Genomic DNA, 121,896 nt, shown 5'->3' on the forward strand with positions numbered 1-121,896 from the left:
AAGATTTCAGATCAGCTGCCACTCCCCTGACTGTCAGTGAACTCACTGCAGCTTCAGCATGGATTGCAATCTCCATTCCAGGCCAGGCCACCACATACAGTTTGCAGGTTGTGCATTGAACAATTTTAAGAAACACTTGTCAATTGAAAAAAATGACAAGTTAACTCTCAATCATTTTAGGAGGTTTATTTGCCAAAGATATAAGCGTGTGCACCCGGGAGACAGGACTATGCCTTTCTCTGAAGTTGATTTTGAGGGCTCCAAATTTAAAGGGGAAAGAGCGGAATATTGAGAAGTACACAATTTCCATGTAAGAGAAAGGTAAGGAAAAATAGTCATTCATGCCTTTGTCTGGCTCAGTGAATCTACATTGTTTTACATAAGATGACATAGACAAATGAGACAGAGGAAAACTGCAGGGAATCTGCATTTTACATAAGATAATATAGACAAAATGGGGCAGGGGAACATCAGATATGCATATGTGTCTGGTGGGCTGGGGGTGACTCCACCTATAAAGATAAGCTATCATTTTACATTGCCATGGTGAAATTTTAACAGAAACACATTAAAAGATCTTGCAGCTCACTAGAAATTTCCTTGTGGGCAAAAATATGGGGGAGGCAAGTAGCTTTACCTTTTGTAGCCATCTTATTTAGGAACCAAAAGCGGGAGGCAGGTTTGTGTGACCCAGCTCCCAGTTTGACTTTTCCCTTTGGCTTAATGAGTTGGGAGTCTCAAGATTTAATTTCCTTTCACACACCATTCATATTGTGTTTATCATAGAAAAACGATAAATACATATCATAGAAATGGTATGATAAATACGTATCATAGATAAATGATAAATATCATATTCTGGACAAAAAGCATTCAAGTGTCTTCATGGGAATTTTCTACTTCACACAGAGACACCAGGTGGGCTAGAAGCAGTTGCTCACACAGCTCTGTATTCCCATGTGCTCATTTCTAGACATACTGGTGCTTGGTCCCTAGGAAGCATCAGCATGTTAAGCATTTGGGTCTAGGAAGCTGAAGGAAACAAAATACTCCTTTATTATCACAGGCAAGTCTGTGATATAAATTAGAATATAGAGCTGTGTTGGAGAATTCAGCAAAAAACAGGAGGGCTTTGTGAGACCTTCTCTCTTCTTATTCTTTGTCAGTTCTTCAGAGCAGACCTTTCAGTTTTAGGCAGAGAAATTAGATTCGAGCATGTATGCATGGAAACACATCTTTTAATAGGGCACCCTCTTCCACTGGCAAAGCATGCACCAATGAATCTTCCAAGCTATCAACAATGAGATTAAATACTAGTGTAGGTCCAGTGTAATGAGGGGGTATAGAAGTGTGTCTTCCCCCAGGAATAAAGTGGAAATGTAAAGAGAGGGAACTGTATACTCCCATTCCCTCATTTCTCAGTTATTGTTTTGATTACATTGCTTTGAGACTTAATAATACAATAAAGAAACAAAATATTATAAGAAGTTATTACTTGAAAGAAATAAAACAGTATTGTTATTTGTAGGTAATGAAATTCAGGAAAATCCCAGAAGGGTGTATATATATAAAATAATCATACATTTATTTAAAGAAGAAATACATAAATAGCATTTAAAAGACATAAACAGATTCAAATAGATGTTAGAAAACAGTGGAGTTTGGTTGAAATTTCCCTTCCATCCCCCCTTCTTTCTTCCTCCCTCTCTCCCTTTACTTCCTTTCTTTGTTTTCTTTCTTTCTTTCCTTTTAAAACTATACTTCAAAAATTCATTATCTGAGATTAAAATTTTGTGACAAGAAGGCATTATTTGTAGTCACAAAAACTGAGAAATCAGCTTAAAACTAATAGTAACAATAATGACTCTAATAAAGATACATATTATGAATTAGGTTGGGGTCTGCATGACTACATAAGTTATGAAATTATATTGGTATACAGAAAAGAATATTTCAGAAATTTCTTCTATACTGGTAAAGAAGTGAAATAGTTTCTCTAATGGATGGATCGCATTAATCAACATCAATAAAAATTCCCACCTAATTATATTGTAGAACTCCATAAAATAATTCTGAAATTAATTTTGAATAAATTGGTAGGCAATAATAATAAATAATCTTTAAAAAAGAAGAAGAACAGAGTAAGGAAAAGGAGCTATTCCTTTCCCATGTTAGAATGCATTTTAAATGTGGTGCTGACATAAAAACAGAAATTTCAAATATTATGATGGAGTGGAAATCTATAAGTATATGAAATTAAACATAAAAATGTTATAATGAGATAAGAATCGTGAGATGTATATGTGTGTGTTTGTATATTATGTACATTTGCGTATGTATGCGTGTGTATATATGTGCATATATATGTGTATATGTGTGTGTATTCCGTATATATATATACACATATTGTATATACTTTGTAACCTCATCAATAAGCAGTACGTGAGCAGTTCAGTCACACAAAATGAAAATCAATAGCCATTTTAAAATCTAATATTGTTAGTCATAATAACAAATCCAAACCTTAGCAAGATCTCATTTATATCTACTAAACCCAAAAGAAAGAAAACAAGCATAATATTTAATTCAGGTATGTCTTCGAGATAACTGGCAAGTTCTTAACATTTTTTGGCATTGCTCATTAATTTATTTTGGATCCCTCTTTGACAATATGCGTTAAAATCCATAGAGATATTTATATCCTTTGTTCTAGTAAAGCATATCTTAAGGATTTATCTTAAAATAATTCAAAAAAGAGAACTATATTCATGATAATGTTTACTGCAGCATTAATTATAAAAATGGAAAATTGGAATAAACTGAAAATGTTCAACAACAGAGGCAATGGGTAGGGAAAGTCCCATTTTAAGACTGGGTTAAACATTCTGTGCTTCTTTCTTTTGTTTTTTGGAGTGCAGTAACATAATCATGGCTTACTGCAGCATCAAACTCCTCGGCCTCCCAAGTAGCTGGGACTACAGGCATGGACCACCACACCAGGCTAATTTTTTAAACATTTTGTGAGAAACAGGGTCTCACTATGTTGCCCAGGTTGATCTCAAACGCCTGGGCTCAAGTGACCCTCCCACCTTGTTTGTTACTATTTATCATGTAATTGCTGTGAAGCAGGTATTTTATATATGATCTCTAATTCTCACACTCATTCTGCAAGTTACGTATTTTTCATTCTCAATTTAAAGTTTTGAGATCTGGTGCTCTAGCAAGACTAAATAGCTTACTCAAGGCTAGTAAGTGGTGGAGCTGGACCTTGAACGCCTGCATGACAAGGCCTGCTTCCCTTGGCCTGGTCAAAGGGCAAAAGCCCTGCTTACAGTTCCTACTGAAGGAACAGCCTTTGGCAGGCACATTCTGTCCATGTGGTTTCTGTGACCTTATCGAAATTGCCCTTCCTGCCAGATACCACCAGGCCTGGAGTCTGACCCAAGGGCAGCTAATCCACGGTCAGGCTAGTAGCTCATGATAGCGCTGTCATGGAAAGTTCTGTTAGATAGAGAAGAAAGGAATTATCTAAACTATCTAATTCCCTCTCTTACTAATTTAGCTTTGGAAATACAGAGCAAATCAAGCAGTTGTCAGGAGCTGAAGGTAGGAGAATGGGAGACAAGTATAGAAAGCATTTAAGAATGCATATGTTAACTAGATGAGACAGAACTAAATTGCTGTTGAGAAATTGATGCACTTTCGCTGGAAAAAAAAAAAAAGAACTAAACTGCTAGATCACCAGTGGCAGAAAAACCAGGCAAGAAAAGGGATGGGTGGGAGGATGAAAACAGGTTCAAATCAGGCAGCAACAAATAGTAAAAATATGAAGTAAAGGGAAGTAATTGTAGACCATACTCAATTCTGCAAACACTGCCTATCCTATAGTATCAATATCCTTCATGATTGATATGGTTTTGACGTTTGTTCCCTCCAAATCTCATGTTGAAATATGACCTCCAATGTTGGAGTTGGGGTTTAAAGGGAGGTATTGGATCACGGGGGCAGATCCTTCATGAATGGTTTAGCATCCTCCCCTTGGTAATGAGTGAGTGCTTGCTCTGAGTTCCCACACATGCGATCTGGTTGTTTGAAAGTGTGTGGCACCTCTCCGTGTTCTCTCTGTCTTGCTCTCAGCTCTTGCCATGTGATGCAGCTGTTCCTGCTTCACCTTTCACCATGACTGGAAGCTTCCTGATGCCCTCACCAGGAGCAGACCATGGTACCTTGCTTCTTGTACGGCCGGCAGAGCCATAAGCCAATTAAACCCCCTTTCTTTATAAATTACCCAGCCTCAGGTATTTATTTAGAGTGATGCAAAAACAGCCTAACATGGTAATCTAGTTAAGTTACTTCTAGAAATTCATCTCCTGTATGTCCCTGCTTGACCTCTTAAGTCCGGCTACCCAAACAGCTTGCATGGACAGTACAAGTGCACTGCGCCAGGTATCAATTTATTGTCTCTCAGCTCCAGATTCACCCTTTTGCCTGAACTAGTAAGTACATCATGCTGCCCCTCCCTAGAGGGCATTTTCATTTGCCTAGCCAATTCCCTTGTGCCCTCCAAGACTTGGTGCAAGAGAAGCTTTCTCTAAGAAGCTTTCTCTAAGAAGCTTCCTGTGGTCTCCACCAGACTATATCCACCTGAGCACAACTCCATTGAGACTCTCTTGACTATTACAGCTTTATATCAAGGGAGTTTCGTCTGAGAGTTCTAACTAATGAGCAGATATGAACTAAGCAGAAAACAGAAGAGAGGCTCAAACGGCAACTGTAGCAAGAACTGACTCAGGAGCCAACACAGCACCAACCCCTCAACATGCCAGAGAAAAGTGCCCCCTCAGGAGAGGAAGGTAGATGCTTGGGTTACAATCATTCGCAAATCCCTATTTACTTCCTGAGTTTAAGTAGATATATTTTAAAATACAGCTTAAGATATGTACAGATGTATTATTAAAAGTGTGAAATAAATAGACTTTTTATCCATTTGTAACTCAGGCAAAACTAATCTGGTTCTAAGTTAATGAGAATGGCACACTGTAATAGCAATTTGTGTTATAAATGGTTCTTGAGGCAACCATCTGTACTACACAAATAAATTTGCCCCTGAAACTGCGAGGCGACACTCTCCCTGAGTCCTTCAGAGAATCCAGATGCAAACTTCCCTGGCTGACTGCCTTTGCTTTATCCATTTGGCTCACCAGTTTGTGAGCAAATATATATATAAAATTGCAAAAGCTGGCCTGGGACTCTAGAGTGAGGAAAAAAAAACAGTAATTTGTATTTATGTAGGTAGAATACTTGTACTAAATGATCAGTTAATTTCAAAATATTATCTCATTCATTTCCACCATAATATCAAAAACCTGGGAAGTATAAACAAATATTTTAAAAGCATGATTTTGTAAGAAGTATTCCCAGCAGTCTATATTAGTGTGAATCAGATATGGGTGCTGTGATTTGTATGTTCCCAAGGAAATGTTCTTTTTACTCAGAAACTTGTTTTTTTTTTTTTTAACCAACTGATTATTTCAGATCACGTCAATTTTTATTTCTTCATCTGCTACGTCTAAGAGCTACTAAACAATGAACCTGAAACTAGAAATAAATAAAATCATAAGCCACAAACTTTATAACACAAGGAACATACAGCTTAGTTATTCTTCACGGTAACTTTGCACCACTTCTAAAAATAAGACACATTTTTTCATGCTTTTAAAAATGTCATTACAGATTTAATAAGGCTAATTGTAAAAAGATTGAAAATGTAGAAAAGTAAAACAAGAAAAATGAAGTTATCTGCAATCTTAATACTCAAGAATAACTACTGTTAATACTTTGGTATATCTTTCAGCTTTTTTTAAATGCTCCTACTAATATATAAACTTTATGTAATTCATACAGATCTTGTTTTTCAAATGCTGCATAATTTGAATTTTCTGCAATGACTATTCTTTATAAACTTCATTTTAATGACTGCATACTTATATATTACATGAAACCATATACTTTGCCTTACTTCACCTCTTGCCTGTTTTCTCCTTCACAGTCCAGATTCCAGTTATACTCCATTAATTTCCATGTATCATGTTCTCCCTCACCCACCGATCCTGCACTTGCTGGCCATTCTAAGGCATTTTACATCTTTCCCCTCTCCATCCCTTCTGTGTCCCCACTTCTCCTCCTACTCCTTTTTTTCTAATTAATTCCTGATGGTCTTTGATGAAAGGATAGTGTGTAAGATTTTAAAAAGGAAAGGAAGCTTAGAATTAAGTCTTGGGTACCTCAATTATTAGAAGAATATAGAAAAAAAAGACACTGAGAAATGGCTGAAGAAGAAAATCAGGAGAGTATAGTATCTTGGAAAGCAAGCAGGGGGAAAAAAGGTGTCAAAATTTAAAGACCAGTGGAACAGAATACAGTCCAGAAATAGACCCAAGCATTTATCATCAGTTGATTTTTTAACATGGGAGACGAGATAATTAAATAAGGAAAGGATAGTCCTTTCAACAAGGGGTGCTGGAATAACTAGATATTCATACTGAGAACTCCAGCCATTACATCATACACAAAAATCAACTAAAATTAAATCATAGACCAAAATATAAGTGTGTAAACTACAAAACTTCTAGAAAAAAAAACATAGAATTAAAACCATTGAAATTTTGGAGTAGGTAAGAACTTTTGGATAAGACACACAAGTATGAACTGTAAGGGAAAAATTTCATAAAGTGAACTTCATCAAAATTAAGACCTTCTTGAACAACATCATTAAAAAATGAAAAGGAAAGTCATAAAGCAGGACTAAAAAAACTTACAACACATGTATCTGACAAAGGATTTATCTAGAATGTACAGAAAGCTCTTGCATCTCAATAATAAGAAGACAAAAACCCATTAAAAAAACCAAAAGATTTGAACAAACACTTCACAAAAGAATATACACCAGCAGCCAGTGAGCACAAGAAAAGATGTTCAACATAATTAGTTGATATAGTTTAGATGTTATCTCCTCTAAATCTCATGTTGAAATATAATCCCCAGTGTTGGAGGTGTGGCCTGGTGGGAGGCATTTGAGTCATGGGAGAAGATCTCTCATGGCTTGGTGCTGTTTTCATGATAGTGGTCATCATGGATAGAGTTCTCATGAGATCTGGTCATTTAAAAGTGAGAGGCACCCTCCTCCCCACTCTCAGTCTTTCTCCTGCACTGACCATGTAAGATGCCTATGCCTGCTTCACCTTCTTCCATGAGTAAAAGCTCCCTGAGGTCTCCCTAGAAGCCGAGCAGATGCTTGTGCCATGCTTGTACAACCTGCAGAACTGTGAACCAATTAAATATCTTTTCTTTATAAATCACTCAGTCTCGGATATTTCTTTATAGCAACACGAGAATGGCTTAACAGAAAATTGGTGCCAGGAATATGATATTGCTGTAAAGATACCTGAAAATGTGGAAGCAGCTTTGGACCTGGGTGTTGGGCAGAGGTTGGAAGAGTAGGGAGGGCTCAGAAGAAGACAGGAAGATGAGAGAAAGTTTGGAACGTTTTAGAGACTGGTTAAGGTGTGACCAAAATGCTTATAGTAATATGGACAGTGAAGCCAGGCTGATGAGGTCTCAGATGGAAATAAGAAACTTATTGGGAACTGGAGTAAAGGTTACTCATGATGTGCCCTAGCAAAGAACTTGGCTGCATTGTTTTCATGTCCTAGGGAACTGTGGAAGTTTGCACTTAAGAGTAACAACTTACAGTATCCAGCAGAAGAAATTTCTAAGCAGCAAAGTGTTCAAAATGTGGCCTGGCTGCTTCTAAAAACCTTCTCTCAGACACAGGAGCAAAGAAATGAGTTAAAGTTGGAAGTCCTATGAAAAGGAGAAGCAGAGCATACGAGTTTGGAAATTTTGCAGCCAGGTCATATGGTAGAAAAGAAAAACCCATTTTTAAGAGAAGAATCCAAGTGGTTGAGTAGCAACAAGTTGCTAGAGAAATTTGCATAACTATAAGGGAGCCAGATGCTAATACCAAGACAATGGGAAGAAGACCTTAAAGGCATTTCACAGATCTTCAAGGCAGCCCCTTCCCATCATGGGCCCAGAAGCCTAAGAGTACTTAATGGTTTTGTGGGCCAGTACCAGGGCACCACTGCCCTGCACCACCCCAGGAGACTGCTCCTTGTATCTTGTCTGCTTTCCTCCAGCCTCAGCTCAAAGAGCCCCAAATACATCTCAGGTCACTACTTCAGAGGGTGTGAGCCATAAGCCTTGGCAGCTTCTACATGTTGTTAGGCCTGTAGGCATGCAGAGTGCAATAGTAAAGTAGACTTGACAGCCTCCATCTACATTTCAGATGACATATGGAAAAGCTCGGGTGCCCAGGCAGAAGCCTGCTGCAGGAGTGGAAACCTCATAGACAACTTGTAACTGGGGCAGAGTAGAGAAGAAAATGTGGAGTTAGAACTCCCACAGAGTCCCCACTGGGGCACTGTCTAATTGAGCTTTGGGAAAGGAATGTCAAAGACATTCAAAACAGAGTGACTCATATTTTGAATAACAGCTGGTAAAATGAAGCTGGGACTTGCTGGGCTGCCTTCCCAGAATGTTAGGCCTTCTAAGTCTAACCTTAGACTTAGGGTGAGATAGGAGGTCAGCACAAGCTACAGGTCACTAAGACCTTGCTGATATAACAGCATGTGGTAAAGAAGCCAGCCAAAACCCACCAAAACCAAGATGGCAATGAAAGTGAACTCTAGTTGTCCTCACTGCTCATTATATGCTAATTATAATGCATTAGCATGTTATAAGACACTCCCACCAGCACCATGACAGTTTACAAATGCCATGGCAAAATCAGGAAGTTATCCTATATGGTCTAAAAAGGGGAGGAAACTTCAGTTCTGGGAATTGCCCACCCCTCCTGGAAAGCTCATGAATAATCCAGCCCTTGTTTAGCATATAATCAATAAATAACTATCATTGGTGGAGCAGCCCATGCCACTGGTCTGCCTTTGGAGTAGCCATTCGTTATTCCTTTACTTTCTTTATAAATTTGCTTTCATGTTACTATATGGACTTGCCCTGAATTCTTTCTTGTTTGAGATTCAAGAATTCTCCCTTGCGGTCTGGATTGGGACCCCTTTCTGGTAACAGGGCCACCATCCTCAAGACCGCAGAATGGGAGATCAAACAGCAGCTTGCACCCTGCACCGGGAAAAGCCACAGGCACTCAGCTCCAACCTGTGAAAGCAGCTCGGGGGCTGAACCCTGCAAAGCCACAGGGCAGAGCTGTCCAAGACCTTGGGAGCCCACCCTTGTACCAGTGTGCCCTGAATGTAGGACACAGAAGTCAAAGTAGATTATTTTGGAGCCTTAAGATTTAATGGCTGCCCTTCTGGGTTTCAGACTTGCATGGGGCCTATTGCCCCTTTCTTTTGGCCAAGTTTTCCCTTTTGGGATGCAAATGTTTGCCTGATGTCAATACTTCCATTGTATCTTAGAAGTAAATAACTTGTTTTGATTTTACAGGGTCATAGGTGGAAGGAATTCATCTCCAGATTAGACTTTGGACATGGGACTTGAAACTTTTGATTGAGTTGATGCTGGAATTAGTTAAGACTTTAGGGGGCTATTGAGAGGGGATGACTGTATTTTGAAATATGAGAAGAAGGTGAGATTTGAGGAGGCAAGGGAGGGATAATATAGTTTGAAGGTTGTCCCCTCTAAATCCCATGTTGAAATGTGATTCCCAATATTGGAGGTGGCATCTGGCATGAGGCATTTGAGTCATGGCAGCAGACCCCTCATGGCTTGGTGCTGTCCTCCTGATAGTGAGTTCTCACAAGATCTGACTGTTTAAAAGTATATGGCACCTCCTCTGTTCCCACTCTCTTTCTTGTTTCTGCTCTAGCTATGTGAGATGCCCATTCTGGCTTCACGTTCTGCCATGAGTAAAAGCTCCCCAAGTCCTCCCCAGAAGCCAAGCAGATGCTGGTGCCATGCTTGCACAGCCTGCGGAATTGTGAACCAATTAAACCTCTTTTCTTTATAAATTACCCAGTCTCAGATATTTCTTTATAGTAGCACAAGAGTGACCTAATAAATTAGTCAAAGGGAAATGCAACTCATAACCACAATGAGATACTGCATCATACCCACTAGAATGGCTAAAAAGGCTGACAATACCAAGTGTTGGTGAGATTGTGGAGCAACGAGAATTCTCATCACTGCTAGTGAGAGTGTAAAATTGTACAACCACTTTGGAAGCAGCTTGGTATTTTTATAAATTTAAACATACACTTACTTACTTTGTAACCCAACAACTCAAATCCTAGGAATTTATCCGAGTGAAATGAAACTTATATGTCCACCCAAAACTGGTACATGAATGTTCAAAGTAGCTTTATTCACAGAAGCCCCAAACTGGAAACGTCCCAAACACCTATCAACAGGTAAATGAATAAACAAATTGTGGTCTACCCCTACAATATTAATACTACTCACTAAAAATGAATGAATTGCTGATATACTCAATAACAGGAATCAATCTCAAAAATATTATGCCGAGTAAAAAAGGGCTGGGCGCAGTGGCTCACGCTTGTAATCCCAGCACTTTGGGAGGCCGAGGCGGGCGGATCACGAGGTCAGGAGATCGAGACCACGGTGAAACCCCGTCTCTACTAAAAATACAAAAAAAAAAAAATTAGCCGGGCGTGGTGGCGCGCGCCTGTAGTCCCAGCTACTCTGAGAGGCTGAGGCAGGAGAATGGCGTGAACCTGGGAGGCGGAGCTTGCAGTGAGCCGAGATTGCACCACTGCCCTCCAGCCTGGGTGACAGAGAGAGACTCTGTCTCAAAAAAAGAAAAAAAAACAAAAAAAAATTTTGCTGAGTAAAAAAGCAAGAAAAAGAGTACATAGTATATGATTTCCTTAATATGAAATTCCAGAAAATATCTAAAATCTAGTAATAAAATGATATCAGTGGTTGTCTAAGCTCAGGATGATTTGGGAGATTGAAAGGGGTACAAAAGTAATTTTTGAGGTGATGGAAATATTCTATACCTTGATTGTGGTGATGGTTGTTACGGAGATGTATGCACTTGTCGAATTCACCAAACCGTATGTGCATTTTATTGTTTGTAAATTATGCATCAATAAACAATGTTAAAGAATTGTGTCAAATACTATTGAGATGTTAGGTAAGTCAAGGACAGAGAAGGGACTATTGGGAATGGCAATATTAGAAGTCATAATGGCTTTATTAGGAGTGTTTTCAATGGAGGGATAAAGACCAAAACCTAACCAGTGGGTCAAAAAAGAAGGAATTGACGAAGTGGAAATACACAGTTCTGTTTTTTGTTTGTTTCTTTCTTTTTGATACAGGAACTCACTCTGTCACCCAGCCTGCAGTGCAGTGGCACAATCACAGCTCTCTGCAGCCTCAACCTCCCAGGCTCAAGTGATCCTCCTGCTTCAGCCTTCCAAGTAGCTGGGACAACAGGTGTGTGCCACCACACCCAGCTAATTTTTGTATTTTTTTGTAGAGATGGAGTTTCATCATGCTGCCCAGGCTGGGAAATACACAGTTCTTTTAAGGATTTTTGAGCTGAACTGAGGCAGAGAAATGGGGTGGTACTTGAGGGGCATGTGGCAGCCAAGGGACTTTTTTTGAAGATTGGTATTGTAAAGGCATATTTGTATGCTGAGGGAAATGATCCAGTAAAGAGAGTGAGATGGATGATGCAAGGAGAAAAAGAAGGTATTGCATGAGAAACCTGTAGAGACGTCAAGAGGGTAGGGGATACAAAGCACAAGAGGATGCGGTGGCTCAAGCCTGTAATCCCAGCACTTTGGGAGGCTGAGGCGGGTGGATCACGAGGTCAGGAGATCAAGACCATCCTGGCTAACACGGTGAAACCCCGTCTCTACTAAAAATACAAAAAATTAGCCGGGCGTGTTGGCGGGCGCCTGTAGTCCCAGCTACTCGGGAGGCTGAGGCAGGAGAATGGCGTGAACCCGGGAGGCGAAGCTTGCAGTGAGCCAAGATCGCGCCACTGCACTCCAGCCTGGGGGACAGAGCAAGACTCCGTCTCAAAAAAAAAACAAAGCACAAGAGGAGGTGTTTACCTCTGATAGGAGCTGGAATGCATTGTCCACCTGAGCAGGAGAGAAGGCAGGAAAGATGGGTACAGACACAATCAGAGGTTGGTAGATTTTGTTGGGAGAGAATGAAGGGTGACTCATCTGATTGCTGCTTTTTTTGTCAGTGATTTAACAATGTGTTGGGGAAAAGGTGTTACAGGCTTAAAGCAAGAGATTGAGTTGGGAAACAGTTGCTCTGGGGAGGGTGGGGGAATTCACTAGAAAATGTGTTAGGATTGTCTGGTTGAGATGACTGCCCATTTGAATTCTTTTGTCATTCATGTGAAAAGAAACCAATAGGCAGGGGTGTGTGGTTTTCTCTAACAACGTTCAGCTTCTGGGCTGCAGACGTATACACAGAACTTTGCCTTTAACTAAGGCTGGCACTTTCCAGGTGCCTATGCAGGAAGAGCTGGACAAAAGATTTTAGCATGGTTGCAAGGGAGTGGATATATGACACCTAAGTGCCCATGTTAGCCTATATGAGGAACCTATGTTAGCCTAAGTGCCTGGAACATATTAAGATTCAATATAAGGCACATAGGCTAACATCTGTGCCTAATATAGAACCTAAGTTAGGTAATGAGGGAAGTGAGGACAAGGGGGTGTCATGGATAGAGGAACAGTGATGAGGTTAACAGATTAGAGGCTCTGCCGGGGTCTGCAAATGAATGGGATGGCAGTAAATGAGTTGGAAGGCTAAGAGATGGTAGTCCAGGAGTGTGGTGCTTAACATTAAGATTTCAGATTTGGTTCAGTTCTTCAGATGATCAGGATTAGGAAATGATCATGTGAGTGATGGTTAAGGTGGGGTGGATCAGAGACCTGACAGTCCAAGGCTTTGGATAGATGATCTGCATATGTTCAAAATCACCAAGAACGGTGACAGAAGTAGAGACAGAAAGGAGAGCTGCAAGCCAGGACTAGAGGCATGAGTAAATGAGCGTGAGTGACCAGGTGGAAATCACGAGGTGGCCACCGCACGGAATGTGACAGTTGTCAGGTCTGATGGTTTGCTTGTCTGTATTCCCAACCACTGGCTCCTTGCTACTAAGTCTTGATTCTCCCTTAAAATGGTTTTGAAGGTGGAGATAAGGAAGGACAACAAAATTGATTCTATCTATGTTTTTAATGTGTCAGTTTTTCCTCTCTCTGAATTTCATGGATTTTCTACCTTGATTCACCTACTCATGCCTTGCTGGATGAGTAATGTTTTAAGAAAATTCACTGCTGATGGGATGAGCGGTGTTTGGAAGGGATTTCTCAATGATTACCTGATGCAAGCAGACACTTAAACACTACTGAAATTGCTACTGAAAGGCTTAAAATAACTTTGCTGAACGTTGTTAACTGTGTTATACGTGGCCCAAAGATTCAGCTGTTTTTACTTAATGTTATGCCAAGACCACATTTACTTGCATGGGGCAGACTTCCATCCCCGGCTCCCTTATTTCCATTAGTGGTATCATTCAAATTTTTAAAATTATTATTAATAAATATAATAACCATTTGTTGAATATCCACCATGTGCCAGACACTGAACTAGCTGTGATACCAAGACATAGCAGTTATTGAATTTTAGTATGTTCCAGGCACGTATGCTTTGACTGTGTAATCTAATTTACACTTCACAGCAGCCTGATGAAAGGTTAAGGCTAAGATAAAGAGATTATGGCTCAAAACTTCTTGGCTAAGATCTCATAGTTATTAAAAACTGGATACAGATAGGGTTCAAAACTCTGGTTGACTCTGAAATATATGCATTAACACTACATTATACTTGCCTTTACTGTGTGCCTCACCGCATACAATGATGAATGGTCCCTGTGAAGGTTATCATCCAGCAGAGGGAAGCAGACCTGCAAACAAACAGGTGAAAACCCACATGAAGAGTGCTAAGATGAGGGCTCCGATGAGGGCAGTAGATAGTAAATGATGAACTCGAGACACTTTGAAGGAAGTACATCAAATATTTTGCAGATTGACTCACTGCCTGGCTACAATAACAGCCTCTTAGTTGGTGAGCTCCTGTCACCAGGCCTTTCTTCCATACGACTCTGAATAGACTGCTAGAGTTCATCTTCCTAAAATACTTGTGCCTAAAAGGTGCACTTGCTCCATTTTGCCTATGTCATGGTGCTTTTCATTCTTATTCTTCTTCATGAAATTATTTCTTTCTTGCTCTGTCACCCAGGCTGGAGTGCAGTGACACAATCTCAGCTCGTTGCAACCTCCACCTCACAGGCAAAAATGATCCTCCCACCTCAGCCTCCCAGTGAAATTATTTCTAACTCTTGCTACAGTAAGCATGCATGGGACTATCTGTCCTAAACTCCCTCCAACTTCTAGTAACTGCCCTCCTTCCTGTGTCCACAGCCTCTTCTCCCACACTGGCTTCCTCCACTTGGCAGGGGACAAGCCACCAGCTGCTCCTGCATTTGACATCGATGTCTTTCTCCCGCAAAAAGAAGCTAGACTCTTCTTTGGTTCCAATGCTAAAAACTCTGGGTTGGGGCACTAATGGGCTTGATTTGGATCAGGTGTATACCCCTGCAAAAATGAATCATAGCCAGCAACAGGCAGCAGGAAGGGGGAAAGTTGGAGCATGCTCCTCTTTATAACCATAGTACAAGGAGCATGATGTCCAAACACTGAAAGAGAGAAAAGGAGAGAATGACAAAGCAAGGGTGGTTTGTTTCTTAAGTCTGTTAACATTTGGGGAACCTGAGTGAAAATTACAAGATTTACCTTGTAAGGCATTTGTATGAGTCTGAAATTATTCCAAAATAAAATGTTTGACAGATGTGTTTTTTTTACCGTGATAAAAAAGGATAAAATATAATGTTTAAAAAATGGCCTTGGGGGTGGAGCCTGTGTGCTCCAGTTCCCACAGAGCATGCCACTCCCATTACCTTACACTTGACCTTGCATAGGTACCTTGACAAGCCAGCCTTCTGAAGGCGATTCAAGGGATATGCAGCTATTATAGAAAGGCCAGACTGGGGAGGACATTGAACACTGGGTTTAGGGAGGTTCATGTTACTTTATATCAATAAGTAGGTCTTTGGAGGTTTTGAACAGTGGAGCAATATTATTTAGAAAAGGAATTCCATGTGGAGGACAATTTGGAAGGGTAAAGACTCCAGGAAGACTTAAATAAGAACATTGCAATGAAAAGGGAAAGGAGAAATATGAGTTAGATGTGTAAAGAAGAATCAATAGAATTTGGCTACTGCAAATGATACCATTATTGGAAATAGCGGATGCTGGAGGTTGGCAAAAAAGAGATGGGGCCAGAGAGGAGGTAGAATAGTTTCTAGGCAAGGAGGATCTGTTTCCTTGCCTTTTGCAGCAACTAGAGGCTGCCTGCATTCTTTGGCTCACGGGCCTCTTCCTCCATCTTCAAAGCCAGCTGCATGGTATCTTCACATCTCCTTCTGCCCAGGTGTCCTTTGTTTCTGTTATCACATTGCCTCTGGCTCAACCCTCCTGCTTCCCTCTTATAAGATTCCTTGAGATTATATTGGGACTACCAAGGTAATTCATGATAATTCCCCAAGTCCAGTGAGAGTTGTCCTTGTAAGAGAAAGGTAGAGGGAGATTTGAGACTCAGACACACAAGGACATGTGAAGATGGAGGCAGAGATTGAAGTCATGTGGCTCCAAGCCAAGGAAAGCCTGGAGTCACCAGTGCTTGGAAGAGGCAAGGTAGGATCCTCCTCAAAAGCCTTAGGAGGGTGCACATTTCTGATAACACTGTGATTCCAGACTTCTGAGTTCCACCACTGTGATTTGTTTTGTATTTGTCTGAACATGATTTCAGTAGGTGATTTAAGGCTTTTGTCTAATAAGTCCATCTAATATCTGGGCTTCATCAGGGACAGTATATTAGTTCTCATGCTGCTAATAAAGACATACTCGAGACTGGATAATTTACAAAGAAAAAGAGGTTTAATGGACTCAGTTCCACTTGGCTGGGGAGGCCTCACAATCGTGGCAGAAGGCAAAGGAGGAGAAAGGCATACCTTACTTGGTGGCAGGCAAGAGAGCTTGTGCAGGGGAACTGCCATTTATAAAACCATCAGATCTCATGAGACTTATTCACTACCACAAGAACAGTATAGGGGAAACCACGCTCATGATTCAATTATCTCCACCTGGCCCCCACCTTTGACAGGTGGGGGTTATTACAATTCAAGGTAAGGTTTGGGTGGGGACACAGCCAAACCATATCAGTTAGTTTCTATCAACCGCTTTTTCCCCCTGCGTATAAGCCATACTTTGTTTCTTTTATATCACATATATAAAAGATTTAATGACTGGTGTGTATTGAGGATATCTCAGCTGGGTGTAAAAGTGATGGTTCTCTTTATGCTTGGCCACAGAGCCTAGCTGACCTCCAGATATCTACCACACGGTATCTACTGACAGCTCTGTGGAAAGAAAGTGCTTTTACGGAGTAAAGTTGAAACATCAGTGTAATATCAGTATGTTTTCAATCTTTTAATGCCATGAAAATCTCTTGCACCTGCCAGAGACTGTGATACGCACTCCTCTTGAGAAGCACTGTCTCCTTTCAAATTCTCATTAGCCAAGATGTCCATCTTTCGTATCTCAGAGGCTGACATGTCCTCCTTGAAGGATGCTGTCCCACTATTACCATCTGTGGATGAGAATTACTGCCCCAGATGAGTGGACTCCAAATCCCCTGTGGGGCGATGAGAAAACATCCAACTTTTATTTATTTTTTTTAAGCTATCGAATGAATTAAACTTTACTAACAATTAATACATTAGTTAACACTGATAGATTCATTTGATTAGTAAGTCAGATGGTGACCTGTGATACACCAATCCTGCATATTCTGAGGAAGGAGTGGGCATGTCACAATGGGAAAGGCTGCACAGTGGCACTTTCATTCATTCATCACCTTTCATCACATTGTGACATAATCACTTTGTTTACACTAATTTAGGTGAAATTTATGGCTTCTAAATGACATGGCTAAAAAAGATTCCTACAAAGAAATCACAGATCAAATACAATAGCAACAGTGTGGGCAGCACAACCCCATGAGTAAATTAATATTAAGCATCCATCACGTGAATACAAATCTGTCCAATATTTAATGAGTTTGAGTTATGCAATATTACAAATTGCTTACAACATTTTGCTAAATTTAATATTAAATTGTGTAGTAGAAATTGGAGAGTATTTTAAATGAATAACAATAAACACTGTATATCAAAAATATTGGGATTGGGCTTAAGTAGTTCTTAGAAAGAAATGTATAGCCTTAAATACTTATGTTAGAAAAAAGAAATAATTACTTTAATGAGCTAAGCCTACATTTTGAGAGGTTAGAAAAAAAAGCACAATTGGCTAAAAATAAAAATAAAAACAATAACAGAAATTAGTAAAATAGAAAGCATAAATACAATTAGGAAAGATTAACAAAATTAAAGACTGATTTTTTGAAAGGCTAATAAAATTGACAAACCTCTGCCAAGACTGAATAAGGTAAAAATAGAGAAGGCCAAAATAATTAATAACAGGAATGAAAAAAGGACTTCATGAAAGAGGTTGCAGACACTAAAAATATAGTAAATAGATATAGAAAACTTTATGCAAATAATATTTAAAATTAAAAAATTCTAATGGAAAAATTCCTAGAATAATGAAACATCAAAACTGATTCAAGAAAAAATTGACATCAGTGGTTAAAAATTGTTCCACCAAGAAAACTCTAGAGACACATCCAACAGAACAGAACACATCTACAGAACATCAAAAGAAAAAGTGATATGCAAGATTCCAATCTTCAAAGACAATTGCAGAGAGGTCTTAAAATTAGGAAATATTCTGGAACTTATTTTATGAGGGCAGCATACTTTTGGTGTGAAATTCCAATAAGGATCATATGAGAGAGAAAAAGTACAGGCCAATATAAACAAATTATTAGCAATCCAACAATGTTCACAAGGTTAATATTTCATAAGCAAGTTGTATTTATTCCAAGAATGCAAGTGGAGCATAATATTAGGAAATCAATTAAGCAATACACCACATTAACAAGTTAAAGGAGAAAAATCATAAGATCAACTCAATAGATACTGAAAAAGCATTTGAGAAAAATCAGCATCCAGTCATAATGAAAACTATAAGCAAAGCAGGTATAAGGTAACTTTCATAAGCTAATAAAGGACATGCAAAAATTTGAAAGCAAAGGTCAGACTTCATGGAGAAACACTGAAACTTTTCATTAGTAATCAGGAACCAGACAAAAAGTACCTGTCATTACTCCTATTGAACAGTGCCCAAGACATCCTTCTGCAACAGGATAAGACAAAAATTATAAGTAAAAGGTATAAGAATTGGGATAAAAAACCAAAATTTTTATTATTTTTAGATTATATTATTGTGTATGTAGAAAGCCCAACGATTCTACAGATAAATTATTAGAATTAGCTTATCAAGGTTACTAGAGAGAAATTTAATATACAAAACTATTGCATTTTAACATCAGCAACAGTTAGAAAATATATTAAGAAACAAACACCATTTACATTAACAACAAAAATAAAATGCCCAGGAATTGTTTTTAAAAGAGTTATGAAACATGAGGAAGAAAAAACTGCAAATCATTTGTAAAGATATTACAAATCGAAATAAATAGAGAATACTATGTTTATAGGTAAGAAATGTTAATGTTATAAAGATGTCAGTTCTCAAATCGACCTTTGGATTCAATGCAATTCCAATAAAAATTCCAACAGGCTGTTTGTGGTTGTTTTGATTTGGGGAACTTGAGGAGCTGCCTGATTCTAAAATTTATATGTAAGAGCAAATGCTTGGTAATAGCCAAGACATTCTTGACAAAAAGAACAAAAGAGAAAGACATGTCCTTGTAGTTATTAAGATTTATTATAAAGCTCTAATAGACTGTGGTTTTCGGGCAGGGATAAATAAACAGGCCAATAAATAAAATAGAGTGCTTAGAAAAAAATCCATTTATACAAAGCAGGCATTGAAAAATAATGGAGAAAGAATAGACTATTACACAAATAGTGCTTAGGTTATTTGTTACCAAATGGAAAGAAAAATTAAATTGTATCCCAATCTCACACAAAAATCAATCCTAGTAAAGACTTCAATATAAAATTTGAAATTTTAAAACTTTTAGGAGAATAGCTTCATGAACTTGGAGTAAGAAAGGATTTCTTAAAACACACAAACAGAGAGAGAGAGAGAGACTGCTAACCATTGGTTGATAAATCAACTGTATTAAAATTAAGAACTTGTATTTCTTAAAAGAAAGTAAATACAGCATTAAAACAAGTCACATGTTAGGGTTATATGCTTCTAGTACATGTAAATGTAAAGATTAGAGTCTGGAATGCAAAATAATTCTATGAATTAAGAAAATGACAAACAACTTAATAGAAAAAAATGAACAAAAGACAAACAGATGGCACAGAATAGGAAACAAAATGGCTCATAAATTCATGTGATGATAATTAGCATCAATAGTAATCAAGAAAATTAAATTAAAAACATGAGACTGTTTCAGACCCAACAGATTGGCAGAACAAAGGGGAACAAAGCTTTATTACACCGGGTACGGGCAAACAGGCAGAGCAACTCTCATACACTGTTGTTAAGACAACAAATTGATACAATCATTTTGGAAAATTCTTGGTATTACTTAGTAAAATTAAACATTCGCTTTGACCCCGCAAACTCATTCCTAGATAGATGCCCGAGAAACTCTGAGATCTGTGCACAAGAAGACAAGGAACAAAACCTCCACGGCAGTTCTACTTGTAAGAAAAAAAAAAGAGATGTAACTCAGATGTCCATCTCTAATAGAGAGGTAAACAAGTTGTGGGTTATTCCTATAATGGACTACCATACAGAAATAAAAATGAAGGAACTAGAGCTATACCTATTAGACGGATGAGTTTCAAAATGATGGTGTTGAATGAAAAAAGCAAGTCAGTAAGTATGTGTAGTATGATCCCCTTTATATGGAGTTTGAACAGAGGAAAAAGAAATAATACATTGTTTGGGATACATACGTAGGCATTAAAATTACACGGAAAAACAGATGAATGATTAATATGATGATGGTTACCATGAGGAGGGGTACGTGCATAGATTTACTTGGAGAGGACCATACAAATGAGGTTTGGAAGTCCTAGTAATATCCTATTTTGTAACCTATGTGGTTGGTACATGAGTGTTCGATTTATTGTAATTATTTAAACTGGGTATCTTAATATACTCTTTTGCACTTATGAAATATTTCACAACAAACATTTAACTAAACATTTACAATTCTACAAAGTAAATACTTAGACATTTTCTTTGATTAGTTACAAACATACTTCTCAAAACTTTCTAACAAGTTAAAAATTACACTCGTAAGCAAGAATAACAACATGAGAAAACCTTATTAATTTTGCTAGTATTTACCTAATGATTACAGAATTACCAGGTAAGCATCTGAAATTTTCACAAACAATGAAGTTTATTCTATCATTTTGCTCCTAAGATATTATTACATAATAATTATTTAAAACCTGATCCTTTGAAAATGTATGGATGCTTTATAATATACATACTGTATTATTAAATTAGTACAAATATCTAATTTGTCCATAAACACAAATATTAAGTTGGAGAGGCATGCTCTAAAAATTCCTTACTGGGAAATCAAAATATCTGGGGACCATTGCTCATGATACCTTAAGACAGTAGTTCACAAACTGAGAGTGCCTAATATGAGCACACGTTAGAAATGCTATCTCCTGGACATAAGCCTCAGGGTTCTGATTCAGTTAGCCTGCAGAGGGTCCTGGAATATGCATTTTAAATACACAGTCCAGGTGATTCTGTTGCAGGTAGTTTATCAGCCACAATTTTGCTCCAAGTTTAGACCCACCATTAAAGCCACATCTTTAGAGAGCCAGGTCCCTTGACTGCAGAACTGCTTTTACTGAACATTGACATGATGCCATTGACCTGCACTGAGGGGCTCTGTAAGAGAGAAATGCTCCCTTTTAAACTTATGGCAGAAACTAGAATGAAAATGGAGTTGATGAAATAATGTATGTGGAAGAGCAGATCGTAGAGCCTGGTACACAGAGAATACTCAATAAATGGTGCCTTCTTATTGTTATAATACGCTGTCTTCTTTATGAGAGCACTCAGGAGCTAGTTCTTTCTGTTTTTAGTATAGGGAATAATTATGCTATTCTTTGTAATACAGCAATTTGACAGTATGGTTCTTAGTTCAATTTATTTTGATGCTTGGTTTAAGTGGCTGTCACAGCTAACAAAAGATACCTCCCACGGACATGTAGATCCCAACAGAAGAAGTGAAACATTGGTTGGGCTTAATGAATAATTATACCTATTTTTTTCCCCACCTCGTTTACCAGTTATCCTAAGCAGTTTGTTTTTCTCCTATAGACACTCAATTGAGTGACTTTTGGATTGTTTGCCAGAGTGCTTTCAATCAAATTAGTGGCCCATCCTTAACACTTCATAGAATTTCATGGCATGCAAAAACATGTCTAATTTTTTGTACTATTTTATATTCTTCACCTTTTTCTTTCTCAGCTAGTTCTAAATAATACCTTTTTGTTGTTATTTCTACATTCTTGTTATTGCCTTAAAGAGTTGTTGGAATACAGTGAGAGGAAGGGAAGGAACAGTGTGTGGGTAAGCACGTTGCTAAGATGGAAAACGAATAGGGAGAAGGGATGCAAGTGTCTCGGTCAGCTCAAGGTCACAGACACCCTGGTACAGTAATCAGAGTTAGGGTCCAGGTATCCAATTCACATCACAGTCTTTCATGGACATTTCTCTTTGTCTTTCATGATATTTATCCACTAATTCTATATTCACTGGGTAAATACTGACAAATTAGTAAGATCTTTCACGGAGAATTGTGTTATTTTTGTTTACAAAATGGTCTCCACTGCCTCATAAAAGGTTGTGGCACATCTTTTTAGTTAACTGGGAGAAAATTTCCAATGTTCACTCTAAAGAATGATAGGGGAGCAGTGCATCTTTGATTTCTCTTAGTTGTTTGTGTGTGTGTGAACTTAGAAAATTTATTTTAATTTTTAAATTTTCATTGGTTGAATTTTCATGGACCAAAGTAACTGTTATCAGTGCACCTAGTCTTTTTTTAAATTTTATTTATTTATTTATTTTTTTATAGAGTCTCACTCTGTCACCCAGGCTGGAGTGCAGTGGTGCAACCTCGGCTCATTGCAACCTCTGCCTCCCAAGTTCAAGTGATTCTCCCTCCTCAGCCTCTCACGTAGCTGAGATTACAGGTGCATGCCTGTATAAAATAAAAAATAAAAATTTTTTATTTTTAGTACAGATGGGGTTTCACCATGTTGGCCAGGCTACTCTCGAACTCCTGACCTCAGGTGATCCGCCCACCTCGGCCTCCCAAAGTGCTGGGATTACAGGCGTGAGCCACCACACCCAGCCAATCCACCTAGTCTTAATAGAACTTTATGAAGATCATTATTTTGAAAAGAGGTTCCTGTTTTTTCATGTAGTTGAGGACAAATTTTTGTCTTATATTTCTACCTACTGGAAACAGCAAAAAGATCCAAGTGCAATAATAATTTGTTTGAAATGAGTTTACATAATTTTTAATAAATGAAAGCTGCTCATTTCCATTTCATTAATGCTTCACTGTTTTAGCCGCTTTTAATTTCTCTTGCCTTTTTGGAAAGCCTTGCACACTTGATGATTTTCCTTTTTAAACAGCACTTCGGCATTCAGAAACATCAGCAAGCTTTTTGGAGACTATTCCCACAGGAAATTTCTGTAGGGAAGCTTTTTCAGTAAATGGCTTAGTGTTTTTAAGATGTTAATAACTTTGCTGATTTGGTCTTTCCTCAGGTTGCAGTTAAAATTAATTGAGAAACACAACAACAAAACTCTCATACACTTTACCTGAAAGCCAAATAGTCTTAAGGAATGGTGGACAAGTAAAGTAGGCTTTGAAGTAATTAATGGTATATCCTTTCACGGACACTGAAAAGTCACGGTTTACTACAAGAAAAGATTCATTCTCATACCTTTTAAGTGATTTTCAGCAAGGAAAGACAAATAATCAAAGCTAGATTAGTTGACATTCTTATAGACACCATTCTTTACTAGCTAATCATCTGCACATCTACAATACAGTGATAATTAATGACATGGATATAATGAAGGATTCTTTTTTTAAAAAAAAACCTCCTCCCTACACTTACTATACACAGGGCTCCATGTTAAGTGACTTAGATTTGTCATTTCACTTAATACTCTAAACAACCATAAGGGATAAGTAGTATTTATATTTTAATTTATTTTATAGATTTTATAGGTTCTCAGAAAGGTTAAACAACTTACCTGAGATTATCTTGTGCTCAAGATGATTAGCTTTAAATACTCACTTCTATGAGCTTGGAGTATAACAGAATATTCTGCTTAAAATACTCACTTTCCTTGGTCAGGCTTCCTCCTGAGTTTTCTTCAGCTTTTTCTGGCTATTCCTCAGTCTCCTTTGGTAATTTCTCCCTCTCTTCCCAGCCTCTAAATTTTGTTCCCATAGATTCTCAGACCTCTTGAGATTGAGGCCTCTTCTAGTCTCATGCTCTAAATTCTGCCCCAAGTTTAAAATACCATCTAAATGCATGTGATCTCTATATATGGTTATCATCATCCCAGACAAGTCTGACGAGCCCCTGTCATGGATCTTACTGCCTACATGACACCTATCCTTGGATCCCTTGCAGACATCTCATGCTCAACATGTACAAAAATCAACACATTATTTTCTCCCTGAAACTATTTCTCACCAAATTTTTATCATCTCTGTAAATGACATCATCATCCATCCAGTTGTACAAATCAGAAACATCTTTGATTCCTATCTTTTCTCTCTCTCCGTTTCCAAGACATGACTTAGCCTCACAACTTCTACTTCCAAAATGCAGCTCAATGCCATCCATTTCTTCCCATATCCCAGGTCCCTGGGCTTTTGCCAGTACTCCAGCCCTGGCCTAACACAATAGTCATTTGTTTTTCCTGCATCCTGTCTTTCTCCCTCCAAATTTATTCTCCATATAGTATTGGGAATTATTTTTAAATGTAAATTGAATGATGCTATTCTCCGGCTTACAATCTTCTAGCAGCTTACTATCGTCCCAGAAATAAAATTCAGCCTCCTTCTCATGGCTGACAAGGTCCCTGCCTTCCTCTGCAGGCCTAACTCCTGCCAGTCTAGAACATTCCACGCACACTGGCTGCTTTTCATCCATGCAAACGTGCCACTCCCGAGACTTGAGGCCTTGTCCCTGCTCTGGCTTCTGTCTGAAATGCCTCCCCTGGTGCCCACTCCCGACTTCATCCTTGCTGGGTTTCTTCTTCTCCCTCAAATCTTGGCTGAGTGGTACCTTCTCAGAAGGCCTGCTTGAAATTGACATCAGTTCTCCATCCCCATTTTTGAACCTAACATCCGATTTGTATTTTTCATAGGACTTTTCTCCTTTGGAAATTACATCTTTATTTGGTATATTTACTTGTTTATTAATGCTCTGCCCCACTAAACCACAAATTCTGTGAGGGCAGGGACTACATCTGGTTCATTTACCACTGTAGACCTAATACCTCGTACTAGGTAGGCAATCAATAAATATTTGATGAATGAATGAATCAAGTACATCCAACCCTTAAGTGGTGAAACCAGGATCCAAACCCAGATCTGTCAGACTCCAGAATGTGTGTTGTGCACTGTTATGCTATGAGTAAAAGTAACTCATGTTTGGTCAAATTTTAGTATGTAATAAATTTTTAAAAAATCGAAAATTCCTTTTTAAAAAGTGTTTTTTGTTTTTTTTTGTTGGTTGTTTGTTGTTTTTTGAGACAGAGTGTCTGTCACCTAGGCTGGAATACAGTGGCGTGATCACAGCTCTCTGCAGTCTCAACTCCCTCAGGCTCAAGTGATCCTCCCACCTCAGCACCGCAAATAGCTGTGACTACAGAAATGGACCACCATGCTCAGCTAATTTTTATTTTTAATTTTTTCTTTAATTTGAGATGGAGTCTCGCCCTGTCGTCAGGCTGGAGTGCAGTGGTGCGATCTCAGCTCACTGCAACCTCCACCTCCTGGGTTCAGGCGATTCCCCTGCCTCAGTCTCCCAAGTAGCTGGGACTACAGGAGCGCACCACCACACCCAGCTATTTATTTATTTATTTATTTATTTATTTGTATTCTAGTAGAGTCAGGGTTTCACCATGTTGGCCAGGATGTTCTCCATCTCCTGACCTCATGATCCGCCCGCCTCGGCCTCCCAAAGTGCTGGGACTATAGGCGTGAGCCACCGCGCCCGGCCTTAATTTTGGTTATTTAGAGACAGAAGTCTCCCTGTGTTGCCCAGACTGGTCTTGAACTCCTGGCCTCAAGCGATCCTCCCACCTTGGCCTCCCAAAGTGTTAGGATTACAGGTGTGAGCCACCACGCCTGGCCTCTTTTGAAATTTGATAATCCCTATGATAAGCTTCTGTGGTCCTCCAAACTGACAGTGACGCTGCATAACATAAATTCCACTATATTTCACATTTTGTTTACTAACATGTCCAGACAAGGTCCCTTGCAGTGATTCTTTCAACTCCATCAAAAATTCTATGGAATCAAATAAAATGGCCTTGTGCAAGTTACTTAACTTCTTTGAATCACTGTTTCTTCATTTACAAAATCAGGAAATAACCATTTTTTAAGGTCACTGAAGGGGACTCAAGGAAATAATAGATGCTAAGCCCTCATCACCGGGCTTAGTGTATGGTAAATAAACAACAATGGGTTCTTTTAAAATGAAAGTCTTAATTCTTTAGTTGACTGAAAGACTCTAATCTTTAGGGTCAACTAATCAGGTTTGGTGTTTTTTGTTTTTTTTTTGACTGTTTCTAAATCCTGACATAGTCCAGAGGAGCTGGATTGACACATGAAGTCATCAAATGCTGATTAAACAGAGGGGGAGTAGGCAGGAGAGCTGCCTCAGAAAGGGCCCCTAGGAATGCACACGCAGGCTCTAAATCTAGATGTATCAGGCTCAGAATTTCCACTGAGTTTACACTTTACGACTATGGCAAAAAACAGCTAGAATCCCAGGTTGAAGTTGATGCCATTCTTGGAATTTGTGTTTGGCTCATGAATTTACACTTCCCACCACGGTAAACTTCTTTTTATAAGAGGAATATAGCAGCACACTCATTCTTTTCTAAATTGCTTTTAAAGAGAAATTTGATTCAGTTTATTGATTCTGCCCAAACAACAATATAAAGGTAAAAACACTGATTTTTAGTCATGAGAATTTCTTTCCTTCTTTCTTTTACCCCAGAGGACTTTGTTATCCAGCATTTGCCAAGTGCTCTATTTCATGTGGTTTAATGAAAGTCTTGGGTTCCATTTTTCTTTGAGATCAGTTTGAGAGGTCCATATTTCTTTCATTTAAAAAGTCAGAATTTCTTTTCTGAATCTCAGGTTTTGAGTATTATCATGACAAAGGTAGACAAGCTGGCAGAGGAAGCTGAAGAAGGTCTCTGAGAATCTGAAAGCCTAATAAATGGAGATGAATGGATTTTGAATAACAAAACCCTAGTACCATCTAACTTTGGGAAAATAAAATAGAACTTTTGCTAAATATTTATGTGTTTTGGAGAATAAAATTTTAGAGCTAAATACTAAAAATTTTAAGATTCATCAACTTTTACCCTGAAGCTTTAATTTACACACACATACGCATACACACAAAAATGCAGAAATAAAATGGAACCTTAATGTCCTTAACAACTGGGACTTTACCTAAAGGAATGGCCAAGGAAATTGTTTCCCAGCATTCTAGGGGAAAATTACTGGTGTTTCTTAGTATCCTATTGATATAGTTTGGGTCTGTGTCCCCGCCCAAATCTTATGTGGAATTGTAATCCCCAACGTTTGAGGAGGGACCAGGTGGGAGGGGATTGGATCATGGGGGCAGATTTCCCCCTTGCTGTTCTCATGATAGTAAGTTCTCATGAGACCTAGTTGTTTAAAAGTGAGTAGCACCTCCCGCTCTCTCTCTTCCTCTTGCTCTGGCCATGTGAAGAAATGCCTGCTTTGCCTTCTGCCACAACTGTAAGTTTCCTGAGGCCTCCCAACCATGCTTCCTGTACAGCCTGCTGAACTGTGAGACAATTAGACCCCTTCTCTTTATAAATTACCCAGTCTCAGATAGTTCTTTATAGCAGTGCAAGAACAAACTAATACATCTATGGATTTGCTCTAATATTTATTTACTCATTTTTCAAGGTAATCAGTTTAGTTTTTTTTTCCATTTATGAAATCATGTGTTTACTTAAAGGCAATGGCATCAAAGCCCTTGGTTGCTTGCTTTACATTGGTTTAGTGTCTATAAGGAATTATTTTGTTAAATTCAAACTTTTTTCCTCAGGGCAATCCTGTGTTTGTATTTTATTTCTTGGTTCTTGATTCCAGTAGATTTTTACTCACTGAATTAAATCTGAGAGATTCATTGTTTTCTTTCTGATAGTATTTTCCAAGTATCTCAGAATTAAGATCATTTTCTCTATCTTGGATAAAATCTGCTTAAGGGTTTTAGTAAAACGAATTTCCTTTTTTTTTTTTTTTTTTTTTTTTACATTTTTGGAATGAGACTATACCTTCAAGGGCATCTGGCCCACCTGGCTAACTCAGGGTTCCATAAGAAGTTGAGGCCAATGCAGGGGCCACCCACAGCCCTGGCCCTCTGCGCTCCTTCCACCATCCTCAGCTGCACTTTGCAACATATAGGAACAAAATATCCTTGTGCTACCTTCACAAAACTAAAATGTTCTACCACTCTCATTTTTCCAACCCATGTACATTTACATTCTTCTGGTGAGAGGGAAAAACTCGGCCGGGTGCAGTGGCTCACGCCTGTAATCCTAGCACTTTGGGAGGCCGAGGCGGGCAGATCACGAGGTCAGGAGATCGAAACCATCCTGGTTAACACAGTGAAGCCCTGTCTCTACTAAAAATACAAAAAAATTAGCCGGGCGTGGTGGCGGGCACCTGTAGTCCCAGCTGAGGCTGAGGCAGGAGAATGGCATGAACCTGGGAGGCGGAGCTTGCAGTGAGCCAAGATCACGCCACTGTACTCCAGCCTGGGCGACAGAGCAAAACTCTGTCTTAAAAAAAAAACAAACAAAAAAAACAACAACTCAGAATAGGGTTGGGATAAGTAATGTGGGAATTGTTTTACAAATAAAACAATAAGAGCAGACTTTGCCAGTGATCAGTGACTCATGTTCATGTTTTAGGGGTGGCATTGAAAGAACCCACTTCTGACAGCAGACCCAAAGATGAGGAATTTTGTTGTTGTTTTTGTTGCTGTTTCTATAACATGAGAGCACCTCAGAATGATACTTTCTCCTAGAAGACTTAGAAATACAACCATACATTTTACAAATTTTATTGTAAAATTTTTCAAATCACCACACATTAAAGTTCTACAGCTGCATCTTCCTAACAAAGTATGCAAAACCCTAAGGCAGAGGACAGAGAAATAGTTATTGCCGTGAGGTCTCTTGGTTTGCAAGAGTTAGGGGTGCCTCTTTGGGGATCTACCAGGAAAGCTGACTTTTGCTGAATTTGTGTTTCTGGAGTATAATGCCTGGAAATACAACAAAGTCCTTGTGGGTTGTGACTGTCTGAAACTATTCTTCAAAATAAGAAGTATTTAACTTTGTATGATGGAGACATGTTTCCTTGTGATTTAGGCAGCCTGTGTTTTCAGGGAAATTTGTCTAAACAAGATACAAATGTCAACTTAGTTTTGGGGTTCTACTTAAAATTAACTAATGAAAGTAATTTTGTATCAACATGACCAGGTTGAGAATATAAATAGAACAGGCTAGCAACAGGAGACATGAATAAAATCCATAGTGGCCAAGTATCTCTAGACTCACTACATTCCTGCTAATCTTAAATTAATATTCAGAATACTTCCACTCTTCTTCTCTCTTGGAGGTTCAAAGTAAGCATTTCAAATATGGGGCTTTTTTAAGGGTAAAAATTGGGTTATGTGCTATCCACAGCCCTTTTTCTCATTTTATGCTTTGAATATTCTGATATGACACCTAGATGCTTCCGCATTATATGTTAAGTCATTTTCCCCTTGTCGAATTAGTTTGCCAAATTGCTTTCTGATAGTGACTTTTCAGGAGAGCATACTCTGTCCCCTGCACGGCTGCAGATATTCCTTAACAGCATTTTGCAGTCATCAACGTAGAGACTCATGGAAAGTGTGAATAAATACACACTTGTAACTTCTTGATTTGAATGACCCATGTAGTTATATAAACCACATTTAAGGACCAGGATGGCCTGTTAAATTAAGAATGTTTGTGGCAGATAAGAGGGAAATACTAGGAACCTTGTTTTTTCTGCCTTTGGTTAACATATAATTAACTCAGTAGCAAATTTCTATGTGACTACAGTCTTTAAATTTAAATAATTCCACTAATACTAGGTTGATCCAACGCAAAGGTTTTCAAGCCTTAAAGTAATTAAATGTTATCTTTTTCAGTAAAATAATATATTTTTGCTCAACTAAAATAGGGCAATATTGGTGGATTTTTGTACCCTAAAGTATTCCACAAAGGAATTCAAAAGTTAGGGGGAGAAAATAAAGAATTCTAAGTTTGTTTGTTCTTAAAAGGCTCAAAAGGTCACTATCATTCTAATATGTCTCATTAGAAGTTAAAAATTACTAAACAACTAAAGAGCTTCTGCACAGCAAAAGAAACTAGCATCAGAGTGAACACGCAACCTACAGAATGGGAGAAAATTTTTGCAACCTACTCATCTGACAAAGGGCTAATATCCAGAAACTACAATGAACTCAAACAAATTTACAAGAAAAAAACAACCCCATCAAAAAGTGGGCGAAGGACATGAACAGCCACTTCTCAAAAGAAGACATTTATGCAGCCAAAAAACACATGAAAAAATGCTCATCATCACTGGCCATCAGAGAAATGCAAATCAAAACCACAATGAGATACCATCTCACGCCAGTTAGAATGGCCATCATTAAAAAGTCAGGAAACAACAGGTGCTGGAGAGGATGTGGAGAAACAGGAACACTTTTACACTGTTGGTGGGACTGTAAACTAGTTCAACCATTGTGGAAGTCAGTGTGGCCATTCCTCAGGGATCTAGAACTAGAAATACCATTTGACCCAGCCATCCCATTACTGGGTATATACCCAAAGGACTATAAATCATGCTGCTATAAAGACACATGCACACGTATGTTTATTGTGGCACTATTCACAATAGCAAAGACTTGGAACCAACCCAAATGTCCAACAACGATAGACTGGATTAAGAAAATGTGGCACATATACACCATGAAATACTATGCAGCCATAAAAAATGATGAGTTCGTGTCCTTTGTAGGGACATGGTTGAAACTGGAAAACATCATTCTCAGTAAACTATCGCAAGGACAAAAAACCAAACACCGCATGTTCTCACTCATAGGTGGGAATTGAACAATGAGAACTCATGGACACAGGAAGGGGAACATCACATTCCGGGGACTGTTGTGGGGTGGGGGGAGGGGGGAGGGACAGCATTAGGAGATATACCTAATGCTAAATGACGAGTTAATGGGTGCAGCAAACGAACAGGGCACATGGATACATATGTAACAAACCTGCACATTGTGCACATGTACCCTAAAACCTAAAGTATAATAAAAAAACAAAAACAAACAAACAAATAAACAAAATTACTAAATAAACCTACACATACAAACATACATATATGAGTGGGTTTATGTTCTTCTTTAGTTAGCACTTTTGGGTATATATAACTTCCACTTAGTACTTTTCCTCTAATTTCTCTGTCAGAATGCAGCATCATCTAGGATTGAACAATATTAAATACAGTGGCAAAGCATTAGTTATGAAAGATGCTACATTTGCATATGGGATTGTTATTTCATCCAATGGGAGACTATCTTAATTTCAAAACTATTTCACCATCAGTATCTTATGCTACTGAACAAAACAACAGCTAACCTAGAGGCTAGATGCAAACAGAAACACACAACGAAATGTACAGTGAACATTTTTCCTCCATTTGTTTCCTTAGCAAATAGAATTTGATTGCTGAGTTCTTCATGGAATAATGAGTCTGTTGTATTTTTTTTCTATCTATAGACACAGAGATCTGTCCCTCTGCCATGGAGATGTTGTCTTATATGAGAGTCGTATTTCAGCAAACATAATTAAACCATCACAAACAGAGCCTTCCCTTAGTCAGAACAGAGTTATTGCTGTTGTGCTGTAGATGCATATGAAAGTATTTCACATTCTGCTGGGGGGAAAAGGACCACTAAATATTGCATGGGTTTTTCTTGATCAGATTGTTTATTTCTCAACATTTTAAAGAGATACTTAATTTTTCTTCACAGCTATTTTTGTCAACACATTAGAGAAACAGATATTAAGAGCAAAATTTGCATGGGATGCCAAATGCTGGTATTTCCTGGAGTAATGCGTGCTGTATGCATAAAAATAAATCCCATACTGTTCTCCAGAAAACGTCCTTGGCATTTGATGTGTTTTCTAAAGCTATATTCTCGTAATGTTCTGCATCTAAGGTTTCAGGGTGGTAGTGGGGCAGGGGACAGGAATCATAATTCGATTGGTGTGGTTCAATACACATTTGAGCTTCATGCAAAAATAAAAAGCAGACACTAGAGGGTGCTGTTTGATTTCCTTTTTCACTGGACTGCGCTGCAGATGTCAGCGTGTGGGGCACTGCAAAGTATCATTATGGTCTTCTAAACAGGCCCAAATTGCAATGAAGTACAAGCTGTAGAGATCCCCTGAGTTTTAGGAGAAAGGCTGGGAAGTTCAAAACAGGGTGGATGGTAAATTAATTCAGAATTAGTAAAGAAGTAATTTTTTATCACCCTAGCCCTGCATGGTTGTCTTTTGACAATTACTTAATTCCTTTGGTTGAAAGAAATTTTATTAGATTTCAAGCTCCCACTAAATGTCAAATGGTTCTAAAAATAGCTAGAATATTAGACAATGTTAAACAATTAGTGCTCTCAAGTTTTGTCATTAGAATTTTGAGTAGAACACATACCTACTACTGGTTAAGAAACTAATTACAGAATTCCCAGTGGTCACAAATGCCAGACCCCAAGATGTTGTTTCTTTTGATATCAAACAAATACCAAGTCAATAAGATTCCCAATTAACTTCGTTTTTAACCTTTGCTAAGCATGCACTTTCTCACCCCTTCACCCCGCAAGCAAATCTTTTAGAGCAGCAGGAAAAGGCAATGCTCTGAAATTATCTTAACATATACTATCATATGGCTTCTCTTTGTAAAAAGAGAAGGAATTGGGTTCGAGGGGGTAGGAGAGTGGGTCGGGTTCCCCAGGTCAAGTGTCTAGCGCCACTTTGTGACATAAGAACATTTGAAAAGAAGCTTCATGTTCTTATGTTACATAGAGGAAAATTAAGGTATTGAGGCATGTAATAATTTGTGTTTCAAGTAGAGAATTAGTAGAAGAGTCAGGATCATCTCTCAGTTCTTCTGCCTTCCAGGAAGTCAACTAAAGGGCCCGCTTGTTTTCAGTTCTGTAGAAGTATTTCTCTTTAATCCAGATAGAAGTGACGGACTCAAAGGCAATGTGAGCACCATCATCACTGATTTCCAGTTCTTCTGCCTTCCAGGCACATGAGATGTTTGTGCTTCCTCATCTCTAAAAGTCAGTTACAGCTATCTGGCTGGCATTGACCAATGAAGTGGGAACAGAAGCAATATGTGTCACTTCAGGCAGCAGCATGGAGGAGCTAGGGTGGGATTCTCCAGGCTGTCTTCCCTTGCAAAGGCGAATCTTGAAGCCACATGTTGAGCTGACAACATTGAAGGATAATAAAGCCTCCAGCAACTTCCATTCCAGGATGACCACGAAAGCAGGGGCGACTTGTGTAAGAAAGAAACCTTTGTTAAGTCACTGAGATTGTGGGGGTGTTCTCTTTTTTTGAGACAAAATCTCATTCTGTTGTCCAGGCTGGATTGCAGTGCCATGATCATGGCTCACTGCAGCCTCAACCGCCCAGGCTCGAGTGATCCTCCCAGCTGAGCCTCCCAAGTAGCTGAGACTACAGGCATGTGCCACCACCCCTGGCTAATTTTTGTATTTTTTTTTGTAGAGATGAGCTCTCACTATGTTGCTCAGGCTGGTCTCAATATCCTGGGCTCAGGTGATCTGTCTGCCTGGGTCTCCCAAAGTGCCGGAATTATAGGTATAAGCCACCACACCTGGCCTGGGGCTTTCTGTTGTGGCATTACAACCAGGTTTATCCTGATGGTAGATATGTGAAGGATGCCAACCAAACGAGAAAACCAAAAGCCAAGAATGAAAGTGTGGCAAAAAGGATTTCAAGTAAAAAGCTTTAAGAAAAAAATACTAGAATTTTTAATCGAGGAATTTCCAATTACTTTAATATGGGAATCAATAAAGAGGTGTTGTCAAGTAAGTAATACACCATTTCCTCCTCATATGTTTTCAGTTAAAATTCATCTAAAAAGGCAGGTGTGGTGGCTCACGCCCATAATCCCAGCACTTTAGGAAGCCAAGGTGGGTGGGTTGCTTGAGCCCGGGAGTTCGAGACCAGCCTGGGCAACACAGTAAAACCTCATCTATACTAAAAATATAAAAAATTAGCCTGGTATGGTGGTGCATGCCTGTAGTCACAGCTACTAAGAAGGTTGAAGTGGTAGGATCACGAGCACAGGAAGTCGAGGCTGCAGTGAGCCAAGATCATGCCAATAGACTCCAGCCTTGGCAACAGGAGTGAGACCCTGTCTCAGGGAAAAAAAAAAAAATTCATCTAAGGATCTCAGGTAAAACCATAAATGAGATATTATTGTATTCAACTCATAATCTGTTTGATTTCAAAAGCCTAAACCTTTAATGGTGTGAATGGAAATGGTGCATAAGCTCATCTGAATCCTCCTATCTTGAAGTATGGGATAGTATGGAATCCAGGTTTTCATGCAAACAAAGAACACACACGTAGGCAGGGTGCAGTGGCTCACACCTGTAATCCCAGCACTTTGGAAGGCTGAGGCAGGCAGATCACGAAGTCAGGAGACTGAAACCATCCTGGCTAACATGGTGAAAACCCGTCTCTACTAAAAAAATACAAAAAACTAGCCGGGCGTGGTGGTGGGTGCCTGTAGTCCCAGCTACTCTGGGAGGCTGAGGCAGGAGAATGGCGTGAACCCAGGAGGCAGAGCTTGCAGTGAGCCGAGATCGCACCACTGCACTCCAGCCTGGGCGACAGAGCGAGACTTCATCTCAAAAAAAAAAAAAAAAAAAAAAAAAGAACACACACCTAACATTCATTTCTAACTTGCTGGGGAAGAAGTACTGTGTCTCAGCTAGAATAGACAATGGCTTGACTCCTTAATCCATCTCAGTGCTCAGCATTTTCCCCAAAGATCTTAAGATGTCCAAGCAGAAGCACATATTTTTCTCCATCAATAACAGTTGTCCGCTTAGCTGCATAGCATGTGTGACTGCTGAGATAAGCTAGAATGTGTTGACTCTCCCAGGGGGCTGGGAGAACAAAACAGCTCAGTGCACACTCAGGCTACACCGCACTTCTTCAGCTCAGTGATAGTGTGATGCCAGTGCTTTGACATACGAGACAATGGCCATTTCACCCACACTCATGTTCAAGAACACTAAGCATTTTTGCTCAGCTTTTCAGAGTTCCCAGAAAAATACAAAAACGCTATCCGTTTAAATCCAAGACAACTTCAAAATAAACCTGACGTGGGTTTGACTTTGTTTTTGCCCTTAAAAAGCAAAGCACTCCGGGGATATACTTAGCAGGCCCTCCATTTTGTAGTTAATTATAGCAGATACGTGTTTGCGTACCACTTACAAAAGAGGATGCTACCTGCTTCCCTTCTACACCGTACCTTAATGCTCTGCTAATGCTCTGTAAGTACACACGAACAATAGAATGGCGCATTAACGTTCTGGCCAACAGTGCCTTCCTGGTCCAATTGCTGCTACTTCTTAAAAAAAAAAAATTCATGGCATGCTATTTAGTGTACAAAGCTTAACATCAGTAAGAATGATTCCAGCCACCAAGTAATGAGAATACTTGAACACAAAGTTTATTTAAGGATAAAACACATTAAAAAGTATTTGGTTGATTTGTAAAAAGAGAAGGGATTGGGTTCGAGGGGGTAGGAGAGTGGGTGGGGTTCCCCAGGTCCACAGTATCCCCAGTGGCCAAAGCTGCCATGGCAAGGTTGAAGGACACAGTAGGTGGAGAAGCGCCTCATAGACAGGACACGTGCACAACATAGATCGGACACTTCCAAACGCCAGCAAGACTCCTTAGAGGGAGTCAAACCTTCCAGTCATCACTTCAAAATCGTTCCAACAGGCCCTCTCTCTGTAAAAAACTGTGATCCAGAAATAGCACTGGCTTGACGGATTTCTCTGGTCAGATTTCCAGTCACATTTCTCTAACCAGAATATTTTTCCTTTACTGTTTTTTCACGTGAACCAAAGTTTCTAGTGACAACTGTTTGGGAATTTTACACAAGAGAAATACTTTCCGTAACTGGCTTGTAGAAGCCCCGTTTTGTACTCTGAAAGAGGAGCTTGGATGGTCGCTGGTTTCTGGACCTTGGGCCATTGGAGGCAGGTGGCATCATTTTGAGATGCTGGACGCTTTCAAATAGGTTTTGACTTAAGGGCACACACTTTTTATCCTACAGGGAGTTGAAGTAAGTAAATTACAGTACTTTATATAGCAACCTTGAGTTAATTATGAGGTTGTGCCTGATTTATAGACAAAATGCCATAATAAAATCTGGATCATGATGAGAAGAAGTGTCCAGACTTGAAGTTTGATTGAAGAATTAGAGGCTGTAAACAGAGAGGAACACAGTAAGCCCTACAGGGTGAAAAAATACCTGTTTGATAGGGATCAGACATCTCTGCAGCACTCAGCTAAAGAAAGGAAACTTCATCGCCAAGAACCCATTTTACCCAAATGGCCCTAAGGCAGCAAAGTAGCAGAATTAATCCAATCTTTAAGAGAGTCCTACTTTGGGAGGCCAATGCAGGCGGATCACGAGGTCAGGAGTTTGAGACCAGCCTGACCAATATGGAGAAACCCCGTCTCTATTAAAAATACAAAAATTAGCCGGGCGTGGTGGCGTGTGCCTGTAGTCCCAGTTACTCCGGAGGCTGAGGCAGGATAATCACTTGAACCTGGGAGGCAGAGGTTGCAGTGAGCCGAGATCATGCCACTGCACTCCAGCCTAGGCGACAGAGCAAAACTCCATCTCGAAAAGGAAGAGAGTCCTGCCAACCTCGTAAGAGGTCAGGGAAGCCATATGCTGAGGCTTGTTTGCTGGAGGAAGCATCCCAATCCCAACCTTAGCCCAAGTAGACTTGGCAGCCAGATGTAGGCCAATATATGGTCCTTAAAATTGGCTGGATAAGTTGTTTTTTTAAATTACCTTTATATTTTAGATGAAAGAGCAAGGTTTTTTTTTTGTTGTTGTTTGTTTGTTTGTTTAATGGCCCTAGAATTCCTTGGGCATGTTCCCCATCTTTCCTTCTTAATTTCTGGAGTTGTCAAGGGAGAGTTGCTGACCGAGTGGCCTTCAAATCTGAATTTCTCCTTCTGGTGGTAAAGAGCCTCCCGTATCCCCCAGCTGCCTGCCCCAAGGTAGAAGAGTGTCTACCTCTGCAGCTCTTGCCGTCCTCCTGCAGGGTTCCTGTTACACAGCTGCAGAGAGGCCCGTCCACTCGGCTCGTGCAAATCTGCTCACACCCTCCATTGTCCTCACACCAGTCCAGCCCTACAAAAGAGCAGGTAGGAAGATTAACCACAGACAGTTCAACCCTTCCACTGGTATCGAAGGGAAAGGCTTTAAAAAGAGAGGAGGACAGGCTGGGCATGGCGGCTCACGCCTGTAATCCCAGCACTGTGGGAGGCTGACGGGTGGATCACACAGTCAGGAGATTGAGACCATCCTGGCTAACACGGTGAAACCCTGTCTCTACTAAAAATACAAAAAAATTAGCCTCGGGAGGCTGAGGCAGGAGAATGGCATGAACCCGGGAGGCGGAGCTTGCAGTGAGCTGAGATGGTGTCACCGCACTCCAGCCTGGGCGACAGAGACTCTGTCTCAAAAAAAAAAAAAAAAAAAAAAAGGACAAAGAAAACCTCAATGCCATTGTTGAATGTTTACAAGTAAATGAAAAGATGTCTTTAAGGAAGCAGGTGATGTTCTCAAACTGGTGTCCCCAACACCAGCCTCCTCGTCCACTGGACCCACATCAGAGGTGAAACACGTCTGAGCCTTCAAATCCCGTTGTTTTAATAATTTAGGGTGTGTTTTAGAGAACATACATACTTTTTCTCCTAATAGGTCCCACTGAAATGATCTGTTCTTTGGGTTCTTTTGTGTAATCGGTGGCAATCCTGGAATTTTGTGGGCAGGTCTGCAAGACAGAATACCAGGGGGAAAATTCCAAACAATTAAGCTGATAACTTATTCTTCACCATGTTTTCACCTCTAAAAGAGGCAGTGGCTCTGGCCTCAAGCATTATGGCTGCTCAGATTAATTAGAACCAATGCATTCTTGATCATTGAATCCACTGGGACTCTAGGCTGTATGTTGAACAGAATTAAACACACTCTCCACACTGGAATTAGTACTTTTCCTTTTTAAAAATCTCTCCTTCATTTCTGATTGATCCACACTGGAATTAGATTCAAAGAAGCTCCCTGCCCAGGCATAAGATTGCTGTGTCTCATCAGACACTAATGTATGCAGTATCATCTGTAAGTTGCTCTGACCATAATTCACATCTTGATTCTGCAAACATGGTGTAAGCATAAAGTTGCAATGTTAAAGGCTAGGGGCCAGGTATCGGTGCAATCAAATCTTAAGGACCCAGCCTGTAAGTGGTGGAGGTGGAAGCCTGGCACAGAAGAGATAATTGGTTTGCTACCTCAGCCCTCACCCCCTCCAGAGTCCTGATGTAGAACAGGTGAGCTGCAGGACACCTGGATACATTGTATCCTGAGCTCAAGAGCTTGGTTCTGTAGTGGAGTGGAACTTGGTCCAACAGTCATTAGAGTCAGGCCGCCTGGTTCCTTGAGACACTAGTGCAGTGGTTCTCAATCAGGCCAATGGCAACATCTGGAGACATTTTGGGTGTTGAAACTGGGGGAAGATGTGATTGGTATCCATGGGTAGAGGTGAGGGATATTGCTAACATCCTACAGCGCACAGAACAGTCCTCCACAACAAAGAATTATTCAGTCCAAAATGTCAACAGTGCCGAGCTTTGAGAAACCCTAGTCTAGCGTTAAGCCAATGACTGGTTGACAATTCAGAGATAGAAGAGTAAATAGATATATTTCCCCGTGTTCTCTCTCACTGTTCCATCAAAGATGACTGTCCACCCCAAGCACCTATGGATGATTCCAGTGCGGTCACCTGGCATTCACGATCCTTATGTTGGGAAACCGAGACAGTGAGAAATAAGGCTAAGCACTTCGTTTTCACACTCTCACTTACGATTTTACAGGAGTACTTTTCTGAGTCGCAGAGTGACACTGCACAGTGAAGGTGAACTTCGTCATAATCCCCTATGAATTTAAAGACGGTGACGTGAAAGCGACAGGTCAGGGAGACTGCATTCTCCTCGATGCCAATGGTGTTATCTTTGAGGTTCTGACACCTATTCAGAAAAAATAATGGAATCTTTGCTTCACATGTTTTCCTCTTACACTTTAATCCTCATCTTCATTTCAAAATTTCACTTTTCACATAAAACCACCATAAATGGCAGAAATGCCTTTACATTTGAAAGTGACCTCTGGACTGCACGGGCTTGTCATTTGTTATCACTCCCTCATGTTTTTATAGTTTGTTTTGAAACATCAAACACCACCTTGAATTAGTATCCTAACTGCAACTAAAAACAAAACAACTGCAGGGACCACATTCAATTTCCCCACGCTTCAGTTTCTCATTCCGCCCCCTCATAATGTTGTGTTCTACCGATACCAATTTAATAAACACAAGATTCATTCTTACTTCTTCTGTACTTTCTTCAGTTAATTATCAATGTTGGCAAGGGCCCCTGACTCAAACCCTGTTGGGAATACTTCCCACGCGTCAAAATAGGTAGGAGCTGGAGGGGAAAGAAGACCAGTCGGGGTGAGCTGCAGAGTCGTTTTGATTCAACTGACTGCCATTTTTCTCAGCCCCCTTCCTTCTTGTGGTATTGAGCCAAGAGACAACCCCAGCCAAGACATCTCTCAGGCACAGATACCTTGCTTCAACTATGTATAGTTCCCCAAATGCATCAGAGTCTCCTATAGTCCTGTGTCTTTTCATGCAATGTTTCCCCCACCTGGAAGATCTTCCTGCTCTTTGTCCAATGCATCACTCCTGCCCTTTCTCCAACACCAGTTCTATGGTACCCTCTCTTTTATAAATGTCCCCTAGTCATGCCCAGACCAGGCACAAACAAATGGCCTTTCCTGGGTTTGCCAACAGCCCTCTGTTGAGCTCCTCGAGTGCAGGAACCAAGTCATGTTCCTTACTGTGTCTCCAATGCACTACATGGCATGTGGCATGTATTTGAAAACTTTTGTCAGATGAATGAATGAGTGAACAAATGGTGTTGCCACAGCCAAGGCTGGCCCATAGGAGCCAAAAAGCTCTTTAAAATGATAAAGATAAAAAGGGTGACTCTTTTCCTTATATTTCCTTTCCCTAGTCCACAGGATTAAATAGCTTAGCAATATGGAAAATTAAAAATTGAAGTTATCCTTCAGCATTCCCACACTTAATATGTTTTGTAATTAGCCTTCTAGGCAAAATGCAAGTTGCTTTCCAAGTAAATAGCTTCTGAAGTGCTTTGAAACAAAAACTTACATGCCATACTTTTCCTTAACACTGTTATTCATTTGGATAATCTGAACAGGCTCAAGGATTCTAAAGTGGTAACAGCTCTTCAGTCTTCACACTGACCTTCCCTCTTAACCAGACCACCAACTCTCTCCCAAGGAGAAGACTCGACGTTTACGTATCAGAAAAACTGAAGGAAAGGGCATAGAGAGGCAGGAATGGCTATCTGGCTGTCTTTCTTAGAGTGAGGACATATGCCAAGCACTAGAATCTTCTATTAACAACGAAACATCTGCCCTTTCCTCTGTCTAGCACATGAAGAGAAAACAGAAGTGGCCTGCGTGTCCCCAGACTTACAAGCCACTTGTAGAAGTTGCTGCTGTCTCTGCCCTCCGCACGGCTGGAGAGAAACAACTGACCCCAAAACACTTTAGTGGACCCATTTTGCAGCTCATCCATTAAGCATTGAACATGTGGTTTCCCTAAGTGTACTGGAAAAAAAACAATAACCACATCCCTCCAAGAAAGGTTAGGAGGACTAATGGATTCACCTACATAAAGAAGTCACTTCCCACCCAACCACAGTTTAATTTGAAGTCGTTTATTCAGACAGACACTGGGGTAAGCTGAGATTCATGAACATGCTCTCTGGCTCGCTCTCCCTCTCTGGGTCAAGTCTATTAAATACCATTTTTAAAATGCTAAATGCTACCACGTCCTTCAAAGGAGACATAAGCCCTCTAATCTGGGTTTGCATTTGTAGAGTGTCTCATATCTTAACCCTTTTATGTTGCGAAAGGAATACAAAAAGAGGAGGAAGAAACATGGACAAAAGGATAATTGTGATGCTCACCCACTCATCTAGGCCTGCAGGACACCAAGTAGTCACCATGTCCCTCCCTTTGCCTCTAAGGAGGATAAACATCAATTCAGAAATACAAATGCCTTAGTGAGGTCTTTGCTGAAAATTCCACAATACACCTCAGCAACCCATGCCATTCACCACACCTGGTCACTTAGGGAGTCGGTGTGTCTTGAAACCTAAAGGATTTCTTCTCTGCTCCTTGACAGTTGTGTGACCTTGAGTGAGCGCTGTGCCTAGCCTCTCTGAGCCTGTTTCATCTGCAAACTAGTGAATGTCTATTGTTTGTCTTCCCAGAACCACACCCTTCTTCTCTTGGGAAACCATGCCTCTTCCCCTCAACCACAAAGCTACTTACAGTATCCACAGCACTCTCTGACCACCACAGGGATGGGTGCTGACCAGGCCAGGCAAATGCAACAGTGCATAACCCTACCCGCCAAATGAAGGATAAGCAAGTGGTCCAGGATAGGCCTGGGATTCCCTGCACTGGAGTTAGAAGTGCTCTGTCCTCATTGGTTACCCTATAAGAATGTGAGTCTAGGCTTCAAATTATACTACAAGGCTACAGTAACCAAAACAGCATGGTACTGGTACCACAACAGAGACATAGATCAATGGAACAGAACAGAGCCCTCAGAAATGATGCCGCATATCTACAACTATCTGATCTTTTACAAACCTGACAAAAACAAGCAATGGAGAAAGGATTCCCTATTTAATAAATGGTGCTGGGAAAACTGGCTAGCCATATGTAGAAAGCTGAAACTGGATCCCTTCCTTACACCTTATACAAAAATTAATTCAAAATGGATTAAAGACTTACATGTTAGACCTAAAACCATAAAAACCCTAGAAGAAAACCTAGGCAATACCATTCAGGACATAGGCGTGGGCAAGGACTTCATGTCTAAAACACCAAAAGCAATGGCAACAAAAGCCAAAATTGACAAATGGGATCTAATTAAACTAAAGAGCTTCTGCACAGCAAAAGAAACTACCATCAGAGTGAACAGGCAACCTACAGAATGGGAGAAAATTTTTGCAACCTACTCATCTGACAAAGGGCTAATATCCAGAAACTACAATGAACTCAAACAAATTTACAAGAAAAAAACAAACAACCCCATCAAGAAAGGCGAAGGACATGAACAGACACTTCTTAAAAGAAGACATTTATGCAGCCAAAAAACACATGAAAAAATGCGCATCATCACTGGCCATCAGAGAAATGCAAATCAAAACTACAATGAGATACCATCTCACGCCAGTTAGAATGGCCATCATTAAAAAGTCAGGAAACAACAGGTGCTGGAGAGGATGTGGAGAAACAGGAACACTTTTACACTGTTGGTGGGACTGTAAACTAGTTCAACCATTGTGGAAGTCAGTGTGGCCATTCCTCAGGGATCTAGAACTAGAAATACCATTTGACCCAGCCATCCCATTACTGGGTATATACCCAAAGGACTATAAATCATGCTGCTATAAAGACACATGCACACGTATGTTTATTGCGGCACTATTCACAATAGCAAAGACTTGGAACCAACCCAAATGTCCAACAACGATAGACTGGATTAAGAAAATGTGGCACATATACACCATGGAATACTATGCAGCCATAAAAAATGATGAGTTCATGTCCTTTGTAGGGACACGGATGAAACTGGAAAACATCATTCTCAGTAAACTATCCCAAGGACAAAAAACCAAACACCGCATGTTCTCACTCATAGGTGGGAATTGAACAATGAGAACTCATGGACACAGGAAGGGGAACATCACCCGCCGGGGACTGTTGTGGGGTGGGGGGAGGGGGGAGGGACAGCATTAGGAGATATACCTAATGCTGAATGAGGAGTTAATGGATGCAGCACACCAACATGGCACATGGATACATATGTAACAAACCTGCACATTGTGCACATGTACCCTAAAACCTAAAGTATAATAATAAAATAAAATAAAAAGAATGTGAGTCTAGGATTGCCAGTGTCTAACAAGGTCAATAGAGAGAGAGAGAGGAGGAGACAAGGGATAAAACAAGAGGAGAGTGTTGATAGCATCTGGCTCCCTGGATCTAATAATCTCTGAAGTGACATCCACTCCTGTGATTTGGTGTTGTAACCATTAAATGCCTTGGTTTTTGCATAAACTAGTTTGAATTGGTCTCTACCACTTAGAACTGTGATTAATACATTCACCTGCTTTAAGAATTATTGTAGGCTGGCTGGCATGGTAGGTCACACCTGTAATCCTAGCACTTTGGGAGGCGAAGATGGGAGGATCACTTGAGCCCAAGAGTTCAAGACCAGCCTGAACAACACAGGGAGACCAAGTCTCTACGAAAAATAGAGAAAATTAGCTGGGCATGATGGTGTGTGCCTGTAGTCCCAGCTACTCAGGAGGCTGAGGTGGGAGGATCACTTGAGCCCAGGATGTTGAGACTGCATTGAGCCATAATCATACCACCACACTCTAGCCTGGGGTGAGACCATGTCTCAAAAAAAAAAAAAAATTATTACAGGCTTCAAGATGGCTGGCTAGAGGCACCCAGAACTTGCCTCCCTAACAAAGATGGACCAAAACAATGAGTAGACTATCACAAGTTGAATAGAGCATCAAAGAAAGAACACTGGAATTCAGCAAAAGAGGGACAGAGGATCTCTGAGGCATGAAAATAAAGGGAAACAAAGCAGTTGGCCCTGCTAGGGTCAGCTTGGAGCCAGGAGAAACTTCCCAATATGGGAAAAGGTAATTGAGAGATCCCCAGTGGTCCATATTCCACTGCAGACTTTGGTAATGCTAGCCATGGGAGAGCCATTTGGGCCCTTAGACTAGTATAGGAAGCTACCTGGACTCCACCTAACAGTATTGTTCCAGAGAAGGAGTTCACACTGAATCGCACACCCTCCAGCCCCCCAGACCCAAGCAGCTGCAGCATGGTGCCATGTTGAGAGCCCAGCCCCCATCAGACTATATCTTGCCCTGGGGCCCAACATCCCCTGCTTCTTCACATCCCTGGAGCCCTGCTAACACCCACCCCCATGTCTACTTAAAAGGATGCAGGTTCACAACACTGGCTGGACTCAGTGGTGCAGGTGGGTCTAAGCACTCTAACCCACACAGTGTCCTACACCCTGGGGAACAGGTGACGCAGTGCACCAGGGAGGCTGTCCCCAGGGCAAAGGGGCTGACGCACAAGCTCCCCAGAACCCAAAAGCCACCTGCCTGCAGCTGCTGCCACTGTCAGCAACTCCGCTACTTCCCCAGCAGCAGGGCCACTAGACACTCATACACACCTTCAGGGGGCCTGAAGATCAGCCCACCAGGTGCTGTCATGGGGCCTGAGGACAGGCCTGCCCCACCCACCACCACTGGTGCCCATGTATGTTGTTGAGGGATCTGGGGTTTGACTCACCCACCAGTCACCACTGGCTCCCATACACATCTTCCAGGGGTCTAAGGACAGGCCTAACCAATGTGTTGCCACCACCACTGGCAACCAAGTGTGTTGTTGGGGGGATTTAGGGATCAACCTGCCCCATCCACTAACACTGATGGCTGCATGCACCATCGGGGGGCCTGACAACAGACCTGCCCCACCCACTGCCAGTGCTCACATGCACCATCAGGGGGCCTGGGGATCAGCCCACCCCTGTGCTCACACACATCATCGAGGGATCTGAAGATAGGCCTGCCCTGCTTGCCACTCCCAGCACCCATGCACATCATCTGGGGGCTTATGGATTGCCCTACCCCGTCTACCACTGCCAACAACTACATTTGCCTTTAAAATTTGCCTATTGGGAACCTGAGGACAGGCCCACCCAGCCTGCCACCACTGCCAGAACTCACCCATGTGCCACCTGAGGACCTTAGGACTGGCCCACCGCCACCACCACTGGCACTCCCATGTGAAGCTCTGGGGCCTGAGAGTTGGCCCACTGCTGCTACTGCCATCCCTGATGCCACACACACCACTTAGGGCCTGAGGACCCACCCACCCAGCCCACTGCTACCACTGACCAAGGATTGGCCCACCCAGACCTACTACCATGAGTGCTTGTTAATGCCACCCAGGGGCCCAAAAGCTGGCATGCCTAGCCTGCTATCACCACCACTGGTACCCAAGGACTGGCCCATCTGGCATCCCTGTCCCCAGCAAAGCCTCACCATATCCTCCACTAATAGCCCAAGTCACTGACTAACTCACAGACATGACTGATGCTGATTACAGCTGAAGAAATCATATGGAGACTACACTGCTGTGTCCGCTCAGAATCAAAGCCAAAGTCAAACCCAACCAACACTATAGATACATCTATAGGAAAAACTCCATCCCTACAAAAGCCAATCCATAAAACTGGAGAAGCAACTATTATACCAGATGCACAGAAACAAACATAAAGACATAAGAAATATAAAAAAGCAAGGACACAATAAGAACACAATAATTCTCCAGTGACCAGGCATGGTGGCTCATGCCTGTAATCCCAGCACTTTGTGAGGCCAAGGTGGGCGGATCACCTGAGGTTGTGAGTTTGAGACTAGCTTAACCAACATGGAGAAACCCGTCTCTACTAAAAATACAAAAATTAGCTGGGCATGGTGGCACATTCCTATAATCCCAGCTACTCAGGAGGCTGAGGCAGGAGAATCACTTGAACCCGGGAGGCAGAGGTTGTGGTGAACTGAGATTGCGCCATTGCACTTCAGCCTGGGCAACAAGAGCAAAACTCCATTTCAAAAAGTAAAAAAATAAAATAGTAATTCTCCAGCAACACATTCCAACAAAAAAAGAAATCTATGAAATACCTGACAAAGAATTCAATATAATGATATTAAAGAAGTTCAGTGAGATACAGGAAAACACAAATAAACAATACAAAGAAATCAGAAAAATAATTCATGATCTGAGTGAGAAATTCAACAAAGAGACAGATAAAAGGAACCGAACAGAAATTTTGGAACTGAAGAATTCAATGAATGAAATTCAAAAATACAATCAAGAGCTTCAACAATATGCTAGATCAAACAGAATAAAGAATTTTTTTTTTTTGAGATGGAGTCTTGCTCTGTCGCCAGGCTGGAGTGCAGCGGTGAGATCTCAGCTCACTGCAACCTCTGCCTCCTGAATTCAAGTGATTCTCCTGCCTCAGCCTCCCGAGTAGCTGGGACTACAGACACATGCCACCATGCCCGGCTAATTTTTTGTATAGTAGAGACAGGGTTTCACTGTGTTAGCCAGGATGGTCTCGATCTCCTGACCTCATGATCCACCCACCTCAGCCTCCCAAAGTGCTGGGATTACAGGTGTGAGCCACCGTGCCTGGCCAGAATAAATAATTTTCAAACTTGAATATAGGTCTTTGAAATAACCTAGTCAGGCAAAAAAAAAAAAAAAAAAAAAAAAAAAAAAAAAAAAAAAAAAAAGGAATAAGAAAGAAAGAAGAAATCCTATGTTAAATATAAGACACTATAAAGTGACCAAATATTCCAATTTGGGGAGTTCCAGAAGGGCAAAAGATGTCCAAAGGCATAGAAAACCTATTTAATGAAATAATAGCTGAAAACATCTCAAGTCTTGCAAGAGATATAAACATCTACATACAGGAAGCTCAAAGATCCCAAATAGATTCAACCCAAAAATGTCTTCTCCAAGGCATATTACACTCAAAGTGACAAAAGCCAAAGACAGAATTCTAAAAACAGTGAAAGAAAAGCATCAAGTTATATATAATGGAACCCCATCAGACCAACAGCAGATCTCTCAGCAGAACTCTTGCAGGATAGGAGAGAATGCAAGGATATATTCAAAGTGCTGAAAGAAAAAACACCTGCTAATCAAGAATACTATACCCAGCAAAGCTATCCTTCAAAAATGAAGAAAAATAGTATTTCCCAGACAAGCAAAAACTGAGGGAATTCACCACCAGGCCAGCCCTACAAGAAAATTTAAGTGTGTCCTACATTTGGAAGTGAAGGGTTGATATATGACATAATAAAAACACATAAAAGTGTAAACTCAGTGGCAGATCATACACACAAAACAGAAAGAGGGGTCAAATGTTACTGCTACAGAAATCCACCAAACCACAATAATAAATGATACAAGAGAATGAAACAAAGGGTACACAAACAACCATAAAACAATAAACAAAATGACAGGAATAAGTTCTCATTTATCAATAATAACCTTGAATGTAAGCAGATTAAATTCCCCACTTAAAAGATATAGACTGGCTGAACAGCTAAAAAAAAAAAAAAAAACAAAAAAAACAAAACAAAACAAAACAAAAAAAACCTCAAATATATGCTGCCTACAAGAAACTCACTTCACCTGTGAGGACACACATAGACTGAAAGTAATGGGATGGAAAAAGATAATTTGTGACAATCAAAACCAAAAGCAAGCAGGAGTAGCTATATTTGTATCAGATATAACAGACTTTAAATCAAAGGCTGTAAAAAGAGACAAAGAAGATCATGACATAATGAAGAAAGGATAAATTCAGCAAGAGGATACAACAATTCTAAATATATATCCATCCAACATCACAGCACTCAAATATGTAAAGCAAATATTATTGGATCTAAAGGGAGAGATAAATTCCAAAGTAATGAAAGTTGGGGAATTCAACACCCTACTCTCAACATTGGAAAGAAAATCAACAAAAAAATTTTATTTAAATTGCACTTTAGACCAAATGGACCTAACAGGCATTTACAGAACATTTTACCCAACAGCTGCAGAATACACATTTTTCTCATTAGTACACAGAATATTTTCCAAGATAGACCGTATGTTAGGCCAAAAACCAAGTCCTGACAAATTTTTAAAAATTGAAATCATATCGACTATCTTCTCAGACCACAATGGAATAAAACTAGAAATCAATAATAAGAGAAATTTTGGACACTGAACAAATACTTAGAAATTAGGCAACATGCTCCTGAACAAGCACTGGGTCAATGAATAAATTAAGAAGGAGATTTTAAAAAGTTTTTTAAAAAAAGTGAAAATGGAAACAGAACATACCAAAACATGTGAGATACAACAAAAAACAGTGCTAAGAGGAAAACTTATTGCAATATACACCTACATCAAAAAAGTAGAAAATTAAATCAAAAATTAGTAGAAGGAAAAAAATAACAAAGATTAGGCCAGAGCTAAATAAAGTAGAGATCAAAACAAGCAAAGAATCAATGAAATGTAAATTTGGTTTTTTAAAAGATAACAAAATGATAAAGCACTGGTTAGACTAACTTAAGGGGAAAAAAGACAAAAAACCCAAGTAAAATCAGAAATAAAAAAGAAGATAATACTACTGATACCACAGAAATACAAAGAATCATTACAGACTGTTATGAACAATTATACACTTTGTAAAACCTACAGAAAATGGATAGATTCTTGGACACATAAAACCTACCAAGGTTGAACCAGGAAGAAATAGAAAACCTGAACAGACCAATAACTAATAACAAGATTGAATCAGGAACAAAATGTCTCAGGAAAAAAAGTCCACGACTAGTTGTCTTTACTGCTAAATTCTACCGTACTTACAAAGAAGAACTAATACCAATGCTTCCTAAACTATTTCAAAAAAACTGAAGACGAAGGAATTTGGGGATTCTTCCTAGCTCATTCTACAAGGCTAGCATTACCCTGATATCAAAACTAGACCAGGACACCACACACACACACACACACACACACACACACACACACACAACAAGCCAATATCTAAACATAGATGCAAAAATCCTCAACAAAATACTAGCAAACTGAATCTAACAACACATCAAAAAGATAATACACCATGATCAAGCAGGATTTATTCCAGGGATGCAAGAATGTTTCCATATATACAAATCAATAAATGTCATATATCACATAAAAATGAACAATAAAAACCATATGGTTATCTCAATAGATGCACAAAAAGCATTTGATAAAATTCAACATCCCTTTATGGTGAAAATCCTCAAAAAATTAGGCACAGAAGGAACATGCCTCAACATAATAAAAGCCATATACGACAAACCCACAGGTAATATCATACTGAAAGGAGAAAAGCTGAAAGTACTGGAACAATTCATGGATGCTCACTCTCATCATTCATATTAACATAGTACTAGAAGTCCTAGCCAGTTCAACCAAGCAAGAGAAAAAAATAAAAGACATCCAAATTGGGAAACAAAGTCAAACTGTCCCTTTGCAGATAACATGATCTTATATACAGAAAAATTTAAAGATTCAATCAAAAACTCTTAGAACAGATAAACAAATTCAGTAAAGTTGCAGGACATAAAAACAACATGCAAAAATCAGTAGCATTTCTATACACCAATAATGAACTAGCAGCAAAATAAATCAAGAAGGCAATCTCATTTACAACACCTACAGATAAATAAGAAATCTAGGAATAAATTTAACCAAGCCAAAGATCTCTACAAGGAAAATTACAAAACACTGATGGAAGAAATTGAAGAGGACAAACAAATGGAAAGATATCTCATGCTTATGGATTGGGAGAATTAAAATTGTTAAGGTGACCATACTACCCACAAAAAATCCACAGATTAAATACAATCCGTATCAATATACCAATGAAATTCTTCACAGAAATAGAAAAAAAATCCTAAAATTTGTATAGAGACACAATACACCCTGAATAGCCAAAGCAATACTCAGTAAAAAGAACAAAGCTGGAGACATCACACTACCTGACTTTTAAGTATAGTGTGAAGCTATAGTAGCCAAAACAGCATGGTATTGGTATAAAAACAGACACATAGAGCAGTGTAACAAAACAGAACTCAGAAATAAATCCATGTGTTTACAGCCAACTGATTTTCAACAAAGATGTCAAGAACATACCTGGGGGAAAGGATGATCTCTTCAAAAACTGCTGCTGAGAAAACTGGATATCCATATGCAGAAGAATTGAATTATACCCCTGTGTCTCATCATAAACAAAGATCAACTCAAAGTGGATTAAATATTTAAATGTGCAACCAGAAACTATAAAGCTATTAGAAGAAAACAAAGTGAACATGCTGCATCATTGGTTGAGGAAAATATTTTATGGGTAAGATTTCAAAAGCCCAAGCAACAAAGCAAAAATAGACAAATGGGACTATATTAAACTAAAAAGTTTCTGCACAGCAAAAAAAAAAAATCAACAAAATGAAGAGACAACCTGTTGAATAAAAGAAAATATTTGCCAACTATTCATCCAGCAATGGATTAGTATCCAGAATATGCAAGAAACTCAAACAACTCAACAGCAAGAAAACAAATAATTCCTTTAAAAAGTGGGCAAAGGATTTGCATAAATATTTATCAAAAGAAGACATACAAATGGCCAACAGGTATATGAAAAAAATGCTCAATATTACTAATCATCAGATATCAGGGGAACCTGTGCCCGATAATTTAACATGGGTCCTTTTCTATTTTCTCTAAGTGTCAGCCGGTCTGAGAAATAAAGGGAAAGAGTACAAAAGAGAGAAATTTTAAAGCTGGGTGTCTGGGGGAGACATCACATGTCGGCAGGTTCCGTGATGCCCCCTAAGCCGCAAAACTAGCAAGTTTTTATTAGTGATTTTCAAAAGGGGAGGGAGTGTATGAATAGGGTGTGGGTCACAGAGATCACATGCTTCACAAGGTAATAAATTATTACAAGGCAAATGGAGGCAGGGCAAGATCACAGGACCAGGGTGAAATTAAAATTGCTAATGAAGTTTCGGGCACACACTGTCATTGATAACATCTTATCAGGAGATGGGGTTTGAGAGCAGACAACCGGTCTGATCAAAATTTATTAGGCGGAATTTCCTCATCCTAATAAGCCTGGGAGCACTAAGGGAGACCAGGGATTATTTCATCCCTTATCTACAACCGTAAAAGACAGACGTCTTCAGAGCGGCCATTTTAGAGGCCTACCCCTAGGAATGCATTCTCTTTCTCAGGGCTGTTCCTTGCTGAGAAAAAGAATTCAGCGATATTTCTCCTATTTTCTTTTGAAAGAAGAGAAATATGGCGCTGTTCCGCCTGGCTCCTAGACAGCCAGACCTAATGGTTATCTCCCTTGTTCCCTGAACATTGCTGTTATCCTGTTCTTTTTTCAAGGTGCCCAGATTTCATATTGTTTGTGCAGTTAATGCAATCATCACAGTGTCCTGAGGCAACATTCATCCTCAGCTTATGAAGATGATGGGATTAAGAGATTAAAGTAAAGACAGGCATAGGAAATCACAAGAGTATTGACTGGAGAAGTGATAAGTATCCATGAAATCTTCACAATTTACGTTCAGAGATTGCAGTAAAGACAGGCATAAGAAATTATAAAAGTATTAATTTGGGGAACTAATAAATGTCCATGAAATATTCACAATTTATGTTCTTCCGCCATGGCTTCAGCCGGTCCCTCCATTCAGGGTCCCTGACTTCCTGCAACAATCAGGGAAATAAAAATCAAAACCACAATGAGATATCATGTCATGCCAGTTAAAATAGCTACTATTAAAAAGACAAAAAGTAACAAATGCTGGTGAGGATATGGAGAAAGGGGAACTCTTCTACCTACTGGTGGGAATATAAATGAGTACAGCCATTATGGGAAACACTACAGAGGTTTCACACACACACACACAAGCAAAATAAATAAATAAATAAATAAATAAATAAATAAATACAACACTAAAAATAGAACTACCACATGATCCAGCAAGGCCACTACTGGGTATTTATCCAAAGGAAAGGAAATTAGTTTATCAAAAGAATACCTACACTTTCATGTTTATTGCAGCACTATTCACAATAGCCAAGATACGGAATCAACCTAAGTATACATCAATGGATGAATGGATAAAGAAAATGTGATATATATACAGAAGGGAATACTATTCAGCCTTAAAAAGAAATGAAAATCCTATCATTTGCAACAACATGGTCAGAACTGGAAGTCCTTATGTTAAATGAAATAAGCCAGGCACAGAAAGACAAATATCTCAGGTTCTCGCTCATATGTGGGTGCTTTAAAAAGTTGATTTCATGGAAGTACAGAGTAGACTGATAGTTACCAGAGGCTGGGAAAGAAACTGGGATGAAGAGAGGTTGGTTAATGGCTGCAAACATGCATTTAGATAAAAGGAATAAGTTCTAGTGTTCGACAGCACAGTAGGGTGACTATAGTCAACAACAATTTATTGTACATTTCAAAATAGCCAGAAGAGAAGATTTGAAATGCTCCACACAAAGAAAAGATACATATTCAAGGTGATAGATATCCTAAATTCCCTGATCTGAGCACTACACATTTAACGTATGTATCAAAATATCACATCTACTCCATAAATATGTAAATGTATCAATAAATTTTTTAAAGACATTCATATAAAAAGTAACTATTGGAGTGACAAAAATGTTCTAAAATTAGATTATGGTGATACTTGCAATTCTCTGCAGATTTACCAAAAACCATTGATTTTTACACTTAAAGCAAGTAAGTTGTATTATATATAAATTATCTTTGCAATAAAGCTGTTAAAATGAATTGTTATAAAATCTATTACAATAAATGTAAACTGTCTAACGTATCCAGAAAGTATTTTTGCTTTTAATAAAGATAATTACTGTGGTTGGTCTACAGTCTTTTCTTCTCATTCATTCATTCATTCAAGAAATTTTATTGTGTAATCACTATGTTTCAGGAAATATACTAGGTGGTAAGCACATAGTGGCGAGTAAAAGGAAACTTGTTGAGTCTACAGGCTATTATGTTAATTTCTTTTTTATTTGTATAGCTGCCTTGTTCATTAACCTGTGGTTATTGTCATTATATTCTTTCATTTGCAGAATTCCACATTCTTCCCAAATTGAAGTTCAAAGTAAACAGCACAGAATCCCCACTTTGAGAATAAAGCATCTGTAGTTAATGCCACACGGACTTGGGGTACCTACCACTATATTTCTGTGTGACTTTAGACAAGTTACTTGACTGTAAAATGAGGCTTATAATATCTACCCCATAGGTTGTCTTGAGAATTAAATGAATTAATAAATTCAAAATGCTGGCCTTGTAGACAGCCAACAAATATTAGTTTCCATTCCCTTCCTTAAAAAATGATGAGGACATAAGCTCTGAGAATGTTGTCTATAAAGAGGCTACTCACCCTTCTTCAATGATGAAATATCGGAGCTTATCATTGCTATCTCGGGAGGGTGTGGCGTAGCATTTGTTGAGTGTTAGGATTAAATGTGTGGCGTCAGCTCCAACCACAAAAACCCCTACATACAGCACATCTCGAGTCGTCAACACTACTTCACCCTGGCGGTAAGGATGTTTGTAGGAGGCGTTTTTGTAGAGAGCCATCTTGGTGATGAAGCTGCCTTCTTGGGTTGGAACTGTCAGGTTAATTACACTAAAACGGAAACAATTATGAGACAGGAACCCAAAACAATTCAATTACCTACCATTTTTCAGGCTGAGAATGCAGAGGGAAAGCAAAGCATGTAGTAGCAAAGTCTAAGGCTGTGCTGTCCAATACAGTACCTGCTAGCCACATGGGGCAATTTACATTTAAATGAAATTAAATAAAACTAAAAATTCCAATTCCGCAGCCTCCTGAGCCACATTTCAAGTGCTGAGCAGCCACATGTAGCCACCACATTAAACAGTACAGATGCAACATTTCTGTCATCACAGAGAGTTCTATTGAACAATGCTGGTTGAAAGCATTTAGGCTCAAGAAACGTGAATTATGTTTCTCCTAGGGCATCAAAGACAAACGCTAGCAATTTTGATTACGCTAACCTTAACTGTCAAGGAAAAGAAAAAGCAATGTGCACAGCCCAGGAGACGCCTTACCTTAGCATAGGCTTCACAACAGAATCCAAGGAGATCTTGATATCCAGCTCATAAGCACATGAAAATTCCACATTGATCGTGCGGTCCCTGGTGATGATGTTGCCAGTGTTGTTGGCGCTTTCGATCCAGAGTGTGTTTTTATACATGATATGAGTGCCATTGGACTGCAGAGCAAGGGGAAGTCAGAAATCATTACATCTGGGAGTGAGTATGTAGCTTGCATATCAAATCCATATCCCTGAAAGTAGAGAAATGGCTTCTTTCCATATATAATTTAGAGGCCAGTATAAATCAGCATGGAGTTAGCCTTAGCATTTACTTGGGGGAAAAAAGTATTACAATAGATATCAGCAGCACCTTTCAGTCTGATAACCTTGAATACCCGTGGAAGGTGATTTCATCTACTGCTGAATTCTAACCACTACCAGATCCCACTTATCTGTGGGACCCCAAGCTAGGAATAGCATGAACTATTGCCATTGCTGGGTAATAGAAATCTTCTTTTTCAATGCTTAATTCAAAATCTCTTCTCCACCAAATCCATCACCAGACATGCCTACAAGGACCAACATACACAAGTGCAAGTTTCACCTCCTTACTCCTTTCAGCCTCTGGTAAAAGTTTTAAGGACTAGAGCCATGAATAGAAGACACACAGCAAGATGGAAAAAGAAGAGAAACAAGATGCTTTGCTAACCTATACACTGGATAATCTGACATTAAAAGTTGGGACCTCACTATATTTCTGAAGCCAGCTGTTTTTTTGTCTTGTTTTGTTTTGTTTTTAGCAACAGGGTCTCGCTGTCACCCAGGCTGGAGTGCAGTGGTACAATCATAGCTCACTGCAGCCTTGAACTCCTGGGCTCATGATCCTCCCATGTCAGCCTTCCATGCAGACACAACTACAGGCACTGTCACCACACCCAGCTAATTTTTAGATGTTTTTAAAATAGAGACAGGGTCTTGCGATGTTGCCTGGGCTGGTCTTGAATTCCTGGCCTCTAGCAGTCCTTCTGCCTTGGCCTCCCAAAGTGCTGGGATTACAGGCATGAGCCATAGCACTCGGCCTGAGGCCACCTGTTAAATGAGGTTCGGGACTCTCTTACCCCCTGAAATAGCTAAGCCTATATGTATTTCCCTCAAAGAACAATAGCAGCAGAAAAGAAGATACAATTCTGTCCATATACAGAAGAACCACAGTAGGCATCCCAAACCAAGGAAAAAACACATCACTCTTTCAACTCCGTCAATCACTTAGCATCAAATGATGACTGCTCTTGCTGCCTTTCATGTTGCACATGCCTATTGCTGTTTTCTAAGGAGCGTATTTCTAAGCAGATCACCCTGAAGTTGGCTTTCAGGACAATAAATGTGCAAACACTCGAAGCTGTCGCTGCCTCTGCCAGGTGCTCTTTCCTGCTGCTTTTCTCACCTGCACAATGTTTCCACAATTCCCTTTGGTGTTGTTGATCTGAAAGGAGATAAAATCTTCCCCCTCGATGCCGGTGCACTGTCTGTCATTGATCCTCACGCCCTCCCTCTCAAAACCGAGCTGGAAGAGTTTGCACTTAGATATGGACACTTCCATTTGGGCTGCTTTGCAGGTCACCTCTGCATCGATAATGTCATGTGAGTCTGTGGGAACAGTTATTACGAAAGGCAAATCAGTGGAGTCGGTCTTGCTGCAGGAGTGGGAGCAAAGCATCCCACTTCCATTCTCCTTTAGAAGGGGCAAATGATCTCCACTCAAAGGCTGCAGCATTTCTAATTATGCTTTGATCAGACCAAATGAGCATATGAATTCATTCAAAGCAGTAACGTGGGCATTAGCAGAGCCTTTTTAAAAGGATAAAAATGCTAATTAAGTGTCTTCTGTCTTTTCTCTACAAACCCAGGTCTTACCCCACCTTGCTGGTGGCAGCTACTTTTCTGTAAGCTGCATACTGAACATGCCAAATCTGGCACATCGTGGCCTGGCTGAAGAGCATGCCTCCAAGGGACAGCAGCACTGGCCAGACCACATCTGGCCCCTGCTGATTCAGCTCAGCAGAACCCTAGCGATTCCCAGGTGAGCACTAGGAGCTTGCTTTTTTTTGTTTGTTTGTTTGTTTTTTTTTGTTGTTGTTTTTTGGTTTTTTTTTTTGAGACGGAGTCTTGCTCTTTCACCCAGGCTGGAGTGCAGTGGTGCGATCTCGGCTCACTGCGAGCTCCGCCTCCTGGGTTCACGCCATTCTCCTGCCTCAGCCTCTCCGAGTAGCTGGGACTACAGGCGCCCGCCACCACGCCCGGCTAATTTTTTGTATTTTTAGTAGAGACGGGGTTTCACCGTGGTCTCGATCTCCTGACCTCGTGATCCGCCCGCCTCGGCCTCCCAAAGTGCTGGGATTACAAGCGTGAGCCACCGCGCCCGGCCTAGGAGCTTGCTTTTTGACATGGCAAGGCACCAATTGACATTTTCTCTTGAGCATATAAACACCGGCTAATAAGCACTACAGAAACAGAGAAAAACATTTTTATCTGTTTAGGTGAAGCCCTTGTCCCCTCCTAAGAAGCCTTTGGTCAACCAGATTTTCATTCCCGAATGCTGTTACATTTAGCAACTGCCTCTGCGTTATTTGGTTCAGGAAGGGGAGCAGAGACGGAAGGCAAAGCAGTTCTGCTTCAAGCAGCCATCCAGGCAGGCTCAGCCGTGGACAAGGCCATTTCCACACCAAGGGAGCTACAGTTAGGAACAAGTCCTGGAGTCCTAGTTATTTATGGCTTGCTTCAGACATTTGAGTTGTATATATCTTCAGGACCAAAAAGCTTTGGGTCAAATAAATCTGGCTTTAAATAACATTCATCCTAATTTTTCATATTGGCATCAAAATACCCTATTTCCTTGTGCATCTAAAAGATCAATTTGGAACTTTCTGATGTTGAATGTGGCCTCAGATGGAACTGGCTGGTTCCATTCATGTACAAATTTGTGTGTTATAATGTATTGAAGAAAAGGATGTAGCTATACCTTGAAGCAGTCAGATTGCTTCCTTGTTCTGCTTAAATGCTCCTGAAAGCGTCACTATTTGGGAAAGCTTCACAAAGTGGGACGCAACAAGGTCCTTCCCCAGGGCAGCATCTCCCATAGGGCCTTTCTGGGTGGGGAGGTGGCCCGTGTCACTCACTATTCCCGTAGGGGGGTGGCTCGATGCATCCACACAGCTCCCTGCCGTTGCCCAGCTCGCAAGTTCGGTTGGGACAGTCCGCCCCCACACAGGGATCTTCAACCACTCCTGCTAAAAAGAAAAACACACGGAAACATACACAACTTGATTTTCACACCTACATGCGGTAGCATTTGGTTCTACTCCAGACTTGCCACTTTAATCACATTGGAAATGGTCAGACGGCAGCTGCAAGTTAACAGACAGGGCAACCTTCCAGAAAATAATGTCAATAGCTAGCAAATAGGTGCTTGCTATGGGCCTGGATTAGCTTCTTTGACCCTCACAAATACTCCTCAAGCGAAGTATTATAAGCTCTATTTCACAGTTGAAACTTGCCCAAGGTCAAAAGTGAAGGTAAGTGGTGAAGACTGAATGCACAGATACTCTCAACCCCAGTCATCTTACCACAATTAAGGCACCTACTACACTATAGCACAATGATTTGTACTGATATTTATATAAAGAGTAGCATCCATATCATTTATCTCTACATCCCAGCATTCAACCACCTCATGGTTTGTGCACAATAAATATGTGCCAATAATGAACATATTAGGGCCAGTAAGATCCCAGAGAGGTCTCCCACACCAGGGCTTCTTAGTCCTTTCCGATTCTTGGTCCACTTTCCCCCATGATCATCTACTTGATTTTGTAAAAATAGACAAAGGAAAAACCTCCACACAACTCACCAGGATTGACTTAGATTCATGGTGCTGTTTTGCCAAAAGGGTAAAACTATAAGTACAATAAAGATGTTATGTGGAGTATCATCATGATGTTATTATGAACAATATTTCTGTAACAGATGAGATCACCTGCAAGATAGTCAACGCCTCAGTTTGAGAACCACTAATTAGGAGCATTTTCTTTTAGATGTTCATTTGTTTGTTTAAAGAATTGCTCTGCCTATCAAGACAGAATATTCCTCCTGTTCATCACAGTATATGATGGACAGTGCTAAAGGAACAACTGTTCAATCCCAACATGAGCCAAGTTGGCTTCAAGAGTTTTTTTAAAAAGAGTTTTAAAAGGATGCAAAATTTCATTTAGACAAGAGGAATAAATTCAAGAGATCTACTGAACATCAAAGTGGCTATAGTTAGTACCAATACACTGTACACTTGAAAATTACCAACAGAGTTTCATGTTCTCACCATAGACACACATACCCACACACACAGGGAAAAAAGAGTTTAAAAACAAAACAAAAATCTCAAGCTGCCCACAGCTCCATACACCTCTTCTGACTCAGCTGCCACGCCCCTCTGGTAGGTAACTAATTACATTACGTAGGAGTACATGGATGGCTCAGCATCAGCCTGTCTTAATTTCTGGAAAGACAACTGAAAGAAAGACATCAGCATAAGTTAAATATATTTATTTTCAAAAGGCTCCCTTTTATAAAGATCCTTTCACTGGCCCAGTATGTCCAGTACCTAGCACAGTGCTAAGCACATGACAGCCACCAAGCGAATGTTATGATTCACCAGCTCTGTATGAGAATGACAAACAGAATAACAGAAAGATGGTGCAGAGGTTATAGCCCATAGGAAGGAAATGTTTATTTACAAATGTGGTGGTCCATCTGCCAACTGGCAAATAAGACATGCCCTTAGAGGGAAGCTCTGAGTATTTTTTAATGATATGTGTACCTTTTAAAATTCCTGACAATTTGAAAAGTTCAAAACAGTTAATTTTTAAAGTCATTGAAAGTATTCTTATTAACACAGCAGAGTAAAATACTAATAACAAATATTTCTGTTACTTTCCAACAGAGACTAGTAATTTGCTTGTTAACAGTTTCCGAAATCACTGAAATATATTTTAATTAACTGCATTTTTTTAGGCTCTGAATTAAGTGTATTCCTACACTTGATCAGGTTTGGTCTGCAAATTTACCAATGTGTGTGTATCGTCTTGGAGCCAGCCTATTTTCACAGTGGTACCTGTATACACACTGGGTTGGTGTTGTGGGTCAGAGTACAAAACACACATTCCATTGGCCACACTAGTGGGAGTGACCATTTATGTATATGGACACACACGTATGTCTATGGCACATTTATATGTGTTTGTATACATGTATAATTGCTCTCTTATTTGATTAACACAGTAAGAAAATGAACAAATTGAATAATAGAAATACACATCAAAATAATTTTCTTACTACAGAAAAAAACCCCAGAAGATTCTGTATATCTTTATTTTACCAGCTGATCTAATATATGTACTCTCCACAGTCAATCCAACTGCAGCTTCTTTTCGGCCCAGGTGGACATAACCAGCTCAGTTCCAGCTCTGCCTTCCACCTGCCCTGTGCCTTTGCTTTCTGATAGAGGATGGCCTCATGTTAAAGGAGCTAAGGTGGAGCTGAGTTTGGGAACTAAAATCCATCAGGAATCCCACACTGTGTCTCTCTACCTCATAAGCCACTAAACCAGGGCTCTTCCAACCCAGAGAGCTCCATATTTCCACGTTTGTTTTCCAAATTCCATAACTGGACAGGAACCATAGGTGGGTTAGGCTCCACGGGAGGGGCCACTGAATCTCGGCTGCAGCTCACAGCTCTCTACTATCCAATCCTGGAAGCAGATCTATGAGTAAATCTGGAGAAGACCAGTCATCCCTAGAAAAAGCAATGCTACCAGCAAAGCTGTTCTTTTCACTGAAAATGGAATCCACAGAAATAAAATAATTATCTTACAGCAATTCTCCTTCTCAATCCACTCGGTGCTAAGGATCCCGAAGGAGCGGCAGGCCTCCCCGTAGGCGGCCAGGGAGCCGCACAGCTGGAACTTCTTGTGGTTGTAGCAGCCGTCCAGGTAGCAGGACTCGTAGAATGGGAGGGGATCAAGAAGCCCATAGCAGGGCTGGAAGAAGCCCTTCATGTCGGTGAGCTTCAGGCAGTAGCCATCACCCTGCATCTTCTGGATGTGCACGTTGTCACACATGGCTGCATACTGTGAGAACTGCAGTTCGTTGCAGCTGGGGGCAAGAGGTCTGGTCAGACTGAGTGAAGCAAAAACAGCCATCTGAGATCTCCAATGGAAGGTAAATCGCATCTGTACCTGTTTTGCTACCCCTGAAGCTAGTGCATTGTGCCAATTCCAACACTAGCTTTGTGACCTTTGGCAAGTAAGATACTACTAGTCTCTATTCTATCCATCTGAGAAAGTGAAACAGTGATTCCTGTTGTTTATATCACTGAAATACAGTGAGGGTAAAATGGAATGATGGATTAGTGGCCAAAGTGCCACATGAAAGGCTGATATTGATATAGTAAGCATGAACACTTTGACATAATTGATTGATATGATTGATATAATTGATATAATAACCATTAATGGGTATTGATATAACAAATAACAATGATAATAGTAATGACACTTGGTGGAATTAAAGATTTGAAAGGAAGCTTTCTAAGCCAGTTCCACTTTAGCCATTAGGGACCAAAAGCTAAACATTAGAAGAAAGTTGGTGTCCAGCTGATAATAGTTTATTTAAAAAGGAAGGGGAGGGGAAGGGAGGGGAAGGGAGGGAGGGGAGGGGAGGGGATGGGAGGGGAGGGGAAAGGAGGGGAGGGGAAGGGAGAAGAGGGGAAGGAAGTAAGAGTAGAGGAGGAGGGGAAGGGGGAGTGGAGGAGGGAAGGGAAGGGAAGAGAAGGGAAGAGAAGAGAAGGGAAGGGAAGGGAAGAGAAGGGAAGGGAAGAGAAGGGAAGGGAAGGGAAGGGAAGGAGGGAGGAAAGGAGGGAGTGAGGCAGGCCAGCCAAATTCATACAGAATCATAATTCCTCAGGAGGAACCGAACCTTGCCTATCTTTGGAAACACTACAATGGCTCAATGTAGTGTTCTAAATGTAATGTCCAAAGTTCTCTCTTTTCTATCTGTGGGTCAGTGCATGGTATTCTAGAGTATGCACCAAATCAGGAATCCTGGAGTCTAGTCCTGGCTTTGCCATATATGGGGCCTCCTCATGTCAGTCATTCGCTGTCTTAGTCTCTGTCTTACCTAGGAAAGGAGATTGGACAAGATATTGCCCAAGAATTTTCACAGCTCTGAGTCCTATAATTCACAGGATAGTCTAATATATGATACATTGTTCAGTATCCACTTGGGGCAGGGTCAAAGAGGCTTAAAGTGTGATTTCCAGGACTGGGGATTTAGCTGATATTTAGCATGTAAAGCAATGTGATTGAGCCATTGTACAAGCAGAGAACTAACAAGAAAGAGAAGCATATCTACAGATCCAGAAATATATCCACATACTCAGCAGCCCTGAGGGGCCCTAAATTTAAAACCTTTGGAATAACTTCTTTAGCTCACTCTCTCTCTGCTGGCCAGGGGTGGGCCTGATAATAACCTTGTAACTTCTGTTTTTAAAAAAGGCTTTCCTGATTCCCACCAACTTCTGCCTACACAACCACAGTCAAGCCTTCTTGTAACAGGCAAGGACACACAATTAGACCCAGCACTAAGGGAGTCAAAGATAGCCCTTCTTCTTCTGAGTCACCTCTTAATTCCACACCCAGCAGGGGTGCCTAGGTCCCGTGTGGGCAGCTGGTCAAGGCCTCAGAGTTCTCATCCTAGGCACACTCTTCTGTTTAGCCAAGGGCTGGATGACATGAAAATTAGAGTTATATCATCTAAGCCCAACTCCTTCCTCTGCAGTTCACGAAATTACTGGGGTCTCTGATGTGCCTATTTTTAGCATCAAAACTCCAAAGAACTTTGGTTTGTTTCTGTAGGAGAGCAGGGCAGTGCTAAGGAAAAGGCATTCCTCATTCACACCACCCATGGACGTGAGAGAACTTGGGCCACCAAGTCTAGTGGCTTCAACTCCTAAACCCTCACCTCTTCTGCATGCCATTGGTTTTCCAGCTCTGGGCCAGCACCACGCTGCTTACCACCGGCTTCCCTCGCAAGGTCACATAATCATCTGTTAGGTCCCCGTTGAAGTTGCCACAGAGACCACATACTTTGTTCTGCAGCCTCTCGCTGATGCTGATTTTAATGACGTTGAAACCATTGTAGTATATCTGGATGTCTGGGCTGGTGTCAATCACCAGAAACCCCTCACTGCTGTAGATTTTGGTTGCCAAACCAGTTATAAATGGAACATTCACTTGTGTGCCATTCACCTGTTGGAGGAGGAAAAAATAAAATAATTACGCTTAGAGCAGGGGTTGGCAAACTTGTTCAGGAAAGGGCCAGGGAAAATATTTTGGGCGTCACAGGCCCTGTGATCTCTGTCTCAACGACTCCACTCTGTCCCTGCAGCATGACAGCAGCCATAGACAATACACAACTAAATGAGTGTGGCTGTGTTCCAGCAAAGCTTTATTTACACAAACAGGCAGCAGGCAGATTTGCCGGCCCCTGCCCTAGAGTTTAAAGGCCTTCACTCATCTTACTGTGTAGTTGCCCCAAAGGAAGCAAACTATGGAGCAGAAGTAGGGGAGAGGAGGCGAGAGATGAGGAAACCTTAGAAAAGTATAACCCACAATGAATGGCCGAATTTGTGTCTAAAACTTTCCCCAGCATAAACCAATTACTGAAAATGAAATCCCAATCCTGGGCCAAGGAGAGTCTAACACAGTTAAAATGGATCTGAGCATCATTGCCATGTTTATCGTTTTCTTGCTTACAATGTTCAAACTGGAGGTCCCCTCAGAGAACCTATAGGCACATTATTTTCTGCATTTGTCATTTTTCTGCTTTCTAACATTTTCTTTCCTTAGCCCTTGGGACAGAATATAACATGCTTTTCCTGTACTTACAAAATAAAAATTTTCTCCCCAGGCTATTAGTAGCTTTTGTATCTTAAAATAAAAAAAATAAAAAAGCAGGCACCTTTTTAAAAAGTGAGTCTCTACTGTTTTGACTAGCGTGGGGTATTTTGTTCAACCATATGTCAGTTCTGCTCTCTCGGGTGGTCATTTTCATTTTCTAGCTCCTGGATTCTGGACCAAGGCTGTCGTGTTGATGTGGGCCAATTTGTAAAAGGAATGAGAATGTCAAAAACAGTGGCACCTTTCACTGAAGTTAAAACTGGTATTAAATTTCAGATTCTTCATTTTAAGCTCACAAAATGCTGCTGGTCTTTTGCCTGATGCGGGATACTACGCTATTTGATGACTCTTCAATTAAAGATACACTCAAGGCCTGATTATCTGAGCAGGTGGAAAACAGATACACATAATAACGCTCAATTCCAAAAATTGTTAATGTGGCTGTCTCCGGGTCCCTGCCTCTCTGTGCTCACAGTGCCGAGGCCTGGCTCCATCATTCCTGGCGACCTGCTGTAGCAGCCTGCTCTAGCTGAGAGGCTGGGTCACCCTCAACAGTGCATCTGAGCAGATGATCTTCTTAAATGGAAGGGGTGGGAGGAATTCAAGTCGGAGAGCCACATTTGTTGTGAGGGTGGGTGGGGGGTTTACATTTATTTACACACAGGTGTAAGATAAACAAGAAACCAGGCAATGGGCCTAAGGAGGAGCCAACCTAAGAGAAATCCACCAAGAGCAGCCTCCCATTTCCTACCCCTCAGCATGTCATCACGGGGCCTTTGGATAATGGGGGTGCGAGTCAGGTTTTTACTCAGACTGGTGTTTCGTAGGCAAGTGCTTGACTCTTAGCTTATAGAAAGGATGGCAAAGATGAAGGGTGGGTCTTACTACAAGAGGGCAGAGCCAAGAATAATCTTAAGGGCTGTTAAAAACAAATGAGATGCTTTTTGGAAAGCAATCAGAGTAAAACTGATTTATCTAACAATTTATCACCTGAAGCTCTATTAGCGCCCATGCCATTGCCTGGCTCTGAGACCCTGCAAGTCTCCTGCCTTTGGAATCATCAGCCAAGAACCAAATGGTGTCCATTCTTAGGCTTAAAACATCTTCATACTTTGATTCTTTAAAACCTGGTCACTGTGTGTGGAACACCATGAAGCAACAATCTATCCTACAACTTGTCTATCTGGGAGAACCCTACACAGTCCCCTAACCAACCCCTTGTTTCCGGGCCCCTTCTTAAGAATGGTCGCCAGGCTGGTTACCTTGACCGTGTTCCGGTCGTTGATGAGAATCTGCTCTTCGTTAATGTAGAAGTAGACGGGCGAAATGATGGTGAGGTTGGGGGCCGACCACTTGTCGAAGTTGATGATAAGCTGGAAGGAGATGTCGGGCAGTTTCTGGCAGATGGTGGACAGCACGAAGGCGCAGTTGGCCGGGAAGCGCAGGAAGGCGCCGTCGAAGGTGCGGAAGACGCCGCCGCCAGCCGCCAGGCAGTAGGAGGTCTTGGTGCTGAAGCAGCCGCGCACCCCGTTGCGCAGCGCACACTCCTCGTCTGACTTGCACTGGCGCGGGTCGCACTGGATCAGGTTGCGACGGAAACAGCGGCAGCGCCGCGTGCAGTCGCTGTTCCAAAACAGCTGCTTGGGCTGGAAGAGAGGCGCCGTTTGCATTAAATTCAGACTGTGGTCAGGGCTGGGGACCCGAAAGCCCAGTCCCCCTCGTCTTTTATCAGGCTTGGCTAGCCTATCTTTAATGGGGCTGGAATTTGTAGGAGGCAGCAGTGGGGAAACCGCCTCAACTCAAATGCTCCATCGGTTCCATGCAACTCAGACGCCAAACAATACGCAGTTTTGACATTCATTTATTTACTTACTTATTTATTTTTAGAGACAGGGTCTCATTCTGTTGCCCAGGCTGGAGTGCAGTAGTGCAATCGCAGATCACTGTAAGTAACCTGGAACGCCTGGACTCAAGCAATTGATTCTCCTATCTCAGCCTCCCTAGGAGCTGGAACTATAAGCACACACCACCATACCCAGCTAATTTTTGTATTTTTTGTAGAGACAGAGTCTCACTGTGTTCTTGAACTGCTAGGCTCGAGCGATCCCCCTGCCTCAGCCTCTCAAACTGCTTGGATTATGGGTATGAGTCACCACCTGGGCCCTAACTTGATTGATTTTAATCAAGAACTCTGAAATCTTTGTGGCTGGATTGTAGAACTAATCACAGTCAACCTGAATGTGCAGCTGTTAGAGGAACTAGGTAAAGAGGAAGAATATTTGGTAGAAAATATTCATCAAGGAATCATACTTCTAACAAGTACAGACTGTGCTTCAAAAATGAAATTAAAATTCACTCAAGAATGATAAATTGGCCCTTCAAATCTTAAACAATCATAAGAAAGCAATGACCAACACTTCTGATTAACCATTTCACATTTCACAATCCTCGCCCTTCCTTGTGTCAAGTCTGCTTCCAATTTACTTCTGATGGAAGTACCTTCATTCCCATGTGTCCTGAATGTGAAAGATCCAGAGAACACCTGGGGTCCATGAACGGAACGTTTTGGGATCAGACCACCTAGGTTTCAATCTAGTCCTGTATCCCCACCTGTGCCATCTTGAGTAACGTTACTCACCTCCCCAGTGTCACTTTGCTCATTTCTAAATTGGAGATATTAATAATATCTTGTGGTTGAGTGCAGTGGCCCATGCCTGTAATCCCAGCACTTTGGGAGGTTGAGGTGGAAGGACTGCTTGAGCCCAGGAGTTTGAGATAAGCCTCAGCAACACAGTGAAACCTCATCTCTACTTAAAATAATAATAATAGGCCAGGTGCAGTGACTCATGCCTGTAATCCCAGCACTTTGGGAGGCTGAGGTGGGCGGATCACCTGAGATCAGGAGTTCGAGACGAGCCCAGCCAACATGGTGAAACCCCCACCTCTACTAAAAATACAAAAATTCACCAGGCGTGGTGGCACATGTCTATAGTCCTAGCTACTCGGTAGGCTGAGGCAGGAGAATCTGGGAGGCAGAGGTTGCCATGAGCCTAGATCGTGCCATTGCACTCCAGCCTGGGCGACAGAGCAAAACTCTGTCTCAAAATAATAATAATAATAATAGTAACCAGCATGGTAGTGCATGCCTGTAGTCCCAGCTACTCCAGAGGCTGAGGTGGGAGGATCGCTTAAGCCTGTGAGGTAGAGGCTGCAGTGAGTTGTGATCCTGCCACTGCACTCCAGCCTGGGCAACAGAGAGAGACTCTGTCTCAGAAGTAATAATAATACAATTAAATTTAAAATAATGTCTTACAGGGCAGTTGTGAGGATTAAATTAAATAAGATGTATAAAACACACTTCCTGGCATAGGGTAGGCACTCAATAAATAGACGCTGCTATTACAGGAGTAGAATGGCTCATCCACTTTCAGATGGTGAAGAAATTATACAACATTATATAAAATACCTACAACATAGCATATCCTCAACTGGAGGCGGCTATTCTTTTCTTTTCTTTTCTTTCCCAGGAGTCCCACAACTAGAATGTTATTTTCTACTTTTTCCCAAAACAGGCAGCAATCTGCAGGCACGACTCTGCTTGGTAGGGTTTGCATTCTTGATGTTGCACTTGCTCTAGACTAAGAATTCCAGGAAACTGTTGGAAATTAGTCATGATTGTCCAAGTGGGATGTGGTACCAATAAATAGACTGTGTCATAGAGATGTGGGCACTCAATGCATTATCGACTTACCAAAATAGTGTTATCCAGAAAAGATCTTTCAATTGCACAAAAAGGCCTATGCTTCTGTCTGGTCAGTTTTCTGCTTTAACTAGAGACATCAAAACCCTGGATATCAACTACAGATATGACTCAGATTCAAGGGTAAATAGATAGAGGAGGAGTTCTTCCAGAACAAGTTTCCTGATTGCAGTGCATTTCAAGATGCTATTGCTGATTCTTTCATCCTCAAAGTGAAGTCATTCCTGGAACCAAGTCTACTCTCCTTCCAGACTTACGTAACATATTCTGGGTGCCAACAGCCTCACAAATTGACTTCATTTCTCTTATCAGATTTATAGAATAATTGAGTGGATGGTTTGGCCTCTCTCTGATAAGAAGTCAGACATTACAGTGGTGAAAAGAGAAAAACAACTTGATGTATGTGGATATGATAAAGGGTAAATAACTCATCCACAAGAGAATCTGATCCTGAAACTAGCATCACAGTAAAATGGCTGGCCCAGCGCTGCTTTCTTTACTTTAATCATACATGACAATGACAGCTGGGTGATCACTCTACATGCTAATAGCCAGGCGTATTCTCTATTCATTTCCAAAGAAATTTGTTCTATGAACAAGCCCCCAGGCACTTTGGAATGGTGGCAAGTAGATGTGGATTCTTTGTTCTCTGAGTTTGCTGCTTCCCGGATGTAAGCTGTTATCAAAATCCACTGAGGTTCTGATGAAAAACTGCCCATAATGTTTACACTGTAGTACTAATAGCAGCCAAGAGCTGACCATGCTTTTCCTGAGAGTTCCAAGGTCTTTTATTTGCATCCTTTCATTAACACGGCTGGATTTTTCATTTACAAAACGTTTCTCAAGAGAATAACAAAACAACAATAACAATAGCAGCTACAAATTACTGAAGGACTCGATGCCAGGCACTAGGCTAGGAACCCAGCATAGATTATTTATGCAACAGCCCTACTGGGTTGGTATCATTAGTCACATTTCATTCACAGGGAAACAGACGCTCAGAGAAATGACAGCGTTTGCTCAGTGTCACACCTCCAGCGGTGGTACTGCTAGGATTGAACCCAGGTTTCATTGAATTATGCCACACTGACACTCAGGATGCCTGCCAAGGGTGCATGGCACAGTTGAGAAATGGATAGCTTTTGGTAAGTCTCTGGGCTGGGGAATACAGTTTAGAGAGTGCTTTTTGAGTTTTGAGCCTGGTTATATCTTCTCCTCAACTGTGAGAAAACAGAATTCATTAATTTTTTCCACATGTTCTGCCTTTTCCTTTCAAATAACATTTCTAAGAGCTCATTTCAACACCCCCTCTCCCAAAAAGTCTCCTTTGATTAGTTCCACTATTTGACCTTACTTCCCCCCTGTCTTTCTAATATAGCATTTAAATAAATTCTCCACTGAAAGTGAAATTGAGGGTAACATCCACATTTATTTATCCCCGAAGTTAGGGCAACTTGAATGAGTCAATGCATCTTTACAAAAAGGAGATATTATTTATTTTTCACCTAGTTGATTTCCAATTCAGACATTTCAATTAGATTTATTTTAAATGCTACTATTCTTTTTCACTTAAAATTGATTAGTTCTGTAGGGTATTATTTTTCACTTGCTGATAGGTTATTTTGTAACTGATCTCTTGTTCTTTAAAGAACATTGTTTCTCTCTTCTGAATACATTTTTAAGATCCTCAAGGCAGGGGACGTGCTTTCTCACCCCCCACAAATACCACCAGCACAGTGCTTTGCAAACAGCAGATACTCAATTATTTGTAGTTGTTAACCATCTAACTTGCCAACATATGGTTTTGATGTCATTTAAACAGAGAATGGGCTTGAGGTCGAACCATGAACTAAATACCTCATCTAGGCAAGAGCTTTTCTAGCTTAGTATTATGGAATTCCAGCTTAGTATTATGGAATTCCAGCTTTTAGTATTATGGAATTCCAGCTTAGTATTATGGAATTCCAGCTTTTAGTATTATGGAATTCCAGCTTTTAGTATTATGGAATTCCAGCTTAGTATTATGGAATTCCAGCTTAGTAGTATGGAATTCCAGCTTAGTAGTATGGAATTCCAGCTTAGTATTATGGAAAGATTACAAAGTCCAAAAAGTGAAATGATTTCGTGAACTAATATGCTTTATTGAGAAACATCTACAAAAGGCATCTTCATTAACTCTATGTTTAAACTCCTGTAGAGGGCGCCGCAGAGGGTGGGAAGTGGGGGCACCACATTAGCCAAACTCTAGGGATGACACCACAGTGACAAATGGCACACGTGGAGATGGCAGCCACAGCTACCCTCACAGAGCCTCAACAGACAGAAGAGGGAAGTCCACACCACTCAGCCTCCAGCTCCATATTTTCCAGTTACAAATGTCCTTAGCTAAGACAGCTACAAATGTCAGATTCACAGCCACCATATATCCAAACTATAGCTCTATCTGAAGCTTTCAAACTGAGATTTACAGGACAGAAAATCAGAGAAAGGCACGACACAACACACAAATGTGAGTGAGTAGGGGAGGCAGAGTGCTGGAGACCTTGCCACTGTGGAGGAGGGAGGAAGGAGACGCTCAGGTGCTTTTCCAAATCTGACACTCAGTGCCCAAGAGCATCATCTGAACAGTGTGCTTAGCCTCTCTACCCACCATCCCACTCCCCTGCCACGAACACGACGCTCTTCATAATGAAGTGGGAAAATTGGTCAATCTGACCAACCTCTTAGAGTTGGAGAGGAATCTGATCATTGGCAAGGAGGAAAAGGCCGGGCTGGCCTCTCATACCTCGTAATATTTGCCATCGGAGTAGCAGCCGCAGCTGTGGGGCAGGATGCAGCTCTTGCCGTTGAGGACGTAGCCAGCGTCGCACTGACAGCCCTCCACACAGTAGTGGCTGCAGTCACTCTTCAGGCGGATGGCGGCGCAGCGGGGCTGGCAGACACTCACGCAGCTCTCGTAATGGCTGTTTGGAGGGCAGGTGACAGCTGGAACAAGAGAGACAAGTCAAGACTCGCAAGATCACAAGGCACCGAGGAGGGTTTTCTCACGGGCATTGCTCACCTACTCAGGGAGATGAAAGGCACGGGGAGAGGCAGGAGCCAGGAGGTCTGCCGCCTTTCTTCATTCCTGCCCTCTTTGCTCACAGAAAGCCTGGGTCTGATTTGTTCCTGCTTAAATAAAGGGCCAACATGCAGATGGAGGTGGCTGGAGCTTCTCACATCATGGTCGTCCTCTCCTCAGCCTGGCCATTGAGATCCTCTATTGCCTGCCACCTAAACCCACCCCCCATCTGAATCTCCAGTTAGACATGTCACCTGATAACCTCCCAGAGCTCCCACACTCCTCCTGCCTCTAGGTCTTCGTTCACATTGATCTTTCTTATTCATGCCCTTCTTCATCCTCTCAGCCTATCCAAATTCCTGGTTCTTCAAGTGCCAGTGGGAGTCCCACCTTACCCATATAGTTCTCCCTCTTAGACCAATGTCAGCTCCTCTACACCCCAGAGCTTCTACAGAACGTTTTTCTAAGCCAGCAGTTTATCATCAGTAGATGCCTCAGCTCCATGATCTCTGAGAAGGCAAATGTACACTCTGTGTGTGTGTGTGTGTGCATGAGTACATGTGCTGGCGTACCCGTGTGTGTGCATGTGCACATGTCTGTGCAAACTCACTTACATCAATTATGTTCTACCATTTTTCAAATGCATCTAGATGCTTCTATAGAAGGCAGGTAGGGTCCTGGTGAAGGGTGTGGGCTCTGGAACCAGCTATAAGAGACCCAGAGCATCACTTGGGCTCTCTGAGCTTCAGCTTTCTTATCTATAAATACAGATACCAATAGCATTCACTTCATGGCTGGTTGCAAAGGATTAAGTGAGTCTGTGTGCTCAGAACAATGGTTGGCACGTAAGTGTTCAGTAAGTATTAGTCAATCATTAAAGATAGGTTTGCTTAAAAAGTTTCGTAGAAGCTATTATCTCAATCAACGTATACTAAAAGCACAACTACCATTATGTGGGAACTTCTACCCCATACCGTATACAGTATCTATATGGGGGGTTATTTCATTTTTTAAATTATATAGTGGTAACATCTACTTTTAGAGTACACAGTTATATGAATTTTAACACATGTATTGATTCATATAACCACTCTCACAATATACCATATGTTTTTTTTTTTTATTATTATACTTTAGGGTTTTAGGGTACATGTGCACAATGTGCAGGTTTGTTACATATGTATCCATGTGCCATGTTGATTTCCTGCACCCATTAACTCGTCATTTAGCATTAGGTGTATCTCCTAATGCTGTCCCTCCCCCCTCCCCCCACCCCACAACAGTCCCCGGAGGGTGATGTTCCCCTTCCTGTGTCCATGAGTTCTCATTGTTCAATTCCCACCTATGAGAGAGAACATGCGGTGTTTGGTTTTTTGTCCTTGCATAGTTTACTGAGAAGGATGTTTTCCAGTTTCATCCGTGTCCCTACAAAGGACACGAACTCATCATTTTTTATGGCTGCATAGTATTCCATGGTGTATATGTGCCACATTTTCTTAATCCAGTCTATCGTTGTTGGACATTTGGTTTGGTTCCAACTCTTTGCTATTGTGAATAGTGCCGCAATAAACATACGTGTGCATGTGTCTTTATAGCAGCATGATTTATAGTCCTTTGGGTATATACCCAGTAATGGGATGGCTGGGTCAAATGGTATTTCTAGTTCGAGATCCCTGAGGAATTGCCACACTGACTTCCACAATGGTTGAACTAGTTTACAGTCCCACCAACAGTGTAAAAGTGTTCCTATTTCTCCACATCCTCTCCAGCACCTGTTGTTTCCTGATTTTTTAATGATGGCCATTCTAACTGGTGTGAGATGGTATCTCACTGTGGTTTTGATTTGCATTTCTCTGATGGCCAGTGATGATGAGCATTTCTTCATGTGTTTTCTGGCTGCATAAATGTCTTCTTTTGAGAAGTGTCTGTTCATGTCCTCTGCCCACTTTTTGATGGGGTTGTTTGTTTTTTTCTTGTAAATTTGTTTGAGTTCATTATAGATTCTGGATATTAGCCCTTTGTCAGATGAGTAGGTTGCAAAAATTTTCTCCCATTCTGTAGGTTGCCTGTTCATTCTGATGATAGTTTCTTTTGCTGTGCAGAAGCTCTTTAGTTTAATGAGATCCCATTTGTCGATTTTGGCTTTTGTTGCCATTGCTTTTGGTGTTTTAGACATGAAGTCCTTGCCCACGCCTATGTCCTGAATGGTATTGCCTAGGTTTTCTTGTAGGATTTTAATGGTTTTAGGTCTAACATATAAGTCTTTAATCCATCTTAAATTAATTTTTGTATAAGGTGTAAGGAAGGGATCCAGTTGCAGCTTTCTACATATGGCTAGCCAGTTTTCCCAGCACCATTTATTAAATAGGGAATCCTTTCCCCATTTCTTGTTTTTGTCAGGTTTGTCAAAGATCAGATAGTTGTAGCTATGCGGCATCATTTCTGAGGGCTCTGTTCTGTTCCATTGATCTATGTCTCTGTTGTGGTACCAGTACCATGCTGTTTTGGTTACTGTAGCCTTGTAGTATAGTTTAAAGTCAGGTAGCGTGATGCCTCCAGCTTTGTTCTTTTGGCTTAGGATTGACTTGGCAATGCGGGCTTTTTTTTGGTTCCATATGAACTTTAAAGTAGTTTTTTCCAATTCTGTGAAGAAAGTCATTGGTAGCTTGATGGGGATGGCATTGAATCTATAAATTACTATACCATATGTTTTTAAAAAACATTTGTAGTTTAATACATAATACTTGCATAGTGTAGAAAATCCAAACCATACAAGACAAAGCGTGATGAAATGGCAACCTCTGATAGCAAACTATAGTCAATTTTTCCATAAGTGTTCTATGCATATACAAGCACCCATCTGTGTGTGTGTGTATGCACACCAGCATACGTGTATGCCCTGCCCATTATTTTTTGCATAAATGGGAGCATAATATATACACATTTCTGCTCATTGCTTTATTTATGACAATATTCATTCCATTTAGCCTCAAATTATTGCTTTTGTGCTGCTGCGTGCTGCGTGCACCTTATGTGTTTATGCTGATGCTGCAGTGAACATCCCTGTACGTATATCTTTGCCCTCATGAGTAAGGGCATCTGTGGAATAAATTACTGAAAGTGGAATTACTGGGTCAAATGGTATGAATGCCACTCAGTTGCCTCTAAAGAGGCTGTGCCAATTTGTCTTCCTACCTGCGCTATTGGAGGAGGTGTGTTTTCCCACACTCTCCTTGATTGTCTATCACCAAATTGTCTGATCCTTGGAAATAAGGTTAAAATGCTATATGTGCTATCTCCTTATTTAGTTTGCATTTCTTTGTGAGGTTGATCCTCTTGTTTTCATTTGTTTATAATCCATTCGTATGTCTTTTTTTGTTAACTGCCTTTACATATCCTTTTCACATTTCATGTTGTTGAAATTTTTATTATTAAATTATAAAAGTTCTTTAAAAATTAAAATAGGCCTGGCCAGGCACAGTGGCTGACGTCTGTAATCCCAGCACTTTGGGAGGCCGAGGCAGGCGGATCACAAAGTCAAGAGATCGAGACCATCCTGGCCAACATGGTGAAACCTTGTCTCTACTAAAAATACAAAAATTAGCCAGGCATGGTGGCACGCGCCTTTAGTCCCAGCTACTTGAGAGGCTGAGGCAGGAGAATTGCTTGAACCCAGGAGGCAGAGGTTGCAGCAAGCTGAGATCGTGCCACTGCACTCCAGCCTGGTGACAGAGCAAGACTCCATCTCAAAAAAAAAAAAAAAAAAAATTAAAATAGGCCTTCGTGGTATGTCATATGTGTTACAAAATATTTATCATTTGTCTTTCGACTTTGTATTCATTTTTAAATAGTTTTTTAACTTTTTTTGAAGTTGTTTATTATCTCTTTGCCATGTAAAGATGTAAAATTTTTAATGTAATGAAATTTGTCAAGTTTCCCTTTTAGCTTTGGATAATTTGTTCTGAAATATTCTCTCCACTGCAAGATTATCAAGAACACTCCTTTGTTTTCTTCTAGTATTTTTGTGATTTTTTTTTTCTGTTTAATCTTTGTTCTGCTCAGATTTTATTTTGGAGTAAGAAATGAAGGAAGGATTTAGCTTTTCCCAGTTAGTTTGCCCTTTGACCTTTTACTACTTACTGAATAACAAATATGTTTTCCCAGTAATTTGAAATGTCAGCTTTACCGTATGCTAATTTCTCTGTAGTGTTTGGGCCTGTTTCTGAACTTTCTCTTCTTTCCGTTGCTTGGTCTTTCTGTTCATGTGCCAGTATTCACTTGTTTTATTTTTATTATTTATTTGTTTAACTTGTTCATATGCCAGTGTTAACAGTGACTGAAGGTCTGCAATACATTGTAATATTTGGGAAGAAGTATTACCAGTTTAGAGATATTTGTTCTTTAAGTATTTCAGATGGGTCTATTTCTCCAACTAGATGATAAACACCACGTTTCACACTCTGATTCTTCCATGCCACCCAAAACAGTGCTGAGAACATGACAGATGGCTAAGAAACACCTGATTCTTGGAAAACAAACTTTCAGATTCCTAGTACTGATCCACTGCTTCTCTCTCCCCACCAAATGATGTACTGAGAGCTGTGGCATGATGACCTGGGCTGTGCACCTGGATTTGTACTGTGGTCAAGAATCTGTCTCTTGCCATACCCAGCATCTGTGCCTTGGTAGACAGGATGAATGGAGCCCCTAAAAAGCAATTCAGCTCAACAGAATGGACAGGGGCTTTGGAATCAGACCAACCTGGATTTGAGGCCTCGCTCTGCCATTAAGCAGTGTCACTATGGACAGGTTACTTACTCTCCCTAAACCTCTGTTTTCTCATCTATAAAATTGGGATCATAATATCTCCTTCATCAAGTAGTTATCAAAATAAAATGAGATCTAATTCGTAAAGCTCCTCATATAGTGCCTGGTACTTCGATAATAACTTCTGCAATTCATAGTAGTAATAGTTGTAGTCATAGAATGATTTTTTAAAACAATTATTCAACAGGAATTTATTAGATGTATGGAGAAATATGTAAGACAAATTACCAGACTTTGGACCCAGCACTCTGAAGTAGCAGCAGCTGCCTCCAATAAAAGGGAAAATGACGATGACAACCAACTTTGACTGGCCACACATTAGGCACTGGCTGACCAGGCTCAGAGAGGCAGCATTGCACAGAAGGGAGAGCACTGTTTCAGGAGCCACTTTCCAACTTACCCAGCCCACCTTCCTGGGGAAAGTGACTTCATTTCTCTGAGCTTCAGTTTCTTCCTCTAGAAAATGGGACTGTGAGTAGTACCTACTTGGCAGGGTTGCCATGAGAAATAAATGCATGAGTCCCCAGATCCCACTTAGAACCTGGCACATAGTGAGAGCTAGGGAACTGTCATTTATTCCTTTTTTATTTCCTTCTCTTTCTCCTCTCACCATCTAATACCATCTAATTACAGTCCCCCATTAAGGGACTGAAAGAATAATAGACTCAGCTCAATGAATTTTAAGGAGAGGCTAGTAATTAAGACAATTTAACTTCCCTTCTCCCTGTAAGCCTATTTGTTCAACTTAGGTTACAAGATTTTCCAACGAGTTTACAAATAAGGTAATTGAGTAATAAATTATTCCATTGATAGGAACAGTCAGATCATTGAAAAACACCAGCATTCTACCTTGTTACCAATAAAGCACAAATTTGATGGGCAGTTCTAGTTTAACCCCTTTGCTCCTAAAGCACCATTTCTTCTATCAAGCGAATGCTAGATTGGATTAATTTTTGGTAGAATGAGAGGAGGAAAGAGATGGGGCCTGCCCTCACATGATGTGGAGTCACATCAGATACAGTTACCAACAACCCTATTCTCAGGTCGAATGGCTGAGTTAGGACTCAGTCTCCTGAAGCTTTTCTCTGCTTCTGAGATTCAAAATGTAAAAGGAAGCTGCCTCCAACCACACCCTCTCCCCCAGCCTGACTCCCATACCATCTTTAAAACATATATTTTTTCTCCTATTTTAGTTTTCCTTTTTGCCATTCATTACCACCATCTCCTCAGGTGCTCTAACTTTTGGATCTTTGCCCCTATCCTGAAATGCCAAGGTAGGGAAGGTCTAAGTCTCCTTGTGATGGGAACAATTGTAAGTTACCTGCTGGCCCTGGCATATTGGCCTGGAATGTGCTGGTGGGAAGCTGGTAGAAGGCAAGGGATAGGACCTGAGACTGAGGATGAGGCAGGGCAGACTCGGCTCTGGGTGCCATGAGTAGAGCTCCCATTACTAGTGAGCCAGGGTAGAGAGGAGGAAACCAATGTTTGGACAGAAATTTGGGAGGGGAGAGGAAAGGGTTGCTGGTAGAAGGGAGAGAAAGACAAGAAAAATCACCTTCTCATCCTTTATCCCTAGCCAAGCTTTGTAGTGGGGGCCCTTCTTCCTTGGGGGTAAGGTTATGAAGGCTTGCTGACTCAATTTCTTTTCCTTCCCATGAGTGACAAAAATTAAGACCCATCAATTGAGGTGAGAGTTCCTGGCATTAGCCCCCTGTGTGCATTTCCCTGTTTGTTGCAGTTGGAAGCATTGGTTTTTGACATGCCTGTCCCCACCCCAGCCACCCTGAGAGCAGTACACCCAGCATGGCATGGCTGCAGGTGAAGAGGGAAGTCTCCATAACATGTCTCAAGGGGAAACAGGAGAGCTTTCCCTTCCAAAACAGCTTCCCCATTCTGCACCATGTTTAGGCATTTGGGTCCAAAGCTTGGTTTTCTGATTTAGAGGAAGACAAGCTCTCTGGTCCTACTGGAATGACCCCAGTGAATCCAGAGTAGCCCTGGGGATTTATCCAGACCCAAGCTTTTTTATAGGCATATTTATTTTATTGAAGTCATCAGAGGCCAGTTTGGCTGGACTGTCATCCCTACTGGCACCATTTCCCACCCTGCCTGGCCTCACCCACTCAGGGACTGACCCTGGATGAAACAGGATTGGTATCTGTTCCCCGCCTTTATCTTCCTCCCACCCTTCCCTTACAATCTACATGAATCCAGTTGTGTGGAATGTAAACTGACTGTGTGAGTGTTAAACCACAATGCTGTTTCTGGTTTTTCATCTGAATCTCCCTTTCCAGATGAAAATGGGAGTTGATTCTCTAGGGACCCTGCTGTATCACTTAGTTAGAGCGCTATCCATTCAGGATCAATTTGTAGTTTTAAAAGAGCTACAGACCTTCTAAAAGGAATATGCTTTTTAAAGAAATATGCTATTGGTAATGAGATTGAGACAGGAAAATAGATCAAAGCAGGTTAGCTAAAGACCAACAGTGTTTCACACCCCCCCCCAAGTTTTTCCTATTCTTATGTGCTAAATGCAGGTAAATTATCCCAGTACATAGTCCAGCAATATAGTATATGGGTTGGGAGCCTGGGCTTTGGGTTAGAAGCTCAAGTCCTGACTTTGACACTCAGATTATATGACCTTAGGCAGTTCCTTCATTCCTCTGAGTCTCAGTTGCTCCTTGACTAATTGGGTCATTGAGAAGAATAAATGAGGTATATTGATAAAATGTTTAGCACGGGGTCTTGGCTCAGAGCAAGCCATTAATATAACAATACCACTTAGCATGCACAGAGTGTGCCTGGCTTTCAATTACCTAATTGGATCCCCTTGGCGTTTCTGAGGCATAAACAGTAAAGGTAGCATTACCACTGCTTTATGGAAGGGGAAACTGAGAACCAGGGAGGAAAAGTGAATTGCCCCAAGGTCACACAGATCCTTAAAGACAGAGTAAAGGCTAGAATCCAGGGGCTCTAATTCCTTCTCTAACGTACTCTTAATATTCTGCTCTGTTTCATAAACATGAAGACTGAAACATGACTTATATGAATCAAATAGAATAATATGCTTAGACAAAGCATGCGGATTATTAACACAAGGATGGGCCCATGAGGTGCTAGAACTTAGTAACTAATCCTTCTTTCATTAATCTCTTGTTAGCATTCTATTGTGAACTTTGTGCCTCCAAGTGCCATGTGTGATACTCTGTGATTTATATGCATGATCTTATTTCATCCTCAGGGTAACCCATGAAATAAGTGATATTAACTCCATTTTACCAATAAGGACATGGAGGCTCCAGGAGGTTACATGTCATGCTTCATTCAGGTAACAAACTCAGTTCCAAAGTGCATATCCTTATATTGCTACTCAATTTGCTCTGACTTCTAGGGAGTTGGAAGACTGGCCTTCCCAGGGCAATCAAGAAAGAGGAGAAGCTACAAGGAGGGACAATGAAAAGGACTCACCACAGGATGTGTAATTCCTCCAGCCAGTCACCGTAATCCCCTGAGTCTGGCAGGTGCTGGCGTAGTTCTGCAGCCAGTTGCAGGCGGTCTGCACCGCGCCCCCATCGATGCAAGAGTCAAACAGGCAGTTTTTATAGAAGAAGGTGGGGTTAACTTTGCTGTGACACTTGGAGAAGGCAGCGTTCTGGTTGGGGATCAGGCTGCACAGCTGCTGCACTTTGGCGAAACCTTCCACCTTGGCACAGGACGGACAGCGGTCCCCACAGCCCACCTGGCAGAAGGTGTCCCTCTTCACCCAGCTCTGCCCAAACTCATTGACGCTCGATGCAAGCAGACCCATGGGCATTTCCAGGTCGTCGTCAGGGTTGCCGTTGTAGCGGCCACACAGACCATAGGTGCTGTTCTGCATGCTCCGAGGGACTGTGATGGACAGGAAGGTCTTCCAGTCATATACAACCTTCAGGCCAAAATCAGTTTCCACCACCACGTGGAAGCCAAAGGAAAAGATATTTATCTTCCCTTGCCCCAGCTTCAGGGGCAGATAGAGCCGTTCACTGTTGACCTGTAAGAGGGGAGATGAGGTGAAGAAACACAGTTGGCCCAGAGATTTCCCAGCTCTTCTCCTAACGATGAGTCTCTTGAAAGACAAGTCCCAGAGGGAAGTTTGAGCAGGTTGAATGTAGTCTTTGCACGTACTGTTGTTTATGTCAGTCAACTATTATTATTAGGATTTGAACAGACACAAATGACTATCCTTGGTACACTAATATACCTATTTATTTCAGTGCCTTCTGTTTACATAGCATTATTTCCCCCAGGAGTTCAAATTGTTTTCTCCAAGGTAATGTAAAGGTAATAAGAATTCAATTAAAGTTTAGACTGAAATACCAAAACATAGAACTCTTGTGTTTCTATTTCTAGCTCTACCGTGGAATTTATTTTAGGCAAGCCCCAGTGTATTAATTCCTTTGAGATTTCTTTTCTCTTGAAAGATGGCTTCACTTTGCTGTTCCCTCTGTCTGAAATGCCACTCTCCACCCGTCAACATCCCTCTCATCCTCCAGACCCTGCTCTAATGTCGCCTCTTCTGTAAGGCAAGATTTTCTGAGCCCGTGGTCAGAATTAATCACTCCCTTGTTTGGGTAACCAGGGCAGGTTATTTATACTTCTCTTGTATTCCTCTCTACCGCTGGCCAGGATCAAGCCTGCATACACTGTATTGCAGCATACATCACAATCTGCCTTATGTTATGGCTGGGTGTACACTCTTCCATCTCACCCACAAGATTATGGGCAACTTGAGGGCAGAAACCACATTTTATTGATCTTTATGCCCACCTTCCCCTCATTACCCCCCAGGCACCCAGCACAATGTCTCCGATGGAGGGGGCACTTGACATATGTTTCCTCCCACATATTTTTAAATTCAGACAAGAGGGAAATCCCTTAACAGTAAACTCCAGGACTGCACTGCCCTTGAACTCTTTTGATTCAGAGGAGCCAAATCCTAAAGCCTGTGGCCGGGTTAGTGCATGATGGAAGATAGAGAGCCAGCTTGCTCACTGCAGCAAGGGCTCACAGGGGAGGTGGTTTGCCTTGTGGGAGAAGCAGGTGTTTTAAGATTGCTCTCTGACCAGAAATCCCTTCCCCCAACCTCCTTCCTCTCTCTGTTAGCTGACAACCCTTTCCACGCCACTGCTCCTCCCTTGGTTCAGACTCTTATCACCTTTCACCTTGACTGTAGTGTACTCTCCTAACTTGTCTCCCCGGCCCCAGGATTGCCCCTCCATTCAGTCACTACCGCCACGCCAATAATCTTAATGCAATTGAAAGCAGTTAATCCAATACTGAAAGCCCTCTCCAGGGCTTGAGTAAAGTGTCTGCTATGCTTAGCATATCACCCTGGGCTCTCCTGGAGCTGGCCCTGCCTCTCACATCCACCCCATTGGCTTCCTGCACACCAGCAACACCCAACAGTTTGCAGTTCCCTAAATGAACCAAGCTGTGACATTCCACCCTGCCATTTCTTGTGCTGTGAGTGTGAAGGATGCTTTCTGTGCTCCACCCAGGGCCCCCAACCCCAGGCCCTGCATCTATGGGCTAATGATAACTCACAGCTGGCCTTGGCCCCATGGGAACCACTTTGCCCAGAAGATTCTGACCCCCTAATCCAAGGGTAGCCCTTGGCCAATGACTGGCTGACACTGGGAGTCAAGTGCCAGGGCTCCCAGTAGCCCAGGATAAAGCTGGTCTGCAGCTTGGGCCACAGCCCTGCTGAGCTCTCTGGCCCTGGTGCTATCCTCACTTTCCCAGGTTCTAGGGAACCTGACCTAAGACAACAGGGATGCCCTTGACCCCACCTTTTTCCTGGGGCAATGTTCACCCTTCAAAACTCAACTATCTGCTCTTCTGTGAGTATTTGTTGAGGCAGAATTCATACATTCATCCAGTAGACATGGATTTGGCACCACTGAGTGCCAGGCACTGTGCTAAAGGCTGGAATAAAGCACATACGGCCTTTCCCTAGGAGTTCACAGGCACGTGGCAGAGGCAAGTACACAGACAGATAACAATATCATGTGATAAAAGCAATGATAGAGGTAAACAGATGCACAGGCACCAGCCTCAGCCTGGGCACAAGATCAGGGCTGCCTGCAGAAGACAATGCCCACATGCGGTCTCAAAGAAGGAGGAGGGGTTGGCCAGTCAAGGAGGAGTGGGAGTGAAGACAAGGGAATTCCAAGTAAAGGGCTCAGCCCCAGCAAAGGCCCAGGTAGATAAGGGGAAAATATCCTGATAAATATGAATAATTACAGCAATTTAGTGATGCTGGGGCATAGAGTGTGGCCTTGGGAGTGGTGGGAGATGAAAATGGACAGGTGGGGAGGGCCCGGATCATGAAGGGCCTTGTATCCAATACACGCATGGCAAAGAGGCCCATGAGATAATGCCCGCAAAATACCCATTCGTTTTGTAAAACAAAAACATCAGCAATCTTACTAAGAGAATTTAAGTAGGAAGATGAGGCCAGAATTTGGATTGCAGAAGCAAATAGCAAATAAAGTAACAAACAGGAGATTCAGAAGCAGAGATGATGCTCTTAAGGAGTCTGGCCAGAAAGGGAAGGAGAGAGATTGGATTGAAGCGAGTGGGGAATTGGGGGCAAGGCTTGTTTGAGAATGAGCATGTTTGTGAGTTGAAGAGAAGGACCCTGTAGAAAGACACAGAAGGGAGAGACGACAGAGGGCCAAGATCCCAGGGAAGGCAACAAAGAGGTGGCACAGGGAGAGCGGCCATGGGAGGAGAAGAGATGGCTCATTCTCGGCACCTGGAAGGGAGGAGGTGGAGAGGATGCAGTGACAGTCATTTAAGTGACAGGGTACATGGAGGGTTAGAGGAGGAGCGAGATCAGGCCATGGAGACTCTGATCTGTCCTGAAAGCTCACAGTGAATAAAGTAAAAGCCTTGCACTCAGAGGCCGATCGGTGCCAGCTGGCTTTTCTTCCTAAGTTACCTTGCATTCCATATTCTTGGCTACCTGATGTCACTCAGGAGGCAATGCCTTGGGGAGGCAATATAATTGGATGAAGCTAAAAGGCTTGCAAATTCTGCCATTGCCAAGGAGAGCCCTGAGAAAGGAACACCCTCGACTCAGACAGGCTCGGCTTCTCTGTGTCTCAGAAACCCCACGCATGCTGCCTCCACCCTGGCACCACTGCCCGTCCTCTCTCTCTGTGAGTGAGAAATGGAGGAAAAGAGGGAGCTCAGAGGCAGGAGGTCAGAGGAAAAGAGAGAGGCTAGAATGGCAACAGGCTTGATGGCTGGAGGAGGAAGTCGCAGAAGACGATGAGAAGGTATGGGAGGAGTGGGGGAAAGTGTATTTCAAATATTTAAGTATTGGAAATAAGACCACATATTCGAGTTTTTGGAGAGAGTTTTCCTTTAAACAACAGACCTTGACCTAGTTCTCCAGCAACGTCTTCTACGGCAAAGTCTCCCAGCATCCCTCAGTTTACTACCCACCTTGAGTCTTCACCAATATTTCCTTTTCCTAGACACCCTCACCTCATTCCTGGCCTGGCAAGGGTAATCCTCAAGGCCTCAGCTCTAGGTCTCCTCTTCCAGGAAGCTTTCCCTAAGGTTCCCCTGGCTGATTTAGGTAACCCCTCCTCTGTGCTCTCACGCCCTCCATGAGCAACATTTTTGCAGCACTTCATGTTACATGGATATTAACTGCTAATGTCTGTCTCTTGCACGAGACTCTAAGCTCTCTTAGGACAGAGGCCAGGTTTGATTCATTTTTCTACCCCCAGGACTTGGTAGAGAATAGGCATCAATACAAGCTCATGATACTAAACCAAGTCAGAGTGATGCTCAAAACCCCACTTTTCTCTGATGGCCACCTGACTGGCAATAAGTGATAAAGACACAGGCTACTAGAGCCCTGAAAACCTCCCTGTTGGCCTGAACCATGTCAGACTTGGCTGCGATGAAGCCTGAGAGTGGGGGCAGGAGCGAGGCAGTCTCTGTTGAGCTCTGGCTGTGGATGGCTGAGATGGGCTATGGCGGTGCTCCCAGGAGTGCCTCACCTTCTGCAGCTCACCACCCTACCCTGTCTGGTCTAGAGATAGCACATTTATTTCTAGCTTCTCTTGGCTTAGTGGATTTTCCCATGTCCTGTGGTGCTGCTCAATGCAGGGAAAGGTCAGAGTCATAGAAGGACCCTGTGTCCCAAGGAAGCACTTTCTTATCACCCTCCATTTCTGAGGGCCCCAGCAGTGACCTGCACTCTGGGCTGTGTTTTACCCAGCACTTCATTTCACACTGTCATCCTGATGGCCATTATTCTTCGGGCTGAGGGAGAGATGATGACTAATAATAACATCATGGGAAAGCAAATGCAAATCATTGAATAAGCAGATCCCGCAATGCATTTTAATAATCTGAAGTAACTGTTAAATCTAGCCTCCACGTCTCAGAAGAAAAGAACCCTCGATGCGCCCTGAACTTGGTCTTCTTTCAAGAGTTTGAAAGCTGTATACTCTGTTTCCAACTTGCGCACTTAGGACATCTCAGTGACTCAGAAACAAGTGCCCGAGCAAGGAGTCCCCCTACCTCTTTAATCCATTTCTCCTTGATGCTCATTGTCTCCAATGACCCCCTATTGTGGGTTACACTGTGTCCCCCCAAAAGAAATGTTGAGGCCTTAACCCCCAGTACCTGTGAATGCACTTACTTGGAAATGGGGGTTTGTAGATGTAATCAAGTTAAGATGAGGTCACACTGGATTAGGTGGGGCTAACTCCAACGAACAGTGTACTTAAAGGGAGAAGGACATTTGGACACAGAGAAAACAGGGGACACAGAGGGAAAGAGGCCATGTAAAGGCGGAGGCAGAGGCTGGAGTTTATGCTGCCACAAGGTGAGGAACATTGAGGATTGCCCACAGCCGCCAGAAGCTAGAAGAGAGGCAGGGGGTGGTGCTTCCCCAGGACCTCATGGGGAGTGTGAACCTGCTGCCACCTTGACATTGGACTTACAGCCTCCAGAACTGTAAGAGAACGAGTTTCTGTTGTTTTAGGCCACCCAGTATGTGGTATTTCATTATGGCAGCCCTTAATAAACAAATTCACACCTCCCCTCTCCATCTCTCTGTGAGGAAGAAGTCAGCTGTGTGGTTCTCCGGGCTTGGGACTTTAGCAATAAGTGCATTTTGTGAGATTGGGGCAGAGCACATGCCTGGAAGGAGATAACCCACTGGGGGCTTAACCCTAAAGTAGAGGGAAAGGGAAGGTAGAGACAGTGGGGAGTGGGTTACTGTGAAGGAGAGGGAAGGGCAGCAAGAAAAAAGAGTAGGTGAGCACTACTCAGGACCCCACAGTCTATACATGAAAAGAACTGGGAGGATGTCTGAAACCAACATGCGTAGCCTCAGATGTCGTGGTACCTAAATGCAGAGTGTGTGTAACACAAGGCAGAAAACACAATTCATCATAAACTAGATGAGACAGGACCCATGAACAGATTACATTTTAAAAGAAAAGAAAAACGTGAAAGGCAGAAAGGCAGAAGAGCACCGAATATCAGGGAGATAAGTAACTGCATGAAAACACCTAAATCTAAGGGTGGAAAGATATCGCATAAGGAAACAAAGAGTAAAGGACAAATACGATGCAAGCAACGCGGGCAAAACGATTGATATATTTGTTTTAACGTAAGATGAAAATGGATAGAGGGAAGTTGTTGTAATGGGTAGCTTTGACTATCCAAACATCTAGAAATCTTATGTGCCTAAAAGCCAAGCCTCTGACACACTCCTAACTTGCCTCAGTGGCAATGTAACCTCTCAGATCATTGAAGCAGTAACTAGCACTGTGACAAAATCACGGGAACCCTGGAAGAAAGCGGTTATTGTGTCATTTCATTCATTCATTTTTTTTTTTTCCTCTGACAGAGTCTTGTTCTGTCGTCCAGGCTGGAGTACAATGGCGCAATCTCGCCTCACTGCAATCTCCGCCTCCCGGGTTTAAGCAATTCTCTGCCTCAGCCTCCCGAGTAGCTGGGATTACAGGTGCCTGCCACCACACCTGGCTAATTTTTGTATTTTTAATAGAGACGGGCTTTCACCATCTTGGCCAGGCTGGTCTTGAACTCTTGACCTTGTGATCCACCTGCCTTGGCCTCCCAAAATGCTGGGATTACAGGCGTGAGCCACCGTGCTCAGCCTCATTCATTCATTTGACCAGTGTTTCGAGTGTCACTAGGTGCAGGGGGCTGCCCATTCATTCAACATAAAGATGAATTAGGTATGTATGGTTCCTGCCCTTAAGCCCATGATTAGAGGTGAGAGCACTTTAGACATGAAGATCACGAAAAATACAGCCTGATGAATGTAATAATGGCTACTGGAATAAACTGTTAGGAGGAGCAGAGAGGAAAACAACTGGGATTTAGGTTTGTGGTGTGCAAGCAAGGGAAGAGGACGACACAGTGAAATTGCTCCCTTAGATGATAAAAAGGTAGAATTTCAATAAACATGAAAGATAATTAAAGAGGCCTGGGAATCTCTCTTTGTCTGAGAAGGAAGTTGAGGAAATCCTGAGGCAGGAAAAGAAGTCAGTATAGCTGCCCAGGGAACTCTTTAGTTAGGTTTAGATAGTTCAGTTCAGTATAGCTCAGAATTTTTAAGAGAATGTATACAAGATGAAAAGGAGTGTCTTTAGAGATAGAAAAATTATGACACAGACCTGTGATAATAATGTCAAGAAGGCAAACACCCTAAATCAGCTCCCTAAAATGCTAAAGCAGAGGCTGCTGGCTTAATCGTTAGCATTTCAAGTCATGTGCACAGCAGGACCCTGGAGAAAGAACGGCTGGGCCTGTGGCTGGAGCTGATGTCTGCAGGTCAGGCGAGGAGGGCACAGAGCTCCTCCGCCCCGCTGCTCCTGTCTTTGTGGTCAAGGAAGTGCTCTTTGGGTGAAAAGGGTGAGAAGCTTAGAAACAGGGAGTTGAAGCCCAAGTGAGTAAAGGGATTGTAGGGGAGCCCCAAGTCCTCCAAATGCATGTGAGACTCATGAACTCACAGATCCCGTGGGAGCCAAAAGGGAGACCAGGAGAGATGGAGGGAGGCCAGAACAGGTGAATATCACCCTGATCTCAAAAAAGGGAAGTGGGTGGACAAGGACAATAGCATCAGTTAGGGAGGCCTAGTCTGTGCAAGGTAGGTGTTTCTTTTCCAGATGGAGTGGCCAAGCTAGGAGGTTAAGTGACTGCCTGTGGTCACACAGCAGCCACCAAGCAGGGATGCTAACCTCGGTCTGTGCTCTCTCCAACATGCTCTGCTGCCATATGAAAGGCACTGCTTCCAGAGCTGGCTCTGCCTCCTAACTTGGTGTATGTGACTTGGGCAAATCATTTTTTTCTCTGAGCCTCTGTTTCCTTCTCTGTAAGATGAAGCAACGGAAAATCTAGGGCCTCTCTCTGTTTTAATATACTATGATTTTCTTTGGATTCCGGACCTGCCTGATTCAGCTGCAGCCTGGCTTGCTGACCGCATCCTGATGTCTCCACGATTCCCCCTTTGAGGGGGCCTCGTGACTACTCACCAGCACGGTGTGCTTGTAAGCTCGGTGGATCACGATGCTGTAGCCAAACATGGTCACGTCCACCTGCTTAACCCACAAGGCCAGTGACGGGTCCCGGTCCTCATTCTTGGCTGTGACAACAAACTTGGGGAAAGAGTCTGAGCTCGGCCTGCTTCCTGTAGTGCATAGGATGAGTGGGCAGCTGGTCTGGAAGTCAAAGGGGAAGCCATCAAAGGTGAGGTAGTGGCCGTAGCCTGAGACGATGCAGGAGGCGTCGGTGCGGGCTTGGCAGTAGTACAGGCCACCCTCCTCCATGCAGTACTCATCATCCTTGCAGGGAATGGTCTCACAGTGGACGCTGTTGTCTGTGCCATTGCAATAGCAGAAGATCTGGCAGTCCAGGTCCACCCAGAAGGTCTCATTGGTGGCAAGTTGGTGCCCCTCAAAGTTGCAGCCGCACTCACTCCGCGTGACACACTGGCTGCCCAGTAGAGCATAGCCCTCATCACACTGACATCCCTCAGAGCAGCTATCCACGCAGATGGGGCCCAGGGCAAGGGTCTCACAGGTCTCTGTACATGTGATACACTCCTCAAAGTGGCTGTTCTCTGGGCACTCCAGTGCTGCAGGTGGTCAAGGAGAAGACGGGTTTGAGAAAAGGACAAAAGTCAGAGACAGAAGTGTGTGTGCATGCACGTGTGTATGAGTGCATGTGTGTCTGTGAGTGCATGTGCATGTGTGCATGCATGCGTTTGTGTATGCATGCATTTGTGCATGCATGTGTGTGTGTGTGCGTGTGTGTGAGTGCATGTGTGTGTGCATGCATGTGTGTGAGTGCATGTGTGTATGTATGAGTGCATGGGTGTGCACACATCTGTGCATGCATGTGAGTGTGCATGTGCACGTGTGTGAGTATGCATGTGTGTGATTGCATGTGTGTGCTTCTGTATATATGTGTGTGGTCTTATTTGCACAGTACAGTGAGCTGTACTCATCCTCATTTGGGAGATGCAAGTCCCAGTGGCACCCCTTCATTCACACACTCTGCTAGGGCACCTAGTTTTCCACATAGAAGGTTTTGAGTCTAAGACCCAGAATTGAGCACCTGCTACATGCCAGGCACTGTCCTAGGCACTTTTATGTACCTTATCTCAACAACCTGGAAAGTAAGGTAAATCTTATCATTCTTATCTTACAGGTAAGGAAACTGAAGTTCAGTGATTTAAATAAATCTAACTAGTAAGTGCCAGAGTGAGATTTACTCTGGGTCCACTGACTCAAAGACTCTGGAGAGGGAGCATTGTATGTTTTGGGACCACGGAGACCTGTGGATGCTGCTAACTTAACTCTGGGATGTTATTTCACGTCTTCAGAGCTTCTGTTTCCTCTTTCATTAAGTATGAACCACATTTAGCTAGCACGGTTGTTTTGAGGGTTAATAATCTAATCTATCAAGAGGGTCTCCAACAATGGTATGCCCTTTCTCCTCTTTGCACCTCCTTCTATTACACAGACAGGCTATATGTAGGTATTTTTACTCTGCAAATTGGCTTGTAGTCTCTCCCTTTGTCTTTCATTTCTCTGTTCCTCGTGCCCTCTGGCCTCGTCCACCTCCTCATCATTCTCTGCAAAGGAGGTCTTCACCCCGCAGCCCCTTTGCTCATGCACTTTCCCCTTCCTGGACAGCCCCCCACCCACAAAGCCAAATCCCACCCATCCTTGAAGTCTCACTTCAAATTACCCATCTTCCCAGAAGCCTTCCTTGAAAGATCAAGTCTCTTGGTCCAAAAGCACAGCACACACTTGTAATCCCAGCACTTTGGGAGGCTGAGGCGGGTGGACCACCTGAGGTCAGGAGTTCAAGACAGCCTGGCCAACATGGTGAAACCCCATCTCTACTAAAAATACAAAAAAAATTAGCCAGGCGTGGTGGTGCACACCTGTAATCTAAGCTACTCAGGAGGCTGAGGCACTAGAATCGCTTGAACCTGGGAGGTGGCGGTTGCAGTGAGCAGAGATTGCGCCACTGTACTCCAGCCTGGGTGACAGAGTGAGACTCCGTCTGGAGAAAAAAAAAAAAGCACATAAAATGATAACAGCACGGGATACTCACCATGTAGTGGTGGGCATACTTCCCATTTCTCACTATTACTTTAATGAGTCACAATTTGCCAGGGGCAGGGACAGAACTCAGGAGCACAGAAGAAGCCTCCTACAAGTCTGTGCAATCTAAAGATCGGCAAAGTCCCCACCATCTTCTGGGAAAATAAGATCTCACCTTTAAAAGTTTCTTTGGCTCGTATACATACCATCACTCCTTAATACTGTTTTACAATCCAAGGACACGGAGGATATTACAGACAAATAAATTGCATGGCAATAATAGTTCTGCCCACAAGTACAGATACAACAGTTCTGCACTGTGGACTGAAAGCCAATCATTTTTTCCTCTGGGCTAAAGGACTGTCTCCACTCCCATTGACTACAATAGCACACGGCTTTGGAGTTGAAGGGTAGTTCAGCACTGATTATATATGTCTGCATAGAGGGATTTTCACATTTGTCTTTAAATTATGAATGTTCTAACACTGACTGCAGATTTATGGTGATAGCAAATAACATGACTTATTTAAATGGCTCTCATTTTATGACTTATTGTGTTGTCCGAATTTGTCTGAAAGTCTGGAACATACAGACGTGGAGTAATAAAACTTCCCCTAAGCCCAGGAATGCCTCTGTGAAATTATTTAATTGGGCAGCCTGGCTCTGCCGACAGGAGGGCCAGTTAAAAATATCTGAACACAGAGGCAGCAGTTGTCTCTCTCTAGGTTCAAAGAAGACTGTGTTCCTGATTCACAGCTGTCGTCCAGTTCAATCCCCACTATGCAAGACTCCGACCAGATTAATCCCTTAGTGCTTGGAGGCCTGATGAATCAAGTGCGCACTATCCAGTCCTTCTCGCCAGATCCATGTACACAAGATCTAGATGAGACATCCTGGGGGGAACATCTCAAGTAGGAGCCCTGGCCCTCAGCCCAAGAAAGCCATGTTCCATGTGACTGCTTCTGCCCACATCTTCCCTAAAAAAGACACTGATAGAGCTTCCTCCAGGTCTGCTGGCCCAGATGAGGGATAGTGAGAAGCTTTTCTCAGTAGCTGTCACATGCAGGGAAACAGGGAATATCACCATCATGCCCTGCTAACTTGGCACACGTGATGCCACCAAACTGTGCTCCGTGCAGCACAGAAACAACTCAGAAACATCCCCTGCCGGGTAGGAGGTAGCAGTCTAAAAGGACGGCACTGAAGTGGCCTGGCAACAGAACAGATTTGGTATGGGGGAGACTCGGCCATCCTGTAGCATGAATGAAATACAACTGGGAGGGTCAGTGTGGAAGCAGAAACAGAGATCGTGTTGGATAAGCTGGAGATAGGACAAAAGAGGATATAGGGAGGTGGATGGAAAAAAAGACTTTGGGAAAGTATGATAAGGTCCCACCTGATGTGGTGGCCAACAGAAACCGTGGAGGCTCTCCTGCTGTAGGTAGCTTCGGAGTCACAGCATCTGCTATTAGTCCCTCCCCGGGGGCTCACCAGGGACACAACTGCCCTTCTGAGATGAAAACCGCTAAGCTCTCCACATGCTCCTTGGATTTCCCAAGGTCAAGAATCACAGAGTTAAAAAGATATGTATGTATGCGTGTGTGTGTGTGTGTGTCTGTGTGTGTGTGTGTGGTGCTGGTTTTCATCTCTGTCTGTTGAAAGGACCTAGAGGCAAAGCAAAGACGCCCCAACAGCAATGGGGACACCTCCCTTACATCTTGGTTTCTAATAACACTCCCCACTCACCAGGGCTTCTTGGAGTCAAGCTGATTCCAGCACGGGGCAGGGAAGATTAAAAGATGAGCGTGAAGCACCCTGTTATGCCAAAAGGAAGAAAGTGCTCAAAAAAATGACAGAGGCATGCTGAAGGGACACAGGAGCCAGCTTGAAGGAGCTCCTACAGGCCAATCCAGAGCAATTTTAACACCAAAAATAATTAATACATGGAAGATGAAATATAGATGAAATATAGACCACTGGAAAAAACAGGCATCCATGTCCAGATTGATAAGATGACTGATAGACAGACAGATAGACTGACAGACAGGATATTTGTACACTCTTTAAGTATTTCCCCACGGGTTGCTTATTAGTTGCAAGGGAAAGCTCACAGTGACTCTGCAGCAGAGACATTTGACAACACCTTGACCAGGGAATCAACATGCACATCACCAATGAGGGGAGGCTGGACAAGATCATGCTTCTGTGTGTGCTGTGATTCCACGAGAAAAACCACGTGGCACCTGCCCGGGAGGCTGAGTGGAGATGCACAGCTGAAGCTCCTCAGGATGGAACATCAATCCCAATGGAGGGTCATTCTGTTTATGGAGGGTCATTCTGTTTCAAAAAGCATGGAGGCTGTGTTCTTCAAAAATGCCCATATCAGAAAAGACAAAGAAAAACTAAGTCATTATTCCAGATTAAAGAAGACTAAAGAGATATGACAATGAAAAGCAATGTGTGATTCTAAATTAGGTCTGTACTGAATGCCCCACCCTGGCACCCCCAAAGAGCTGTAAAGAACATTGCTCAGTCAGCTGACAAAATTGGAATACGGATGTTAAATTACTGTATCAATGTTAAATTTCCTAAGGTTGAAAACTGTACTGTGGTTATGTATATAAATGCCCCTACTCTAAGGAAATACATACTGAAGTTTTACGGGTAATGAGGCATGAAGTCTGCAACTCACTCTCACATGAAGGGCAGGGAGGGAGGAAGGAAGACACAGGGAAAGGGAGGGAATGATAAAACAAATGAACAAATGTTATTAATAGGTTAATCTGGGCAATGAGTATACAGGTGTTCTCTTATGTAGCTTTGAAATTATTTCAAAATAAGAAGCTAAGAAAATAAACAAACTTAGGAGGAAATACAATGGGCCAGGTTTCTCACTCTCAGATAAAAAATGGAAAACTGGCCGGGCGCGGTGGCTCACTCCTGTAATCCCAGCACTTTAGGACACCAAGGTGGGTGGATCATGAGGTCAGAAGTTCAAGACCAGCCTGGCCAAGATGATGAAACCCCCGTCTCTACTAAAAATACAAAAAAAAAAAAAAAAAATTAGCCAGGTGCAGTGGCAGGCGCCTGTAATCTCAGCTACTCGGGAGGCTGAGGTAGGAGAATCGCTTGAACCTGGGGAGGCGGAGGTTGCAGTGAGCTGAGGTCATGCCACTGCACTCCAGCCTGGGTGACAGAGTGAGACTCCATCTGAAAAAAATTTTAAAAAAAAGGAAAACTAGAAAACTCAGTGGTATTGGATTGAAATTGTAGGTTCAGTATGAACTCATGGTGAGATACAGACAGAGGCAGATAAAAGGAGAGAGCAACACACCTAGCTACATAAAAATGTGTATGGAGGGTGTGTATAGGCACATACATGCATTTCCGCACTCTCTCCACTAAGGAGTGCTAGAATCAATGACACTCTAGGAAGAATGGGCACACCTGACACCCAGATCCTATCTCCTCAGCACTCCACTCCACTCGAAGGAACCAGAGATCCTTGGAGAAATGGCTACTCCAAGGCTAGAGCAGAGAAAGTACAAGATGAGCCCGGAGTACACTGTGCCTCATGGAAAACAACGAATGATGAAGCAAATGTCAACAGAAACCACTGCTGGAGGGGACTCCCACTGGCCGTATATGGAACAATTTGAGCATAAAACAAATTATGATAACAGATACAATCGGTTAAGTAGGAATCCATGACTCATCTAAACAAATAAAAATAAATAAATGGGTGAAAAGGACATCTCTTTACAGTAGAATGCCAACTAATAAATGCAGGAGCCATTGAATTAGAAAAACATTGCCATTTCACAAACAGTAATAAATGATTCAGGCAAAAATCATCACTGGATGCTAAATCTAGTGTATGCAAGTTCAAGGAATAGAATAGCTACCTAAATTTAAAGTATTTCCCTGAAAAATATGTATTAATTATACGATAAAAAAAACAGTAACTTTCCGTGGAGAAATCTGACAGACACTACCTTAAGCAAGCGATCAAATCTATCATGCTCAGTGTAATGCGACAAACCAACATCAGAGGCCTCCAGATATGACACATTGAGAAGACACATCATTGCTTTTGTGGTATTCCTGCCAAAAATGCATAATTTCAATGTAACCGGGAAGAAATATAAGCCAACTCAAACTGAGAAACAGTCTGCAAAATAACTGGCCTGTACTCTTCAAAAACGCTAAGACGATGAAAGTCAAAGACTGAGGACCTACTCCAGATTAAAGGCGCCTACAAAGACATCATGATAAGATGCAACATGTGATCCTGGATTGGACTCCAGGGTTTGGTTTTTGTTTTGGCTGTAAAAGACATGATTGGAACCACTAACGAAATATGAACATGGTCTTCAGATTACATAATAGTATTTATCAATAGCAATATCCTGATTTTAATGATTATGTTATGGTCAAATAACTGTTCTTATACTTAGGAAACACGCTGAAATATTTAGGTACAAACAGGCATAATGACAGCAACTTACTCTCAACTGGTTTAGAAAAAGAGTGAGTATATTTTCAGAGATAAAATTAGAAAGAACATGTGTTAAAATGTTAACGATTAGGGAATCTGAGAGAATGGTAGACTGTATTATTCCTGCAACTTTTCTGTAAGTCTAAAATTATTTCAAATTAAAAAATACTTTTGCCAATTAAAAACGGAGGACAGATAAATAGCCATCAGGGATGAATCCTTTTTTTTGTTTTGTTTTTGAGACGGGGTCTTGCTCTGTCACCCAGGCTGGAGTGCAGTGGCGTGATCTCGGCTCACTGCAAGTAACGCAGCCCAGGTACAAGCGACTCTCCTGCCTCAGCCTTCCAAATAGTTGGGACTACAGGCGCCCGCCACTGCGCCCGGCTAATTTTTTGTATTTTTAGTAGAGACAGGGTTTCACCATGTTAGCCAGGATGATCTTGATCTCCTGACCTCGTGATCCACCTGCCTCGGCCTCCCAAAGTGCTGGGATTACAGGCGTGAGCCACCATGCCCGGCCGGGGATGGAATCTTAATGACGGCCTTGGCTTTGGTGTGGGGCCCACCTTTGTGGTGGGAGAGGGTTGTGTGCTGAAGGCCAGATGAGGCAGTTCTCGCTCCACGAGTGGGTCCTGCCTTCTGCCATGTTACTTCTGCCTGTGGCCTCCCCGATAACCAACGGTGTTATGTATCAGGTCTTCCCAGCAAGTTTTCTAATTACTACTAGTACTTGCCACTGCATTGCTGAGAGGGGTCAGATACTCTTGGGACAAAATTAAAAGCCAGCAACACAGGACTCTCTTCATACCCATTGTCAGGTTTGCCCTGGGGAGCATGCTAATCTCCATGCCCTAAAGGCGCCCTAGCCATCACTTCCTATTGAAATGAATGGGGCTCTTCTTTGCCAAGGGAGAAGGCACCTACAGAGCCATCACAAAGATTTCTAGTCCTTTGACGGTGCCTCTACCCTCTGCTAGATAAAACCACATGTAAATAGGATGGTTAATTGTTCTACAGTGAGGAGGTACTGTGCAGTTAGGAACAAAAGTAAAGATGAGAAGCTATCTGGTTTGGGGTGATGAGTCTTTGGGAGGACACATCAGACTAGGGTAAGTATACACAGTAATTAACATCACCCTTGAGCTCAGTCCCACCTGGAAGGGAAGTCCTGAGTAAGGCCCAGTATGGCATCTATTTCCCACCTAGAAAGCCTCTTCCAGAATCCAACCCCAACTTACGGCAGAAGTCATAGGTCCGCCAGGGCCCCACCTCCACGTCGGCATTCTTGCAGGCACTTGCATACCGGGCCACAGAGTCACAGAGCTCTGACTCATTGCCCCCACTCTGGCACAGGCGGAAGAGGCAGGTGCGGTAGTAGGCAGTGACGTTCACCACCCCATGGCACTCCAGGAAGGAGCTGTTGGAGGGGTCGTTGATGATGCCGCACCTGGAGCGGCTTCGATAAAACTTGAGCAGCTCTGAGTCATTGTTGCAGGCCTTCAGCAGGTCCCCACACTCTCCGTTGCAGATCTCCTCGAAAGTTGTCCAGCTTTCCAGGAACACTGCCAGGTTGTCCGTGCACTTGCCGTTGGGGAGACAGAACTCGTCACTGGCGTTGGCATTGTAGAAGCCGCACAAGCCGCCCGTGCAATTGAAGTACGTGGTGGACAGCCGGATGTACAACAGACCTATGTCTGAGTACTGGACAGTCACCACGCCCTTGGACTCCACTGTCGTACTGTTTTTGTTTCGATAAATTTCCAGCTTCCCCGAAGGATGGAAAAAAGGCAATTCCACTTCCTGGCCGTTCAGCTGAAAAATCAAGTCATTCTTATCAATTCCAGGGACACACAGAGCACTTCCCATTTCCTAGGCTGTGGGATAAAGACACGGTCTGCCCTATTGCTAGCCTTTTGAGAGAGGTCAAGAAGCTGATGGAACCCACACAGATACCAACCGATTTGTCATGGGCTTCTTTATTTACTTCTTTTTGGATTCCCCTGATTAGACCCATTTGCTGTTTATTCGTGTGTTCTGGACCCAAAGCTAGCCCAAAACAAACTAAACTGAAGTGTGAGAAAAATCGTTTTAGATACGTGGCTCCTTCCTGCTGCCTGGCATCTCTGTTTTGGTACCTTTCAAAATAGCTCCCCTCCTTCCCTGCCTTTCTGGCTCCTTTTCTCTTCCAGTCTTACTTTTCCTGTGTCCCCGCTCCTCGAGGGCACATAGCATATCTCTAATGATCTAGCTGTCCATTCTTCTATCTACTTCCTGCTAGTCTATTAATAAATAAATCTCTGCCACTGTGGCAATGAGAATAAAAACACATCCCTTCCAGTTTGTGGATGTGTATTTTATTATCTCCTTGGGCAGTACTGTGTTGGCTTTTGTTTTCCAAACTAGACTTCAGGTGACATAAAATGCATGTTGCATCCCAGTTCTGCAACAATTAGCTGTGGGACCTTCACTTACCCTTTTAGTAAGTATCTTCATGTGAAATGAAGAGTTGCACTAGATAATTCTCAAGATTCCTTCTAGAGCTAAGGATCTATGAGTCTGGGTGCCTAATGATGGGTTTTTCAGAGCAAGTCAGAGGGGCGGGAGTCACCCCTTACATCACCCCACACAGACTGGCATGTACGGGTAGGGGAGTTAGTAGGGTGCAAGGGTTAAGAGCACAGATTCTGGAGCCAGCCAGGCGGGTGTGAATCCCCCTTCACGGTTATGTGTCCCTGTGGAAGTTACTTAGCCCCTCTGCTCCTCAGCTTTCTCATCTGTAAAATGAGGATCATAAGATGAAGTGTGATGCTGCTTATAAGGGGCTTAGAATAGTGCTTGGCACATAGTAAGTGTTCTGTAAGTATTTGCTATTCCGGAGAGCTAGTCCTGCTCTATCTAATTGGAGAAATCCCAGCTGCATGCCATTTCTCCACCTGATAAGTCTTATTTGGTGCAGATCATTAGAAAACGCTCCCCTTTGGAGCCGTCTTCTTTCTAAAATCCACTCATAGGCAGAGGCAGAAAGGCAAACCTGAAGAGGATGGCGAGCTCCTCCTCCCGGCTGGACGTACCAGGAACCCCTCCAAAGGAGCAAGGAGCCTTACCTTGACTTCCGAAGCCCCGATGCCTCCTATCTTGACCTCCTGGTCGGCCACCAGGATCCGAAGTCCCCGCAGCCAAGCAGGTCCTGCATCGGGCTTCTTCTTGTTGATGTCGATTTCCAAGTACTCTGGGCGCTCAGGGCAGGTCTTCAGGAGGGTGTAGGAGAACTCGGAGGGGAAGGCGTAGGAGGCGCCATCAAAGGTGTGCAGCACCTGGTTCTGGCTGAGCAGGCACACGGTCTCCCGCTTGGGGAAGCAGCCCTGGTAGCCGTCCTCCACGGCGCACACCTCCCCGCTGCCGCAGGTCTTGTTGAAGCAGTAGACGTCCCCGCCCTCCTCGCACAGGCACTGCACAGTGCAGTTGGCCGTGGCCCAGAAGAACTCCCCCATGGTGTAGTAGTGGCCGTCGAAGTCGCAGCCGCACTTGTGCAGCGGGACGCACTGGCTGGTGCTGAGGACGAAGCCCTCGTTGCACTCGCAGCCCTCCGTGCACGGCGTGGCGCAGTTCCGCGAGGCCGTCAGGTCGGAGCATGTGTCGGGGCAGCTGCTTGTGCACACGGAGTAGTGGCTGAAGCTCGGGCACTGCACTGTGGACACTGACGCGGGGAAAGGAAGAGAGCCGATAACAAGGTGAATGGACCCCGAGTGCTAACCAGCCAGAATCTTAACGCTCCTCCTGGATCATTTAGTTCCTAGAGTGAGTCAAGCGGCCACTCAGGGAAGAGAGAATTGAGGTTGTATCTGTAAAACCCAGCTCAGTGACTCTCCTAATAACTACTGAGCAGCGTGATTGGACTGTGAACTTTTATTGGAATTTGATCATCTTGACTAAAATTAAACCTTCAGGATGCCATCCTTTCTAGACTACTGATTACCCAATATAGGTTTATTATTTGATGATCCACACTACCGAGATCTTTTAAGAGCTTCCACTGATGGACATATAAATTGATCTGATTTTAAAGAGCATGGCCCATTCTTGGAAGGAAATAAATCCAATTTTCAGGAGAAATGGCAAATGTAACCATTAGAGGAGTAATTTGAAAACGTGAAATTTGTAACAGGGAGGCACTTAAAATACCTAAGTGTGACCAAGGAAGGCTGTGGGGATGAATTCCCTGGGATATTAAAAATAAGAAAGCACCCTGGCTACCTCCAAAGAATTCAAAGAATTTGTGGGGCCTAGCAAACTAGCTGTCTGAATTAGATAGAGTCCATTGAGCCAGAATAAGAGAGAGAAAATAAAGAGAAATGTAGAGGATGGGAAAGTAGTGCCACTAGAAAATATATATCTGTAGCCATTGTAACATTTTAGTTAGGTAATTTGGATGCTCTTGGCTTATATAAGGATCAAAGAGAAGCCATATTCAATCTCAACTTGAATCCAAATATGGATGCTCTGGTCATAAGAGAGGCTGGTCAGTCACACAGCAAGAATACAGTTGCTTGTATTGTAGTTTGACCAAAACTCTTAAGAATTGAACCTGATACATGATGGTTTATGTGACTCCAACTTATACTGATAGGAAGAATTCTCCCTCTAGCCTTGGAACTTAAAGAAACTTTTAAATCTTCTCACCTCCCTAGCACTCTCAAATGCATGGATTACAATTTTCTATTTACTCATATGGAGAAAACCAAGGACTAGGAAGGAAATGAAACCTATTTGTTTTTAAACTGTGTATAACTAGAAAAAGAAATAAATATTTAAGTGGGATACGAGGAAAAAATAATGAGACAATTAAATGGTACAAAATGCTTAATCCAAAAGTGTAATTCAAAAGAGCCAGGATTTCTCTCAAAGTTGGGGCTTTTCCTAACCACTCCTAACATTTAAGAAAAAGGGCTTCTTTACTCATATGCTGTACTCCTCATCTGCAGCAGCAGCAGGGCACAAACCCTAAAGGGTCTGACAGTGGAGAAGAAAGTGCCAGGAACAATTGCTACAGGTTCTATGTGGGAGGTGAGCTATTTTCCCAAGGGCTAGTTTTGATGACCCAGGCCCACAGCTGCATTAACTCAACAGCCACAAAAGTAGCCACCTCCACCTTTGGACACCGCACCTCCTCACTCAACTCTGGAGCTGCCGTCCCCTGCTACGGGACTTCCTGCCATGCCTTTCATGTTTCCAGACAATGTATGTTCATCAATGGGTTCTTGTTTCCTGGCTGTGGTATTAGGTGGGGGCAAAAGTAAAGATCCTTTCACAATTCGTTCTTTGTAATTTGTGCAATTTCAACGTCCCCCTCATTCTTGGGTCACAAGTCTTAACAGGAACATTTGGAGGAGCCCCCAAAGCCTATCCTTGCCCCCTGCACAAGACAGATCTGTCATGGGGATGGGATGCCAGCTTACCACACCCAGTCTGGGTTCGCCAGTCTCCAATTGGAATGCCAAGGGCTTGGCACACAAGAGCATAGGCCTGGATGGCTTGGCAGAAGAGCGTGCCATTGTCCCTCACACTGCACAGGTCATACACGCAGCTGTGCACAAAAGCAGTGGGGTCCACGACAGTGCCACACTCCCACAGAGGGCCGTCTGTCTTGTTGAGGAAGCCGCAGTAGTCAGAGCCAAAGTAGAGGGCTTCAGTGGCAGCGTCGCACTGGGTGCAGTTGTCGACGCAGCCGGAGTCGCACTTCCAGTCCGCGTGGTACACACGCCAGCTCTCTCCCAGATCCAGGACAGACATGGCCGGCCTGCCATCCGGGCGGAGGAAGTCATCCAGTGGGTTTTTATTATAGTTTCCACAGAGTCCACAGGTAGAGTTTATATAGGAGCCTGGGACGGAAATGGAGGCGTAGTGCTGGCCATCAAAAGTCACTAAGAGCCCAAAATCTGTTTCCACGGCAGTAGACATGCCACTCTGGTAGATTTTCACTGTCCCCAAGTCTAAGGTGACGGGCAAAGAAGTCACTAGGTCATTAACCTGCCAACAACAGTAATAGTGAAAGGCAGGTGAGCAGGTGCCCAGGCACTGGGTTCCAGCAGAGATCAGGAAAGGAACGCAAAGCAACTCAACACTCCAGAGACAATGGCCACCTTAACGGTCCAGGCTCCAGTGGGCTTCCCTCTGATTAAGGCAAAGGCCTGGGGGAAAATGGAGAGAGCTGCTTGTGGGCCAGCCCAAGGACTGTGTATATGGGCTGTGATTGCTGTGGCATACGAGTGCCACTACGGACTCCTCTGGGGACTCTGTGGTTGTCAACATTTCCTGGCTGGCTCTTGGCTAGCTTCAAATCTTTTCTTCAAAGACCAGTCACCTCCCTTTTCCTCTGCATTCCTCTAAATATCCATTCTTTAAGTCTCCGCTTAAGTCATGCATTTTCCAGGACCCCCTTCCTGGCTTTAGTCCTCCCGACCCTACTCTCAGCTCGAGTGTGTGCTGGGTGCACTGCTGGACACCATTTAGCTTTGAGGCTGTCCTGATGTAGTATTCTCTAAGTGTTGTACTTTGTAACTTCCTTGTATCAGAACTATGTCATGTAACCATTCAACAACAACACAATTAAACACCTGCTAGGTACCAAGCACTATGTCAGGAACTGAGATGTAAAGGGTTAAAAAACATAATTGCCCCTGCCCCTCAGGAGCCTTCAGTCTGCTGAAGAAGAGGGACATGCATCGATACTTACAACATATTCTCTAACTGTGAGTCAATAGAGGATAAAATGGGAGAGCAGTAAATGAACATTGAATCCAGCATAGGGGAATCACATAAGGTTTTTAGAAGCAGTTAAGTCTAACCTGGGTCTTTAAAGATAAATAGAAGTGGCCAAAGGAAGAGTAGGGGAAGGGCAGAGAAATCCAGGACAAGAGAGCAGAGGCAGGAGGGTGAGGAACAGCTGGGTGGGGCTGGGAGGCAGACACTGAGGTGTTACTGGACTACAGAGGGAAGAGATGGCTGAAGATGATGCTGGAGGTACAGGTAAGGTCCATTCATTCTACAAATATGTATTTAGGCCTTTCTGTGTACCTAGCACTCTTCTAAGAGTTGGGGATTAGCAGCAAGTGAAATGAACAGAAATCTCTGCCTCATGGAACTTACATTTTAGCTGGGGAGACCAACAACAAGCAAAATAAATGAGTAAAACTCATGTCAGATGAGTGTTAATGCAGAAAAATAAAGAGCAGGAAATACTTTTCTAAAAAGTGCTAAGGAAAAGGGTTTCTAATTTTAAATAGATGGTCAAGGAAGACTTCCTTGGGAAGGAGACATCTGAGATAAGGAAGCAATCCATGTGGTTATCTGGGGTGAGAGCGGATCTTGAGGAGGGAACAGCAGCCTTAGGTTGGGAGCATACCTGGGCACTTCCAGAATTACAAGGGGTGTGGGGGACAGTGTGGCTGGAGAGAGACAGCAGGAGAGGGCAGCAATAGATGACGTCAGAGTGAGAAGAGCAGCCAGAACAAGCAGGGCCTGTCAGCCATTGTAAAGACTTTGGCTTTGACTCTGAGCAAGATGGAGAACCCAGGGAGTGCTTAAAGCAAAGGGTCGGCACGATCTGACTTCTGCTTTAAAAGAATTGCTCTGGCTTCTGTGTTGAGAACAGATCTTGGAAGGCCTTTTAAGCCATGTTAAAAACAAAACAAAAGTTGGATTTCTATTCTGTAGGGAGAGCCCTTGAAGGCTTTTAAGCAAGGGAATGACATCATCAGATTGGTGTTTTAGAAAGCTCCTTCTGGCTAGCATGAAGAAATTATTGAAGGAAGTTGAGACTAGAAACAGAGAAGCCAGACAGGCAACTGCTGCAGGAGTCCAGGGAGGTGATGAGGATGAGAGCCTAAACTAGCTGCAGACATGAGAGGGAGGGATGAGCTTATAGAACACCCACAGCTGGACGTGGTGGTTTTTCAATGGGGCATGAGAAATGAGGGAAGAATCAAGAGTGAGCCCCAGGCATCTAGTATGGGTGAGTAAGTGGCTTGATAAGCCTCAAAGAGAGAGAGTTAATTTTCTTTTTCACACTTACCATGCCTAGCACCTACGGACACCCATGCTCATGGGCTGGGATGGAATGACTTGTCTTAGAATAGCCCTCGGTGGGCTTGACCATAAGTGCACGTAAGCTTTCCAGGGTGTCCAGGACCCACACTGATTTCTGGCACATGAGAAAAACAAGGGCCTTACCTGTCATCATTGTTGCTACTTTCTGAGTTGTCTAGGAGATGAGATGATGGTCTGAGCATCCCTTCCAAAATTTACCATGGCAGACGCCACATGCATCTCTCTGTCTCTATAGATTAGTAGTTGGTCCTCACCAGAATCACCCTTAATGGTCCATTCACTACAATGTAGGCTTTTGCTAGAATGTACTTCAAAACTCTTCCAGCCTCTACCAATTACCCAAAGCTGCTACCACTTTTTTTTTTTTTTTTTTTTTTTTTGAGACAGGGTCTTGCTCTATCTCCCAGGCTGGAGTGCAGTGGTACAAACATGGCTCACTGCAGCCTCAACCTCTCTGGCTCCAGTGATCCTCCCACCTCAGCCTCCTGAGTAGCTGGGACTACAGGTGCCCCCCACAACACCTGGCTGTTTTGGTTTTTTTTTTTTTTTGGAGAGACAGGCTTTTGCCATGCTGCCCAGGGTGGTCTTGAACTTCTGAGCTCAAGCAATCTGCCCTCCTTGGCCTCCAAAAGTGCTGGGATTATAGGTGTGAGATACCGTGCCCAGACTGCTACCACATTTTTAGGTATTTATTACAGCAGCACCCCACTCCTGGTACCAATCTTCTGTTTTAGTCTGTTTGGGCTGCTAGAGCAAAATACCATAAACTGGGTAGCTTATAAACAACTGAAATTTATTTCTCACAGCTCTGGAGTCTGGGAAGTATAAGGTCAGGGGGCTAGAAGATTCATTGTCTGGCGAGAGCCCACTTTCTGGTTCATAAATGGCACCTTCCAGCTGTGTTCACATATGGTGAAAGAAGAAATGAGCTCCCTCTGGCCTCCTTTCTAAGGGCACTAATCCCATTCATAAGGGCTCCACCCTCATGACCTAATCACCTCCTCAAGGTCCCACCTCCTTATACCATCACCTTAGGAGTTAGAATTTCAACATATGAATTTTGAGGGGACACAAATATTTAGATCATAGCAATGGGGGAAGGGAATAAGAAAATAAGCTTGAGAAATAAACCATCCTGCAGAGAGCTAGAAGTAGAAAGAAAAACCAAGGAGTTGATTAATTAATTCTTATCTCCTGGTAGAGGGTTAGCCAACTCTTACTAGCTGACCTTGCCTATAATATGGCTTTTCCTACCCTAAGAAAAAAGGAAGAGAAGAGCCATATTATAGGGTAGGTCAGCTAGTAAGAGTGCTGAACACTTATCCATTGTTCTGTGCTGGTAAGTGGAAGGGGATATCTTCCCCAATGTTGGTATAATTATGAATGTCAAATACGTCAACTGCTGAATGGGCTCCTCTGCTCTTACTTAAGCTCCTGCTAGCAAGGGACAAAATCTTACTGTGTCCCAAAGCAGAAGCCATGGGGTAGGCTGGTTCTGGATATTTCTACAGTCCCCCCACCATCACAACCCCCAGGACGCCAGTTTCCCTGCCTCTGTTCTTGTCGCACTCAGGCTGACCTGACACCTGGGTGACTGTGGGTGTCAGTAATGTTCCAGTTGATACCTTTTTTTTTCTGGCATAAGTGATCATTGCACCCCCTTTCACACTCACTATAGAGTCATTGTGCTTGTGTCCCACAGTGCTTAGAGCAGGAGATCCCAGAGAACTCTTGTCCCCAACTGTAATTCCTTGCTTCATTCCTCTGACCCTGTCCTCAACCTCAACCTATGGTTAGCAGACAGCTGATAAGCCTTGCCTATTCACTTGCTTTTCTTCTGCCTGCGTTCTGGCCATTTCCCTCTTCCACAGTACCTCTCCCAGGATGTGGGTGGGGGCAGGGGGAAGAGGAGAGAAGTGGAGTCACAGAGGCACAGGTCTTGGAACTGAAAGAAAGTTCCATGGGAATGGTCATAGGGAGCCAGCATGCACCAAGGGCCTACTGTGTGTCAGGCTTTGTACTGGACATTGCCCTGTGGCTACTCTATTTAATTCTCATAACAGCCTTAGGAGGTCCTTATCATTTTCTCCTTTTATAGATGAGGAAATTGAGGATGGGGGCTGGTGTGACTTGCAAGTGACAGAGCCTGACTCCTCCTAGTCGAGCTCCAAAGCCAGGTTCTCTCCACTTCTCCCTGCTGCCTGTATCCCAGTGCTGAGGAGAGGCCTCCAGGGCCAGCTACAGCCCAGGAGCCCTGCCTCCTAGAGGGTCCTGTCTCACAGACAAAGAAAACAAAGCTCAAACAGGCCACTCAGCTGGCGGTGGTGGTGTAGGGATTTGAACAGGTCCAGCCCCAGAGTCCAAGCTGCTCATCGCCATGGGCTAGTTGGCCTTGGCTCCCTGTTCACTGGAGCACCCTAAACTACTCGTGTTCATGTGGGGAAGAAAGATGAGAACTGGTATTAGCTAGAAGGAGACGCTACTTCTAGATGGATTTTTACTTATGCTGCCTTTCTTTGGTCCTACTGGTATATCTAATCCTAAACTGTTTATTTTGTTAGTTGAGAACAGTTCAATGGGGGGAAATCCATGTACAGAACCCAGCTCCTAATCCCAGCATATGGAGACAGTGCTGGAGAAGGGGGGATCTGTGTTTTAGAAGAACAGATCTTAGTGGCCATTTCTGGCCTGGCACAGCATGGCTGAAGAAGTCAGCTGCCTCCTGGCATCTCAGGCTCCTTCCTGCTTCCCAGCCCTCTCCCTGCCTGTCCCCACATCACCCTGGGTCAGGGCTCTGCCATCCATGGAGCCAGTCTCCCCAGCAGGGCAGGTGTATTCAGAGACGCTTGGAAACCATTTGGCAAAAGGAAAAGGAAGCCATTGTTAGCTTGCAGTTGGAGTCACATAACCTTTTCTTTCTGAAACATTTACATTCACATCCACATCTCCCTGTCGCTACAGAAAATTGAGGAATCCATGCCCTATGCTTGGATGATGGAACAGAGTCACGCAAAATTAGCAGAGCTGCTGGGCCTGAAAGAAATGACGGTGTCCCTTTCCTTCTAAAAAAAAAATCTGACTGAGAATGAAAAAGAATTTTAATCAAAATACAAAATAGGAATAAAGCATGAAGCTTTCTTTTTCAACTACTGATATCATACACATCATCCCCAAATACAGGAAAGTAGGGGGAAGCTAGTGAAAATTTTTTCTAGCTTGAAATGCCAGCATCTATCTACAAGGATAAGTATAGTGCTCAACAGCACAATATAAATTTAAAAGGGAAAATCTCCAAACTTCTGTATCTAAACTCTTAGCCTTGATTTGATATACAGAGTTGTCCCTACAGAGACTAACCAAATAGCAAGCACACTGGCATTTCAACCACAGTAATAGCCCACTTTCCTCATTATTATAAGACTGATAAACTGCACAGACCTGGGAAATGCAGAGCCAGAAAGAGTGGAATTAGTTCCCTGGCCCTGCCTTTTGTTGGACATGCTACATCAATTAAAACTACAACACATTTTTTAAAAAAAGAAATAAATCCCTGCATTGGCATCAGTTCTGGTTTGTGATCTCTGTAATGACCTCCATGCATGGGGATTAAGGATTGCACCGGGTTGCAGCAATCAACCCCTTGTGGTCTTGGTTATTACTGCTTGAATAAATACACGGTTGCAACAAGGTCTTGATTAACATTATGAAAACTGGGGCCTGCACAAATTGAGTAATTGGTAGTAGCTTTTTGCTTTCTCTCTTTTGTTGATGTCCCTGCTTGAAATCCAGGTGGACAGTGACAGGAATCATTTGCATATGCTAAACTGGCCAGCAGAGACCCATGTTCTTCTCTGTTATTCTAGGTGGGAGTTGGGGACTGTATTCGAGGGGTGTCTGGGCAGAGCTTTCATGGGACTTTCCCACCCAAGCCTCACTAAGGAAGTCACCAAAGCCAATCCAGGTGCCTCCACAGGTGGTACCTCTGGAGACATCAATCGATTTGGAGGTTTCTCTGAAAATGAAGCAGCAGCTCTTGAGCAAACAGAATTGGGGCTGAGGCGGGATGAGGATTATTAATCAAAGGCTGTAGTGAATTGGGGGTTTGTACTGTGTTTGTACCATCTCCAGGGCATGGCTATATGGCTATAATTATTGCAAGCCAGGACTATGAGAAACTTATCTCTTTCCAGTTTTTCTGAACTGTGTGTGTGTGTATGTGTGTTTTTGTGAGTGTGTGTGTCTATCAGTGTTTATGAGGGAACTAGGAATATAAATGTACTCTAAGTTTAAAAGCAGATAGACATGTTGAGGAGAGAGCTTAGGATAGCTCTTGTACACATAAAATTTGGCCCAGTAAAGTATTTTACAAGCTATTTGCAAGGCAGGGAGAGCTGTGCATCTCTTTGGCACTGTACAGAGACAAACAGCAGAACCAGTAGATCTGGGGAAGTCTTCCCTAGGCTGAAGAATCTCCAGCTTCTCCACTTCCCCGTGAAGGATAGAGAGGGTCTCACCTTGACTTTTCCATAGCTTCCTTTGGGGATGAGAATCTTGTAGCCATTCACCTCCACTGAGAGCTCCTTCACCCAGGAGACAGCTGAACCTCCGCGGTGTTCGTTCTTGGCCTCCACACTGAAGAAAGGGAGGCTGGAAGTCTGCAAACACTGTCGGGCCAGCAAGTAGGCACAGGAGCCTTGGAAGTGGAAGAGGAAGCCGTCAAAAGTGTGGTAGTGTGGCTCCCCAAACACCACGCACGTGCTGGTCTCCACAGCGCTGCAGTAGAAGAATTTGCCTTTGAGTTCGCACACCTCGTAGGGGCTACAGGAAGCCTCCTGGCAGTAGATCTCATTGTTGAAATCCAGACAGCGGCACTTGATGGTGCAGTTCAAGTCATCCCAAAACACCTCCCCTTGCCGAAGGAACTGTCCTGGGGAATAATGACATTAGAGCCAACATTTACTGAGCATTTACCCTCTGTGCCAGGCATTGGGCTAAATGCTTTACTTCCATTATACCATTTAATCCATGTAAGAACCCTGTTAGGGAGGTATGGTCACCCTCATTTGACAAATGAGGAAACTGAGGCTTAAGAGAAGTGGAGTGATTCATCCAGGATCACTCAGCAACTCCGTGGTAAAGCCAGGATTCCAAGCGGAGTCTGTCTGAATCCCATCTAAGCTCTTGGTATTATTATCTCCATGGCTGGTGAGCAAACTCACATTCAAGGAAAACCATGTTATTATGAATCCATGGAAAAGAGTATGACACTTGGAAGTCATTTCCTGCCTTTCCTTCCGAAGGAAGACCCAGTTTACCCAGGTTACTCGGCAACACTCATTGTTTGTTTGCTAATTTGTTCATTCATTCAACAGACATTTGTTGGGGGCCCAGTATGTGCTGGAAAAGGTCAATAGCACTAATCAAGAGTCAGATGTATGAGTATAAATCCCAAGCTCCCTGGGAAGGTTCTGGAAAGCACTGACCACTTTCTTGGCACATTTAAAGGCTCATGAATCCTGCAGATGCTGCTTAGGCAGGATTTACACCTACACAAATTGTCTTCTTTCCCACTCTAGGGCCCTGTCCAAGTCCAAGACTACTCTCTGTCTATGCACTGGACAGACCTTCTTGACAAATTCTAGGTCAGGAAGAGAATGAGGAAAGGGGAGGGGAACGGTTTGAAGAGATGTGATCATTTTAAAAACACTATTATTTCTTTGGTAGACATGCAGTCTTTAAAATCATTTCTGTAAATAAATGACCTCCCCCACCAAAAAACTTTGCAATTTTCTGGTTGCTAACATCAACCTTTAATTGAAATAGAAACATGTCTGGGCTGGGGGCTGTGATCTAGTCCTTGCTGGGGGGTTGGGGTCAAGAGAACTGGGCAGCAGTCACAAATCTGCAATTCATTTCCAAGACTACTCACTCAACTTCCACCTGTCTGTTTTCCTAACCTGTAAAATGTGGATACTGCTATTTCTCATCCCTGTCTCACAGGGAGCAGTGATGCTATAAAAAAGTTGACACAGGTTGATAGAAGTAGAAGCACCTGTAAAATGAGAATGTCTGAAAAGGCAAGTATCAAAGACACAGCATTAAGAAATGTAAATAACATCTCGAGTTTTTATAAAACTGACTATCGAGTGAATAGCACAAGGCTGCAAGGTTAACACAAGTGGAGGGTGCAGGTGCATCGGTAACAATCTTGGCTCTATCTGCCCAACAGGAACAATGATGTTTCAACAGGCAATTCCATTTTTTACCTGTTGAGAATAGGGTTGAAAAATGAGAGAATAGATTTAGTCACATTCCCAGTAGGTCATGTGCATCAGCCCTGAAAACAGGTCCTCAATCCTCAGCACTCCTTGGCACTAGTTCAGGGCTGTATGTAGTGACAGCCTCCACTCAGCATCATTTCCAGGCCCCGCTTTTTCAGCCTTTCAATAAATGAGAGGAAAATGCCTTTGAATAGAGGAGGTTTGGATCAAAAGGTAGACTCTTTGAGATAATTTAGTTTGTGGAATGATGATATAATAAACCAGCTCTATGGAACACTTCCCCTGCTATACCCCAGGCCAAACCCCAATCTCATTAAATTGATATATGTCCAGAGGCACATAAAAATGCATAACAGTCTATACAAGCATATTGAATTTGTCCTGTATATGAAACCCAAACCTATAACTCAGGAGGAAAAGAATTAAGTCAAAGTGGAGACTGTGTACACAGCTGGCATCTGACCAACTCCACAGCTCTGCAAGCCAATGTTTTCCATTATCACAGCATTTCATTCCCAGGACTCAGGTGAGAGGCTGTCACTGGGCACTCATGTTGTATGGCCATATCCAGTCATCTCTGTGATGCCTGGACAAAGGGAAGAGGTATTTGGGTAAGAGTCTGCAACTTCTCAGACTCCTGGTCCAGGCTATACAGGGGAGGGAGAGAATGTAGTATTGAGTTGGTATCTCTCACAGACCTTAAGTGATGCTGTATCTACACTCTGTAGGGGAGGAGGGTACAATCTCAAATCCTAATGAGCTCTGGAACGAGATTATTTCCTATCCAGTTAAGACCAGCTTAGCTGCAAAACATTTATTTGTTATTTTGAACATGGGGGACTTTACAGAGTCCACAGGGGCAAGGGCTCAGGCAGGCCATCTTCACACATGACCTACCTAATCACAGCACAGGGCACAGGTGTGTCAGATCATGTGAATGTGGCTTTTCTGTATATTAAACACATTGAGCCTAGGTGCAGTGGCTCACACCTTTAATCCCAGTGCTTTGGAAGGCTGAGATGGGAGGATGGCTTGAGGCCAGGAGTTCGAGACCAGCCTGGGCAACATACTGAGACCCCATCTCTACAAAAAATAAAAATTAGCTGACATGGTGGTGGTTCTTGTAGTCCCAGTTACTCAGGAGACTGAGGTGGGAAGATCACTTGAGCCCAGGAGTTTGGAGTTCAAAGTTACAGTGAGCTATGACCACAACACTGTTCTCTAGCCAGTCTGGGTGACACAGAGAGGCCCTGTCTCCTAAACAAACAACAACAACAACAACAACAACAACATCAAATTGAAGCTGAGCCAAGAAAGAACCCCGAGGCCTCCCAGGGCTGCCAAGACAAGCAGTCCAAGCTTCTATCTGAGGGGGTAAAGGCACCTCCTCATTCCTATCTAAAACTTCCTTAGAGGTCTGGAAACACTTTTCCCACGGTCTTCCTCTGTGTTTCCACAGTACCCTACACAAGTGTCTATCATAATATGTCTTATGCTGTGTCATCATCGTTCCCATGGCTCTGTCTCCTCTACCATAGTCATGTCATGGACAGCTAGAGCAGCTTTATCTCCAGCACCTCACAGAGTGGCTGGCATTTCAAAGGGGCTCTTAAAATGTTTTTCAGAAAGATGCAATGGCTTGCTAAATGGCTGGATGACTTGATGGATGGGTTGGTGGATGGGTAGATGGGTGGGTAGGTGGATGGATGGGTGGGTGAATGGGTGGATGGATGAATGGGTGGATGGGTAGGTGAATGAGTGGGTGAATGGGTGGATGGATAAATGGATGGGTGAGTGAATGGGTGGGTGGGTAGGTGCTGGATGGGTTGGTGAATGGGTGGATGGATGAATGGATGGATGGGTAGGTGGATGGGTGGGTGGGTAGATGGGTTGGTGGATGGGTAGGTGGGTAGGTGGATGGATGGGTGGGTGAATGGGTGGGTGGGTGGGTAGGTGAATGGATGGGTGGGTGAGTAGGTGAATGGATGGGTGGTTGGATGGGTGGGTGGGTAGATGGGTGTATGGGTGGGTGGATGGGTAGGTGGGTAGGTGAATGGATGGGTGGGTGAATGGGTGGGTGGGTAGGTGGATAGATGAATGGGTGGATGGACTAATGAACAGAGCATTATTTCCTTCTTCTAGTTTCTGTAGCTTCTATTCCTGGAAGTAGAAATATTATCAGAAATTCTGTTTTCTAAATATTTTTGGACACAAAAAAGCAGGAATCCATAAACCGGGATGTGTCTCTGAAAGTCCACGGCGAGTTTGCACATCTAAAGGGGTTCGATAGTTCAGAAAAGGCTCCAAACTTTGGGTGCCAATTGTGAAGGACATCCATCCAGGTTCAATTACAGCTTATTCACAGAGACCTAAAGTCAGCTTTGATTCTCCTCAAATTCCTGCACGTTTTGCTCACACTGGGAAGATTTTAGGAGAAGTTACCATAAAGATTTATGCTACTTTTTGTTTCTTTTTTTTCTAATCATACTAGGAAGTACTGATTTACCCTCATAGGAACTTGGCAATACTCCAACTGCACCCACTCCTGTAGATCTACAAAGTGCAGATGACAGAGCGAGAATAAGGATGAGAAGAAAAACGTAAAGGGCGGGGGGAGGAAATGGCAACAACAACAACGAAAATAATGTTAAACAGGAGGGCTGCCTTCTGTCCCTCTGGCTCAGAAATCACTCAAGATCTTGGTCCATTTCGGAGTTGTTCAGAACTGATAACTGTGTGCACACCCCAGAAAAGGACTTCCAAAGCCGCGAGGTAGTGAATGCAGGGTTTTAGCTCCTGATGTGATGAATGTGCATGCTAAAATTACCTTGATCTCCATTACCCAGCTGAGAGATGTCAAAAGAGTAAGGCATCAGGAATGAGTCCACCCCCGTGGCTTAAAAGCTTGCCTGTCAGTCTACACTAAACAAACCCTGCCTTGCCACAGACAGAGGAAAAGCTTTACCCCTGGAGGTGCAGCCGTTGGCTGGGTCGATTTCCTTTCCGTCAACTTTAAATGCCCAGCGGCCTGGAACATTGACGTTTGTGGTCTCCTGGATATTCACGATCTCGGGGGTTCTTGACCCCGGGAGGCTGAAGAAATTGGTGAGGTTTCCACCATTAAATCCTGCCTGCAGCACAAAAGGAAGACAAGATTTTTGAGTACAAAAATCCCCCATGGGTTAACTGGCCCGACTACCTTATTTTTAAAATCCAGCACCTCTAAAATCAAGAGCCCTCTTTTCCTGGAGTCATTGGGGCCAGCATTCTAGGTGAGAAAGGACTGCCTAGTTCATGTCATAGCCGAGTCAGGGTGCCAAACATGGGCAGGACTAGCCTCGTAGTCCACCTGCGAGATCAGACATGCGTCTCTAGTTAAAAGCTGGTGGCAGGATTCCCTCCAGGATACTGAGCCACAGAAGCAGAGAGTGCAGTGACGGAAACACGCAGGGGATGAAGTGGAGAGCCACCCACCTGTGCCATCACTCCACCAAGACCTGTCAGGGGGTCGCCGCCACTCGCTGTCCCCGTGGTCCAGTTGATTTCGTAATAATTGAAGAGGGTGAATGTATAGGAGCCATCGGACACCAGGACGGCCTGGAAGGTGTTCACCTACAGGATGGGAATGCACAGTCTCATGACTTGCACTCCCCAGGAGGTCCTGGCCCCAAGGAGGTCCTCCCCTCACCCTGCGCCCTCCCCACCCACAGGCAGCGCAGAGCTGCTCTGCAGCCAGGCCCTCCAGCTCTGACTCCTCTCTGAATTTGTTCTCGCCTCCGGTGGGAAAAGCAAGACATGTGGGATTGTGCGTCTAAAAGAGAAATTGCCTGAGATAAACCCAGAGTCTGACTCAGCGCCCACTTACATCTCTGACTTCTACCAGACAGAAAATTCAGAGGCCCGGCTAAGCGTGTGATAATATGAAAGCACCTATAGATGGCAGCATGAGAATAAACTACAGGAAAGACTCGGCCGGGGACCAGGATGCAACCACGGGTTCCCCTTGCAGAGCGGGTTGGAAGAGGGAGCAGATACCAGTCCGTGTGACTGAAGTGGCCATGTGGATTGTGCTCTCTCCCTTCCCGGAAAACAACATTAATCTTGATGAGATGTCTCCCCTTTTAAAAATGGAAGTGGGAAAGTGATTTTTAAAAAGCACTTTGTGGGGAGAAGTTACTCCTCTAATTGAGCATTTGTGCATCACTTTATTTCTGAAAATCGTTAACATTCATCTGTACCCCAGACCAACGCTAAGACGGGTGATCGTATTGGCCCACGCCTATCTTATAGTTAAGAAAACGAGGGACTGCGGGAAATTAGTTACTGGAAATTTCACAGTGACCCAGCAACCGAAAACGGGATTTGCGCCAGAGTTCCCAGTCCATCTCTCAGATCACTGCCATTCCATGCTGTCTTCATTTTAAACTTTTTAGGATAGAGATGTTATTTAAATTCATATGAAACTTGTAAACAGTTTTCAGAAATAAGGTGTAGCAAACCCTGTCCTTTATATTTTCCTCTTGCTAATCCTTACCCCTTGTCACATGTTTTCAAAAAATTTAATAGAAATAGAGTTAAAAGGAGAGGCTGCATTGACCTTTTTCTATTCAAACCTAGCACTTTTCCCAGCTGCCTGACACTATCCCGGTTAACACTCTGTCTGATGCAGAGGAAGACACAAATCCTTATCCTGTGTAATCAAACTGGGGTAGAGGATCTTGGAAGCCCTAAATCTCCCCATTCTAGATGATCCCAGAAAGAGAGGCAAGCTACGAGTAAGAAAAGCCCTTTTGTAAAGAACTTTTCTTCCCACGCTCTGTGCTGGCCACGGCTGATGGCGTTTGTGATAGATTTGCTCAGGTATATGCCTTCAGCCTCTGGCCCCATTCAACAGAAGAGGAAAGTGGGACACAGAGATGAGTGAGCAGTAGGCTCAAGATTGCTGTAAGGTCACCAGCAGGCTCTTGTTCAAGGGACAGGGGCAAAGTCAAAGTCACACAAGGACTAAAGCTAGAGCCCCCTTCAGACCAGGATTCTCCTTCAGAAGGGAATTCCTTCTCCCACAGTGAAGCTGGAAATATCTTTGGTCCAAGCATATCTCAAGAGCAATCCATTTCCAACCCCTGAAGTCACCTCTAAACCAACCAGCCATCCCAGTGACACCCCAGAGGCTGACTGCCACCCGCACGCACCTCAGCTCACTCTCACACATTCCTGCACTACAGAATTCTTCAACATTCATTCTAAGACTCTTCTGGATAAAAAACCTTTTTTGCTTCTGAGGACTTCAGCGATACCCGGAAGAGGCAGCTGAAGAAAGAAGAGTCTGGGATTTGGAGTTGGAAGACTTTGGTTTGAACTCCTGCTCTGTCTCCTAGGAGATTTGAATCCTATCCTTTTTCTTGCCACTTGAACGAGATACTTGGCCTCTCCCGGCCTGTTCCCTTCCCTTGAAATTGGAGACAGCACTTGTCCGGGAACATTTTGGGGAGGGTTAAATGATATGCAAAAATAGCCTTCAGCACCAGACACATAGCAAAACCTCAATAAATATTAGTTTTCCTTCCTTGAAGTAAACATATCCCCTTTCCTTCCCTTCTGTTGGCCTCACATGAGAATTTTTGCCTTGGAAAGACCTCTCAAGCCCTGTGTTTAGCTGGCCTGATTATACGTGTTTCTATACAGAAGGGGAAACATGGAATAATGGGATGAAAGAGGTGGGGCCAATTTCAAAGATGAGGATGGATGGACACTTTTGCAGCTCCAGAGAACTACATCATCTTTTTTTTCTCCAAGGAGCTCAAAGCACTTAGATGTTACTTCATTCATCCTCATAGAAAGAGTTCTCACCTAGTTCAGAAATTTACTCCAAAGTATAAGCCAGAAAGTATCTAAATTATCTTGCCATTTTTATTGCCAATGGAAGATTTTTTGAAAAACTGGTGGTCAGCATTTGATAGGCATTTCTTTCCCCCACCCCATGACACTAAAATTTATCGATTGCTGGCATGCCGCATTCTAACGCTGTAAGATATGAGGCTTAAAGGACATAAAACATCACCCGAGGAGTCGTTAGCGATCCATAACGTGACAGAGGGAAATGTATGCTTCTTTAGAGGTTATTTCTAGCCAATGCATCGCTGTTTAAACTTGTGTCTTTCTGTTCTACAGAACCTCTTAGCGATAAAGTGCTTCTTGATGCTCTGGCTAGAAGGTGCTAAAACATAATGTGTTCGTGGTGTCGCAGCTGTGAACTGCAAACCCAGCACTTTTTCACCTCTCTCTAACTCAGTCGTTTTTGTTCCACCCCTCAACAACTGACTCGTTGCCAAGGAAATTGGAAAACAGATGGAATTGGAAATAATCCTAAGTAAGGGGAGGGCAGATTTTTTGAGTGTCTTTGCTTACTAGAAATTATACAGTTGAAGATGTGTCTACTACTTCAAAACTCTCCACTGGCAAAGTCACCCAAACAAGCTGCAGGCTTTTGTGAAAACGGCATTCTGTCCCTTTATGTAGAAAGTTGATTATCTCTGAGATAATGGCAGTGATAATCTTTCTTATTTGACTTTTATTTGACTGCTCATTTGGGATTTCAGAGCAGATGTTGAAACTTTATTCATGAAACGCTTTCACTGCCCACTCTAATTAACATCAAATATGAATAATTTCAGCCCTGGTCACAATAAAAAAAAAATGTCACAGCATAATAAAATGAGCCAGATCATTTGGGCCCAAACTTGGGACGCTACTTTTCTCTTCCAACCAAATTTTACTGGGGAGAGAGGGAGGAAATTAGGGATGGAGAGAGGCATTTGTACCTCGGGCAAGAGAAAAGGACCTTTGGGTCCCTAGATGGGTCCCTAAGCATGTGGCCTGGAACGGGTCTCAGTGCCTCAGTCACTCTCCTGCAAAACAGGAATGTCACTTACAGCAGGAAAGTTTTTGAGGGTTTTTTTTAAGGCATTAGTGATGATTTGTGATAGGGGTGACATATCTTCTGAAATATTACAGCTGACTGGGCTGGTTAACTGTGATAGTTCCCTCTGTTTCCTGCAAAGTGGGCAGCAAGACTCATTAGTTTAACTCAAGGGAACTGACACTCCTTAGCTCCAATAATTAGACTCTTTCACGGTAGCGAAGATGGACAAGAATTAGATGTCAGGTTATGAAGTGGAAAGCGGAAAATTTGAATTATTACAGGTGTGGTGCTGCTGCCTCCATAAAACGTGACTTCCTCCCATGTCACAATGAAAACCCAAGTGGCAGAGAAGGTTGCCATGTCTTTGAAGTACTTCCTGATGTCCTTGGTGGCTCTTTTCAAGATGACAGGGTCCATGGTCTCTCTGTAATAGATCTCGCCTCGAATTCCATTGTGCACATCTGCCCAAAATGGGGCGATGAAGGCCCTCCCATCCGTCAGGGGAAAGGATTCTGGCGTGAACTGGCTCACTAGCACATTGAAGGAAACAACTCCATTGTTATTGACCTACGAAAATAAGAGAGGTTTTGCACAGTGGATCTGAAACCATAACAACTTCAGAGTCACAAACCAAGACAGACATTCGCCTAATTGTATGAATGAAAACAACTTTTAAACTACTGAATTAGAACCCCCAAACACCAGCTTCCATTGCTCAAACTAAGAGGTTCGTTTACTTCCAGACAAACTCATTGGTTTTCCTTCACATTCGATTTGTAACCAGCTTCATTTCTGATTAATAATCAGTCTCATTTTCATGTTCCCTATCCTGTCTCTATTACACTTATCAAATGCTCCTGAGTTGTGCTTCTGTGTGTGGGTATGTGTGTACTGCAGGTGAGATGTGCATGTGTGTGTACTGAAGGGTGTGTGTGTACTGAAGGGTGTGTGTGTACTGCGATGAGGTGTGTGAGTGTGTGTTTGTGTACTGGGGTGAGGAGTATGGGTGTGTATGTTCTGGTGATGGTGTGTGTGTGTGTGTGTGTACTGGGGTGAGGTGTGTAAGTGTGTGTGTACTGGAGTGGGGGTATGTGTGTGTATTGGGGTGAGGGGTGTGTGTATACTGGAGCGTGTGTGTGTACTGGAGTGGGCTTCGTGTGTGTATTCTGGGGTAGGGAGTGTGTGTGTGTGCACTGCGGATGGGGTGTGTGTGTATACTGGGATGTGTGTGTGTGTGTACTGGGGGTGGTGTGCATGTGTGCTTACTGAGGTGGGACATATATGTGTGTACTGGGGTGGTGTGTGTGTGTGTGTGTATATTGGAGTGTGTGTGTACTGGCGTGGGCAGTGTGTGCGTACTGGAGTGGGTGTGTATATATGTATGTACTGGGGGTGGGGTGTGTGTGCTTACTGAGGTGGGATGTATATGTGTGTGTACTGGGTGTGGTGTGTATGTGTGTGTGTATACTGGGGTGGGTGTGTATATGTGTATGTACTGAGGGTGGTGTGTGTGTATGTATATTGGCGGGTGTGTGTGTGTGTACTGGGGGTGGCATGTGTGTGTGTGCTGGGCCAGACAGGGAGTAACGTGGGTACTAAAGACAGATTCAGGGTCACTAATACAAAATAAGCAGGAAAAATAAATAAGCATGGAAGTAAAGTTAAATTTGAAAATTGAGGTGCCCTATGTTAGGCCTCGCTTCCTATTTTATGACAAAAGAGGAGTGTCAGAGAAAGATAAATCAAACATTCCTTCATCCAACTCCAGTCTCCGATGAAAATATTCTGCTTTGGGTGAGACATTTAAAAGACCTCCACTGATGTCACAACCACTCCTGTACTCAGAGCAAGGACAAGGTTAAAACCTACAGATGCCCAGTTCCATTCCAGCTCATGTGGTGTGATAGTGTCTTGGTACAATCACTGCATAAAAATGGACGCATGACTACTTTACACTGTTTATGTAAATGACTATCTTATGGTGATTTCTTCATGATTAGTAAACCAATTAAATAGGAAGCCTTACTGGAAATCACAAGCCAAGATATACCCTCAGTCTACAAGGGACCTGTAAACAATTCAGCCTCTGCCTGAATCTGTAGCTCTGTACGTTGGTAGATAAGCTGATTTAACCCCGTGGCTGACATGGCTTCAGCAGCAGAGGTGCCTGTAATGGGAACTGCAATTCTTGGATACAGAAAACCTGGAGATAATTTTCCTATACATTCCAATCATATGTTAAGTTCCTGTTAACCAGTAACATTATGGACATTAACAGTGGCCCAGATCCCAGAGGCAAGTTATCAAGGCCTGGGCCAAGGGTAGGTCTACATGATGGGAAGCTAGGCTTTGGGTTTGGAAGAGACATTAAGAGCCTATTGTCTTCCAGTAATAGGGAACATCCTAGAGGCTTGAAGAAAACTGCACTACTCAAAGTGTTGGAAACGCAAGGAACAATTTACCCTCAAATAAATCTGCCTCAAGCTAAGGAACCTCCTGTTGCAAGGGCAAGAAAAAATTCTTCAGACTCCATATCACACAGTGCAATAGAGAAGAAAAACTAGCTTAACTGGGCTTCCAGCACGGAAGTCCTCACTCCCTTATTGCCAAAATCAGGTCAACACAACCCAAAACTTAAAACCAGCTATTACAAACACAGACTAGGGAGGCCCTGCCGTGAATAGAGCATAAAAGGCGCTTCAGGATGTCAGAGTGAAGTGTTTGCTAGGGAACAATAGGTGTAATTAAAACACACAGACTGGCAGAGGAAGCTGGTGATGACTCACATGTGTCTTGATTATATCCTATGGTTGAGATCAGTGGTTCTCAAACTTTTGTGGGCATCAGAACCACTTGGAGGACTCATTAAAACACAGATTACTGGCTCCTCCTCCCAGAGTTTCTGACTCAGTAGGTGTGGGGTGGGACCTGAGAAATGACATTGCTAATGACTGCCTGTGTGACCCTGCTTCTGCAGGTTCAGGGACCACAGTTAGGTAATGGAATAGTGAACTCTTTTCTAGTGGGAATCACCCCGGAGCCATAAATCAAAAGTTGGGGAAGAGAGAGGTCCCAGACGTAGAGATGGCCAGAGGTGGACATGCTTAGGGTTGCATTCTTCCTCCAGGGGTGTGGTATAATCCCTCACCCAGTTCTTTAAGGCCAACAATAAAGCCAGGCTCGGCTGCTCTGAATCTTCCTCTTCATGTGCAACAGTTTCGCTAGCAGCAAACCCAATGATCCAAAAAACCAAAAATAAAAACCTGAGAACACAGGTGCCTAGGAGAGCTCTGATCACAAATGGGACCATTTCTTAGTGTGGGTTGGGCGATGGGACCCTCTGGCCTATCTACAGACCCATATTGAGGGTGGCCAATTCTGCAAACAACTTTGATATACTAGTTGATTACCCCTCTACTGTGTTCCGACTCTGCTTCAAATTGGTAGGAAGCCCAAGAACAGCAGATGCCTAAACTTTTCACACCCCCAGAAGGGAAAGAAAAATGATATTGCTCCTACCGTGGTTCATTGTATCTTTTTATCTCGTTGAGTAGCAGAAATAATGTTCATGGCATTGGGGCTTCTGCTTCACTTCTATGTTTAATCACCCACAAAAGCAATTTATTACCCTGTATACTTCTCCACTATGAACATTAGCCATTAAATATACCTTTGACTTTCTTAATCATAAAACCTATCAGCTCATGAAATCTCAGAACTTGTCGTTTTGGCTGCCAATAAATCCTCCCTTCCCAGAGCTCTGGAAGAGGATACTTAAAATGCTTTTCTTAATGACAAACAAAAGGGAGGGCCAGAGAACAACAGATGGGCTGCTTCTCCACTTACATAGACACTGCGGTAAGGAACGCCAAAGAAGAAAACTGGGATGGCCAACTTAATCTCAGATGAGCTTCCATCATCTACTTTAGGGGTTTTGGTGTCATTCTGCCAAAATGGATACATGAGCTCCCTGGGCTGAGCTGTCAAGAGAGATGATGGTTAGATAGATGGCAGCTCCCTCTTCCGTTTGGTAAGCTACAGCTCTCCTACCTACTGAAGCCAGCTTCTTTCAGTAGGGCTTGCAAGCTGAACGCAAGTCATACTGCCCTGTCATTCATCCTAGGCCATACACAGCGCAGTATCTTCTCCCTCTGGGAAACGGGAGAATGGGAGTGACATCGTTTCTCCACAGGAGAAAGCACTTTGTGCATGTTCTTGCACTTTCATGCATCTTGGTGATATCTATGGCTACAGCTGGCTGGAAATTTGTGAAATTTCCCTGGAACCTTGAGCTTTCTGGGTACTGAGAGGCAGCCTCTAGGTCTGGCATGGCCACAGTTTTGAAGCTCCCTTTCTAGCTCAAGAATTCCACTATCGTGTCTTTTCCTGAAAGGAGTTCCCTCCCTCTTGCCGCACAATTGGAGAAAATCCCAGATCCCAGAAGGAAATAAACAACATTGGGGACTGGGACAAAAGCGGGAGGAGAGGATTTGTAGTAATTGGCCCATGAATGACCTTGATTGAGGGCTGGCCCTGCAAGAGGCTCTTTGCCCAACTCCTTTTTACAAAAGACAGACATGAGATCCTCCGGGGTCAGAGGGTTGGGTCCTTGAGAACTCTTTGGAGAGAATGAATTGCAGGGCTCTGATTGGTCCTCCTGGTCACCGGAGAGCCATCACACAAACACACACTACAGCCCGCCATGACAGGGTCACCTCCTCTCCTGGCTTGCTGCTCCCAGGTTTCCCATCCATACTGTTCCAAGATGTGGCTCAGTTTTGTGGGAGAAATGAGACAAGTTCCCTAGGGTCTGCATCACTGAGGATCAAGTCCAATAGCATCTGTGAAATAATCTACATTTTGGGTGTTACTTTTCTCTGCCTCTGTCCTTTCTTCTCCTGAATGAATATAAGACAATAGGACACTATCGTTTTCTCCCTTTTTTCCTTTTTTTAAATTTCTCATTCTCGGGGGCAGGGGCAAGACCATTCTAGGCAACGGCCACACATCTTGCGGTACCTGCTTGCTGCCATGAGATGCCGATGCCCCCATTCTCATGTCCGGCCTTCTCCTTGGGAAAGTCCCTGCTCTGTTCTGATGGAAGCAATAGGCTGGGGAGCAACTGGCCAAAGACCATCTTTGCTCCTTTGGGAGGCTTTTTAGTGAACAGACAACAGCTCATGTAAAAGAGAGTGCAAAGGGGCCAGAAAGCAGGCCTGTTGCACCAGGCCAAGAGCCAGCTCTCCAGTTCTGAAGCGGGGAGCAAGAGGAGTTCTGCCTCAACGGAGGGCTAATTTCTTTCCAGGGGCTGACATCCAAGGAGAACAGCGAAACTAATCCGGTCATTACTGTATATGCATCGTCCAAACCCCAGAAGTTGCTGAGAAGCTGCCCGAATTTGAGGCTGTAGGAGGCGCTGTGTCGGGTCATAGGCGCTCTGGGCCCATGATCTGTATTTAATGTTACAACCAGCAGGTGAAAAGGGGTCTTCTAACATTTCTATTTACATAATAGTAACAAATTAAAAATTCCTGGAAGGTACTAATTAAAAAAAACTTCATAATCTCTACTACAGTATTATACACGGGTACTTATTTCTCAGGTTAACAGTAACAAATTACGTCCTGGCATGGATTTATCCTTCATGGGGAACTTTTTAGGAGTCGTGCCCAAGTATGAATGAGGGCTGAAATTCACACTGAATTATCATCATTTGTATGGAAAGATTAATTGGTATTTTGGGCTGCATTGACTGGCCAATCTGCCTTGGGAATGGAAAACCCGTAATACCGCACGGAGGAGACAGAAAACCGTGGCCAGGGAGAATGACCCTAACTTCCTCTTCTGTTGCAAAGGTGAGGCAGTTTGCAAGATTCTTCTCTTCGTGGGTGATCCTAATTAGTTCACAATTTTGAATAGGAAAGAATGGACAGTTAAATATTTTTAATTTTAAGAAGGATACAAACAATAAGAATATCTAATATGGTAAATAATACTTGTCAAATGAAAGAGAGGGTGCTAAATACAAGGGCGTAGGTTTAAACTACAGTAATTAACACCACAGAAGCCATTATTAATTTTTATATATATATATATATATAAAACTGTTAGCAGCATGGCCTATCAATAACATCAGTGTTGCTAAAAGAAAGAATACCCCTATCCATGCTTGCCCTAAGCTGAGAATTTCACAATAAACATAGCTATGTTTCCAGGATTTTTTTTTCCCACCAAATAAAATGTACTTTCTTGGAGCTGAGGTAGGAAGTTGAAGTCATGGGCCCTCTTTCATTCTTGTGAGGTTTCACACTATGGTTTAACTGTTTAAATTCACCCATTCTGGAAAAACATTAGCGCTGCATGGGGGCTTGACATGTTCATCTCAGACTTGTACTCATGTGCCACTTGAACTAGACAAACTCACAAAGTAAAGAAAGGTGCCTTAGAATTTTAGCCATAAAAAGTTAAAATCTATGTAGACTGCCCCGTCTTTGTCTAAAATCCAAAACAACAGTAGAAAAAAACCTAAGTGGCCTTTCACTTACCCAGGGCAGTGCTACACAGAGAAAAAGAAGGAATCACTGAAGGAAAAAATTGTCTTATTTAACTTTAAGTTTTAGATTTGGGGGCCTTGTAAAAGGTCACTGATACACAAACCACTGACATCAATGCTGTTGTAATTTCCTAGTTTTGGCCAAAATAAGTAGATTCTTTAAAGTCTCCACCACAAATTAAATGCCTTACTGGGAATCAGTGATCAGACATGAGGTGCACATACACCTATCTTATCTACTTTTAATGGAAATAATTTTGCATTATTTTAAAGATCTACTCCACTAGCACAGGGCAAGCTGGTATATACAAATAGTGTTTGATGTTAAATAAGAAAAAAGTGGGAATATAAGTAAACCTCATTTAAAGTTAATGAATTTTACCCTCGATAATAGAATTTAATTACATTTTTCTCTTGTATCTGTAGACACACATGCACCTGCCGTTACAATTATGGTTCCAATAAAAGTGTCTCTTTATCAACTCAAGAGCATGCTAACTGAGAGCTTTATGGAATTCTGTAGTACTCACCTTGGTTCCGTACAAGTGCGAAGATGAAAGAGACCCAAATTCTAAGGAATGATGAATAATTCATCCTGGAATTTTAAAAAGAAAAAGAAAAAAAAATCCCCAGCTTGCCAGAGTAAACAGAACACCAGGTGTGTTTGGTGGCGAATCCCAAGACCATTAAAACCGTCATAGAACAAATTCACATAACAACATCAACATTGCTGAGTCGGGCTGAAATCCCCTGAATGCTGGCAGGTCCTCCTAAGTTCAACACTTCATAATCAAATTAGATGCCCAGAAGAAGCCAGTCTGGAAGTGTAATGAGATCATTCAAACTGTCAAGTGATTATTTAGAATCAGTGCGAGTGGTATGAGTAAAGGAAGGTCTCCCCTCTGCATCGAATAAAGCGCCGAAAACTAGGACCCAACGCTGAAGATGCATGCGGGTCCCGGGTTGTGTCTCTGCAGCAGAAACCACACCCCAGTGAGACCTGGATTTCCTAATTTTCACCACAGCTTTCCATCAGGATCAAACAAAAGTTGGTTAAAACACAGTGTGTTCTACAGCTAGGAGAATTTAGAGTTTGCCATCACCTTCTCCACAGAATGGAGCCGATCCATCATTTTGAAGTATTGACCAGATTCAGGGCCAGTCTACTCTGTTCACTGACTTCCCACAGTGAAATGAATGATAGAAACATTAGTAATAAAAAAGAACCAATCCAGAGTTGGAATCACAATAAAAATAGAATCCAGTGCACAAGCAACCAATTAGTTCCAGCAAGT

General features: G+C 42.6%; 1 protein-coding gene across 1 annotated transcript; it reads right to left on the reverse strand.

The window, feature by feature from the left end:
- Positions 1-35,393: 35,393 nt before the first annotated feature.
- Positions 35,394-121,221, reverse strand: TECTA (tectorin alpha). Its single transcript, XM_030829024.1, has 23 exons — positions 121,132-121,221; positions 117,895-118,028; positions 114,328-114,615; positions 110,601-110,738; positions 110,092-110,257; positions 105,360-105,772; positions 98,196-98,766; positions 95,844-96,436; positions 93,978-94,551; positions 86,160-86,761; positions 78,055-78,616; positions 69,484-69,683; positions 64,201-64,584; positions 62,001-62,287; positions 59,854-60,134; positions 57,108-57,218; positions 55,376-55,578; positions 53,945-54,108; positions 53,250-53,498; positions 38,858-39,020; positions 37,684-37,771; positions 37,009-37,125; positions 35,394-36,181 (listed from the first exon to the last, which is right to left on the reverse strand). The coding sequence occupies exons 1-23, from the start codon at positions 121,193-121,195 to the stop codon at positions 36,081-36,083; spliced, it is 6,453 nt and encodes a 2,150-aa protein (XP_030684884.1). The 5' UTR covers positions 121,196-121,221; the 3' UTR covers positions 35,394-36,080.
- Between the last annotated feature and the right edge of the window lie 675 nt (positions 121,222-121,896).

The sequence above is a fragment of the Nomascus leucogenys genome, chromosome 15 (genome assembly GCF_006542625.1).
Source record: "Nomascus leucogenys isolate Asia chromosome 15, Asia_NLE_v1, whole genome shotgun sequence".
NCBI lineage: Eukaryota > Metazoa > Chordata > Mammalia > Primates > Hylobatidae > Nomascus > Nomascus leucogenys.

Coding starts and splice junctions, on each gene's coding strand:
- TECTA (XM_030829024.1), bottom strand. CDS start 121,195: ATGAATTATTCATCATTCCTTAGAATTTGGGTCTCTTTCATCTTCGCA. Junction 98,767..105,359: donor GAAGCTATGGAAAAGTCAAG/GTGAGACCCTCT, acceptor TGTTGTTGGCAG/GTTAATGACCTAGTGACTTC. Junction 57,219..59,853: donor GATTGAGAAGGAGAATTGCT/GTAAGATAATTA, acceptor TTTTCTTTTTAG/CAGGAGTGGTTGAAGATCCC.